This window comes from Ceratotherium simum, chromosome 24 (assembly GCF_057802395.1).
Source record: "Ceratotherium simum simum isolate JZ-2026a chromosome 24, ASM5780239v1, whole genome shotgun sequence".
Taxonomy (NCBI): Eukaryota; Metazoa; Chordata; class Mammalia; order Perissodactyla; family Rhinocerotidae; genus Ceratotherium; species Ceratotherium simum.
In genome coordinates, this window is record NC_141923.1 from 2,615,195 (window position 1) to 2,737,090 (window position 121,896).

The 121,896-nt window shown below is 61.4% G+C and overlaps 1 protein-coding gene across 3 annotated transcripts; it reads right to left on the reverse strand.

Annotated features, from left to right (window-relative positions):
* Positions 1 to 64,781: 64,781 nt before the first annotated feature.
* KIF26A (kinesin family member 26A) lies at positions 64,782 to 112,064 on the reverse strand. 3 transcript variants are annotated; one of them, XM_087447835.1, is made up of 16 exons: positions 111,927 to 112,064; positions 109,106 to 109,351; positions 95,383 to 95,817; positions 86,696 to 86,886; positions 79,435 to 79,624; positions 74,011 to 74,223; positions 73,303 to 73,396; positions 72,728 to 72,990; positions 72,424 to 72,607; positions 72,088 to 72,250; positions 71,591 to 71,753; positions 68,028 to 70,896; positions 66,973 to 67,178; positions 66,860 to 66,880; positions 66,325 to 66,475; positions 64,782 to 66,057 (listed from the first exon to the last, which is right to left on the reverse strand). In XM_087447835.1, exons 1-16 carry the CDS (start codon positions 112,062 to 112,064, stop codon positions 65,876 to 65,878), a joined length of 5,709 nt encoding a protein of 1,902 aa, XP_087303961.1. In that variant the 3' UTR covers positions 64,782 to 65,875. The 3 variants fall into 3 exon arrangements, with proteins under 3 accessions (XP_087303961.1, XP_004434363.2, XP_087303960.1); XM_004434306.3 differs by lacking the exon at positions 111,927 to 112,064 and adding an exon at positions 109,704 to 109,831; XM_087447834.1 differs by lacking the exon at positions 111,927 to 112,064 and adding an exon at positions 109,704 to 109,831 and having other exon boundaries at positions 64,782 to 66,475.
* Between the last annotated feature and the right edge of the window lie 9,832 nt (positions 112,065 to 121,896).

Sequence of the window (121,896 nt, forward strand, 5' to 3'; positions counted from 1 at the left end):
GGCCCCATAGTCATCCTTGCCCATCTCTAGGAAGAGTATCTGACTTCCCACCTGTCATGGGCTGGATTGTGACCCACAAATTCATCTGTTGATGCCCTAACCCCCAGTGCAGCTCAGAATGTGACTGTATTTGGAGATGGGGTCTTTAAAGAACCGATTAAGGTAAAACAAGGTTATTAGGGTGGGTCCTAATCCAACAGAACTGAAATCCTTATAAGAAGAAGAGATCAGGACACAAACACACACAGAGGGACAATCATGTGAGGACACAGCAGGAAGGTGGCTGTCTGCAAACCAAGCAGAGAGACCCCAGGAGAAACCAGCCCTGTGACACCTTGATCTTGGACATCCAGCCTCCAGGACCGGGAGACAACAAATGTCTATTGTTGAAGGCTCCCAGGCTGTGGTGTTTGTTACGGCCTCCCTTGGACAGTCACCCACCACCCTTCCTTGACCCACCAGCTGGCTGAGCTGGACACCCAGGCTCCAGCAGGCCCTGTCCACCGTCTGACCCCCAGAGGAGCAGAGTTGTGGCCCCTGCCACCAGGGCTGCGTGTGAGGAAGGACTGGCCTGTCCCAGGGCTCCAAGTCTGGCAGCCACATGAAGCCACCTCCATTTGGTCAGGAAGCTTTTCTGCTTGCCCACCGTGTGCCCGCCACACACAAGCATCACTGGTCCCTGCTCCTCGGCCAGCAGGATGCCGTCTCTTCCTCAGCACTAGGGATCCCTGGGGCCTTGGGCAGAGGGGATGGGAGCCCCCAGGTCTCCCCTCCTCCAGAGGCTGGGCCCAGGGCCAAGGGAGGGGCCCGGCTGCTCCTGGCACCCCGGCCCTCCTCGTCAGGCCCGGCCCGCGGGCTGAGCTGTGTCTAGCCGCCCTCTGAGCAGCAGATTTCCATGACATCCAAATTGCCCAGCGCAGCAAGGAGGCCCCGCTAATGCAAACCTGAGAAGGGAATCAGGGCTATTGATTTTCCCCAGCTCGCACTGTCATATTGCCTTAAAGGCATTTACCAAGGCTTTTAAGAGATGTATCACTTCCACAAAAGAACAAATTACGTGCAAATCAGGCGCTGGGATTTATTGTCCCTTCACACCCTCGTTAGGAGGGCTGGGAAGGCTGTGTGGCAGCTCTGACACACCCTGGTGCTGAGGCTGGGAGCCCAGGAGAAGCTGTCCCATGCTGGGCCTGCAGCCCAGCCCCCACCCAGCTGCCTGGCTGCCAGGCCAGGAAGGCCCCTGGGGAGGTGAGACGGGCTCAGATAAGCCCATAGAAGCTCTCAGGCAATTGTGCTGCCCACACAGCACCCTCCTCAGAGGGACCTGTCAGCACATCCAGGCCAGTGTGACTCCCTCCCGCATCCTCTGGGTGCCTGAGCCTGCCACAGCTGCCCCCAATGGAGCCCACGCGGCAGCCTGCAGCCTCAATGCACAGCTTCCCCGACGGTACTCAGGGAGGAAACTCCGATAGTTTCCTCCAGCTCTGTCCACGGCAGGCCAGGGAACACAGCACAGGACAGGGAGTAAGACCCAAGGGAGGGGCCTGCGGTCTCTCAGCACCCTGAGCGCACAGCCCCAGGGCCCAGGCCCGGCTCTGCTGAAAGAGAAGCAGGTGGTGGCCACGTCGATGGCCCCTGTTGATGGAGAGATCCCCCCAAAGGCCAGGCTGCACGCCCTCGAGCCCATGGCTCCAGGAGGCCCCACTCACAATTCACGGAACGGACCCTCACACACCCATCCCCCACACACAGCAGGAGGGCACTGGCAGGGGCCCTGCAGGGTGCCAGGTCCTGATTCCGGGCCAGGCCACCGCACGGCCCCCGCTCCTCCAGAGGAGCTGCCCCTCTGAGGTCCCCAGGCCCTGGCAACACCCTGTACACTGTAGAGTGTTGAGCAGGCCCTTCCCTGGGACCAGTTCCCGTGTCCCTGGAGCCCCAACCAGGAGCCAGCCCAGGAAGGCGGCCTTTGCTTGGGCCCCCTCCATGGAGGGAACAGAAATTTTGCATTCTCCCATGCTCACCATTCTCTCTGCTGCCTGCATAGGCCTTGGCAGCTTCTGAGCCAACACAGGTCTGTGACCAGAGTTATCTCTGCATTAGGACATGGTCTCAGCACCAGTCAGGGTCCTGGCACCAGGCCAGGCCAGCAGTCACCCTGAGAGTGGCATATAGGCCGGGCAAGCGCCTGTCCCTGCATCTCCACCCCGTGGCCCCCTGGGATAGGCTGCAGTGATCCTGCTCCTGTGTTGACACTTCATGTCGACACATTAAACAAGCTTCTCTCGCCTTCCACCCGGGTCCATGCGTCCCCCTCAAAGGCTTAGGGTGTGTGAGCTGCATATCAATCCTGCATGGGCTCTCTGCTGAGGTCACTACAGCACTGACAATGAATCTGTCCATCGGCAGCCCCTACTTAGCAGGATAAGGGTCCCTGCCCAGAAAAGAGTGGGTGCCACCCTCACCCACAATGGTGAGGCTGAGACAGAGGGAAGGGGGCTCCAGCTGGGCCTCGCCTGGTACCCTGTGCATGTTCTATTGCTCTGTGTAACGTGTGACTGCAGGGGCTCTGGGCTGAGGACCCAGCCAGGAGCTCAAAGACTCAACTCACCGACTGCCCAGAGCCTTGGTTTCCTCTAGGATTTTTCCTTTTATCCAGTCATTCTTTCAGCAGTCAACACCCACTATGTGGCTAGCCTGATGCTAGGACCTCAGCATACTTAACCACTGTACACCAAATGTGAATGTGCCAGGGCCCTAAGGAAAGAGCTCTGGACCAGGAGTGAGGACAGCTTGGGCCACACCTGCCCAGTCAGCAAATGTTGTATGCCCACCAGCTCGGATACGAGCGTGAGGGTGTTTACTCAGGCTGGACTCCTGCCCCACCCCCACCCCCTTGTGAAAGTCCGTGGCCTTGGGCAAGGTACTCAAATCTTCAGGACTTGTTTCCTCCTCCCATGAACGGGGATGATAGTGATAGCAGCCACAGGCTGTTGGGAGTCTGGATGGGATTCTCTGTGGACAGAGCCCAGCTCTGGCAGGGTGGACACTCAGGTGACTCGGCTGCTGTTATTACTGCGTCCATATTCTCACTGTAGGATGTGGGGGGATGCATTCTCCATCCTCTGACTACTGCCTGCCAAGGGGCGTGAGGAGGGTGAGTGCAGAAAGCAGGAGCCTGCAGATCCTGGGGCTGGTCTTACCCACTCGTCGGAGCAGAGTGGAAATGCCACCAGGGAGGAGCCCTCACCTGCCTGCAGCTGGGCAAGGCTGGTGGCCCCCACCACTGTCCCCAGCACCACCCCCGACCTCCTGCTCTGTCCTGTCTGCCTCAGATGATGAGGAAGACGACCACCTCAGTCCGTGTCCGTGGAAATGCCAACTGCGGGCAGGGGTGGCGTTTCCAACAACCATTGCTCTCCTGGGCCTGCCAGCCATCCTGAGTGGGAGGGCCAGGGCGTTTGACCTCGACCTCCCCACCTTGTGGTCTGTTCACCTCCTGCACAGGGCAGGGGGTGGCTGGCTGGTCACAGCCCCTCAGGAGGGTAACACGCTCCATCTCAGCACAGAGGGCACCGTGAAGCAGGAGCCCAGCGGCACCTGCCCCCCACCCCACAGCCAGGCAGGCCCCAAGCCCTCACAGTGTCTGCGCTGCGAGGCCCCTACCCAAACCCTCCCTCGTGGTTTCTGGGGCCCCCTCCCACCTGCCGTGACCCATAGGAGATCAGAGGGATACGGTGCCACGAGGAGCCACGGTGCTGGCAGCCACCGCATATTTTTGGCCCAGGCAGGAATTCAGGCTCACAGGCGAGGACTAATTATGGCTCGAGGATAAAAACACAAGCCGGGCAGCTGTGCACCTTGGAAGGAACGCTGCCCTCGGAGAGACATTTTCCCATTCCTGGGCTGCTGAGAATGCATTCTTTGACGTTTATGAGGCTCAGGCTCCCCATAAACGCAGGATTCCACAGAGGCCAACAGCTGGCCTGATCCCTGGAATCCAGGGTCGCAGGGACTGGGCCCTGTGGCCACTTACGACAGGCACATTGCATTTGTCTTGCTCACGGGGAGCCTGGCGTCCCAGTCACCTAACGTTCCCTGAGCAGCCACAGAGGCCAGACTGCAGACTGCGGGTTGGCTCAGCTTATCCCAGCAGCCAGGGGAAAGCAGGGGGCAGTCCCTTTGGCAGCTGAGGGACAGATGCTCAGAGAGGCTGGGAGGCTTTGCCGAGGCCAGGAGCCAGTGGTCACTGCTGTCTGTCTCCTGGCCTTGCTCTGCCCTGTACAAAGCTGCCTGGCACGGGCCCTGGGCTGGCTCTGTTATGCACACAAAACAGTAATAAGATTGGAAAGAAATTCCCCCAAATGTCCATAGTGTTCTCATCACTGGATGGCAGCACTGGTGGTTGCTTTCTCCTTCTTCTCCCGTAGTTTTCTACTTTTTCCCACAATGGCCTTACGTTATTCTGGTAATAGCAAGTAGGAGATGTCCACTTCCGGTAAGAGCAAGCAGTGATCAGGGCCAACCCCTCGTTGAAGACATCTAGAAAAGCTGGACACAAGAGGTTTCAATCTTCTTTAAAGCATAAGCGAGCGAATCAGACAGTGAGGGATGAAGCACCAGGCCCAAACCTCGGGGTGGGGTGGGGGCAAGAGGCCAGCAAGGTGAGCCTGGAAGTCAAATCAGCTGCTGCTCTCAAGGACTCGGCAGCCTGACCGACGACTGCCGTGCTGAGTGGCCCCCCGGAGGCGGCCGGCGAGGGCTGCCCGGTGGTGGCTGGACCCGGCTCCCTTGGCTCACTGAAGCCGATTGTGCATGTAGGACTTCAATGAGATGTTGTGTTGGTGGCTTGAAATCAGTCATGTGGGAGAATTTACACCCTGAGAATCGGCAGATGCTACCGATCAGGACTTGCATTTCTGGAGCGTCAGTTGTTAAATGTTTACCAGCACAGCCCTGGGGACAATGGAGTCAACCCAGAGCTGGTAAGAGGCAGAGTCTGACAATGTCCCAGCTCTTCAAGCCTGAAGGCGCACCTCAGGGCAAGGGGGCCACAAGCAAGTCAGCCCTGGTCCCAGATATCTCAGGCCTTGAACTTCACCTAAAACAGTTCCCGATGGAGAGCCCTCCAGGCACCTGGAAAAAGCAAGCCAAAACACCTCCAAAGGTACTGCTTCCTAGGGAGCAAATTCTTCCTACAGGTACTTTTGAAATACAGTCTCCAGCGCACAGGGACAACCTCGCACACCAAACACCCAGCTCCACGACAGGAGCCAGTAAAAACAGACCAGTGAAACAGAGGCACAGAGACTCGAGGTTCTGGAACCAACAGCATAAGACATGAAATAGTGATGCTTTGAAGGATAAGAAACAAATTCAAAGCTATCTGCAAGAGACTGAAACGGTAAAACACATCACGGCAGATTCGGAAAAGAACCAAAGAAAATGTCTAAATCTGAAAAATAACCAAAAATTAGAACCAGATGGACAGGTGTGCCAGCAGATTCTACACAGCTGAAGAGAGAATGCGTGAACCGGAGTACAGTCCTGAAGATCTTGTTCCGAATGCCGCACGGTGACTTTAAAGAGGCGAGGGCACACCTTCAATTTGTGTCTCAGATCAACAAACAATTAGAAGTGTAATTTCAGAGGATCAAAGAATACTGGATATCTAGGGAGATAGCTAAGAAAGTTGTACAAGGCTTCCATAAAGAAGGCTAAAATTGTATTGCAAGAAATCAAGGAACTCCAAACAGAGATAAACAAAGTCCCTGTGTATTGGAAGACACAATACTGTAAAGATGCCAGTTCTTCCCGCATTGCTTTGGTTCCACAAAATTCTAGCCAAAACCCCAGCAGCAGTTGGTTCTGCGTCTGTGGGGAGCTTGACAAGGTGATTCTAAAGGGTACATGGAATTATAAAGAACCCGAAACAGCCCAGACTCCCCTAAGGATGCAGAGAGTGGTGGAGAATGTGCTCTGCCGGGTATCCAGACTGATTCTAGAGCTCCTGACACAGAGACAGACGAGACCCATGGGACAGCACAGAGATCCCAGATGCAGACTTGGCAGCTGAGGGCCACCTGATGTCTGAGTGAGGGGGGATCCCAGAGCCGTGGAGAACGAGGATCTCTGCAATAATTGATGCTCCATCAACTGCTGTCCGTGTAGGGAAAATGAGTTTGGCGCTCTCCTCACGCTATGAGCAAAGTCAACTTCAAGCATATTTATACACCTAAGTGGAAAAGGCAAAATCCCGGGCTTTTGGAAGATAATATAGGATGACGGCATGACGGCCCCTGAGCAGGGAAAGAACTTTTAAATAAGACACTAAGAGCTTTAACCAACAGGAAAGATGAATAAGTTCAACCACATTAACCGCAAGAACTTCTGTTCATGGGAAGTCCCTACAATGAGACTGAAGAGATGCCCCGGCCCCGGGGAAGATACAGCCAACAGAGGTATCGCAGCGAGGACGTGCTGGGAACATGAGCCAGAAAGAGAGGCAACCCAAAGCTTGAAAATGGTCGGCAGACTCCGATGGGCACTGCACAAAAGAGAAGATCCACCCAGCCAGTAAACACACGAACAGGGGCCCGACCTCATGAGAAGTCAAGGAAGCTCACAATAGGACCACAATAGTGGAACTCAGCTACCCCGTCCACCAAATGGGCCGAAATTGTAAATTCTGACAGTACCAAGTGCAGGATGCCAGGCTCTCCCACCGATGCTGGCAGGAGTATCCCCCGGGACAGCCACTTTGAAAAACAGATTGGGTGGAGCACATGGCATTTTTAGGACAATGAAACAATTCTGGATGATATGATAGTGGTAGATTCATGACATTACACATTTGTCAAAACTCATAGAATGCACAACACAAAGAGTGAATCCTAACGTAAACTACTGACTGTATTAACAACATGTCAGTACTGGCTCACCTATGGTAACAAACGCACACACCAATGCCAGATGTTCATGACAGGGAAGATGTGGGAAGAGGTATGTGAGGACTGTCTGCACATTCCACTGAATGTTTCTGGGAGCCTAAAACTTCTCAAAAAAATAAAATCTATTAATTTAAAAAAAAGGCATTTTCTAAAGGGTTGGCAATGGGCTAGCCCTATGACCCAGTGGTTCCACTCCCCGGAAGACGCGAGCTCCTCAGACACGTGCGAGCATGTTCACGGCAGTGTTGGTCTGGACTGCCAAATTTGGGAGCAACCTGGCTTTCCACCAGCAGGGGAATGAATGAATGAATGAACAGATGGTAGTGTATCCGTGCAAAGGAACACCACAGAGCCACGCACACCAGTGGCCTCCAGCCAGAGCAATTGAAGAGCACAAAACACACGAGAGATCCTCCTCATCCCTGTGCGGAAAGACGCAATACTATAAAGAGGGCTGGATGTCACAATAAACTCACAGGTAGAAGAAACAAAGAAACAAAGGGATACACATGTTTCATTCCATTTATATAAAAATTCACCACCCAGGACAGCTCACGGAGTTTGCTGAGGGTGGGGACTAGAGAGAGAGAAAGTGGGAGTGACTGCCATGAGGGTCTGGAGAGGGGTCGGCTCCCGGGGAGGGAAGGTGGAGCCCGGGGCTGAGGGCCCGGGATGCTGTATTTCAGGACCTGGATGATGCTTACACAGATGCGTGCTTTATAGTTATTTGTTACATCATACATTAATGATTTACGCACTTTTCTGCATGTGTGTGATATTTTACAATAAAATGAAAATGAAAAAATAAGAAGAATGTACTTTATTCTATCGTTTGGTTTATTCTGCTTAACTCAAGGCACAAATCACCAGCCACAGTCACCACTATGGCTCCCAGCCTCCAGCACCTCCGGGCATTTCTGGGCGAGCGGGCAGGCTGGCCACAGCCTCCGGTGCCCACACTCAGGCTCTCACACACCGTGGCCTGGCCTGGGTTGGGCTTTGGCCCATGGCCGTGGAGCGCCCTCCTGGGCTGGCAGGAACTGGGCTCTGTGTGGGGGCAGCTCCAGAGCCCCCAGGGGACCTGCTGTCCCCAGTGCAGAAACACCACCATGTCGGGCACCCTCACTATCTGTCTGAGCTTCCCTCCCACATACACAGAGAGAAAGTGACTAATGGGGTGTCATCATCACTCCAGGGGTCCCGCCGCTCTGCCAGCACCCGCAGCAGGAACCCCAAGTCGGCCGACAGGAAGCAGCAATCAAGCACGTGCTGAGCTGATCAATAATTAATCTGAACATTAAAAAGCATTTTCTTTGCCTGACAAGGAGCTGATTGCTGAAGTTGCCCCGAGTCCCCAACTCATTTTTCTCCTTCCTCCTCCTATGAAGACACATTCTCCGCCCGGCTGGAGGGGAAGGCAGCGGCCCGCCAGCTTGGCTGGGGTCCTTGCTGCCCTTCCCCCTCGTGCTGAGAGCTGCAGCGGGTGCCACCAGCACCGGGTCACCACCCCACACAGCCGGGTTCCCGGCACCCCAGCCCCTCACTCCATCCTCCTCACGCCCCTCAGACCTGCCTCCCTTGCGATTCTGCCCCCTGCCCAGCCCTGCTCTCTGCCCAGCCCTCTCCCCCAGTGACCACTGCACACCACCCCTGCCGCACCCCACAGCCTTCAAGGACCATCTCCGAGGCCACCCGCATGTGCATGTCCCCTCTCAGGGACCCTGCCAAGGCAGCTTTGTTCCCCACACGTCCATCTGACCTCTGTGCAATGCCTGCAGCCCCCTGAAGCCCCCCGAGCCCTGGGCTCCTGCTGACCTCCTCTTGGACACATTCCCCTGGGAGGACGGCATTGTCACCACTGTTTCCTGACAGGCATCCTGAGGTCAGAGGAGCACAGTGACCCACCTGAGGCCACAAGCCCGTGCCCACCCGGCTCCAAATCTAAGGCTCTTTGAGGGCACCAGCCCCATCCCTCACAGTCGCTGGCCCTGTCGAGTCTTCTCGGGGTCTGGACCACCTGGGTGGGCATCCATTTCTGACTTGGCAGAAACCCCGACATGCCCTTGTTAAATACCAAGAAGTGACATGAAAATGTCCCCAGGGAGGAAACAACAGACCAACAGCCTGCTTCCCACAGCCCTGAGGCACGTGGTAGCTGGGGAACAGGGAGCAGGGACTCTGGATGGGGCTCCTCCTGCCCTCCCCTCCACTCACCCCTGCCTCCCCCACCTGCCCCTGAGCCACAAGCAACTATAAACAAGGACGAGGTGGTAACTCCAGAACTGAAAAATATAATATCTGAATTTTTTTTAGATCACTGAATAGGTTTAACAACAGATGGGAGATTGTAGAAGAGTCGGTAAGCTTGAAGGTGGATCAATAGAAATTATTCAATCTGAAGAACAAAACGACTGAAGACTTAGAACACAAAAAGTACCCATATTAAGCATGTCTCTGTATCTGATGCTTCGGGGCCTGGCTGACCTGGAGAGACTGCCCTACTAGGGCCAGCTAACTCAGAGAGAGAGTAAATGACTCAAGCACATCTCTCACGTACAGACTAACCAGTCCAGATCCCACAGCCCAGCCACCTCCTTGATTGGGTGCTCACATTCTGGCCCACTCTTCCTCTGCCCTAATCATGCCCAAGGCCAGGTACCAGGCAACTAGGAACAGCCCCACCCCCCTGACCTGCTGAAATTATTCACACAAGCCAGTCCTCAGCCTGCTTCCCTGCCCTGCCCCTTCCTTCCCACGGAAACCGCAGTCAAGGCTCTTTCCCATGGTTTCCCCCTCTCCCTCTGCCTCCCGACCAACCCTGGCCCTGCACCGTGTGGCCCTGCATGGCATCGAGTGCCCCTCCTGTTGGGATCTGTAGTAACAAACTCTCTCTTCAATGGTGTTATCTCCTGATCTGGTCGCCTCACCATACCTGAAGAATGATAAAACCTACATTTTATAACAGTGCCTCAATGGCCTGAGGTGGCCTTAGATACGTGTAATTGGAATCAAGAAGGAGGGAGAATGAAAAAGAGCAGAAAAAATACTCGAAGATAAGATAGCCAAAGATTTTTCAAAAGTACTAAAGAAAATGTTAATTACACATCTGAGAATTTCAGCAAACTCCGAACGGGATGAATACACACACACGTATCTGAGCACATCATAGTCGAACCACCAAAAACCAATGACAAAGAGAAAATCTTGAGAAGAAACCAGAGAGAAAAAACAAGCATATTGCTCCTGCAACTAGCCTCTCTCTCTCCTGACTCTATTTCTTCCCCTCTACTTGTTCGTGCTATTGACATACAATTATTCCTTAATATTATCCTTCTTCCATCCACATCTCATCAGTGTTGCCCCCGTTTCTCAACTCTTTGTCCTTGAAAGGCATTACCTTCCAAGATGGTGACAACGGTGATGATGACAACGACAAGGACAGCGATCACAGCAACAACGAGGACAAGAATCACAGCAATGACAATGATGATGATGATGGTGATGACGATGATGGTGATGATGGCAATGATGATGATGAGGATCATGGTGGTGGGGACGCTGAGGATGATGACAATCATAGTGGTGATGGTGATGATGATGATGATGGGGATGATGATGATGGTGGTGATGACGATGATGATGGTGATGCTGATGTGATAATGATAGTAATGACGGTGATGATGATGATGATGTTGATGACCGTAATAATGACAATGATGATGGTGATGATGATGGCAATGATGGCGATGATGGCGATGATGGTGATGGTGGTGATAGTGATGATGGCTGATGATGGCAATAATGATTGTCATCATTTTTAGGCACCAACTGCATGCTAGATACTTCCCATGCATCGACTCATCTGATTCTCACAACCGTTCAGAAAGGTGGATGCATTTCCTCCCTCCATGGAGGAACAAACAGACTCCCCAACACTAAATGTTCGCCAAAGTGGACAGACACAGAGCTGGAGTGGAGCTTGGGGCTCAGGCTGGGCCCTACAGTAGAGCATTTGCGTGGGGCTGAGATGCGCAAAGCATGCGTCACTGTTCTCTGAATGCTCTCAGCCAGTCTGTCATGGCTCCCACTTTACAGAGGAGAGTGAGCCCCCAAGGGGCTAAGCGACTCAACAGAGGTCAGCCCTCCATCAGTGACTGGCAGGTGTGAGAGGCAGTGTCATGCTGGGGAAAGCGTGCTGGAGAGGCAGGCAGAACCCAGGCCACTCGGCGGCTGCGAGCCTCAGAATAACAGTTAGAGTCCTCCTTACCTACCTTCCAGGTGGCTGGGGAGATGCACAGAGCCCCAGGCGCCCACTGCGTGCTCTGTCAGCCCTGTGGATCTGACTCTGGCCCATCGGCACCAGGCTCCCAGCCCATTCCCCTTGCCCCTTCTGGCCAGACCTCCAGAACCACTGATGGGCTCAGGCTGCAGCCCAGCCCAGGCCAGAGTCTCAGCTGCAGACCTGGGAGGGAGGAGCAGAGTGAGGGCTACGTGAGGCTGGGCCTCCTCCAGCACCCACCCAGGACAGCCCAGCAAGCCATGAAACAGTTAAGGCCTCCCAGCCCCGCAGAATTGGCTCATTATCATTTCTAATACCGATCAATACTCACCAGGCATCTGACAAAGCTGGCAGCTCTCAGCTCCCCTTCCTGCCCTCCATAACATAAAAGACCTCTTAAGTCTCTGTTGGCCCGGGGCTTGGCTGATGCCCCCCCTCGCAGGCCTCATCTCCATATTGCTCTGAATCAAATTGAGGGGAAAGATGCAAATCGATCAACTCTCATTGATCATCTCTTCTCCCCTCTGTCCCACTGACATTTTGTCACCCCTCCCCCACAGCCAGCCCAGCTAACAGGGGTCCCTGCCTCCCACGTAGGTGGGGGCCTCTTGAAAGGTCCTGATTGCTCTGAGGCCCTGGGCCTCTGTCGCAGTGAGGGACTGCCAATACAACATATGCTGCCCGCCCGCCGTCTTTGTCTGCAATAATAAAACAGGATTTCTCTTCCATTTCAGCTCTGTGTCCAATTTATCAAGCCTGGCGCTGATAATCTGCTTCCCCCGTTGCCAGCCGGACTTGGGGGATAAATAGAGGCAAGTGAATATGGAATTACTGTGATCAGATCTCTCTGGGCCAGGAACAAAAACCGCATTAGGCTCCTTGTGCAGCGTCTCCATCATCGCAGACATACAAAGAGGCAGGAAAGGAAGCGAGTCCTTTCACTGTAAGAGACAGAGGGAGGTGCAGTGTGGAGCCCCAGGCCGGGTTCCCTTGGGCAAGTCACCTGCCCTGACCCTCAGTTTCCCATGGGGGACACCTACCTCACAGGGCTGCTGTGAGCGCTCGGGGAGAGAATAATGCAAAGGGTCTATGATGGACGGAGCATCTAGTAGCTGCTCAGTAAGCAGCAGCTAGTGGAGTCACCTTTACCAGTGTAATTGTCTACATGGAGATGCTGCATCAGCACATCACCTCATATTGCAGACGTCACATTCATGCAAAGCCCTTGGAACAGGCTGGCAGGTGTATGTCCCATGGAGGTGTCAGCTATGAGCAGCACCACTTGCCTGTCCGTGACCATCAGACCTAGAGATGCTCCCTGCACAGCAGGTGCGAGTGTCCTGAGTGAGGGGACGGAGCTGCCCCGGGGACTCCAGGCAGATTGATGCCCATCCGAGTCGGGAGTCCCCAGTGGCTCCATAGAATATCTCAACAAACGCTCCCAAACAGGCAGGCCCCGCAACGAGCTGGAAGTCGATCAAACACGGTAAATACTGCACAGCCAAGGCCACAACGACGTCACCACACACTAAGTAAATAACAGCCCCAGCCCAGTAATTTATGCCCCTGCCCCTGCGAAACCCGGTCAGACCCCTCTAAGTGAGGCTTCGGATTAGCAGGTCACTTTCGGAGGAGAGCGAGGCGAGTGAGGGGAATCACAGCACGAGGGAGTCGGGGCCTCTGTGAGGACGTGGTCCCCCTCTGAGAAGGGACAGGGTGGTAATCCCCCTTCAGCATGCAGGGGGAGGCCCACCCGCGAGGCCCTTCCAGCAGGGCCTAATTGAGGCCCTACAGACTGCCCCTCGGTGGCGTCCCATTGTTCTCCGTTGGCCCCTCAGAGTGACAGAAGGACGGGCCTCTTGGCACGTTTCAATCTAAATGTAGATGTGAGTCCAGCAGGAGCCACCTTCCACATCCATTGGACTCTACTCATTCCCGCTAGGGCAGGGGGCCCGACAGGGAGGAGGGTGTGGGTCCCAGGCCGTAGGCAGTTCCGGCCTGGGGATTAGGGTGAGGGTGGCCAGGCCACCACGGAGTGGCACCGCAGGCATGCCTCTCCTCACCACCACCACCCCCACAGTCAGTGGGGTCTGTGGGAGGCAGGGCAGCAGAGGGCCAAGCACAGAGCAGGCCAAGGACGGGCACCTGGAAGGGGCATCTGCCACATCTCCTTAGCACTCTGCTGCCTGCCCAGGCCCTGCAGCCCCTCACAACTGCCCCACCTGTGGCCAGGCCCCGTGGAGGAGGCCCTGTGGTCATCCCCTGTGGCTGCAGCTCACTGCTTTCTCTCAGCATTATCGTGGCCCGCCCCCCTGCTCCCTGCCCCTCTTAGTTGGGTCTCATGGTAAAACTCCTGGCCAAGAACCTGGCAGTCTGGCTGCCGCCCAGGCATCAGAGGCACCACGATGGGCAGATCTGGGGCTAGCACAGTGGTCAGAGCACAGACAGACCTGGTTCAAGTCCCAGCCCCGCCCATTCAGCTGAGTGACTCGCATGAGGACTCATGCGGACCTCATGAGGACTCATGAGGACCAGCTGCCTCCGTTTACTCACCTGTAAAGGGGCAAACAGCACACCTGCCCTCAGGGTGGGGGGGCTCAAGTGAGAGGGAGGGTGTCGAGCACCTGGCACAGTGCCAGCACACAGTGAGCACCAATAGTGGTCACCACCAGTGGGCCAGACCTCCAGTCCTGGCGTCCACCAGCAGCCAAGGGATGGAGAGCCAGGGATTGGGAGTTCTGAGAGTCTCCTGTGGCCGCTGGCTGGGGTTGGGGGGGGACTCAGAGGTCACACCCCCTCCAACCAGCGTGCCACCTTGGGCAAGGTGCTCTGCCTCTCTGAGCTTCCAGTCACCCTCCACCGGCCCTCATGGTGCCACAAGGACCTGATCTTGTCACTCTGATAAAGCCCTCCATGGCTCCCCATTGTCTCCAGACTGAAGGCCAGGGCCGCTCAGTCCAGCAGCTGGCTTCCTTCCCGGTCTCTCCACTCGTCCCGCCATCGCTGTGGCTTGGGGTCCATGCTCCAATCTTGTTGACAATTTGTTCTTCCCAAGCAATTCCAGATCTCCCTGCCGCTCCTTCAAGTTACCTCACTCTCCAGCTCTGCCTAGTGAACTCCTGCAAAACCCAGTCCAGGTGTCCCCTCCTCTGCGAAACTTTCCATTATTCTTACAAGTAACACTAAGTCATGCCTTCTTCTGAGCCCCCATGGTAGCCCGGGCTTAGTCAGAGAGGAGACCAATATTACTGTTGGCCCAATACTCCTTTCCAGGAACTACTCCCAGCTCTGCACCCCCACGGCTATCGCAAGCGCTGCTGTGGCCCCATTGCCCTGGCCCCACTGACTGGTCCTGAGAGAGTCATCTGATTCAAGCTGGGCCAATCAGAGCACTTTACTGGGATTATTGGAACTGGAATTGGGGAAGAAAAGTCCGTCTCTCGCTGGTGGCCAAAGGTTTCAGTTATAAAAATCAGGATCCTCCAGCCACGTGTTTGCCGTGATGTGGAACAAACCCATAAGAGACCTGAAGCCCAACCTGGAGGCAAGATGCTGAGAATTTCCCATAGACCGTTGGGCCCAGTGGCCCCTGAAGCCCAGCTGCCTCCTGCCCTTCCCAACCTGGGGGTCCAACCATCCTTGGATTCCACATGGTGCCCAGGTCTGGTGCAGCAAAGCCCTCAGCTCCAGCTGCTGTGAGTGTTTCTGTCCCTGCCAACCAGAGTCCTCAACCCTGGGGACAGCGAGGGCCTCTCCGGCTGACAGCCCCCTGCAAGATGATTCACCCAGCCCTGAGGAAGGATCAGTGCAGGCCCTTCACTCACATGTGCTCTGCAAGGCCCCAGAACTAACATGGTATTTGTCTATTTTCTTTCTTAAAGAAGACTCGCCAAAATTGCATAAGCTTCAGGCCCCATGGGATCCACCCCGGCCCCTGAAGTCTGAGAGTCCGCAGGACTCAGGCCTCTGTCGTGTGTACCTCTCTCAGCCCCGTGCCCAGCACATGGAAGATGCATAGGAAGCATGGACACGACCCCATCCAAGTCCCCAGGGTCCTGTGGGCCGTAACTAACTTCATGCTTCCTGGCCTGGCCTCCTAATACACCGGCACACAAGCGAGAGTGGAGACGTGGAGGCGCTGCGGCTGGCGGCATCTGCAGGTCGGTTCCTTGTTCTAACAGAAGCAGGTTGTTAGCAAGGAGCCGGAGAGGTGCTCTGGCAGGGCAGGCTGATTCCTTATGGCAGCGTTGTGTCTGCCCAGGCCCTACAGGGGGCCATCTCTGCAGACCACTGTTCCCGGCAGCCAGGGAGACCTGCCCAGGTCTGCCCTGAGGAGTCCACACGAACATCCCTGCCCCCATCCACGGAGGAGCCAGGGCCCCGCCCCCGGCACCAGTGGAACGGCAACTCATGCTCACCAGGGATCCTGCCACTAAATCAAACACTAATAAGCTCCCCCTAATTTCTCTAAGACAACATTAGCCATACAAAATGAAATGTAAATGTTAATAAGACGAAGGCTGTCTGGAAGCCCAGGAGCCTGCGGCCTGGGAAATGGTAATTTACTGTGTATTTGCTGAAGCAGGTCGTGGCGAGCTCCAGGGAGATGTCTGCGTCCTTAACTTTAACTGGCGTCCTCTTAAAGGCGCAGCAGCCTGCTCCCAGGAAAACGTCATCCTAGGCCAGAGATGTGATTTTGTGAAATGGGAAAGTGAACCAGCTCCCCTGCAGCTGGCAAAAACCGTTCACACTAAAGAGTCCTCCGCAGCATGAGCAGGGGTGGTGAAACATTACAGTAGCCGTGGGAGCAATGGTGTCAGTCCGAAAGCATCCTTGTGGACGCTTACTCATCATTTCAGCAAACACCCTGGGCAGCCAGGGTGATGGCGGGCAGGGGGCCCCAGGACTCCATCAGCAATGAGCAGGCGACTCCCTGCCTTAGCCCTACTAGATTGAGGAAGTTTGGGAGCCCCGGCCAAGGTCACACAGCAAGGTCAGGCTGACCCTGACCCTAAGCCTAGTGCCCTCTCCTCGACCCCAGGCTGAGTCCAACCTGGGCTTCAGGATTTGGGGAAGGGCGATTTCATACAGGGATCCCCCAGCCATTTGCAGAATCATCCAGCTTCCTGGAGCACACCCTGTGAATCAACAGCTCTGCAGGGCTCAGCCCATCCCTAACGGCCCACCCAGCAATCCTCAGCTAGCCCCCAAGGGAGAGGGATGGACAAGACTTCTGGGCCCCGAGGGGCCTACCTAGACCTGCTGCTTCCACCTGCCCAGCTGTCCTCCTCAGCGTCTCCGGGTAAAACCTACACCTGGCAGGGCAGGACCGGGTCACTGAATGACCGGGGTGCCCACTACAGGGGTGCCTCTCTGCCCACTGCTCTGGCTTCCCCAGACCACCAGAGTGGCCGTGAAGCTCGGGCAGACCCGACTTCACACTCAGCGTTGACCTGGAGCAAGGCCCCTCTCCTCACTGAGCCTCGTCCCCTCACCTGGGAGAGGGAGGCGCACCCACCTGCCAGACAGGCTGGTGTGAGGGTGAGCGAGGCCTGGCCCACTCGGGGTCTGCAAACACTTTCTGGCCCCACCCAGAGGACTCTTGACCTTCAGGGGGCAGGTCCTTTTGTAGCCTGGGGCCCACGTGCCACCAGGAGCCCAGCCCCCAGAGAGGGAGCACAGCCAGTGTCTGTCAGCACCGCTTGGGGGTCAGGGGTTCCGACCCTGCCTGACCCCAGATGCTGCCCTGGGCAGCTGCTATTTTTCCAGCCCTCCCTCTTCAGTCACCTCCTCTCTCAGGCCAGGGACAGGCCTGGGGCCTTGGCACCTCTGGCTCAGGGCAGTCACCACAGGGGCTGAAGCCACACTGGTGAGACCATCCAAGGCAGTGAACTGAGCCTAGAGTCCTCAGACCCTGTAGGACCGTGAACCCAGGGCAGATCTGGAGACCCCAGACCTGAGGCCCAGTGTGACCAGGTGGGTCTGAGACAGGGTGCCCCTCACCCACAAAATGGGGTTAAGAAGCCCACATCGCCAGCCGGGAGGGCTCCGCTGAGGGGACGCGTGCCAGCCAAGTGGCCGTGTCTACGGACAGGCTCTGGGTGGCCTGGCTCCACCCAGCCGTCCACTGTTCCCAGGTCACCTCGGACCACGTGCCCTGTTTGCCAGCAATGTCTGGCCCATCTACAGGTGACGACTGGCCTCCGGGCCAGAGCCGCCTGCCCAGACCTCCCTTCCGGCACCTTTCCACTCCAGGGTGCTGAACCAAATGACATCTATGCCTGGAGACAGCCCCCAGATCCCACCCCGGTCTCACGAGCAGGCTGACGCTGGGGAAGGAAATGGGAAACGAGTGCTCACAGGACCACGGCTGAAAACCAAAGCCAGTCAACCTGGGGACTCATCCACGGAGATGACACGTGTGACATGTAGCCACCGCTGGGGCCTGCCGTTGTTGTTGCTTCAACTACAGTCCAGCTACAAAGTGACCCCCGCGTCCCAGGCCCTTTCTCATCAGAGGAGGAGGAAGGACCGGCCCCCTGCAGGGCCCCCCTGGTGCGGGAGACAACACCGCAGTGCTCCCAGGAGGGGGGGTTCTGGCGAGGGAGCGTTGCCTGGGCTGGCGTCCCCTCCTGCCCCTTCGGCCCCGGCTCCCAGCAGCTCCCTACAGTCAATAAGAATCCATTGGGGCTAATGAAAACGTTAACCTCAATTCTACCCAATTTCCTCCCTACACCAGGCCTCCCTTGTGCCCCAAGCCACATACAGACACATCCCACCGGCAAAGGCATGGCTTTATCGAAGCTGAAACAGGGCCCACCAATGCCCCCTCCTCCCCGCCTCAGTTCACTCTGCTCCAGTTTCACGAGAGGCAGTGGTGGGCTGCAAGAAAGAGACATCCCGGGTTCTCCAGGGCATCAGACGGGTCGTACCCCTCCCCCTGCCCCTTCCCAGGGGCCAGGCAGCTACACCCCACACACACACAAGGTCACCAGGTCTCCATGGCTACAACCCAGGATGCCCAGTCCAGGGGGTGGTCAGCAAAGAGAAGGGCAGCTGAGGGGTGGGGGTGGGATGGGGGACAGGCAGGGTGCAGAGAGGCAGGAGTGGGCCTTCGGAAGGGTCAGTATGAAGGGCGGGGCTGGGAGTGGACAGGCCCTTCTGCCCCTGCTCCCCTCAGCAGAGTGACCCAGAACAGCCAACCATGAGGGCCACAAGCTCTGACCCAGAGCAGGGGCCCAAGGGGTCTTGTACGCCGCTTGATGCCAGGGGCGTATGGCCACCACCAGGCACAACAGTGCCATTAGCAAGGAAGTGGGGAGTGGGGAGTCGGAGCCAGGGCCATGGAGAGGAGGAGGAAGAAGACGCCAGGCTCCGTCAGTGGCTGAGGGCTCCCCGGATCTGGGCGGTGACAGCTCCAGGGCCCCCGAATCCACAGGGCAGGAGCAGGGCTTGGTCTGGGACACAGGTCAGGGCCTAACCCATTTGGGAGTCAGAAAGATGCCAGCCATTGGCCTCCTCTGCATGAGGCCCCTCAGGGCATCCTCTGGCCCAGGCTGGACTGAGGATCCCCCAGACGAGGCACGAGGAGGACAGCCTCAGGTGCCCCGGAATGACCAGCCTCGGTCAGCACAACCTGCCGTCTCTGACTTGACTCCGCGGTCCCGGGTCCCAGCCATGGTTTTGTGGTCTTGCCGTTTCGAGGGTGACGGGGTTCTTCACATCTGACTCACATGTCACATTCCAGCCTTTGAAAACAGGTGTGAAACCCGTTCCTCAACAGGCATCCAGACACCCTGGCCACCCCCGAGAGCCAGTGGTCAACAGCCAGGAACCTGGGGAGCTTGAAATTGGCCATAGTGGGGTGTTTACTCCAAGGAAACCGGGATATTTTTTCCTCTGGGGAGATGGTTCACCACACGACATTATATGCCCCACAGCCGTGTCACGGGGACTTGCTTTGATGAGTCAACCTGTGCAACTCGCTCCAACCACAGAGGGGGCTCAACAAGGACCCCACCCCCTCCCACGCCCGCCCGGCTCAGCTCTCTTCAGCACGTGTTTGTGGAGGTTCCCCGGTGCCAGATCCAGAGCCCAGGGCTGGGGGAGTGGGGCCCCAGTCCCCGAGGTGAGCCGTCCCAGGGCACGGAGAGGGAAGTTGCCCCGAATGTGCTCAAAGATTAGCCTGAGTAGAGCTCTAAGACGTCTGCCACCGCCCGCCCCCTGGCTGCCCACAGGACCCCGGGCACCCCGAGCTCCCTAAGACCCTCCAGACGCCCCCGCCTCACCGGGAGCCACTCCCAGGCCCTTCCGAAGGCAGGAGGCAAGCTTGGGGGCGGGGGCCAGGAGAGCAGGTCTACAACCTGCACCGAGGTGAGCGGGAAGGTCTTTTTCCGATTACCCTAAACACGGGAGTCTGGGTTTCCGTGTCAGAGAACACACATTTCATCATCCTTATCTTTTCTGTCAGGGCCCAGAGCGGCTGCTTCCCCGCAGCCCGGGAGGCGGCTCCACACAGAGTAATCAGAGCCGAGCTCAGGCCGCCTGGCTCATCAGCAGGTGCACGTGGCGGGGGACTCGAGGGAGGGGCCTGCCCACCTGCCGGGAGGCAGACTCCTAGCAGAGCCGGGGCCCAAGCATCCAGGTGCAGGGGGCCAAAGGCCATGCGGCACCAGGCCTGCCACTGCCCCAGAGAGCTCATCCCAAACCCAAACCTGCAACGGTCACCCCTCAGCCTGTGACCTCTGACCGCCCTCCCCAAATGCAGGATGGAGTCCCATCTCTTCACCCGGTACCTGGCCCTTTGAACACCCCTCAGCATCCAGCCACCCAGGGATCAGGCCGCCATCCTGTTCCAGCCCCCGGGTTTGCCCACAAGGTGCCCCACCCCTGCACTAAGCACCCTCCACCCTGCACCTGGGGGCCTCTGCTGCCATGCCCCCTGGGGTCCCCAGTCCCCAGGCCCTCCCCGATCCCTGCCCCCTCACCTGCTGCATGGTGTGCTCCAGTGGGCAGACCCCAGCTCTGATTGGTTTCAGGTGCCTGGTGCCCAGCTCGGGGCCCGGCGCACAGTAGGAGCTCAGAGAACATGGGCTCTGCTGAGCAGAGGAGCAGAGGGTCCCTCGGGAAGGATGTTATCAGTCCTCAACCTGCCCTCTCCACCAGCGAGCCGCCAGTGCCCACCCAGGGGCCCTGACAGAGCCCAGGAGGCCATGTGCTGCCTGTGTGTGGAGCTGGAAGGAGGACGGTCCCACAGGCTCTGGGCTCCATGGCTGGGGTTGTGGGGCCCAGCTGCCTGATGTCCCTGACTCTTCAAGAACTCTGGAAGCAGCTGTGTTGGTCCCTGTGCACAGATAGGAGCACTGAGGCACGGAGCACTAAGGAACCGGGCCTGTGCTACGTGGCCAGCAAGGGGAGCCCGTGACCCCACTGCTGGTCAGCTCTGGGATTTGCACCTGCTTCAAAGTGCAGCTAACTCCCCCGCCCCAACACCCTTTCCTGCCCTTCTCCCTCCGGAAGACCCTGCCCTCCCTGGGGAAGCGTGTGCTGCCCACAGAGGGACGGAGGAGCCCCGGTTGCCCCCTTACGGCCCAGACACCTGCCACAGCAGGACAACAGCATCTGGCCCCACACAGAGGCTCGCACCGGCCTGAGCCGATTGGCGTGAAATGGACTTCGCGTCATCGGCCTGGGGCAGCTCCCTCGTGGGGTCCTCCTGTGTCCTCTAAGATGAAGGCAGCGAGTCTAGAGAAGGCCCCTGGGGAGGCCTCAGGGCTGTCCCACCTGCTAGAGGGTGTGCCCGGCCCGGGGGCTCCTCTGAGCCCACCCTCCAGAGCAGCAGGCCAGGCCTCTTCTGTCCACTGAGTCCCAAAGCCAAACACCCCGTGGGGCTGAGTCAACAGGACCATCCCGCCGCCTTCCCGAGGGCCATAAATCCACCGCTAGAATAATTCCCGAGCCGGGAGCCTCCGTATATCAGAGGAATGGGCTGCCATCGACGCAGCCAGCTCCCGGCTCCACACACGGGGCTGCATGTCGCCGGCCTGCTGAGGGGGCTGAGTTATTTATGGACGTAGAATCCAGACCCAGAGACAGGCGGCAGCCGCAAATTGACTCCCTGCTGCCCGCTCGCCGTGTCCCCGCCCATCTATCCAGGACGAGGTGGGAAGCTGACACGGCGTGTTCATCTTCAGGCCCCGGAACCTGTCACTGTGCTGCCTTATTTACCAACAGCCCCGGGTCTCCCGCCCGCGCGGCTCCAGCACCAGCGTGGATGCAACAGGACGGGCTGCTCCGAGAGAATTCGGGGACAGGGAGGGGCAGTCACTTGTGTTATTGTGCAGTGGGGGTGGTGGCAGAATGTCCCAGCTCGGTGTCACCTGCAGAGGGACACCATGTGTGGCCCTGGTGTGAGCTGGCTCTCTGGGCAGCCACTGAACCAAATGAAACGCCTTCCCACTGAGTCTCTCCAGGAGACCACGCGCCATCGGATGCCCCTCCTCTCGTGGGGCCCCCCCTGCCAGCCCAGCCCCGCCTCCCGTCTGGAGCCTACCCAGACATCCACAGGCCCCTAATTGCTCAGCAGTGGAGCCTTTGTTAAAATTCATCACCACGCTCCCGCCGCCGTCAGCCCAGCCAATCGCCAGCCACCGCAGCCGTGGCAAGGAGGTGACCAGTGAGCTCGGGCACCTGCCAAGACCTCTGTCGCTGTCACGTTAGAAGGGGCTGCGGAAGGGCTTGCCACCCATAGCATCCCTCGGCCTGACAGTAGATATTGATAAGAGGCGGGAGGGTACAGCACTATGCAAATTATGATTGATGCCCCTGGGTGGGCTGAGGTAATGAGAGGCCCGAGGAGGGATCAGGCCGGGGGGGCGCTGGGAGGCGACCCCCGTGCCAGCCTGCAGCGGAGAGGGCCTGGAGTCCGGCAGGCTGCGGGGCCCCAGCACTGTGGTGCTATGGGGGAGGGCGGGAGGGAGGGACCGGAGCAGCCTGTCCCCCATCCAGCTGTCTAGCTGTCTGGCCTCTGCTCTCCGGCTGTGAGAAGACACCGCTCCCTCGGCCCCACTGGGACAGGACCTCAGCCCCTGTGTGAGAGGCAGTCCCGCATCTGAATTCCAGCTCTGCTGCCTGCACGTTTTCTGTTCAGTTGGTTTTTTTAATGGAAGTATTTGATTTTTCCACCTTAAAACAATTTGCATAGTCAATGTCTAAAAATCCGTGGTGACATGTATATTCTTGAACATTCCCTTTGTGAAAACTCTCAAAGAACTGAATTAAGTGTCTGCTTTAAAGAACAGTAATGCTTAAATTCAAGAAGAAATAACAATTTCTCCCTTTTGATTGAAAAGGCAGCCGCTCCAGCAGCAGCCCCGTCCAGCTTCAGAAGACGAGACTGAAGTCACCAGAAGCCAGCAGAGACAGGTGAGGGACACCTATGTGAGGTTGGAGGCTTCTAAGAGATTTCCCGCCCTTTCTAATGAAAGGGTATGCTCCCGGATCATTCCGACTGTCCAGCGGCGTTGCCTCAAAGATGGCCCTGGGCTCCCCAGACGCTTGTCTCATTTAATCCACAAAAAGCCCTGGACCAGGGCCACCATCCCTGCTTCCACGGTTGGCTGAGACTGGGCCAGTTTGCAAACCCACGTCTGCTGGACCCCAGGCCCCCACAGGTGGACCCCCAACAAGGCACTGTGCCTTCTCCTTAAGACATGAATGGGTCCATCCTTCATTCTAGAGAAATCTTGATGCAAAATGGTTCCTTTCTGAAGTGTGGTTTCTTATGCTCAGCTATTTCAAAACTTTCATTTTCCAGAAACGGGTGTCCTGGTGGGAATTTTCTGGCCTAGTGCCGTCCACACCATGTGGTCGTGGCCGCCCTGGTTTTTCCTCTGCCGATACGTCCCAGCCCATCCCCACTGTGACATTGTCCAAGAGTAGGGACTGAGGCCGGGGCGGCCAGGGCTTGCCCGGCTCTCCTGGGAGTTGGGACAGCACTGGCTTCCTGACCCTTTCTTCTCACAGACCTGGGCAGGACATTTTCCCCTGGCAGAAAGGGAGGCCTGGACAGGGGACACCTCCGTCCCCCTTTCCCCTCAAGGCAGGGCTCTGTGGGCCTCCGACAGAACACACCGTGGGAGGGTATGTGCCACCACTGCATCTCGGCCAGATCCACGGGGCTAAGTGGAACCAGGCAGGAGGAAGATGGATGGACCCACTGCCCCAAGTAGCAGCTAGTGGCTCGTGTGCGAGGTTAATCCCATAGGTACCCCAAGGTGAGCAAGGATCGCTGAGCAAAGGCAACCACGTGGATGCTGATCCTTCCTCAGCCCCCAGGCCCCAGGCCAGCCCTCCAGCCGCCCCCAGGCCAGGAAGAGCCCCAGACCCAGGCTGTGGCGCCAGCCCACACCCTTCCTGCAGAGGGGAGGTGAGGACCCTCTAAGAGGGCTTCAGACCTTCCTCCTTGATGGCCTCCAAGGGCCCGTTCCCTCATCCAGGAAAGGGGTGACAAAGAGTCTTTGCTCCACCAGACTTTAGTCACATTCCTGAACTTTCTGCAAGGCCCATCTGTGCTCTTGCTGATAAAGTCCAGTCTTAGCAAGACCCCCCCACCCTCGTATCTGCCACCCTCATATCTGATGGGGTTCCTCATCCCCCTCGACCCCCAGGTGACATCCGACCAACTGTCCCGCCTTCAGCAGGAATCTTGTGAAGTTAGTTTAGACAGAACCCTCCACTCCTGATGTTTTTTCAAGGTAATTTTCCATCCACTGACCCCCACCTGCTCCTTGGCTATAAACGCCCACAAGCCCTGCGGTATTCGGAGTTGAGCCCAGTCCCGCCCCACCACTGCAAGATCCCTACGCCTGTCTCAATGGCCCCCACCTTGAATAAAGTCTGCCTGACCATCTTTAACAAGTGCCATTGAACTTTTTTCCTTTCACAGAGGCAAGAGTCCAGGCCAGGACACCTCTGGGCTGGCTGCACACACAGGTCCCCGGGGGCAACTGTCCCGCCACCTTCTCCACACCCAGCCTGGCCTCTGCTCCCTGCCCCCTGCCCCCTCCCCGATCGCTCGGCGCCACCACAGCCCTGCAGGAGAACTCGGAGCCAGAGGCCTGGGCTCGAGCCCCAGCTCCTGCCTCACCCAGTTGTGAGCTGCAGGAGGGACCCAGACCAGCAGCAGCCTCAGTTTCCCCTTCTTGCTGACCTGCGGGACCAGCGAGGTCACTGTGTGCATGGGCTGGCTGTGCTGGGGGCGCTGGGAAGACCCACTCCAGTGTGTGTCCAGTGCCTGTCCAGCGCATGTTCGCGGCCGCCGAGACAGAGGGCCACGGCACCGTGCCAGGCGATGCATGTGTGCGGCTGGGGGTGGGTGAGCTCGGCTTCTGCAGCTGCACGTCTGGGTTCAGATCCCAGCTTCCGGAAGCTTGAGAAGTTATTCTGTCTCTGTGCCACAGTTTCCTTACATGCAAAATGGGGTAATATCAGTATCTACTTCTGAATCTGTTTTCTGTGTCTGGTACGTAGTCAGACACACCTTCTTGGTGACACTGTTATCATTTGGGGAGGGACCTGGGTTGTGGAGGGGACAGCGGGTTGGGGTATGCCACTTTCCCATGTACAGTGGTTCCCCAAGGACTAGTTAGGGAGGGATGGCGTGGCCCCGACTCCCTGTCCGCTCTCCCCCCAGGGAAAGACCTATGTGTTGCTGTGGGACACCCAGCTTCCCCACCCTACTGAGAGGGTTCAGGCTGGAGCCCATGCCCCTGGGGTGTGTCACTGCCCACCGCACCCCCCATCCACAGAACAGAGCCCCACTGCCTGGGGCTTTCCTCAAAGTCATGGCCCCCGGCTAGGGGTAAGATCCAGACCTTAGAAATAACCCCATTTCCCTTCTAGTGCAGTGAAGATGTTGGGGTCGGGTGTTAGTGGCAGGGAGGTGGGGACACACCTTGCGCTCCCTTACGCTCCCAGCCTCCCTGGGTGTTCAATGACTGTGACGTGGGGCTCACTCCTTACGGCAGCCCAGCCCGGGATCTCCTGACTGTGACAGACGCAGGGCGGGTGTGGGGATGGCCCGGCTCAGGCACCCTGTCCCGGAGGCCAGCTGGTCAAGCAGAGGCCTGGCTGGCAGCATCCTCCCCACCCCACCCACCCCTCCAGGGCTTTCTCTTGTCTGGCAGCAAGAAAGAAAAGGATTTTCCTGCCCTCTGAGCCTGACAGGGAAGGGGATTTTGTTGCTGGAAAGACTGAAAAGCTGATGTCCCCTCAGCATCCTCTGGGAAGGAAGGACCCCTCCCCTCCATCCCCCACCAGAAGGGGCAGCGGGGGCTGTGTGAGCCCTCCTACCTGCCTGATGCTTCACGCAATTGGAAATCCAATTGGCGAGCATCATGGTGCTCGCCGTGGGGCCTCAGCGTCTCCATGCACCCTGATGGGGCGGGGACCGACTCTGCAGAGAGCCCTTCGCTTCTGCCCAGACAGGAGGCTCCAGTGGCCAGATGTGGCAAGGCCCACTGCGGGGTGGAGGAGGGGGGTGGAGGGGCTGTGGAGAGGAGCTGTCACTGACCCTCCCAGCTTGTGGGCACGGTCCCCCCCCAGCTGCTGGCAAGGCCTCTCCCAAGTCATTACTGACCCAGCAGGTCCCAAAACCCAGTCCCGCCCCTTCCTCCCTCCATCTGTCCACACCCCCGCCCTGGTCGGCATGAGGAGGGGGCACTTTGGGGGAGGAACTGGGGCCAGAGCAGGAGAGAGGGGCTCCCGAGGAACCCCCAACACTGTCGCGTGAGCGGGTTGCCCAGCTCCCCATGACCCCCCTACCCCCTCCTCCTGTAGGGCAGTAATGGGAGGTGCTGTTTGCAGCCCACTTTTGCCGCCTCCTCCCCTGGTCCCTGTGGGTGAGGTCAGCTGCCTGCCGGCCTTGCCAGCCACTCCTTCCAGTTCATTCCAAGGTGTTAAGAGGCAGTCCCAGCAGGACAAGGTGTGAAGGGCGGGAAAAGCAGGCTCCCCATTAACCCTCTCCACCCCTCCCCACGGCCGCGTCTATTTCTCTCTGCCGGAGATCCCGTCTTTGTCCACTCGCAGTGACTCTTACCGGTGGAAATAATTAACACGAGATGAAACTAGCAACAGCCCAAACTCGCATGGAAAAGCTGCGCCTGGATAAAACTAGACAAAGTCTTCTTGTCCCTTTTCTGGCAGCAGGCGAGAACCCACTCCAGCAGGACGGGAGGGCGTGACCTCAGATCAAACATTCACTACGGAATGTTCTCAGAAAATCAGACGGGGAAGACAAGACGTCGGGGAGATGGAAACATTTAAAAAGAAACACGATTGAACTCAACCGCATAGAAAATTGGTCGGGAACCCGATTGTCTCTGTGGCTGGGTGGTGGCCCAAAGATATGAGGTCCTGAAACCTGTGAGTGTGGTCTCATTGGGGAAAAGGGCCTTTGCAGATGTGATTAAGGTAAGGACCTTGAGATGGGGAGGTTATCCCAGATTATCCTGGATTTTCTTGGTAGGCCCTGAATGTCATCGTGTATATTTACCCGAGCGAGGATAAATTCGATTCGATTGCCCACAGAGGAGGAGGCCGTGGGAAGGCAGCAGCAGAGATGGGAGGGATGTGGCCACAAGCCCAGGAACGCAGCGGCCACCAGAAGCTGGAAGAGGCAGGAAGATCCTCCCCTGGAGCCTCTGGAGGGAGTGCAGCCCTGCTGACACCTTGATTTCAGCCCAGTGACACTGATTTTGGACTCCTAGTCTCCAGAACTGGGAGAGGATACATTTCTGCCATTCCAAGTCTCCCGGTTTATGGCAATTTATTACAGCAGCCACAGGAAATTAATACCAGGCATGTTTCCTGGGTTACCATTGGGGTAGTATATTAGTTTCTGTGCTATGTGACAGATCACTGCAAACCTGGCACCTTAAATCAACACCATGAGGACTCACAGTCTATAGGTCGAACGGCCGGCACGGTGAGCCTGGTCTCTCGGCTCAGGTGACGGCTGGGCTGGGCTCTCATCTCAAAGTCCTGGGGAGGAGTCCTGGGCCAGGCTTGTGGGGTTTTGTTAGAATTCAGTCCCTCCAGGCGTGGGATGGAGGCCCTGCTCTCTCATGGCTGGGGGCCTGGAGTGGCCCTCAGCAAGCAGAGGCCACTTGTCATGAGGCCTCCCCACCTTCAGCCAGCAATGGTCATCGAACCCCTCCCCTGCTTCCAATCCTGCCGCCCCCTCTGCCTCTAAAGGCCGTGTGATTAAGTCAGCCCCTCCCAGAGAATCTCCCTCTCTTGAGGTCAATGGATTTGCGACCTTAATTATGAATTCCCTTGTGTCATGTAACAGCCTAACAGGGGGTGGGGATCGTGGGCCATCCTAGAGATCTGCCCACCACAGGCAGTGTTGTGCTGGTGAAAATATTCACAAAAATGGAGTTGAATAGCTCAGGGCCAATGTCCTCAGGTCAGAAAAACAGGACAACGTGATGGGGCCCAGCCTGCCTGGGGCCTGGGCCTGGCCGTCCTGAGCACACAGCTGGGCCAGGTCTTCCCCAGAGCCTTCCCCTCTGGCTTCGACCCTGCTTCCTGCCATCCCCAACCAGGTCCTCTGGGCCCCGTTCCGGGTCCACCCCAGGCCCAAGCTGACTGTCCAGGCCTGGGCTCTATCCATCCCAGCTGGCCTGGATGCGCTGTGGGCCTCAGAGCCCGCGTGGGTTTATGGAGCACCCACTGTCCCGGGCCTGTGTGCTCAGTACCCCAGGGGTGTGGGCAAGGATCCCACACCCTCCAAATCTATCTGGTCCCTGAGTGGCTGCTGCAGCAGACGCGGTGGGTGCCCAGTAGAGAGCTCTGGCCCTCGGGTCCCCGTGAGCCCAGCCTCACATGCCTGTTACCCGCCACCTGAGGGCACCCTAGGTCATGCCCCCAGAGCAGGCCTCAGCCACTCCAGGGGGGAACAACTCTGGCATGTTTCGTATCAACTCCCAGAGGCCCCAGAGGGACTGTGCCCTCATCCCCACCGCCAACCCCACATTCGTTGGCTTGTTCTCTTCACATCTCAACCCCTTTATCTCCAGGGTCACTTTCCAAATTCCCTATTTGCCCTGAGTCCTGGTCTCAGGGTGCATTTCTGGGGGAGCCCCACCTTGCATGGAGAGCTTAGATCCAGAGGGAGGCGGCCCCTTTCACAGAGGAAGAAACTGAGTCAGAGAAGCAAAATAACTCACCCACAACCACAGAACCGGTCATTTGAAAGGGTGACCGACCCCGGGGTCCAGCTCCAGGGCCACCTTCCGAGTCTGCCGGTCCTTCTGCGCTCATGCCATGTCCTCCCTCCTCCCCGGACTCTGTGCCCTCCCCGAGGAGTCAGGGACTGACCCCGAACATCTGTTCCCTCAGAAGCAGCCCTGGACGGCTCGGGCCCTGCTGGGCAGCGAGCACAAGACCCGGCAGACCCAAGACGCAGAGCAGCAGGCCCACTGCCCTCCGCGAGCGCCCCAAGGCAGCGTCCACACTGTCCCCGTGCACCCCACCGCCACTCAATTTGTCACTTGTGAGTCCCTCCAGACAGACGGGCCAGGCTTATCTGTGAGGCTGGAGCTGTGGGATTTATGTACTGAAAAGTCTATTTCTGAAGCCGGCAATAGTTGTGGAGGAACTTACCCACGATAAATTCTACCTTCAACACCCCGGCTCTCCTTTCTGCTGATTTGTCACATTCTGAGCTTCTCCTGGGGGTCAGAATCCCGTCATGTGCGTCTGAGAGGCGGGGCCCAGCCTGGGGCGGCGGGCGTGATGGGGATGGAGGAGCCATGCGGGGGCAGGTGGGGCAGAGATGCACGCGCCACCTGCTCAGAGGAGACCCCGGGTGTGAACGCGGGGTGAGGGGTTCCTCGAGTGACGCCCTGGAGCCCCAGGTCTCTTGCAAGGTAGGAAAGAAAACCAGCGGAAGGAGAGTTCCCAGACCAGGGAGCCCTGTCCCGCCCCACAGGGACATCCCGGGCCACTTGGCCCTGGCCTTGTCTGGTGTGCCCTGTCCAGCACCCCTCCAGCCCAGGCTGGTGAACTCTCCTGACCCCTCCTCGCCTGTCCCCAGCACTGGCCTGTGTGGCTCTGCCCTCTGCAGGCCAGCCTCCAGCCAGCCCGCCCCACTAAATCCTGCTTCCTGGAACCCTGGGCTCTGGGCTGTACATGCCCCAGGGCCCTGTCACTGCTCCCTGAAGCCCCCAGTGCCGCTGCCCTCTGGGCGGGGGTGGGACCCTCCCTGAGGGCTTCTGTGCCCTGCTGGGTCCTGGCACAAAACAGCGCCAAGGGCATACTGCCTGCTGGGAGGGAGAGGCGTCGATGCAGTTCACGCACATGGCAATTGAATCCTCAGTTTGACGTTTATTTCGGCAGAGCTGTAATTAAAACACGCTCGGGAAGCACTTACTTGTGTCTAATTAGATCTTGATGGGTTTCTATGGAGATCCCTCAGTCGGAACAGGAAGATCACTGTCCCGCCCTCTCTAGCAGGCTGTAGGTGGAGGGAAGGGGCGAGGACAGAGCCGGCCACAGCTAGCTGCTCCCTTCCTGCCATCGTCAGGTCATCTAACAAACTCCCGGGGGGCCCCTCGTGCTGGAGACCCAGCTGGGCGGAGTGGGCCAAAAAGGCTCCTGGGGCTGGTTGGCTCCCCAGGAGGGGTCCAGCCTCATTGCCTCCCAGGGGCCCCATCCAGCTCTCTGCAGAGGAGGGGCATCCGGCTGGGCGCATGGACCTCAGAGCCTCCAGCACCCCAAGGGCACCTGGCCTCTTCCCAGGATACTTCAGTGCCCGCAGCCTCTGCCCTGCTCCATGCAGAGCAGTCTGGGTCACCGCACGCTGGCCGGCCATCAGACCCAGACGGATGGACAGACAAAGGGTAAAGGGCTGCAGAGACAGGACTCTCCAAAGAAGCAAAGACTGGCCTTTGGAGTCGATGTCTGGCGTCAATTCAGCCCTCTGTGTTGCACTGTCATGGCCGCTGTGAGGCTGGACCCCCACACCGCAGTGTGATGCCCACACGTGCTTCACGAGGGGCTCGAGGGCCGTGTGGGGAGGCAGGGAGACCAGCAGAGAGCTGGCAGCATCACCTCAAGGTGGTCACCTGTTTTGCTGACGAGGAAACTGAGGCAGAACCACTCAGCCCAGAGGAGGGAGGGGCTTGCGTTCAATCTTGGGGCCACTTAGTTTCAAGAGCCCCAGCTCTCCGGGCCTCCCTCGGCATCTGGTGGGGGGTGGGGGCAGAGGGCATCGTGGGGCGAGAGGGCCAGAAGGGGAATGGGACAGACACCAGTGGGCACAGGGCGTGCAGGAGGAGCCCCTCCTCCTCACCAGTGTGACCGCGCTGGTGTGGGGCAGGCTGGTGGGAAGGACGGCAGTTCCTCCGACCTGCCAGGGCTTGGTGCTGAGGGCGGGGTGCAGGCCAGGAGACCGCAGAACGTGCCCATGAAAGATCTCCATGCCAGACCCAGCCCCTCCCCCTCTACCCCTCCCTGCTCCAGGTTGACACTGTACCCAAGGCGGGCACTCAGACGCCACCCGAAGGGAGAGGCCCAGGAAGAGACCCTGCCCCAGGGCACGAGTGGCAGCTCAGATACACAAGTTGGGGTACGGGTTCTCTCTGCAGAAGGACCTGGTGCACCTCTCCTAGGGTTGGCAGGAGGACTAAAGGTGGCATGTGTCCAGTGCCAAGTATGTGGCCCCATCACCGTGTGTATCATCTTTCAAGGACTCAGTCCCCTTCACCTGGTGTGAACGGGGCCTCTCCTCATAAATGAGCAGCCATGCCCCGCCCTGCCCAGGCACATGCTTACACACACATGCACACATGCCTGCATGCACATGTGCTTACACACATGCAGACACAAGAGCGTGCGTGCATCCGTGCACACACAAGTGCAGGCACACACAAGCAGCAGTGCCCACTAAGAGCAGGGGGCAGGTCTAACTGCTGAACTTATATTAGGTGGCCATCCCTGGTAGACTCAGAATTGGACCCAGTGTTTCTAGGCTTCTGGGGAAGGCAGTGTTAGATCCTCGGGCTCGGGGCACAGCCCCCTGGGGAGCTGGCGCACGGTGGTAACTGGTATCGCCTCTCTCACACTCAGCCCGCTGGACTGCCCTCACTTGGGGGACAGGCAGGGGCTGCATGCTCTCATGGCTCCCCCAGGTCCCCCACAAGGAGGAGCAGATCAAGACCCTCCCGGCCTGGAGCCCACTCCCCCACCTGCATTGTCCCTGCACCCGCCCACGCTCTGCCTTGTCATCGTGGTGCTCGACCGGCTGAGCAGACTCTGCTCATGGCTTTCATTATTGGTGGCCCTCACCCAGCATATTGTCCCCTCCATGGGACCAGGACAGATCTGGCTGGTCACAGCAGTTTCCCCAGGGCCCAAAAGGGCATCCGTGTTTGCCAAATGAATGATCACCATGGGATAGATGGGGAAACTGAGGCCTGGAGAGGAGAAGGGCAAGGCTCAAAGGCTGTAGCAAGCAGGGTCAGCACTGGCCTGGGCTCCAGGGCCTTCTCTAGTGGATCGCTCTGTGACTGGGATGGAGGCCATGAGGGACCGCTCCGTGACCAGGACAGAGGCCACGTGGGGACCACTCTGAAAGACAGTGATTGGTGACTGAGCACGGGCCTGGCCTCCGGTCACCCCCGTCCAGCTCTGCATGGCCCCCAGACAGTGTCCCAGTACAGCCGGCTGTCTGTTCTGATGCCCCCAGACTCCACCCCCCCGAGAAATCCAAACTGGAGGCTGCGCTAAGGGGGTATCGGGGCACCGTGCCCTCGTGTCACTGTGGTGCAGGGCACAGAGCTCTGGTTGTCCCCACGTCTGTCCACAGCTCCCAGCACAACCACACTCAGTGCCAGGCAGGGCCAGCCCTTGGTCAGGAGGGGACAATGAAGCAGCCAGCTCCGGGACCCAGCTCATGGGGGTTTGAGAAGAGAAGTGCCCCAGGGACAGCCAGGACCGCCAGGCCTACCCATCTGCTGACCTCACCTCCTCTCATCCCGGCAGACCCCTCCAAGCCCTTGACACTCACAGAGTCGGGGATGGGGTTGGCTTTTTCTCCTACCTGAAAACGGCATCTGGCCAGCCCTAAGTCCTCATGGGCACCCTGCTCCCCCTGTCAGTGTGGACAGGTGTCCACAATTCACCCTCAAGAAGTTGTCTCTCCCTGCCTCGGGCTCCAGCCATTCTGGACGGCAGTGAGAGTGTCCACCCTCTGTCCCCTGAAGATGAAGAAGCGACAGGACAAGAGACAGAGAGAGAAGGGCTGAGCAGATGAACAAAGGGGGCAGGGGGTGGTGGCAGGTGCTGTGAGACTCACATAGCCTGCCAGGCTCCCCCCCGGTTGACCCCATAAACCGTGAGACTGGTGATGCCCCAGCAGGAGGGGAGGGGACCCCAGGCCTGGGGGCTTCAGGGAAAGGTTTGCTGGGCTGGTCCCCACGGAGGTAATAGCCCCTTAAACTTTTCAGTAACACCCAGCTCAGGTCCCCAGACCCTGACCGGCTGGGCCCCCAGGCGGGTTTCGTATCCAGTGCCACCCCCAGAGGCTGCAAGCAGCATCTGCTCGGAGACAGCTTCCTTACCAATAAAACGGACACAATCACATCATCAAATGTGCTCCGAGGAGCACTGAGAAGTTTCGTCTCAGAGCACGGAGCTACTCAAACACAGGGCAGGTGCACCTGCCACATCTAGAGAGGATGCCGGCACTGCGTGGAGTCCAGAGGCTGGATGTGCCCAGGATTTGCCGGCCCTCAGCCAAGGTGAAGCAAACATGGCCGGCCTTTCCCCACGAAGGGGACACCCCAGCACGGGGAGGACCTCTCTCGCTACGCCTCCCCCATCTCCCTACACGGCCCGCTCTCTTTACCAGATGCCCTCACCGCAGAATGCCCTGTCCAGGGTCACTGCCAACTGACCCCAAAGCACTCAGCCCAGCCATTACTGTGTCCTTCCAGGCCCCAGGCTGCACTGACGTCTTCTCTGGATCCTCCTGGCCTCTGTCCTGGACAATAATGGCCTGATTGCGTGACCCCACGGGCTACGGCCAAACTGGGCACAGTTGTGTTGGAAGAGGTAATGGCTGGAAGGAAGGATGGGAGAGAGGGAGTAATCGATGGATGGAGGATCAACAGATGGGTCAGTGGATCCATGGAAGGAAGGGTAGGTCATGGATAGATGGATGAACGGATGGATGGATGGACAGATCAGTGAATCAATGGATGGGCCAATGGAGTGAAAGAAGGAGGATGGAAGGATGTGAGGGCGGGAGGGAGGATGGACAGACTGGCCAAAGGACTCACTTCCTGTGATGGAGAGCCTCTCCTCGACGCCCTCTCGCTGCTGCGCCCCCGGGAGACAGAGCTGCAGAGTGACCCCACAGCCTCCCTCCATCATGAACTGTCCTCTGAAGCCAACTTTAAGTTACCACGCACCATCATCCCAGCAACTCTCCTGCCTACAGCCCCATGGGGTGGAACAAAGCGGACTGAGGAGAACCTGACACCCACAGCCACACCCAGGCATGCTGTGCCCCGGGGCTATCACCTGACCCACTGTTGGTGGTGTGGACCCAGAGGACCTCCAGATAGCTGTGCCTCCTGAGCCTCAGCCGCCCTCTGATGGCTTTGGACTGACCACAAATGGCAGCTCACTAACCAGCCGAACAGCCAGGTGTGGGCAGGGCAGAGGGGCCGAGAGAGAGGAGCTGGAGCTGGGGCGGGGGCGCCCATAAGATAGAGAATCCAGCGGCCTCTGCATGAGGCCAGAGAGGGAACCGAGAATGGGGGAGACTGAGGCACACTCCCACCTCCTCCGGGCATCCCTGATTCTCCTAGCTGAGAGTAACCTCTCCTTCCTCTTTCCGGAACTTTCTCTGACTCCTCTCATGCCATGCCTGTCTCACTCTCTCCCTTCTGCCAGCATCCTCTGTGCTGCATCCTGTATCTCTGAGCCCAGGTACCCCCGGTTTCCTCATCTCTCTAGCCCCCCACCCACGGTCCAGCCCATGGGGCAGCTTACCAATCTCCTGTCTGCAGAGGGGACAGGGCTGGTGTGTCCCGAACTGGGAGGTGACTGTGTGCACCATTTGACCGTCATCTGCCATCTGTCCTTTCATTCAGCTCACACGCACACCCCAGGCACAAACATCCCTGTGAAGTAATTAGCTAGACCCAATGCCACTGCATAAAGGCCCCAACAGGCTGGTTTGACGGAAGCAGGAGCAGCCAAGACTGTGGCAACCCGCCTCCATGTGAGGGGTGCCAAGCATCCCCAGGATGGCCATTGAGACGGGCCAAGCCGGTGCTGGGCTGTGGTGGATGCAAATAAGGCCCTTAACAGTCGGCGGGCCGCCAAGCTGCTTGGCATTTACCTGGCTCACAGGAATTGCCCCGTTGGCGAGAGCACAGCGGGAGAAGGACCCCAAAGCTCTCCCCATAAAACCCACACCTGCCCAGCTTCTGTTTGCCACTGCGTGCCCGCTGCCCACTGGGCGAGGGCCAGCCGTGCCACCAGCTCTGCATATGGTGGGCATGCCTGTGCGGTGGGCACACGTCTCGGACTCGGGGGTCCCGGGGGGAGCCTCCAAGCCGGAGTCCAAGAAAGCTGCCTCCCTCCACACCCCCTCCCAGCCCTTCTGCCACTCCGCACCTCCCAGAGAACATTCTAAATCAATACTTAGCACCAGTTTAGAGCCAGGGCTGAGGGAGAAAGCAGCGGAGGAAGCCGGTTTAGAGGAGAAATCTGGCGACAGCTGGTCTGTGACTCTTCCTGGGAGAAGAAAGGAGCTCAGGCGCCCAATTCGGACGAGGAAGCGGGGGCTGGGGTAGAGGCCACACACACACACACACACACACACACACACACACATGTGCACGTGAGCACTCCAGCCCGGCTGTGGGGCCTGATGCCAGGGAGGCCCCGGGGCTCTCCCTCCAATGAGCCAGCCCAGGCCTGATGCCCCCTCCACTCGTCCCTCAACAGCCCACCCAGCCTCTGTCATCACCCACGTCCTGGGGTCCCACAGAGCCCAGCCGGCCGGGTGAGGAGGCTCAGGCCTCCCCGATCCTGCTTCTCTGAGGGCGACCCCAGGCCAGAGGTTCAGTGACACCCCAGGCCACACAGGAGTGGACAGAGGAGGGCCCCCTGAAACATCCTGTGTTTGGGGTGCAGGGGAGGGACATCTTGAGTCACATCTGTGATGGCGTCAGGGACAGGCCTGGTGCAGGCCCCTCCCTCCACACCTGCCCAGCCCCCGGGGTCCCCAGGTCCCTCCACCCTCCGTGCCGTCAGTGCAGCACAAGGTGAGGGGCTGACCCAGACCTGTTCCTGGGGTCTGTCAGGGACTGGACTGGCCCAGGGCTCAGAGGGCGCCTCCTGCCTTTAGCACCCACAGCCACAACCTCGGCAGCTCCCACTGGGCCACTCAGGTCCCAAAACCTGATGGGAGAAACCCCGGCCCGGCACGTCCAGTTGGAGCTAACGGTCCTTCAAGTACCAGCTCATCAAAAGCGCCAGCCTGGGAGCGGCAGCTTCCGCCCAGGCCTCCAGCAGCTCAGGGACCCCAAGTCACCAGGACAGGGCACCAGCACTGGCCCTGAGCCTTGGCCACGCCCTCCTCTGCACCGTGGTGGTTCTGTGGCTGCCCCCGGCAGGGCTCAGGCTGAGACTCCAGCCGAGGGTACAGCCTGGGAGCTTGGGGGTTCCTCCGAGGGCAAAGGCCCAGGAGGGCTGTACTTGGGGGCTCCAGGGACAGGCGGGCCCTGCTGCCAGGACACAAAGCACCCAGCGCTGGTCCCCCGAGAGAGATCAGGCTGGGCTTGACCCCCTAATCCTCATCCCTGTCCCTGGAGGGTGCCCAGGTGCCCGGGCTGGGCCAGGCCTCCACTAAGAGGCTCTAATTGGTAGGCCCAGAACACGACCGGTCCCCAGGGCCACTCACATGGGCGCAGGTGGAGGGGGGAGTATGAGCCAAGGGCTGGGGGGCATCCATCCCCCCTACTCTGGAGTGGGAGGGTCTGTGGCAGGCCGAAGACTGGGGGCTCAGAACCCTGCAAGGGCATCTGTGCTCTCCAGACCCTGGCGGCCTCGTCCATTGCTCCAGAAATGGGGGACAGTCAGCACCCTATGAGGCCCCTTGACAAATGGAGGTCAGGATGGATTCATGCTTCGCCCGTCCTCCCCTGGGCAAGTGGGGGGTTTCAGCAGCTCCACAGACGTCCTGGGCACTGAGCACCCACAAGCCCATACCTGTGGGGAGACCAAGGCCCCCTCCCGGACTTGCAGCATGTCTGTCCCGACACCTGCCGGGGGCTGCTGCACAAGATGGCATAGGAGACCTCGTCCCACACTCCACTGTGAGTGAACAGGGAGAAGGTGAAGGGCACCCAAAAAGAGAAGCCACAGTCCAGGATCCGAGGAGCTCGTGCCCCCTGCTCCAGGCCCCCCCAGGGGCACCCCGGTCCGCAGTTTCCCACTCAGAAGTCCAGGAATTGCTAGCCCCTTCTTCCCACAGGGCCCAGCCATCTCCATAAGGGTTCCCAAGCCATTCTCCAGCCACATCCTCTGTGTCCAGGGCCCCCACCATGCCTCCCTGCTGCCTCCACCCCACACTGTGCCCACAAGCCCTTCTCCTGGAGGCCATAGGGAACTCTAAAAGGCAATCTGAGCCCTTCCCAGAACGTCCACTCCCCCCATTGCCCAGCTGAGTCCTCCCACTGGGATGCACTGCTGCCTGCTTCGAGGGGGCCGCCTTGGGAACACACTGGCCTCCTCCACAGTCCCGGAGGACAAACACCCCCACGTCTCCTCACAGCAACTGCACCAGGGGCCACACTACGGGCTCCCAGAGGGCCCACCCACCCAGGTCAACCGAGAGGAGAGTCCTTCCCGGGCGCACACGTACACACACACGTACACACACACGCACACATGGCTAGCACTCCCCAGTCGGATGTCCTGCTTGCCGGGACGCATAAGACACCTGCCAGCTGACCTTGTGACCTGCACGAGTCCCCTCCCTCAAGGGTCTCCACATGGGGCATGAGGTGGCTGAACGGCCGGGGCCCTCTGCCTTGCCCGGCAGTTCTGTGGGCAGCATCACTGGCGCTCCTTCAAATGAGGTGCCCCCAGGGAGGTAATTGATGATCCTGGTGCAGACAGGGGAGTGCGGGCAGAGCGTGAGATATTAAACTATTAATTGTGCCCATTGCTAACCCTGGACAGCCCCGCGTGCTAGACAAAGGCAACACGTTCCCCTTCACACACATAATTTATCCTCTATTAACGCTCGCAACAACCTGACAAATTAAATCTCTTTTAAACGCAATCTGTCTCTAATAATCAGCAGAAGGGGGAAAGCTCTACCTGGCTTTGAATATTTAAACCTCCATATAAAAATTTTAAGCCCCAGGAGTGCAGGGGCATCAAGGAACCTAACATTATCTTTCGGGAGGAGAGTCGCTCCACACCGTTCACTTCCCTGATGCAAATGTCCCGTTTTTATCTGTGGCTTGCAGGCATGTCACAAATAGGATTAGAAAACCATTTCATGAAATGGAAACGAACAGGATTTAATGGAAAAACCAAAAGATGGTCCAAGACCCATTTTTCTTTAATAATATTTCCGGCCAGGAGATTCCCCTGAATCAGCTCCCAGTGGCACCCCCCTCAGGACCCCTGCCCCCACATTAGAACAAAAGCCAGATGGAGCCAGGGGACCCCAGTAAGGAGGGGGCCGTGGTGAGAAGAAAGGGGGCCGGCCACCTGCCAGCCCAGAAGCCATTACGCAATTGATCCACCAGTAAAATTCACTTAACGGCTTCGCTGGGGCTCAATTGCCGTGAACAACTTAATCCTTTGCCCTGCAAGTCCATCCTGGGGTTACCTGGGGACTGCACTCTGAGCCTCGGGCACTGGAATGATGCAGCTGGGCACACTGGAGCTACCTGGTGGGACCTGGAGGCTGGCATGCCAACCTGCAGGCCAGTGACCCGCCCAGAAGGGAAGTGTGTAACATGGGGGCCAGCCCCATCTGCCCTGGCCCTCTGCCCACCGCCCTGGTACCCCGCAGGCGGGTATCCGCTGATCACACCCAACAGACGGCTGCAGTCCAGCCCCCAGCCCACTGGTCCCTCACCCCTTCCTCCTAAGCTGCAAAGGCGAGGAGACAGAGAATTCCAGAGTCTTTTATTGTGGCTTCACGGGAACCCTCAACCTTGCTCTACCCATGGGCCAGGCTCTCCCACACCCACGACCCCTTGCCCACCCCTGGGGCCCTGACTCCACAGGCCCACTGCCTCTGGGACATCTGTCTCCACAGGTATCCACAGCCACACCCAAACCAACACACCCTCACTGAGCCCCTATCCACCCCTCGGCCAGCTGCACCTCTCCCCAGTCTCCATCCTGGGAGCCCCTGCCAGCCTCCTCCCTGGGGGAGCACCCAGGCCAGCCCAGAACCAGAGATGGCACTTACTCCCTCCTCCACCAGGCCACCATCACCAGGGCGGGTCATTTGCACCCTGAAAAGTCTCCCCAACCAGCCACTTCTCTCATCACAGGGGCCCCCAGGTCCACGGCAGGCTCACCCAGTCACGTTTGCACATCGACCCGCCCCAGGCAAGGCCCTCTGCAGCCAGCCTGCCCTTTTTGCCCTCAGTCCAGACCAGACACCCTGCCTGGGCCCACCCCAGTATCCACGGGGTCCTCCCAACCCTGCCTTGTCTCCCTCCAGACTGGCCATCCTTTCTCCAGCCCGGTGGCACTGCCTCATTGCCCCCAGCACACCAGGTTCTGCCCATCTCCTGCCTTCCACCTGCTGGTCCCTCCGTCCAGAGGGCCTGCCCCCTCCTGGTCTTCTGGTGGGACTCAACTCAGGTGTTCCCTCCTCCAAGCAGCCTTCCAGGCCTGACTCCCAAGTAGAGCCAGTTGTTCACTCCTGCAGGATTCAGCATTCATCACATTGTGGTCCCCATGACTGTGGGGTGGTCTTCCCTGGCCCCAGACATCAGCAGTGTAGTGAGCCTGGAGCAGGCATGGTGGTAGATGGGGACAGCCTGCAAACCAGGTGACCCAGACCTGACCCAGCCCCGCCTGGGAGTTACCCCGTCTCTCTCCTCTGACTTCAGTTTCCCCCTCTGAGCAGCTAGGAGGTCAATCAGAAGGATCTTGGAGCCCTCTTTCCCCCTGGCTCAGGCTCCATCCCACACCTCTCACCTGCTCTGGCAGTCTTTCCCACCCACCAGCCCACCAGGGTCCTCAGCCTCCAGCCTCACTCGTTGGACACATGCCCCACCATCACCCAGTAGGATGTGAGCCCTGGAAGGCAGAGCCCCTCTCATCTGCCTCCACCTCCCCCCATCTTCCACAGTGCTGTCTGGGACCTCATGGCTGCAGGATGGGCAGATGCCACCTGGTGACATCGTGCTGACTTGAGCTCATCTTTGTCCCATGAGGCAGAGCAGGCTGGGGGTGCAGGGAAAGGCCAGGCCAACAGTGCCACCTTCCTTCATCGGGGGAGGCAGAATGTATTCACTCTTGTAAAGCCCTTAGGTCTAGCTGGCATGCACTGAACCCAATCTGTGTGGGCTGTTGTTCGTTGAATGATTGAGTTAATGAAGGAAGGAGTGTGTATTTGGCGCATAACTTGCCTCCCTCCCTCTGGCATCCTCGATGAGAAGCTCTCCAAATGCAAATTTTCCGGTTAGGTGCCAGAGCTCAGCTCTAGGGTTTGAAGTATCTTGGTTGGAAATAAGCACTCTTCATAACTGCACCCCACCGTTCGGCTCAGAAAGAGAGCAACGGATACACCTTCTCTGTGTGATGTCCTGGGGTCGACCTTGAGTGTTTGAGGGGCTGGGATACAGAGGGACCCGGGGTCAGGCTGCCCCTGCTGATGAGCAGATGTCCTGGCCATCTCACGCTCCTGTGGCTGTCCCTTCCAACCTCGTCACCCCACCTGCCTCTAACGGCGCCCATCCTCCACCCTGTCTGCCCACCTGCTGCTTCCGGTCAGAAACCAGAGGACGTCTGCTGCAATCAGGTTTAAACTCTGAGTCTGAGTGCCGGCCTGGAGGGCTGAGCCCGTCCGGCTGCCTCTACACAGTCCCTGATTAAGTGGAGGTGGTACTGGCCATTAGAAATGAAACGTTATTTTAACAATAAATATTTAGGTTCAATCCTTTACACTTAAATTTTTTTGATTTTTTTCATCTATTTCAAAATAGCTCAAGGCCATCGTGGAAAATCCAAACAACACAGAAATGAAGGCGAGCCGTTGCAGCCCCAGGCTAACTTCGTGGGCCTGTTGCCCAGCATCCCTCCTGACCCCCAGGTCTTTGTCCGCTGGGGTTCAGGGCTTGGGGCAGACAGAGCCCTTCTCTTGGCATTTTGCTCCTGCCTCCTTCACACAGTGAGAGAGCAGGGGGCCTGTTCCGTGTATAACAGCATCTAAATTGCACCAGCCGGGGCGTCTTAAAGAGCGATATAGGACGATTTCCCTCCAACGGGCTGTCTGGGCAGAGGGCTGAGCACGGGCTCTGTCCCAGCTGATTCTACGGGCCCCTCCAGAAGGCAGGGCCTTGGGAGCTGGTGGCTTCAACCCTGTCCTAGTGGAGTTTGTAGGGACAGCAGGTCCATGGCCAGCCCACAGCCAGAGGCCACAGAGATCTCTTGACCAGCAGTGAGGCTGGTGACACAAAGGACAATGGGGAGCCCTCTGTGTCCCCACCACCCCAGGCAACCAGGCTGGTGCCACACGGGGGCTGAGGGTGAGGAAGGCCACACACACACCCAGTCACACTCTGCACACCCCAAAACAGGCCCCTACACATGTCCCCCTGGGTGGGTGTCACTGGTGGCCGGTGTGTCCCTCGGCTCAGCTCCAGGCCCCCATCCGGAGGGGGTGGGGAGGTGAACCTGACCACTGACTGCCACAGGGTCAACGAGGAAGCCACCCGGAGCTGACTGTCGAGAAATGAAGACAGGTCCAGAGCAGCCAGAGTCTGCCAGGGGATGTGGACACCCTCACCTGCCCCCAGGGGCCACCACCAACAGGCCCTGAGTGGTCACCCGCCTGGCGAGGAGCAGCTTGACTCCAGTCTGTCCCAGGGTTCACTGCTCTGGAGAAGCGTGGCTCCAGAGGGCCCAATGTTTATACAAGTAGCGTTTCACAAGCACTTCTCAGCCCGAGCGGCTTACGGTGTGCAATGTGTCACTTACACATGGGAAGCTCACCTGGCTCCCCGAGCCCCCTTGGCTGCCTGAGCTCCATGCCCACCAGAGTGCAAGGCTGAGGGCTGGAGGCTGGCCCCAGCAGCAGAGTGGGGAGCCCCAGCTGCATTGTGGGGAGCCCCAGCCTACTCCCTCCCGCCCGCCCTGCTGAAGGGGGGAAGGCCTATCCCTCCACCATCCACCGGCTTCCACTGCTTGCGTGTCCGAGATGCCATGGGCTCCACTGTGAGTTCAGGGTTCAGGGTTCTCGGTGCCCGTGATCTTGAGGACAGTCGTCAGCAAAATGTAGAGACTGGAAAAGCGTGGATCCCCCCGCTGTCCCATGGCTCTGTGGGGTCTTCTCCAAAGTTCAGGCCAGCATCATTCACTCACTCATCCATTCATTCACTCACCCCATGGCAACACCAGTGCCCCTCTGAGGACGGTCCTCACTTTGAGGGCTCTGGGGGTGGGGGGGTGAGCCCAGACCTCACTTTGCCCCTCATGTCTCCCCCGCAGTTTAGCTGTGGGGCCTCAGCCTGTGTGGGGAGGCGGAGAGGAGGGCTCCCCAAGGCCGGCAGCCCCGCACATGCCAGCAGAGCCCTGCCAACCACAGACTCATTATCACTGTGATTAGCGCTAACGGCCTTCCTGGGCCGCCTCCGCAGGGCCGGTTCCAGGAGCAATTAACAGCAATTATCCCCAATCCCCGAGCCCCCCAGCCCACCCAAGCCAGAAACGTCAGGGCTGCGTGAGCCCCCCCAGCTGCCGCAGGTCCCTGCCCTCTCTGGCCTCATCGTCTGTCCCGAGGGGGCTGTAATCTCCGGGTGGGAAAGGGGGTCAGGGAGGGTGTCTCCCAGGGCGAGGCTAGCTCCTCCCTGCTACTCTCTGTGCACCCCCCACCCAGCCCTACCCATACCCCCATCCCCACCCACTGCCCACACAGGGTGCCAGCCCTTCCCCCATGCCACCCCTCCCCACACTCACTAGTACTTTCTGAGTCTCAGGGTCATCCCACACCTTCTCTGGCCGTAGCAATCTGAGAGGGGGACCCCTATTCCTACCTCAAGGACAAGAAACTAAGGCTAAGAGACAACCCCAAGAGCTGGGAGATGAGCCCCTGGACAGGGTGGCATTAGGCCTGGCCAGGGCTGACCTAGAGGTGGGCCTCCGGCCCCTGCCCTGCCCCAGCCCAGAGCCAGAGCTTCCACCAGCCTGGAACCACTCGGGGGCCATGAGGGTGACGGGGGTCAGGGAAGGAGGCACCAGGAGGACCCAGCTTTCTGGCTTGGACTACACGTGAGGGGCGGTCCCTCCTCTTGCCCCAGGGGCAGAGGCGCAGGGTGAGGGCAGGCTGGGGACAGCGATGAGTTCTCTCCGGGATGTGTTGAAACAGAGGCCCCTGGGGTGTCTGGGGTCCACACAAGGGGCAGTTGGAAACCTGGGTCTGGAGTTTAAGTAGCAGGACCAGCTGGAGGTGGAGGCAGGGGTGCCCAACACAGAGATGCGGCTGGAGGGCACGGGTGAAGCTGCTGCGCCTCAGGGGGTCCCAGGACACAGTGGTGTGTGGGGCGGTGCAGACAACTGAGAAGAAATGTCCGAGGGTCAGGGGTGAGGGATTGTGGAGGCTGCTTCCTGTGAGCTCAGGGCCCCACCCATCAGGCCTCCACCCGCACCCAGCAGAGTGACTGGGGGTTATGCACACGCCCTTCTCCTCCTTGGACTGTGGGGCCCAGGGGCAAGGACAACACCTTCTGGGGCCTGGGATGCAGGAGAGGCTAGAGGTGGGGGCACAGGCTGGTGGGGGGTGGGGCGGAGGCAGCCAGGCACTGGGGGATGAGGTGGGACCTTTCCCACAGTCTCCCTTGCAGAGGCAGCTGAGGAGGCTGGAGGCTGGAAGAAGCCAGCTGGATCTGGACACCAAAGGCTGTCAAAGGGCCAAGCTGGCCACAAGGAGGCTGGAATGGGCTGAACTATGTCGCCCCAGATTCATGCATTGCAGCCCTGATCCCAGCACCTCAGAATGTGACTGTATTTGGGGATAGGGTCTTCAAAGAGGTGATTAGGTTAAATGAAGCTGTTAGAGTGGGTCCTAAGCCAGTCTGACTGGTGTCCTTATAAGAAGAGGCGATTGGGACGCACACAGAGACACTAGGCATGAGCGTGCAGAGAGAAGACCACTTGAGGACATGGCAGGAAGGTGGCCATCTGCAAGCCAAGGAGAGAGGCCTCAGGAGAAACCAGCCCCACTGACACCTTGACTTTGGACTTCCAGCCTCCAGGATGGGGAGACACTAAATGTCTGTTGTTGAAGCCACCCAGTCTGGGTACTTTGTTCCAGCAGCCTGAGCAAGCAAATACAGATTTCGGTGCCGAGAAGCAAGGCTCAGGCTGAGGCCAAGGCCGGGCAGAGGGCAGACAGGCAGGCTGACAAGTCTCAAGTCCTGGCTCCAGCTGTCAGGACCCCAGCCCTATATCCTGGGCCTGAAGTGCCCCCCTCCCTTCCTTCACCTCCTGAAACCCACTCAGGTCCAGCCCTCCATCCCAAAGCCTCCCCAGAGACCTCACTACCATTACCCCTCATCCTTCCCACCCCTACAGCCCAGGCAGCCCCCCAGAGCCCCTGCCCAGATCGGCCTCCCCTCCCTTCCCTGACCCACCCCAAACCAGCCCTTCACCAAACACAGTCAATAAATTATTCAGTTTGCAAAATGCCATTATGTGTGAGTTTACTTAATTGAATAGAATAATTTATGGCAAAACCTGGGGAAAGAAAGATCGATGAGGCCTGGCACAGAAGAGTGATTGAGTTTCAGTGAAGGCAATTTGATTTTTATCCCTCATTATAATAATGTTAAGGAGAAAACATCAACCAGGGTCAGAATCAATATTTGCCGAGTGGCTGGACCATGAATTTTAACTGGAGGTGGCAAGGAGGCGGGCAGGCGCGTCAATAGTTGATGCCGCGTCTGCCGCCACCAATAACGGCTGGGCTCCGGTGCGAATGCCCACTACCCGCGGAGTCGCTGGTGATCATAAAAGATAATTTAGGAACAAGTCTGTCCACAGTACGTGTGTAACACCCCCGACATGATTCAGGACGTGGTTACACCTCGGCTTCCCAGCAAATCACCCAAGACAGATGGTACAGAGTTTCGGCTCCTTTTCCCTGGCACCCTGCGGCAGTCAGGCACGCAGCCGGCAGCTGGTGCCAGGTCGGGCTCCTGGCGCCCTGACCAGCTCAGCCTGACCGCCTGACCGCCCTGCACCGTGATGCCCAGGACTGGGCTGGCCCAGCCCGGGGAGGGCAGCTCAGGGGGACAGAGTGTCCCGCCATGAAAGCACAGCCAGAGGCTCAGCCACCTGCCAGCTCTGGGACCCTGGGCTCGTCACCTCTGCCAGGACCCTCAGTGCCCTCACCTAGAAAGCAGAGCGGATGCCCCGCGCTCTGTGTCCTGTGGGGCTCGGGCTTCCCTGGTTCTGCGTAAGCGGCTGCTCCTGATGCTGTTTTCCTCTAGGTGACGTTTCCCCATCTGACGTGTTCAATCCAGACCCCAGCCCCATCCAAGTCCACAGGCACAGGTGTAACCACACCCACGGCCCACACCGTCTGCAGAGAAAACCTCCGGTTTCAATCGTGCAGGTCTGGGGAGCAGCGGAGAGTTCTCGAGGCCCCCGAGAGTTGCCCACTAAGCCACGGCCCCCAGGCTTCCTGCACCTCCCTGAGCCCTTCTGTGCCCCCACGCACACGCACCCATGTGGTCAGCACCAGGGAGACTGCAGCTCTGTGCATGTAGATTCAGGATTCCTGTCCCCATCTTACAGATGAGGAAACTGAGCCTCAGGGAGGCTGGGGGACTTGCCTGAGGTCACACACCCGGTGGCAGAGCCAGGCCTGGGTCTGCCCTACCCAATTCCCCCTCTTCAGAGGACCTGGCCACATGTAGGGTCCAGCCCCCATGCAGGGCTCTGCAATGGGGGCAGAGCAAGGCAGACAGCACCACGGCCCTGGAGGCCTGGCAGGGATCCCCGGGCACAGCCACCACTCCGGGCCCCTTTGGACCAGGGACATCTGCTCAGCCAGCTATTGGCTTTATGGGCAAAGGGTGGTACCAGGGGCCTGGGCTCACTGGGTGACGTTGAGCACAGCCTCCCCTCTCTGGCCTGACTCCCAGTTTCTAAGGGCCTCTCCAAACCCTCAGTGTCCCTGGGGCTAGGCAGCAGGGAGGTGGGCTGTGGGCCAAGACCTGCCCTCTCAAATGCAACCTCAACTGACAACACAGGAAACCAGAGAGTCAGGGCCCCATGGGGGAGCTATGCCCACCGCAGCCTCTCCCCTGCAACGCAGGCTATCTGGAACCCAGTCCCAACTGCATCGAGAACCAAGTGGCCTGAACATCTTCAGATTTGCACAGGCCCTTCAAACACATTTCCCACAGGTGCCTCTCCTGCAGGCTGAGGGGTTGCCAAGAGCAGAGAACATGTCTGCCTCATATCTGTGCCCCCACCCCAGCTCTGCATCCAGCACCAAGTAGCCCTAATTGCTATTAGATGAGTGGGTGGGTGGGTCGATGATGGGTGGATAGATGGATGATGGGTGGGTGGGTGGATGATGGGTGGATGGATGGATGGGTGGGTGGGTGGATGGATGATGGGTGGATGATAGGTCGATGAATAGATGATGGTTGGATGATGGGTGGGTGGATGGATGATGGGTGGATGGGTGGATGGATGATGGGTGGGTGGATAGATAGATGATGGGTAGATGGATGGATGGATGATAGGTGGGTGGGTGGAGGGAAGGATGGGTGGGTGGCTGGCTGGATAGATGGATGACGTGTGGATGCATGGATGATGGGTGGGTGGGTGGATAGATGGATGATGGGTGGATGGATGGATGAATGAATGGATGGATGGATGATGGGTGGGTGGATAGATGGACGTGTGGGTGGATGGATGCATGGATGAGTGAGTGGATGGATGGATCATGGGTGGATGATGGATGGATGGATAGATGATGGTTGGATGATGGGTGGATGGATGGATGATGGGTGGATGGATGATGGGTGGATGGATGGATGGATGATGGGTGGATGGATGGATAATGAGTGGACGGATGGATGATAGGTGGATGGATGTATGGAGGAGTGGGTGGCTGAATAGATAGGTGAGGATATGAAAAATAGACAGTAGATAGCTGGACATATAGCTGGGTGTTCGGGAACCAGGGAACAGTAGACAAATTGGAGTATTGGTGAATAGTGGACAGAATGAGAAGAAGAGAAGATGGTTGGATAGATGGGTAGACGGGCGTATGGTTGGGGGAGGAGGGGCTTCAGGAGGGCAAGGACCATACCTGTGCCTGTTTCTGGCATTCAATAGATGTTTATCAAATGAATGAATGAATGAGTGAGGGAGTGGACAGGTGGAAGTGGGTCACCGGAACAGCGATTCCACTCCCTCTCACCATACTGAAACAATAAAAGGAGCCCAAAGCTCTGACCCTGCAGTTTCTCTCAGCATCCTGGTGGGCAAAGCTGGAACAGACCCCAGGGCCAGCACCCCAGGCCCCAGTTCATCCAGCAGGACAGCGAGGCCAGACAGGGAAGGGGCTTGCCACAGGCCTCACAGTGTGGTCCCCGGCCCAGCCCTGCCTCTCTGTCCATTTGCCACCCCTCCTGCGGCTCAGGTCTCGGTTGGTGCAACAAGCTCCTCGGGTCAGCTGGAGGCAGTGACCCCTCACCCACCCCTCTTGCCCTCTGGGTTCCCTGCTCCAGGCAAGCAGGGCCTGTCTGATCCCCAGAGCCATCAGGTGGCTGCCCAACAGAGAGCATTGCCAACTTGCCCGCCCTGATTGACAAGTGCATGAATGTTTCATCACATCTGCGTCGCTCACACTGGACTCCCCACTCATAACAGGGTGCTCGGCGGGGGCACCTGTCAGCACCAGGACAGGCACAGGCAGGCTGAGGGCAGGCAGGCAGCCGGCTGGGGCGGGGGCTAATAAAGGGGCCTGGGTGGCTGCTACCCGTCATGACAAAGGAAGAGGGAGCGACAGAAATGGCCTGGAGGGAAATTGGATGGGGTGTGCTTTGGGAATGAGCCATCGTCGTGTCAGAAAGGAAACGTAAGCCTCTAGACCAGTCCCACCACTGCTGACCCCTCCTAACAGTGCCCTGGCGCCCTACCTTCCCACCCTCCTCCCCCACCCAGCCACACAAAGCCAACTTCTCCACTCTAAGCCACGCTCTCCCACCCTAAGAAGCACCCCCTTCCAGGCTGCCCCACGATGTGCTGGTAAATGCTCAAAACTGGCTCTCTGAGGAAATAGCACATGCGTATGTACAGATATGCAGTTTCTTACAATTTCAGTGCTATAAAGGATGTTTATGCACAATTTACAAATAACAAGAAAATATACCGTACTCTACATCGTGACTTCCACCCAGCCGTGATTCCCACAGCAGGCTCTGGGCGACTCCACCCCACTAGAGCTTCCATAGCCAACCCCACCGCTGCCGTACCCGCGATGTGACAAATAAAGCCACCGTCCCACATGGCTGACTCTTCCCAGGAACCTCGTTGTCGTTAAGTCTGATATGTGACCCACTGCTGGACAATCTCTGGCCCTCGTGCAAATTTTCTTCATTCCACAGAAAGCTCACTCAGCACCAGTGCTGCGGATTGCAATAGGGCTGGCTCTCGCGTTAGCTTTTCCTATCACTGTGGGGATGGGAAGGATTTCATTCCGCTTTATTTAATGAGAGGGATGCTTAACACTGGCTCACAAAAGCCCTGAAAACTCAGCAGCTTGCTCTTGCTGGCCAAGAGGACCAGCTCCCAGCACGGTTTCCATCTCCACCCCTGCCTGGCATGAATGAACAAATGGACAAATTCTGTGTCTCAGCACAAAGCTTCCTCCCGGAGCTGCCTGTGGGTCCATTTGACCATCTGAAGCATCTCGGACTAAACAGGTTCCCCAAACAGTGTTGGCAACCCTGCAGTCCCGGGCCTCACGCCTGGCCAAGTCTCCTGAACAGCACGGCTGTGGGCAAGGCCATGCCCAGGGGCCCACCACGATGGACACTAGCTCTGTGCTGGGTCCAGGCTCCTCACTGGGCCCCGTCCCCTCTGGAGGGTCCTCACCACACAGGATGGTCTATGGAGAGACCCAGAGCCAGGAGGCAGGGATGCTTTGAGGACCGAATGAGGTCTCAGGTGCTCAGTGAAGGGCACTGCTCTCAAGTCCCCATCCATGAAGGACGAGGGAGGCAGCCAGTGCGCTGCTTCGTCCCTTAGTCCCCGTCCTCAGCCTGGCCGCTCCCCTCCCCCGACAGCAGAGGGAGCAGTGGAACTAAATTGCTTGCCTTGCTGAGCACGTCCCCTGCCATTATACCTTCCACCCCTTTGCCAGGCTGTCCCTTCTGCCAGGAGGACCCTCACCCTAAATGTCTGGTCCTCTCTGCCCTCTGGGCCTCCACTAAGCACCTCCTCTTGCAGGAAGCCTTCCTTAACCACCCCTGCCCCAGGTGGCAGGCTTTCTCTTCCTCTGAGTCCCACACACATGTTCTCTGCCTTCTCTCCTGGCCTGGATCACCTGTCAGACTACAGGTCACGTACTGAACCGTAGTGGGTCTCACTGCCAGGACCGGAAGGCACTCAGCCTGGGTGTCTGCGAGAGGGGCTCCAGGACGGCAGTCTCACTACCGAGCTGACTGGGCTTGTGGGCAGAGGCTGGGTCTCTGGGGAAGCTGCCCCAGTCCCTCACCTTCGCCCAACCTTGACCACTCACTGCACAGGGTGTGCTGTCCACCTCGGCCACAGGCCTCCCGGGGCTGAGCTGAGCAACAGAGAATCCTATACGAGTAGTTGTTCCTTTAAAAGAGCAGAAGATCCTCAGGTCCATCCACAAAGAACACGTCAGATGGGCCATGAAGTCCACTCCAGGACTGTGCACTGGTCCACGGCGGGAAGCCACGCAGCAAACAGACAGCAATGACCACAAACAGACTAAAAGGAGTAGATGAGATTTCAAGGGAAATAAACTTTCTTAATCTTTTCAAGTGAAACGCTGAGTTGTGAGCAAAGAGGCCCCTCTGGCCTGGGTGTTGCTGAGAGACACCCCCCTTCCTCTCTTCCCAGCCCAGGACAGAGAGACCTGGGTCCTTCCCAGCCATGCCGAGGGTCGAGGGCCGAGGGCCACGGGTCCGGACTGAGTGTGGCTGTGGGGTTGGGTTGGAGGCACTGGGGGTGGGACCCAGGTCACATGCAGGTCCTGGGAAGGGGGCGGAGCTCTCACACGGGGTGGGGGGCACAGGTGAAAGGGTTTGAGGGGAAGAGGGTGTGCAGGTTTTGATCCTGTGGGTCTGGGGAGCCCGAGGGGCACAGGGCAGATGCGGAGGGAATCACAGATCTGGAGTCTGGGGGCCCCAGTGTCTACAGTGGACATGAAGCCACAGGGTGGGGGCAAGGTGGTCCCAGGGAGAGTGTAGACGGAGGAGAGCCACCAAAGGGACACAGCAAGGACACCCACGAGGGCTGAGGGCCATTGGGGGGGCGAGGAGAGGGGGACCCCAGACGCCAGGCAGAGCGGCTCCCGCGTGCCTGCCTTCACCCACGCTGAGAGAGCACCCACGGTGACCTCGGTGTGCGGGAGGGAAAGCGGGGCTGCCCTGTGCAAGGTGCCCCCACCCCGCCTCGGTTTCCTCAGCCTTGCACCCAGGTCTCACCCTGGGCCCGCTCGCACTTGGGGCTGCGGCCCCATTTGCAAGTCTAATCGCCCCGTTCCAGCTCTGTGTTCACACCCCATATATTGGCACCCACAGCCTGAGGCCGCCTGGGTGAGCTGCCGTCTGTAAGCTCACGAGTATAGGGACCCCCTCCTCAGCAGACTTAAAGCGTGGGGGCTGGGAGGGAGAGCAAGCGCCAGCTAGCCAGGGGCGGGGGCATCCCAGCACTTGCCCCTGGCTCTGGGCGAGACCCTCGGGGCACAGAACCAGGGCAGCCCCCAAGGGTCAGGCAGGAAGGTGCGGGGACAGGGCCTAGGCTGGGCTGGGGCCTAGGGGGCTTCCTGGAGGAGGAGGCCAGGAACACACAGGGGCAGGGCTGTCTCCCCACCTCCCAGAGCTCTCCGTGGGACCATTCCCCACGAATTCCCATGGGTGGAGAAACCCTGCCCACCCAGATCCCAGCCAGGCCCCTCTCCCCCTGCCTCCAGCCCTCCTGCTCTCTCTCTCAGCCTCCCTTGCCCACTACCAGTAGACACCACACCACCCACACATGCACACGCAGACACGTAGACACACCCTTCACCAACGTGGGGTCCTTTCTGAAACCTTGCGAGGTGGGTGTGAATAAGTGTCCCCATTTTCCAGATGAGAAACGGAGGCACAGAGAGGTTCAGAGCGTGCCTGGGGTCACACATCTCGTAGGATTTTGCACAGACGGTCTGGCTGGGACAGTCCCTTTCTGACCCTGGGTCCCTGTGAGCCTGGACCAGTCTCCAAGCCCTGTGCCTGGAGGCAGAGCCTGGCGAGCCCTGGGCAGTGAGGTGTGGCGGGCAGGCGGGTTCCCAGACAGAGGCCCCACCTGCTGACCTGGGCCGTCACGCTAACGGCCGCCTCGCTCCACGTGTGTGGTTAAGCTGACAGCAGCGCAGATTTCCCAGCAGCTCTTGGCCTTCCTGTGGTGGCCGAGCCGCCATTCCTGCTCCAGCACGGGCACCAGTCCCCTGACCTCCCAGGGGACTCTCTCAGAAGGAGTGCGGGGGAGGCCTGGCCCAGGGCCGCCTCCTGCAGGGGCGAGATTCCCACCTGCATCTCCCCACCTCGGCCCCTCACCTGCCGGCCTCCTCTACCCAAAGTCCTCTTCTGCTCTCCCACTTTGGGGGCCTACCCACCCCCACTTTCCAGGGGTCCCCAGGTCCCTGATGGGGAAACCGAGGCCTAGAGGGCTGAGGTCACAGACCAGAGCTGGTTCTGAGACAGAAAGGTCAAGGGTCAGTGTCCTCATTTGACCACAGAGGACGGCGACAAACAGAGAGGTCAAAGGGCTTTCCTAGGTCACACAGCAGTTTTTGATAATGCAGCTGGGACTGGAGCCCCCACCCCGAAGCCCCTAGCATCTAGTCTGTGAGCTTCTGGGCCTGGCTCAATGTGGGGGAGGGGGAGAGGAAGTGAATGGAGGGGCTGGGGTTCAGGGCCCAACTCCAGGGGCAGCTGGCTCCTGGCAGGGAGCAGGGAGCAGGTGGGGCCTGACTCCGCCGGGGCCAGGAATGGAGAATTCCAAGGTGGCCACAGCTGAGCATTAACACAAGTGGGGGCCCTGAGCACCCCCGGGACTATACAGGCCTCAGCCCTGCCCCCCTCCGCTCCATCCTGCCAGCTCCACCGCATTCCACCTCCAGAAGCTTCCCTGTCCCTCCCTCGCTGCCCCTTCCCTGAGCCTCCCTTCGGGGAGGCCTTCCAGGATCTGGGCCAGTCTACCTAGGCTCCAGACTGGGAGGCCATGGCCACTCAAGGCCCACCTTTCCCTTGCATGGCCTGGCTGGGTGCCAGCCCATGGACAACAGCGGCCAATAGAAGCTTCTGAAAGAAAATCTTTGTTCTGAACTCCAGGCTCCTTCAAGGGAGACTTCAAGGCAGCCCGAGGCCCTGAGCTAGACCCTCAGATCCCAGACTCTCAGATTCCTGAATCCTCCGACCCTCAGACCACAGACCCTGAGACACCTAGAGCCTCATCATCCCAGGCCCCCAGACCCCAGATCCCCAGACCCTCACAGGCACAGACCCCCTGACACCAGAGGGAGGAAGCTCTCAGTACTGCGGGTCAGAGCCCAGGCCCGGGGCCCAAAGAGGAGCCACTGGGACAGGAGTTGGCGGCTTGAGCAGAGCTTGGGATGAAGGCCTGGAGCAGATGAAAAGCTCCTGGAAGCTTCCATCACCCACCCAAAGGAATGGCCCCCTCACTCGTGCCTCACTCAGACCTCACCTATCGCTTTCCTCCCTGTGAGCAGCGTGTCCTGACCCCAGCACTGGGGCAGGGGACACAGAGGGCCTGCCAGTCCGGGGGCAGGAGACACTCCCCGGCTGCCTGAGCTCCCGTTTCAGGACGGGGCTCTGACGAGGGTCCAGAGGGAGGCAGGGAGGCCCGAGCCCCCAGACAGCTGTGGCAGGAGGAGGCTGGGTCTGAGGGAGGCGACGAGAGAGGCAGCCAGAGCCAGAGCTGCCCCCGGCTGCCTCCACCCCTCCCAGTCCTCTTCTAGGCCCCTGCCCCGTTCCTGGGTGCCGAGGAACAAAAAGAGGGCCTCCCAGAGAGAGGCCACCTTGTGATCTAAATGCCAGGCCAGGCCTGAAAAACAGACAGATTGATGTCCCTGTTCCTTGCATGGCAGCCGGGGAGGGCCCGGCCAGGTGCTGGGGCAGGTGACGGTGGCTTGTGAGGGACAGTAAACGGGCCAGGGACAGAGCTGGTCAGTGAGGGACAGAGAGACAGTGAGAGGAAGCAGACGGAGGGGCAGGACAGGAAATGGTAGTGATGGAGACCTGGGGGCCCTGGGGGCCAGTCCTGACCCCTCCAACTGCCTGGGAGACCCCAGCAGGCCCTCTGCTATCCCGTGTCTCAGTTTCCCCTCTCCTTGCTGAAGGAGGCTGTCCAGACTCTGCCGTTTGGGAGCTGACATTTGGCACCCCACCCCCGCAGGCCTGGGAAAGGAGCAGGAACCAGGGTGGAGGGACCCTGGACCGGCCCCCCGTGCATCGTCACCCGCGGACGACTGACCTGGCCCCACTGCTCCCGGGAAAGGCAGCCTCCCCTGCTGGCTGCTCCCAGTGTTTCCTCTTGGTCCAGCCTGGTCCGCCGCCTTCGCGGCTCCTGTCACAGCGGGACCACTTATTGACCTGGTCTCTGCCTTCCTTGCTGCACTCCTGTGTCTGCTGCCCGGCTCGTGTCTCCCAGGGCCGGGCACAGGGTGGGCCTGTGCCCCTGAGGATGAAGGATGAGCAGGGGCCTCAGCCAAGAGGCTGAAACACAGCAGAGCCAGCATCGCTGGCTGAGGGCTGACCCTGGGGGCTGTCAGCCTGTCCCAACCGAAACTGACCTACACCCCAGACCAGACCTTGCCCTGTGCTCTCGGACCCGGGCCCCTCTCTGCCCTGGAGCCACGGGGGCTCTAGAGAGGAACATTTCTGAAAAAACAAAGGATGAGAAAATAAACATTTTTTAAAAGATGAATTTCAAAACAATATCCACTCAGCCCACCAGAATGCTGCCCTCACTCTGGGCAGTCTGCGGCCCGAGCACCGCCTCCCACACCCATCTCCTGCAGCCTCCCTGACCCCTGCTCCTCCAGCCCCGGGGCCCCCAGCCCCTGGGGGGCTCCCAGGAAGCCAGAGTCTCCTGCAGAGCTTCAGCATCTCAACGTTGAGTGCCGAGAGCCGGGACCCCCGCACGTGCCAAGGGGCCGCGCCCACCCCACTGCAGAGGGAAGGAAGGCTCCTCAGGCCGGCCTCGTGGAGACCGTAGACGCCCAGCTGAAGCCATGGGCCCACCCAGCCCAGGACCTGCTCAGATGCCATCAGCCAGTGCGGACTCATATATTACACTGAAAGACCCCCGGGTGACCCAGCGGGGAAGCTGGTGAGGGGGCAGCTGGGCCACCGGCCTCCATAGAGCACAGTGCCCACCAGGGCCTCCTGCTGCCCTGATGGTCTGAAGCTGGACTCTTGCTCCCGACAGCACCAGGTGTCCAGCAGGCCGAGTTTGGGACGCCCCGCCCGCCTGCCCATCATCTGCTCACGTGTCACACGCTGCTTCCTGCCGGGAAAGTCACCTCTCCTGCCTGGGGCCCTGAGTCGGCCGTCCCATCAGGACTGAGAAGGTGGGGAAAGAGGCTGAGACCGGGGTTCTCGGCTCAGCCTCCCCTCTGAGCAGCAGAGACCCCTCCTGCCCATGCACCCCCAGGGCGCAGGGGGCAGGTTTTCTCTTTGCGCCCTGTGGGCCCTGGGCCAGGATCCTCTGCTCCCCACAGATGTGTCAGAAAGAACTGAGGGTGGGGGGACTGGGGAAAAGAATCCCCCCACACCGGAATTCCAAGAACTTTGATGTGACAAGCACAGAGCGTCAGGGCCAAGACTCTAGCATGTGTGTGCCTGCGTACGTGTGAGTGCATCTGTGTGCATGTGCATGTGTGTGTGTGTGCACATCAAGTAATAAATCTGGCCTCCTAGGGGAGGTGTGCTTCCACCGAGGTCTGTTCTCTGTGGCTTATTAACAAATTGCATGGCCCGACACGCATGTCCCCTGGGACTCAATCTCTCCATCGGATCAGCATAATGTGAAATAAGTAAACATCAGAATGCATGGCCTCCCGCCCCACCAGCCCCCACCTCCTCGCCCTGACTCCGTGCCCCGGCCGGGCCCTGCCACAGGATGGCTGAGTCTTGACCTCCCTCCAAGGCTCAGAGCCATGCAGAGGGGTGGGGCTGGCACTCCCTGGGACTGTCCCCAGACCCCCTGGTTGCCCTCACATAGCTGCCTGCCCTGGGGAACCGCCTCCACCAAAGCCCTCCACCATCCCCCTGGGAAGAGCTAACTGGGGGTGTTTGGGACAGGACCCTGGGCCCACCATAGTGTTTGTAAGGAAACAATGACCTGTGTGTGGAAGGGCCCACCATCGGCCCACACAGGCACCCTCACTGGCAGGAGCCTGGAGACCATGAGGCCCAGCCTTGCTCTCCCAGGCCAGGCAGGGGCACCAACTGGTTTGTCCCAGGTCATTCCTCCAGCCGCCACCTCCGGGATCCTGGATCCCCTTCTGTCTGATGGGAGGAGATGCTTTTCTCTCTAAGAGGGAGAGCACAGCGAGCCAGCAGTTAGGGCCACAGCAGGGAGACGGGACAGTATGATGCTCCCCGGTGCCTGGGACTCGGAGAAGGGGTCATCTGCCTGCACCACCCAGCTCAGAGTGTCTGCTCTGCTGCTCTGAGTGCTCCCAGAGCCTGGCGTAATTTTGGGGTCTCCTTCAGGGCAGCGTTCCCAGGCTCAAATGGCCTGAGGAGGGGAGGCTCCAGCGGGAGCTTGCCAGGCCCTGGGGGCATCCTCAGCCCAGAGGTGCCATGTCAGCATCCCCCCAGCACGTGACAGAGCCCAGAACATTCCATGCTTGGGAAATCCTGGGCGTCCCACTGCCTGGTGCCCCCCTCTGAATGGACCAGTGCGGTTGGGCCAGAGGCTTGAGGGCATTGGCTTCAGAGAGATGTGAACATCTAGGCACATGTCCCTGAAAGGGTCGGCCCTGCCCAGCCTCCAGAAAGCTTCAGAAACCCCTAGAAATCTGAGCTTAGAAGCCGTTGTAGGAGGCAGGGATGCCAGCCCATGGTTGCCTGAGCACAGCCCTCAAGCCCCGGCAGGCGGGGAGGTGCTTGACCTCAGAAGGATGCCCCAGAAGGCAGTGCACATGGCTGAGTGCACACTCGTGTCCCCCCACTGCCACCCTGAGAGACAGGCTGTTACCCTCCTCACTTTCCCAGTGGGGAGACTGAGGCTCAGAGAGGTGAAGACACTCCCCCACATCACATAGCAGTAAGTGCAGGAATCCAGCCACACACCTGGCTCTGTCCTGCCCTGGAGTGTGGGCAGCACTGTGCTTCTCGGCTGCGGAAGGGGAGCTCGCCAGTGTGTGTGTGACCAGCCTTTTGCAACCAGCTCAGCCGATGAGTGTGTTGGCTGAGCCTGGATCCCTCCAGAGGAAAATCCCAGGCTCAGCCAGAGAGGGACACTGGGCAGATGGTCACTTGCAGAGGAAAGAGCAGCGCCTCCCCCATCTGCAGGCAGTTTAGGGACCAGGATCCCAGACATGGGCCACACGTGCAGTCAGAGGGTGGTCTTGAAGTCGGGAGTGGCCAGCAGGCTTGGTGGCAGGGTGGGCCCCAGTCAGGGGTCTTTCCTGAAGCCCATCCAGGCAGACGGCCACCCCGGTAGCCAATGTGGCTGAGGTCCTCATGGGGGTCCGAGGTGAGGGGCTTGGTGGGAGCTCGAGGTGGGGTTGGTAAGAAGGGGCATAGCGGCTCAGAGGATTCTAAATGTGTCCTGGCAGGGACAGTCACCGAGACGTGGTGACCAGCAGGGACACAAATACCAAGGGTGAGCCCCGAGCAAGGCCTAAGAGGGCCCCAGCGGGTCAGCTTCCCATCCCAGGGCTGGCTTTCTCTGCTGCGTGGGCTGCCACTGCCCACCCCTTTGGGAGACCTCATAAGAGGATCCTCATAAGAGGATGACCCTTACACTGGACCCACCACTCCTGTCTCTAGGGCCACCCAAGTGTGCTCAAGCCTGCCCCCTCCCCTCCTCCCACTGCCCTTCCCCCTCGGCTCCCACTCACCCCTGTAAGACTTCATTAGAGTTGTGCCCACTTCTGGGCAAACCCAATCCCAAAGATGAGCCATCAGAAGCTGGAGCGGGGACCTTCGCTCCTGGGAAGGAAGCAGCAGGTTTCCTGGGCCTGGAGCGACACCAGAAATCCCCCCAGGGAGCCTTGATTTCAGGCCCGCTGCACTGACGGAAGTGGGGGGTTGAGAGTCAGCCCTGACGTCAGAGGAGTGGAGGCTGGCACTTGCTGAGCACACATGTAAACGCACCGGTGAGACGTGTGTGAGCACACGTAGTCCTCGTGACCCTCGCTGCAGCCTCGTCTGCCCCACCATGGAGATGGTGAAACCCCAGGCGGCAGAGCTGGGATTCAACCCAGGCAACCTGGTGCAGAGCCCAGGCTAACACCAATGCTCTGTTGGCTGCTTTCAGAAGCACAAAGTCCGTGCCCTTCTGGCTCATCTACCCTCCAGGCCTGCACCACAGGCCCCTCCTGCCTCCGCTGTCTCCGTCACCTCCTGTCCCCAGGAGGCCCCAGTTCCCTGTAGCACGAGCTGGGTCTCCCTCATCTGTGCCCCTGGACTCAACCCAGCTCAGGGTGGACACATAGGGCTCAGGAAGTCCCTGCGGGTGACTGGCTCCCATGAAAAGTCCTTTCTGAAGCTAAATTTCAAGGCTCCTAGAGCAAGCACGAACACCTTCTCGTCCTCAGCCTGGGTCCCAGATCACAGCTGATCCAGGCCCAGCTCAGAGGACACGGTGTACATGGTAGACAGGCAGGCAGGGGCGGCTGGGGGGACACAGTGTGAATGGTGGACAGGCAGGCATGGGAGGCTCAGGGGACACAGTGTGACCGTGGATGGTGGACGGGCAGGCAGGGGCGGTTGGGGGGACACAGTGTGACTGTGGACGGACACAGTGTGAATGGTGGACGGGCAGGCATGGGAGGCTCAGGGGACACAGTGTGACTGTGAATGGTGGACGGGCAGGCAGGAGCGGCTGGAGGGACACGGTGTGACTGTGGACGGGCAGACAAGGGTGGCGGGGGGGACACGGTGTGAATGGTGGACGGGCAGGCAGGGGTGGGTGGGGGGACACGGTGTGACTATGGACTGGCAGGCAGGGGCAGCTCGGGGGACACAATGTGAATGGTTGACGGGCAAACAGAGGCAGCTCAAGGGACATGGTGTGACTGTGGATGGTGGACGGGCAGGCAGGGGTGGGTGGGGGGACACGGTGTGACTGTGGACAGACAGGCAGGGGCAGCTGGGGGGACACAGTGTGACTGTGGACAGGCGGGCAAGGCGGCTAGGGGGACACAGTGTGACTGTGGACAGGCAGATAGGGGCAGCTGTGGGACACGGTGTGAGTGGTGGACGGGCAGGCAGGGGCGGCTCGGGACGTGGTGTGAATGGTGGACGGGCAGCCAGGGGCGGCACGGGGGACACGGTGTGACTGTGGATGGGCAGGCAGGGGCAGCTCGGGCTGTAGATCACCCTATCCTGTCCCGAGTTCTCAGCAGAGGCTCCTCCTGCCTCATAAAGATGCCAGCGAGCCCCGTGCCAGCACAAGCAGGCCCACAAATCAGCGTCGGGCACTGAAGTTAGAGCGTTAACCCTCTGCCAGGCGGATCACCTCCTGGACAGCCACCAAGGCTGCAAGAAATACGGCCCGACGTCTCCGCTGCTGGAGAAACAGGAGAGATTTATTCCAAACCGTAGAGACCTGTGTCCAATGCCTGGGGCCGACTCAAACACAGCCAGGCACACCGCCTTCTACAGGAGGGGAAATCGAGGCACGGGAGGGGACCTGCCCAGGACTCACAGTGCAGCAGCCGTCCCAGGCCCCAGGGGTCCAGTCCATCGCCCTCAGCCTCAGAACCCATGATCCCTGCCCCCAGCTGTGCGGAGCTTCCTTAGGGGGTGCCTGGGTCACCAACAGCCCCCAACTTGGAACTTTTCTCTCAGTGGGCACGTGGGTCTTCAGAGGACAGGTAAAGCCATTCTGTTAACCCAGACCATGTTTTCCCAAATGGCTGAGAAAAGCAGGGGCCAGCAAGGGGGAGCGGCCACCTCCCTCCTGGTGGCAGGTGGGGGCAATGGCTGTCCCCGCAGACGGGGGTGCGGAGGAGGCAGGGCAGACCAGCATGACTGATGGCGGGAGGCCTGGCTGCCTGGGGCGGGCAGCACGTCCCAGCTGACCTCACATTCCCCAAGTGACGAGAGCATGAAGGCGCGTATGGGGTGACCTCACCCTGGAGCCGCCCTGTCGGTTCTCAGGGACGTCACTGCCCCTTCTCCAGCCCCGGGGCCAGGCTGGGTCGCCAGGTCACAGCAGCAATTAGACCAGCATCAGCCCTGTGCCAGCCAGCCAGCCAGCAGGCAGCCTCCTGCATGCCCTCCCCCATGGTCAGCCTCTGAGTTAGCTGTGAGGCCCAGAGTCTGGCCCCAGCTGTGGCTGTGAAGGGGACCAAGCCAGCCTCAGGCAGCTCCCAAGGGCCCCATCACCGCTCCAGTCTCCCAGCTCTCCAGGGCTGCTCAGAGGTGAGGAGGGCTCCCTGATCACAGGGCCCAGGCTGCCTCCCAGGCAGTCTCTGTCCCCAGGAGCCCCCTGCGCTCAGGGAGCCCCAGGAGAGGCCAATCGCGTCCCCTCCACCTGGACGCTCTGAGACAGCACCCTCCAGGGCCTCAGCCCCCACAGCTGTCATTTCAGAGGGTCGGAGCATCCCAGCGCTGCTGACCGAGGCCTGCGGGCACCGGACATCGAGCAGGAGCCTGAGGAGGACAGTGTGAGGCCGCTGGCATAAGAGCCGGCGGAAAGGCCAGGCCAGGCCAGGGGACCACGTCTGCCTGGGAGGGCACAGGGCCTCCACCAACCGTCGAGGACTTTAAAAACGGCTCTCGCCAACAGCAAGGGCTCCCAGCGGCCAAGGCTGGACAATTTTAGTAACAAAATTAAGTAGTATTGGATTAGAACCCGGAGTACAAAATAAATACCACAAGAAACAGGTGATGGCACTGTGAATAAACGGGGGAGACGAGGCCCATCACTCAAGTAGGATAATCCCCAATACTTTGTGTAGGTGTCCTGCCCCTTCAGGGTGGTGTCCTGGCTGGGACCCTGGACCAGAAAAAGAACATCAGGAGAATCCAAATCAAGTATGGACTTGAGTTAACAATAAATAACGCATCAATACTGCTCACTCGCTAGTGGTAACAAACATACCACACACACCATATTGTGTAGGATGTGAATACTGGGGGAAACGGGTGGGGGGTATATGGGACCTCTCTGCACGAGCTTCAGAATTTTTCTGTAAATCCAAGATAAGGTCTATTTTAAAAAGCTGATTCTGAAACAAATACAGTTTAGCAAAAGGCTGAGGTTTGATGCAGCTGGGTGGTGGGTGCATGATGAAACTTGTCCTTGTCTCTCTGCGGGGGGTGTTTCAGGAGGTGAAAGGGGTGGGGAGGGGAGAGGAGAGGGGAGGATGGAGGAGAGGAGGGAGGGAGGAAGATACACATCCATGAAAGGCGTCCAGCCCCAGCTAAGGAGCCAGCTTTTGTTTAGAAAGCTGGGGAGGGCATTTGTGGTTTTAATGGGACAGGGTGACCTGCTCAGAAGGGCATTTTGGGAGGACCCTCTAGCTGCCCCAGGCTGGAGCTGGCCTGGAGGCTGGTGACCCTCAGGCAGGGCAGTGGGCTTGGAGAGAGGGCCCACAGGACATGCTCCGGGTACACTCGCATCTGGGGAGGCCCCACACTGGCTCCCACCTGGCCACACCCTCTGCTCCCAGCCCTCCCAGAAGGCCCCTCCCCGAGATCTCAAATGTCTCTGTGCCAGGCTGCGCGGGACTCTGGGGAGGGGAGACACAATGTCCCTCGGCCCTGTCACATCTGATGGGGAGATAGTCCCTGGGCCTGGGCCTCAGTGTCCCCAATGACGACATGGGGTGGGGGGCACAAGGACTTCCAGGGCCACTCAGCCCTGAGTGCTGAGTGGGGAGGGACATCTCTGGGCTCTTGGCTGCCCCCAACACCCCCACCCCCCACACTGCAGGCCTAACCCACAGGAAGCCCGGCTTCTTGGCCGGCCTGGGGAATTCCTTCCCGGCCCCCTCCCAGCCTCCCGGGTTTCCTGTGTGGAAATGGGGCCTGGATCCCGCCTCGGTAAACACAATATCAGGAGGGAGAAATCACCCTTCGAGCTTCCTGTTTGCTGGGAGCAGACTCCAGGGCCAAGCCCCAGCCCCCCAGGGCTCCCAGGCACCCGGCTGGGGTGGGGCGGGGGCTGCTCCATCCCTTAGCTCCTGTCCCAGGAGTGGAGCGAGCAGCAGGGTCTCTACCCCTGAGACAAGCCCTCCCCAACCTAGGGCTGCAGGGAGGCCCCACTGGGGAGACTCAGACTCCCCTGAGACCATGGGGCTGAGCCCTGAGCCAGCGTCGTGTACCCCAAGACAGGCCATGCACCCCTAGATGGCACCATGCACCCAGAGGTGGGCCGGGGGCTGGCACTGGGGGGAGATCCGGGGGTGGGGCAGACACCCAGCCGTGAACATACTCGCCATCTATGACATGGACAGACGAGGAAACTGAGGCCCAGACCTCAGAAAAGCACCAGGTGCCCAGAGAGACGGGCAGGGCAGGCCAGTCACTGAGTGATGACCCCCTGCTCTTTATTTGGGACCTGTCACCTCAGGCTCGCCAGGCCACCCCCACCCGGCTGCAGGGCCCAGGCCCAATGGGAGCCCCACAGAGGCTGCTGACCTCGCCTCTGTTTCCTAGGGGGACACGGGTCAGGGGGTCAAGGCCTTGCAGCTGGCTTCACCATGGCCCGAGCCCGGGAGACAGGCAGCCCCACGGGCAGAGAAGGACCTGAGGCAGGCAAGACGTGCACTGCAATCTGGGCTCCAGGAGGCACCGGGCTGTCTGCCAGGCCCACCCATGTCTGCTGCCCCCATGCCCACCACTGTCACCACACCACAGCTGTGTCACCCTCCCCACGGCCATTGCTGCAGGTCACCTCCACCACCTGTGTGACGGTGACCATAGAAGAGGCTCAGAGGGCCAAACGCTCGCTCTCACAGCTCCAGGCCGCTCCCACAGCACCTGAAACTCTGGGCGGGGGGTCACCATGCCCGTTTGCCCAGATAAGGCCCAGGAAGGAGGGGTCAGGACTCTGAACCCAGGAGAGGTGCCTCCTGGGGGCTGCAGGCCTGGCCCGGCACGTGGGAGCAGGGCGGGGGGTGGGGCAGCTCCTGGGGCCCCTGTGAACCAGGTGCTTATCTCCCGCCCCACTTGCCTCCCCACCCACCCTGGCTCCAGCCTGGTCCCAGCCACCTGCTGGCCCCTGTAAGCCCCCGGCTGTGGTCAACTAGACCAGCCTGACCCCCACCCAGCCCCGCCTCCCCATGTGGCCTCCTGGTGCCCAGGGCTGGGGTGGGCAGGGCAGGCGGAGCAGGCCTGGACTCGCAGAGTGAGTCAGCCGGGCACCTCGCCCCGGGGAGCAGGCTGGCCAGGCGCCAGGGAGAGATGCCACCTGGGCGGGCTCATGCCCCCATCCCACAAGGTCCAGGCAGGTTCCCCAGCCTCCTCTCAGGGCTGCTTGGGCTTTGGTCAAAGAGCTGAGTCCCAGGCAGCAGCACCTTTCCCATCGATAAAATGGGCATCCTCGCCCCGCAGCTGCTCCCCAGCTGGGTTCCCGCCTGTAATGACGGGGCTGAGAGCTTTGATGTCCCAGATGAAAGGCCGCCGCAGGCCCCCGGGCTGGCCCCAGGACAGGGGTTCCCACTCAGAAAAGCAGGCGCCGCCCTCCGCGAGCCGATCCTGGACTGTGGGAAGTGGGCTCCACTGGCCGGTCCCAAGGTCAGCCAGCCCAGCCAGGACGGGTGCAGGGGCGGGAGGGGCCCCTTGGCGAGAAGCAGGCTCTGGGCCCCTCCAGTGATCAAGGAGCAGGGGAGGGAACAGTGTTCTCTGCAGGAGGGGACCCACCCAGCACAGCCCACGAACCACCCACCCCCCACGCGGCCAGGTGAGACGGTGCAGGGCACACTGGGAGCGAGAGCACAGCCCTCACAGTAGACCTGGGGCCCACGGGCAGGCCTCCCCCAGCCTTCCGTGACCTCACCCGGACCCCAGCACCGCCCTGGCCCTCAGGACAGAGGGCCGGGCCAGGGCCTCTACACAGCCAGGTCAGACTCTGGGTCACGGCCAGCTGGACTGGTCATGGGAGCCGCGGACCAGGTGGGCTTCTCAGCTCCTCCCCTCAAACATTAGGTCCTGAAAGGATCTATCTCCCCATCCCTCTTCAAGTCCCACCACACCCACCCCGACCCCCCAGACCCCCCTAAATTCAGTGACAGAGAAGCGGCCTTGGGTGGCATCTGGCTGAGTTCCCGCTGGGAGCCAGATCTGACCTCAGAACAGAGCGAGGGGGGTAGAGGGTCTGGGCCCCCGATGCCTCCTGTTCACATGTGACCCAATCCCAGGGGCTGTGGGCCCAAGTGCCATCAGCAGCAGAGAGCAAGGAGGCAGCCCTGGGCAGGTGGTTCCGTGTGGACGGCCCTGTGGCCTGACCCATGGGGGCCACACGGCCACGCAAAGGACCAGGCCTGTTCGAGGATGACAGGGAGGGTCCAGGGAGGCATTCTGCAAACTGTTAAATGCTGTCAATCTTGGACCTGCTTCTGCCTCCAGCCAGAAACTCCCTTGAGAAGAAGCCTTGCTCATTTGTTCATTCATTCGTTCATTCATTCAGCAAGTGCCACCTGAGGCCCCACTGGGGCCCAGCCCTGTGCCCAATGTGGGGGGTGCAGCAATGACTCAGACACCGCCCCATCCCCAAGGGATGGGAGACATCAAGGCTGGGAGACAGGCAGAGATCACACAAGGTGTGAGTGCCAGGTGGAGGGAGCCCGGGGCAGCGGGGCCACCAAGGAGGGGCCCCCACTCACCACTTGAGGGTGAGTCCCAGGCGTAGGGGCTGCAAAGGGCCCAACCAGCTGGGAGGCGCCATGGTGCCTGCACCAGAGCCCGGGGTGGGGGCACCCAGATGGGGTGGAGCAGCACCGGGGGTGCCCAGGCCAGGACCAGTTTGAGCACCTGGTGGAGCAGTGTGAGGCCAGCAGAAAGGTGCATGGTGGGGAGGGCGCACAGACGCAGCCTTCAGAGGATGGAGTGGGGACCCTGACACCCGAACAGAGAAGCTAATGGGTTCACCTGAGGACACGCTGAGTACAAGGGGCCCACAGGAGCCTGACAGAGACCAGGAGGCCACCAACGCCAGGTGAGGGACGGCCGGAGACGAGCCTAGTGGGCCCTGTCTCCCTCAAAGGGTCCAGGGGCTCTGGAGTTGACAGAGTCAGGGCCCAGTCCTGTAGGGATGAACCCTGACCCCAGCCCCAGAAAGAGGCTGGCCATGCTGAGTGGGGGCTCCTGCCAGCTCCGGGGTCCAGAGCCTTGACATGCCCACAGGGTGTCTGCTCGTCTGTCTCCTGGAAAGGCAGGCAGGGGGCAAAGGAAGGAGACCAAGAGTCTCCCAAGGGGTCAGCATCACTCCTGCCTCAATTTCCCCAGCTAACATAACCTCTGGGGAGGGGGCCAGGAGCTCACCAGAAAATACTATTTCCCATTAGCCCAGCCCCCGCTCCCCTGCCTCAGCCTCGGGACCCCCAGAGCTAGGCGACTCAAGACAGTGGCTTAGGAAAGGGGACAGAGAGGAAATGGGGGTTTGAACCCCAGCCCTGCAGGAGACACCTCCTCCCAGGGTCGGTCCCCTCGCCTGCAAGGCGCGTCCCTGCAGGGTGTGTGGGCAGAGGCGAGTCCCCTGCTGTCCACGAAGCCCTCAGATCACGTGGTCGCGTCCCTCCTACACCCTGCGGCCCCCTCGCCCCAGGACCCTCGGAGGACAGCACGCCCAGTGAACTCAGGAGCCACGTGAACAATCGGTGCATCTTTTATTCACAAATAAAAGTTGTAACAAGATGTTATCTACACATTTGTACAAAGGTTTGGACGCCCCTAGAAAATGCACAACGGTCAGAAAAGAGAGCCCGTCGTGCCAGGGACACCACCCACGTCGACAGGCTCACCCCTGGTCTGCATTTGGCAAGAAGTGCCCCCCCGCGGATCCCCACCCTGCCCAGGGTGGCCCCCAGAAAGAGCCCGGCGTGAGGGACACATTCCATAGAAAACCGTAAAAACATAGATCATTTGTCTTCAAATTCCCACTGCAAATACCGCATGTATAGGCAAATGATATAAAAATAAGAGCCTAACAGAACCTTACAAAACCCCTACCCCCCATGTCCCGTGTGTGTTGGTTTGTTTTGTTTTTTGCATGTGGTTTTGGTAAGAATTCCTGCCGTGGAAGAAGGAGCCGTGTGCCTGCGGCTCAGCCCTTGGGCGCTGCCCTCCCGGTGGCCTCAGGACAGAGCGGGTCCGCGGGAAGGGAGGGTCAGCCACCTTGCCCGAGAGACCCCGCTGGCGCGACCTGTGGAGAACTGCACGCAGACTGGGGTCTGGAGACCACTAAGGCGGGCCCTGCCGAGAGGAAACAGCGGTAAAGGAAAAGTAATCCTGAATCCTAACGTAGAATCCAGCCAGGCTGGCTGCTACATGACACTGCTTGGCTGTAAAGAAGGCGAGATCAGATCCAACATGGCGGGCTCCAGCCGGCACCCGGTCGGCCACAGCCACCGCCAGGCCGCGGCCCCGAGCACACCGTCTGCTGGTGTCTCGAGTCCTTAGCACCAAACGCAAAAAGGACAGAAGTCCAATCCGGTTAAAGGCACTTGTGTTGCTGTCTGGGTGGCAACTGTCTCCCCGTCTCATGCACACTCACTTCCTCTGTCCAAGCCACTGGGCCCGCCCCTCTCCTCTCTCACGCTCCATCGCCTCTGAGACGCCGGGTCCCGCACCGGACCCCGCACCGGACCCTCTGCATCCTCGTCCCTCCAACCCCCACCACATCCTCGCTCCATCCACGTCGCATCCTCACACCCCTGCACGTCCCCACCCCCCAGTCCCCAGTCTCAGACGTCCACCTCCTGCGGCCCCGGGGTGGCAGCAGGAGTGGTGACACTGATGTCGAAGCAGGTGACCATCATGACGTGGGCCTTGCACAGGTTCACGCACTGCTCCAGGGCGGCCGTGGCACGCTCCAGGGCCACCAGGTACTCAGCAGACTCCGGTTCCAGCTCTGGGTCCACCTCGACTGGGGAGGGACAGCAGACCCGGGTCAGGCCCGGGGTCCCCGCAGGGCTGAGGAAATGCTTCTCTCCCCTCCCGGCTTCCAGGTCCCTGTCTGGGCCAAGAAAGGAAGGGTCCCTGCCCCATGTTAAGGAGAACAGCTGAGTTCTAGGAAGGAAGCGGCTGGCCTGGGGGCACACAGAGAGTAGGCAGAAAGGTCTGGGGTCCTGCAAGCCTGTGCGTCCCCGGGGTGGGGGTCTCACTACTCCAGTCAGCAGGGGTGGGGACTCACACTGCTCCAGCCAGCGGCCGGGCTCCACCATCAGCCGGCCCTGGGTCTCGGCCAGCTCCTCGCAGAGGTGCCCGTGCTTGGCCTGCACCTCTCGAAGCCGCTGCTGCCTGCGCTCAGCCAGCCGCAGCTTTGCACTGACGCACACCAGGCCCTGGGCAGCAGGGGACGGACAGAGGGTGGGCTCAGGCACGGAGGACAACCCGCTCCCCAGGGGCTCCCAGCACCCCAGCCTTGGTCAGGAGCCTCCCTCCACTCTCCAGACCTGTGAGGTGCACAGTGGGGCCTCAAAGGCAGGCAGGGGTAGGACCTAGGCCCACAGGGCAGGGCTCTCACCAGGTGCTCCCACAGCAGCCTGCTGGTGCCCGTCTGAAACCTGTGCCCAGGATGGGTGAGCAAGGCGGCAGGAAGCCCCCACCTGGTGCAACTCCCGGGGACCATGGCGGTGGTCCCAGGACCCCTCCAGCCACCCACTCTCTGCACAAGGGTGACATCGGGGACCACCACGGGCTCAGGGCTAGGCAGGGATGGTCCCTACCTTCTCCACATCCTGAAAGGGCTGTGGACAAAAGGAGAAGGTGAGGTCAGCAGGCTGCCCGGCTGCACCCCCAGGGGCCCACCCACCATCCCAGGGGCTCCCGCCACCCTGACCTCAGCTGGGTCCTCCCTTGGGGGTGGGCGGTGCCGCTGCAGGCGCTCCACGTCGTCAATCTCATACACCTTGATCTCAAAGGGCTCCTTCAGCGAGCCGGCTAGGGGCGGGGGTAGGTCCACCCACTGCCCGGGGAGGCTGGGCTTGCGGCCCAGGGCGGCGGTGTCGGGCAGCGGGGCCGGGATCAGCCGTCTCCGCTGCAGACCTGGAACAGTGAGCCGGGCGCTGGGTGAGCGGAAGCCAGAGACCGGCCCCAGGCCCAGCCCCTGGCCAGGGTCCTGACAGGGAGAGAGCATGGGGCCCAATCCAGAAATCCTCAGTCTAGCGCCCAGCCTGGGGTCCCGGCCAGCCCTGCCTCTGTCCCCAGCCACTACCAGCCACCTCTCTCCTGGAGACAGCCCTCCGACACCCCAATTTGCCACGCCACGTCCTAACTCCCAGCACTCCCTTGCTCCCACTGCCCCCTCGACTGCCTCCTGAGCCAGACGCGCAGGCCCTCACTGGCCCCACGTAGGCCTCCTGCTTTTCTACCTCAGCTTGGCCCCCCGAGTGCGCCTCCCCCTCCCACACATCAGCCAGTGGCCGAATCCCCCAACCACACACCACGTGAGGAACTGGCCCACCCCACCTGGATCCCCAGAGACAGAGGGTCCAGAGGATGGGGGCAGGAGCAGCCCTGGTGGGGGGCTTCCAGGCAGCTGGGCACTAGCCCAGGAGAGCACCAGGCTTGGAGCCCCCAACCCAAATCCTCTCCCGGCTCCCCACACCCCATCAGGGGGACTCATGAGGGCCCACCATTGCCAGCCTGCTCTGACAGGGATGGGGACCAGCCTCTGGGGCACTGTGTGGATCAGAGAAGAGCACACAGTGGCTGTGCTTATAAACTGTAGAAGGTTATACACATCTATACACTGAAAACTCCCAGGCACCTTTGTAAAACTGGCAAGGGTCATATGTATCTGGGGTCAATGAAGGTCGTGCCCAGCTGTCAAGCGCCTCACAGACTTATAAACTGTAGAGGGCTGTGCCCAAGGAAGGCTGGTGCCACACCCACCTGTGGCCCTCTTCTTGGGGGACTTGAGGCTGCGGGAGCGGGCCCCTGGAGAGGCAGCGCCGCTGTCACTCATGGAGTCCGGGGCGGAGGAGGCACTGCCGGTGGCCTCACTGTCACGCATCATGCTCTCATAGCCGCTGCTGCCACCGCTGTGGTAGAAGAGGGCAGTGCGGCCCATGGCGGGCGGGAGCTCCCCGCTCAGCACGCTGCTGTTGTCGCTGCCGTGCCCGCTGCTGTAGCGCTGGGGCCGCCGAGGCGCTGTCACCTTGCTGTAGGGGGAGGGCAGCGCCGGGCCCGCAGGGGGCCGCTCCTCACCCACGTTCACGCCACTGTCATTGCCGCTGTCTGAGTCGGCCGAGCCCCACGAGGGGCCACCCCTGCCGGATGCTCCACCAGCCGCCAACTCGTTGACACGGCTGTGGGCGGCCCGGAAGGCCTGTTTGGTGCCCATGATGGTGCCCCGGCTGGCCTTGGCCCCGACACCAGGCACTGCACGTGGGGCCACCCTGGGACCTGTCACAGTGCCACCGGGGGTCCTGCCCGCCGCAGGGGCCAGTGGCTTCACCGAAGCACCCAGAGCCCTCGACCCACCAGCCACTGGGTTTCGGCCCTTGCCCCCACCGGCTGGGGGCTTGGGGACCCCTATGACCTTGGCCAAGCTGCCCCTACAGGCAGGAGCGGGTCCGGGCGTGGGGCTGGTGGGCGGAACACCCAACCTGGGCACGGCCCGGGCTGGCCTCCCAGGGGCTTCCCTTCCCTTGCCGCTGCCGTGCGCCAGGCCCTCACATCGCTCCAGAGACCCGTGGGTGGCAGGACGGTATGTTGCCTCTGCCTTGCTGGACCGGGCCTTTAGGCTAGACGTGGCCCTGGGGACAGAGTGGTCGGCCCGGCTGCTGGGCCTGGCGTCCTCCTCCCCTCGGAGGAGGGCAGCAGCCCCAGCCCGAGAAAGGCCCACGGCCTGGGGAGGGGCCAGCACCGGGCTGTTCTTGTGCTCCAGGCTGGACTTGCGCACAGGTGGGGCCGGGGGGGCCACCCCACCAGGCCTCGGGAAGAGGCTCCCCTTGGGACCCACACTCTTCTTGCTGCTGGGGGCAGCCTTCGGACTGCCCAAGCAGGCCACAGCCTCGGCCAGGGAGTCCCCGCAGGATGTAGTGGGCGTGGTCACACCCAGGGTGGTGGCCCCCCTCCGCAGCAGCGGTGGGATCTGAGCCACAGCCTCGGGCCTGTGGGCCACCCTGGCTGCCACCTCACAGCCGTCCACCACCCTCCGGGCACAAGCCAGCATCGGGGCCTGACCAGGGGCTCTGCTGGCAGAGGCCACCTGGAATGGGCCACATTCATCTGCTCGGAGCAGCCAGGGGTCCTCGAATAGGCCTCCGGGGCCAGGTGGGCTCGGAGCCAGGTGAGCGCAGCCCGCACGACTGGCCGTTGAGGTAGTCCTCAGTTTCCGGGGAAGGCTGGAGTGGATCGTTTGTGCTGGGGCTGCCCCCCGTGGAGACACAACCTGGGGCTCCCTGCCAGGTCGAGCGGTGGCTGCTGCAGCCGGGTCCGCAGGATGAGGACTCCGGGGTGGGGCGGGACTGTCCGGTCTGTTGTTCTCTGAGAACCGAGAGCTGCCATCCTCTAGGGAGCTATCCAGTCTCGGGGGGCCCAGAGGCCCTACTGGAGAGTCAGGGCTGAAAGGGTCCGGGCTGGCCCGCGAGGGAGGCTGTGGCGTGGGGCCGCGGCTGTCGGCCGTGCAGACGCTGACTTCACTGAGCCAGGAGCTGATGGAGGAGCCGTGACTGCCGCCAGCCCAGCCCGCCCCCTCCAGCGGTGCGCCGGGGGCCTGCGAGGTGTACGCGTCGAACTCATCATTGATGCTGCTGATGATGCTGACTGGCCTCGAACCCGAGGCCAGGGCCTGCAGGGAGCAGTCACTGCCAAAGCTGGCCAGGCTGGCAGGGCGCCCGGGGCCGGCAAGCCCACCCAGGGACAGCTCCTCCACCACTGTGAACACCAGCTCGTCCTCGCCGTTGAGCTCCACGGGCTGCTGCAAGGTCACCGTGGTGGTCAGCAGGCCCCGCTCCAGACAGCGGCCACGTGCAGAGGGGCGGGGGCAGCCCGTCTGCCCGCTCATGCCCACAGGGGGCGTCCGTACCACACCGTCGGCCCCCCCTCCCCCAGGCTCCTCGGGGGCTCTGCCAGCTTCTTGCTGCCGAGGCGGCGGAGGGGCCGGACTGGGCAGTGGCCTCCTGCCTCCACCTCCCGTGGCCTTGTCCAGCACGGGCAGCTCAGGCCTGGTGCTGCCCTCCTCCTTCTGGTCGCTGCCTGCCTTCGAGGGCTCCGGGGCACTCCGGTGGGTGTCTGGGCCAGGGCTGTCTCGAGGCGTGCTGGCGGCCATCAGGGAGCCCACAGCCTTCCTGGGGGCCGTGGCCTCAGGCGGCGAGGGTTTCCTGTCCCCGCGGGCTGGGCTGGCCTGGGCTCCTCCGGCGCCGCCCGGGCCTCCCGAGGGGACCTCGCTGCCGTCAATGCACTCCAGCCGCTCCTGCAGCTCCGCGAAGGTGCTGCAGCGGAAGTGGTCGGCATCACGGGGGCCCTCAGAGGGCCGGCGGCGGCTCAGCGCGGGGATGATGGGCACGAAGTCGGGCGGCCCCTCGCTGTCGGTGAGCTCACGGTCTGACAGCGCTGCCCCACCAGGCCCCACGTAGATGACCGTGTCGCAGGACTGCTCGCTGCTGGACGAGTAGTCGGGGTCGCCGGGCGAGCTGGGGTCCAGGTGGTCAGGGTCCGGGGCCACGGCTCGGGGGTGGAATGGACGCAGGTGCGGGGGGCGGCGGGTGTGGCCTTCCTCGCAGGAGCTGTCCCCACCCGAGGAGCTGGACGCATACTAGGGGCAGAGCAGGTCCAGGTGAGCAGCCGGTCCCCCACGGAGCCCCTCTTTCCCCCAAACCCCACAGCCGCACATGCTGTACTCCAGGGAAGGAGACGACAGCAGCGCCACCAACCACGTCCCACCAGGCACCGGAACAGCACTGAGGGTCTTAGATACTGAACATAACTGAGTTTCTCAGGACTTGCAAGGAAACAGCATTAAGCTGACCCACAGGGAGGTGAGAACGCGCCACAGCCACACAGCCCGTAACTGCAAACCCAGGACTCAGACCCAGGTCCATCCGACCCCAAGGCGCCCCTCATTCCACCCTCCGGCCCCACCAAGGCCTCCCAGGGAGTGAGTGCCCTGCTGCTTGGCGCCAGGGGGACCAGGGCCAGCAGGGTCACAGGCCGTGGATATCCTGCCAGGCTGTCCTGAGCGCAGGCCCAGCCCTGGGCCGAGCAGACAAAGGCCTGGCAACCACAAGGCCTCCTCGCAAGCAGTTCCAGTTCTGCTCGGGGCATCCGGGCGACCTGGGGCGCAGCTCCCTGCCTCCTCCGGGCAGGGCCTTGTGGGCACCGCCCCGTGACCCCAGGGCACACAGGGAGTCCGAGCAGGGCTGGGTGTCTGGCTCCCCCACCATGCCGGGCAGGGGCCCAAGACCCTGGGGGCCCTAGGGGTGGGAGGGGCAGGTAGGAGATGAACCAACCTTGACCTTCTTCCTGCGCAGGCGGTGGACACGGGCTGCCAGCTGCAGGGTGCTGAGTGTCTCGGCGTGGTGGGCAGGCGCATCTGAGACGTGGGTGATCATGGTGGCATGGCAGCTGGTGGTGGCCAGGGACTCCCGCAGCAGCATGGTGAGCCTGTGCTCCCTGGGGGCCAACGGGGAGCTCAGAGGCGGGGGCCCAGGAGGGATGTCAGGGCGGGGGGCTGGGCATGGAGGGCTGCAGGGCTGGAGGGAGGGAGTCCTCTGCAGGACCAGGGCCATGCCTGGAGCGCCACGGTCAGGTCTGGCATCCACCTCTGTCCCCGCACCCTGGGCACCAGGACCCCCTCAGCCCTCGGGCAGTGAGGCCCGTCAGGTGGTAGAGAAACAAAGAACCAAAGAGCTCAGGAGCCACAGACACACCGGACGTGCCTGACACACATTCGGCAGGCTCCCCAGGGGCCACACGGCCAGTGCCTGCCGTGGAGCGCACCACTCACCTGTAGGGCACGTGCTTGGCTCCACTGACCAAGGCCAAGATGACACTGCCCAAGGCCGACAGGGACAGACACAGGGGGCCTCCGGGGGCCTCCCCACCCCTGCCAGGCACCCCCTCACAGCTGCCCAGGTCAATGAGGTGCAGGCGGCTGCGGCCTCCGGACACTGAAACCAGAGGGCAGGCAGGTGAGGGTGCGGCCGCAGGGCACCCAGACCCTGCCCACGGCCTCCCCCCAGGGGACTCCCCCGGGGCACAGCCCTGCTGAGAGGGTGGGCAGGCCTGACCCCCAGCATGCACAGCCCCTGCGCCAGGCGCCGGGCACGAGGCCGACACCTACTGCCTCCCCGGCCGCACTTCTCCATGCGGTACTGGTAGACATGCAGCGTGAAGAGCACGTGCGAGCTGCGCCGGGCGTCCTCGCTGCAGCCGGCCCGGCTGGTGCTGCGGGCGGCCAGGGCCGCGTCCAGGTAGAAGGCCGCCTTCTCAGCCGTGGGCGCCCGCAGCTCGCTCTGGTTCTGGAGCTGGGGACGGGCGGGGGACAGCGCCTCAGTGGCTCAGGGCTGAGCTGCAGCCCCCCGCCCACATTCCCAAGGCCACCCTCACAGCCCCCCAAGACCGCCAGCCCCTGCTCCCAAGCGTACCTGCGCCCCACAGACAGGGTCCTCCCGCAGGTACACGCCCGGAGACGGGGCATCCTGGAGGCTGCCGGAGGCCACCTCGGCCAGCAGGTCCCGCAGGCTCTCGTCCCGGCCGCACACCTCCACAGCCGAGACGCGGACTGAGAAGCGGGTGCCCGTCTTCTCCTTGCGCTCGTCAATGAGCCTGAAGAGCCAGGAGATGGCACAGGGCACGATGCCCAGGCTCTGGGGCGAGCTGTCCTTCCCGATCATGGTGTATGACTTGCCTGGGGGCACGCAGGCAGTCAGCGCCCACCCCTCACTCACGGTGACAAGAGCCTAGCCAGCCCCAGCAGCCGCCTGCCTGGCCCTGCCCGGGGTCCTCAGGGCCAACCTTGGGCCACTGAGACCCCAGGGGCCTCCTCCGATCTGCTCCAACGCCCGCTGCCTCCCAGGCCTGCAGGATTTTGGCTTCCTCTCCACGACCCCCCACCCCATGTGCCCACCCACCGCCCATATGAGATATGCCATATCCCCCTTCGCCACCCAGAAACGCAGCCCAGCGACTGCAGAGAGGGAACGATGGGGAGGTTGCTTACCAAGGTTTGTGTGGCCGAAGGAAAAAATGCAGCCATCAGCCCCACTGACCACTGACTGGAGCACATCGGCCACTGTCCCCGAGCAGACCTCGGCCTGGGGAAGGGGCACAGAGAGTCAGGCAGGCTCAGCCAGGCCCAGCCACCCGCGGTGTCTCTCTGTCCCCATCACACGCAGGTGGCCAGCTCAGAGGGAGGCCAGGCTGACACACACAGGACCGAGGACACAGCGATCTCCACATGCACACAGATGGACACACACCACACACGCAGCATGAGCTGGCCAGACACATGGCTGACTGAGAGGCACGCGCAGCACACACGTGCACACACAGAAGTCCCACTGCCACGGCGGACACACCCTGGACACAGACCACACCACGAACATGGTGTCGGCACACACAGGAGGCACAGAGGAGCATCCCGGTGCTCATATACATCCAGTGCTCAGAGAGCTCCCACGGAGGTGGGCTCCAAAAAACCAGGCGCTTCCCGGGAAACAGGGCCAGAGAACCAGGCCAGGAGCTGGGTGGAGATACCGGAGGGCCGCAGAGACCGCCGAGGAAGCGAGATGCAGCAGGCCTGCCCTGCGCTGTTCGGACGCTCCCGCACCTCCTCCCTCCTCACTCGGCACAGAAGCAAGCACAGGTCCGACCCATGGTCCTGAGCAGGCAGCCGCCCCAGGGCCCCCAGGCGGCCCGCCGCCCTCACCTGCTCCGAGTCCTGGGGGAAGACAGCATCGAAGGCAAACATCTTGGGAACCGCAGCAGTGGTGGCGCGTCGGGGGCCCGCGCTGCCCGGGGGCCCGGCAGCCGGGTCGTAGAGGGTGACTTGCTTCTTCCGTGGGTCCGCCTTCAGGAAGGACGTGGCCTCGGCCGAGCGCTGGGCCCCCTGCGCTGGCCAGATCCGCAGCATGACCTTCACCTGGGGAGCGGGCAGGAGCGGGCATCTGAGCAGCTGCCAGCCGCCCAGCCGCCCAGCCGCCCAGCCGGCCGCTAATCACAGGGCGGGAGGAGCCTCGCGCAAGTTGGGACAGCGGGCCAGGCCCTGGCATGGGTCCACACCGCAGGAATGCGCACGCCACACCCCAGCTCCAGGCCGGAGCGGATCCCATATGAGGTCAGTAAGGCAGGGAGAGCAAGGCCCAGAGGAGAGGCTGGCAGGGTGCAGAGCAAGTCAGCACAGGACGGGGGGCAGGGCCCGGGGGAGCACAGGGAGGGGTGGACAGGATGGGGGACAGGACAAGGGAAGGACAGGACAGAGGACAGAGGACAGGACAGAGGACACAGGACACAGGACAGGACAGAAGACAGGACAGAAGACAGAGGACAGAGGACAGAGGGAAAGACAGAAGACAGGACAGAGGACAGGACAGAGGACAGAACAGAAGACAGAGGACAGGACAGAGGACAGAGGAGAGGACAGAACAGAGGACAGAGGAGAGGACAGAGGACAGAGAACAGAGGACAGGACAGAGGACAGGACAGGGGACAGGACAGAGGGCAGGACAGGGGACAGGACAGAGGGCAGAACAGAGGGCAGGACAGGGGACAGGACAGGGGACAGGACAGAGGGCAGGACAGAGGGCAGGACAGGGGACAGGACAGGGGACAGGACAGGGGGCAGGACAGGGGACAGGACAGAGGGCAGGACAGAGGGCAGGACAGGGGACAGGACAGAGGGCAGGACAGGGGGCAAGACAGGGGACAGGACAGAGGGCAGGATAGAGGGCAGGACAGGGGAGAGGACAGGGGTCAGGACAGAGGGCAGGACACGGGGCAGGACAGGGGACAGGACGGGACAGGACAGGGGACAGGACAGAGGGCAGGACAGAGGGCAGGACAGAGGACAGGACAGGACACAGGACAGGACACGACAGGACAGAGGACAGGACAGACGACAGGACAGAGGACAGGACAGGGGAGGTCAGGAGGGGGAGGCAGGCCTGGACGCCCCAGTGGGCAGAGACACAAGCCCAGGGGCTGTACCCCAGTGCACCCCACCAGCCCTGGACCTGAGGTCCCTCCACACCCCCTTGCTGACTCCAATACAGAGCCGGGCAGCAAGGGGGCCGAGCCCAAAGGCACAGAGGCTTTGAGAGGAGAATCACCCCACACACGCACACCCACAGCTCTGCCCGCTTCCCTGGGTGGAGCGGCCATCACAGTGACCCCCAGACCCCCGCCACCCTGAGGTCGACTGTCTCGCTCATGTCACACAGCCTGAGAGCAGTTCTCTTGAAATCCCAAACCCCAGATCTGGAGAAAGGGAATGAGAGGGGCACACAGAGCGGGGCAGCGAGACCCAGCCCACCCTGGAAAGGGAGGAGCCGCAGCCCCACCGCCCCAACAGGGCCCCTCCTCAGAGCCCCAGGCCCGCAGGCTCGTCTGTGGGTGTGTTCCCCACACCTGATGGGGAGGGAAAGAGCTGCCTCAGAGCCCAGCCCTCCCTGCGGCCCCCCAGCTCCTGACTCCGCCGGCCAGGCTCAGTAAACTGTAATGTGCAGCTCCAAGGACTGGGCTCCAAGGGCAATGGTAGGAGGACACAGGTCCCACAGCGCGGTCCACTCCCAGCCAAGAGACGAGGGAAGAGTCCCCCACGCCCCAGCCCCCCAGAGGGCTCTGTGCAGCCTCCCCTCCTCCAGGGAGCCCCTTCCTCCCACTCCCAGCCTGGAAGGGAGACAGGAGTCTGTGGACAGGGAACAAATGGCGCAAAAGGGGGACCGGCCTGAGGCCAGTGATGCCCTGGGGGAGAAACTGGGGGGTCGGGTGCATCCGACCCCAGAGCCACTGGAAGCCAAACTCTCAAAACCCCGTGTCCTGGCAGGAATCCGGGTCAGCAGAAGGCCAGAGGGAATCCTATTAGAGTGAGAGGCGGGAGGAAGAGGAAATAGTAATCCCACCAGGAAAAGACCTAATTCTGAAACCCAGGGCCTGGCCATGGAGAGATTGAGGCGGGATGGGGGGCAGAGGACGGGGACCAGGGGTCGGGGGCACAGAGCAAGCAGGATGAGGATGCTCTGAGCTCAGGGGCCGGCAGGCGACCAGGCGGCCTCTGCTCCTGTGTGTCCCCAAAGCACAAAAACAGGTGCCAAACCATGGCCCCAGGCGCATGCAGCTCCAGAAGACCCGGCTTCCCGGGCTGGACCACCAGCCCCGACACCCTCGATGGAACAGAAGGCTCAGTGGGGAGGGGGGCCGGGAACCACGACACAAGAGCCCCAAGCAAGCTGCACTGCAGACACCCCAAAACCTGCACCGAGAACGAACAGCCCGGAGCACAGCTTGTGCATGGCCGTGGGTGCTATGGGGCGGGCTCTGACCCAGGTGAGCCCCCTAAATTAGGGCCCCTCCTGGGAGAAGGCACCGGACTCCAGTTTCTGCTGGAAGACACCACCATCCACTCTCGGATGAAAGCTCCGATTGCTCCACTACAGTGTAAATCAAATCACCAGACTCATCTCAGAGCCAATATTTTTCACGGGTTTAATTGTAAGTGACAGATACATAACGCCGGCAAAATTGGTTTACCGTGGGGTAGTTCGCACGAGGCGCCATCTACTCCCCTTGGGCTCGTGGCAAATTGACATGCAAAATCGCTCCCGAGGAAGGAGTGTGGCGTTCTCCGGGGAGCTGCCTCGTAAAGAAACACTTTTCTATTGCACTCCTCCGAACTGGGGCTCCATCAGGCGAGAATCGATTCTCTTATTCCCCGATGACATGAACAAAACTATTTCATTTCCAAACGCCACTGCCAAGCAGACGAAAATGTGCACTTTCCAGTAATTTTTGGCAATTTTTTTTCAGCGTGAACTCTCAGCCACATCAGGAGCCAAATGGGTTCTGCAGATTGGAGAGGACTCCTGGGCAGGGAAGAGGCCCCCCGAGGAGCCTGCCATGGGGCTCTCGCAGGAAACGCCACCGGTGCTGCTGATGGGCTGCGATATTAGTCCCCACCAGGGACCCACAGGCTGGCGGGGAGGGGACAGAGTGGGGCCACCACAGGGACATCGGCCATCCAGCCTGCCCCACGCACCCCGTCCTGGCTAAACACACAGGCCATTGTCTGTGAGAACCTAGTCATTACCGCAGGGAACCACAGGGTCTTCTCAGAAGACAAGCACATCAAGTCGCTCCCCCTAAATGTTCAGATATTACAAAGCCCCGCTGAATAGCTGCAGGTAGGGAAAAAACACGTTTTGCATAAAAAAGGGCCTCCATGCCTAAGAGCGAGGGGGGAGGGGCGCCGTTTAGCACCCACCGCGAAGGGGATGTCTTTTTTAATACCACGAGATGATGAATTCTCTTAAGTAGCACATTAATGTCAGGAACAGAGCATAATCTAACTTCTTTTCTGTGACAGTATTAAATGCTTTTCAGGAGGCATTTCTGACTATGCGACATTCGTGCAAATAACATCCAGGGAGCAGGGAGGGGGCCCTGGGGGTGGGCAGTGAGAGGACTGGTGGCCATAGGCCCCTGGGTGACTGGGGTGGAGGAGGCAGTCAGCCACAGGGAGAAGGGAGGAGGCCCCACCCCGGAACCCCTCGGGAGCCTGGCCCCAGGAGAAGGTGTGGAGGCCAGCTGGTGCCCTAAGAAACACAGTAGAAAACAGGAGTCCGCGCTGCAATGCTCCTCAACCCTCCAGCGCCCCCCTGAGAGGTGGACACTATTCCCACCCCACACCCCTGTCTGCAGATGGAGAAGCCCAGATGGTACAGACAGGCCAGTGGCCACGTCAAGGTCAGAGTCAGGCCGGGTCTGCTCTGTCCGGTGTGCAGTGTCTGCCCACTGGCCCTGGCACTTCTGTGTCCACAGCCGGGCGGGCTGAGGTTCCCCACTCTAGCAACTCCCAGGCCACACCGATGCTGTGCAGCTTCTCAGGGGCCACAAGGGTCTCCGTCTCAGGGAGGGAGAGCTCAGGAGGCCCCGCGTGGGGGTGACGGAGAGCACCCGTTGCCATGACTCAAAGGTAAAGCCGGTGCTCACCGTGCCGCAGAGGGGGAGGCCCCAGACAGAGGGACTGACCTTCAGGGCGTGTGGGGGTAGGGCTGGGGTGGGGGTCTGTGGAGCGGCTGGGGGTGACGTGCAGGAGACCCTCTGCAAGTGAATCCAACCCCTCTGCATTCTGCAAATGCAGAAGCCCCCTGAGGTGTGTCCAGGGCTGGGCAGAGGGGAGAAGGCAGGCTGAGCCCAGGGGAGCATGGAGCCCGTCCCACCACAGGGTTGAGCCTCTGGGCGCTGGAGAGGCTGGGCCTGTGCCTGGGTGGTTGGCAGGCCAGGGCCACCCCTACCCCACCATCACAGGCGGGCACCTGGGAGGGGCCAGCAGACAGCAGAGTGGACAAAGGTCAGGGAAAAGCGCTCGGGTGCACAGTCAGGGTCGGAGTCCAATCCTCACCCCATCACTGTGCCTTGGTCTCCCCACCCTCAGTGGGCACAGAGCCCACCTCACGAGAGGGGCTCCTGAACCCAAGTGCTCACACAGTTCCCACACGTGCAGGGCTCCGATGCAGGTCACAAGTAACCCAGACGGGCCAGGACGAAAACCCGGCCTCAGTGAAAGGCCACGGGAGCCAAGGGGAGCCAGGAGCCAGCCAGCATGTTCTGTGACCACGCAAGGCCCTTCAGCCTCTGGGCCTTGGTTTCCCCATCTGAACCAAGGTGGGGGCCTAAATCAACCACCACACGTTCCCCGTTTCCCCGTGGCGGGCTGTGGCTGGGATCTGCCTGGACTATGGAGAGCTGAGGGGTCCCCACCCTTGCCCCCCAGCCCCACCTGAGGGCAGCACCCCAACATAGACGAGGCAAGGGGGGTCCTGGGGTCAGACGCAGCCCCCAGTCCCCGGAAACCCTGGCTGTCCCGCCCAGCACTGAGACCAGCATGTGCCCCTGGGACCCCACCCATTTCCTGTAGCCCCATCACAGTCTCCCAGGCTCCCTGCCACCACCTTGCACCAGCAAGGAGGGCCTGGGCCTCAGTCTCCCCATCTGTACCCTGCTGACCACCCTTGTCCACCCTGGGAGAAGGAAGCCAGATCCCTCCATCTCCTGCACCCCCTCCCCGCACCTGCTCAGACACCCTGGCCTCCTCCCAGCCCCTCCAGGGTTGCCCCCACATCAGGGCTGGGCCTACCTTTCCGACACTGCTGGGGTTTTCCTTGGCCTTGGAGGCGGCCCTGAGCAGGCAGGGGGGCACAGGGGGCGGCCACAGCTGCAGGACCCCGCTGAAGTCCGTGGGGTAGGTGGAGGCACCTCGGGGGGTGGGGGCTGGTGGCGGGTGGGGCTTCTTGCGCTTGGAGGCCAGGCTGAGCTTCTGGGCGGCCCTGGGGAGGGGAGGAGAGGTGGGCGGGGGGGCGCTCAGAGCTGTCCCTGTCACCCGTCCAGCCCTAAATGCTGCATAGCCCACACTTCATTTCTCCCCCAGCCAAGTAGGGGCCCCTGGGGCCGAGGCCACCATGTCCAGTCCCTGGCAGCTAAGCTCAGCACAGGGACCTGGCGCAGCCCGGCCAGGTGACAGACAGACAGACATGGGTCCCTGTGCCCCTCTCTGAATCCTGCGCCCAGCGCATCCTCTTCCCACCAACCTCCACCTGCCCTGCGTCAACCTAGCAGCTGCTGTGGGACCAGATGGCACGTGCTAGGGTTAACCACTCACAGGCTGAGTGACCCAGGCACACTGACTTTGTCTCTGTGCCTCAGTTTCCCATCTCTAACACGGGACGACGTGACCAACAGAGGCCCTCATGTGCGGCCCTGATGAGCACATGCATTCAAGGCCCCCGGCACATGCCAGCACACAGGAGACGCTCAATAAACGCTGAAGTCGTCCAATACCCTCCCCACACACCTGGGTGCCCTCGCTAAGGCCCTGGAACCTACTGGAGATGCCATTCCGGCTGCCTCGGCCTCGGCTCCTGGCGGCCACTCAGCCCAGTGAGGCACCTCCAGCGAAGCCCTGGGTGTCCCTCCCCACCTCACCCCTCCTCAGCCTGGCACTGGAGCCCTGGTGATGTGGCCCTGCCACCCTGCAGCATCCCCAGGACCTGCAGACCCACAGTCCGCCCCAGACCACCTGGGGTCTAACCCACCCGCGAGGGGATTCTGGAGCATGTTTGAGAACCACTGTTCTGGACTCCTAGGGGACCCTCGACACACATGCTTACACACACACACACACACACACACACACACACACTGTGGGCCCAGCACACTCCTGGGCCTTGGCTCCCATGACCCTGGTGCCAGGCCTCCCCGCAGGGGCCCTCGCAGCCCTCCAGCACGTCTGCCTGCTGCACTGAGTCCGAGTCGGCTCGGCATGCACCCCCCAGAACCCCTACCACAGACTGTGGGCCACCATGGCTGCCCTGCACCCACCCCACGCCTCCAGCAGGTGACACCTGGTGACACAGATGTGAAAAGACACACCCCCAGTGCCCAGATGGCCTGGGCCTCAGTCACCCCCTTCACACGGTGGAGTCCCTGGTGAAAGGTGCTGGAGGCCATGCCGCCAGCTCGGGGCAGGGCCGGAAGGACCTGCCCACCAGGCTGGATCTCTCCCGCATCCTACAGCGCCCGCCCTCCTCCCTAAGCCCCCGGCCTCTCCATCTGTTTGTCCTCCTCAAAAGGACCCCAACAGAAGGGACGGCACTGCCGGGCAGCGCAGCCCCTCAGCCCGCCTCCCGCGCGGCGAGACCGACCACGGCGTTTTGCTAACTCCTCTCATCTTTAATAGGAGTTGCCCTTTAAGAGACCCCAGGGACAGCTTCCCTCCTAGTGAGGTGTCATCGAGAAAAATAAAAGTAATCTACGATGCGTGGCAGATCCTTAATAGAGCTGTGGTGGCGGCGGCTGCGCCGGTGCGCGCCTGGGCGGGGCGGGGCAGGGTGGGGTAAGGGTCCGTGAGCGGAACCCACGAGCCGCCCGGAAGGAGGACAGACCACGGGGCGCGGGGAGCCCGCAGCCGGGGCCTCGGGTTCTCTGGCCACAAGCAGACCGCGGGCAGCGGTGGCGTCCACATCCCAGGCAGGGCCTTGCGTCTAAGACCCTCCGACCTCACAGGGCATCATGAGCGTTAACCCAATTCCCACCTGAGCCCACGTGTTTGTAAACCTGGAAATGTCCCTGCAGAAGAGCCCCCGGTTCCTCTCTGCTGAGGACCATGCAGCCAATCAGGGCAGGCCGGAGGCTGCCAGCACGGCCTGAGCGCAGGGTGAGGAGGCCAGAGGGGAGAGGGGTGGGGCCCAACCCAAACTGCAGTGTGACGGTCTCGGGCTGGCAGAGGGACCAGGCAGACCTGGGCAGAGACCGGGGGAGTCCAGGGCCATTTCATCAGAGCCTCCCCTCACAGCTCCTCCTGTCCCACTCACCACCCACCCTGGAATTCAACCACAACCACGGTGTGGGAAGGAGCTGCAGCCCCACCCCACGTGCCTGGCACTGCCCCCAGGGCTGGGACGACCCGGGAGGGTGGAGCTCCACGGGTGCAGGTGGGAAGCCCCTGGGCCCACCCGGGCGGGGCGGGGCAGGCTGGAAAAGGCCAAGCAGGGCCCGGGGTCCTGAGTGGTGCCTGTAACGGTCAGGAGGCCCCGTGGACTCCTTTCCCATCTGTAAATGAGTGCACTGGGGCTGTTCCCAGGACTTCAGGAAAGGGCAGCACACAGGGGCCCCCGCACTAGAGGATGTCAGCGGGGCCCTCAAGTTGATGAGAGGGGTCAGCAGATGGCCATGGCCCAGCCATGCCCCCACACACAGCGGCTCCCTGCCCCTCCCTAGGTCGGGCGGGATCAACCGGGGACCCCGAGGCTGTGGGGGCAAGGCACCCTGAACCCACACCCCCAAGCTTCAAGGGGATATAGAGGCCGGGGAGGGCCCATGGCCAACGGGTGGGGCACTGGGGGCCCCAGTGCAACATCGGCTGGAACCTCCCATCTGCAGAGGCCACGACCACAGGACAGTGCTTCACCCCATGGGTCACACACGCAAGGCCACAGACAGCTCTGCATCCTCCGTGACCCTCTCAGGAGCCAGGGGCATACAGCACTGACCTCAGCCCTGCCCCAGGTCACCCTCAGGACCCCAGCAGTGGAGCATGGGCAGGTGTCCTCCCCACTGGACACACCCAGGTCCTGCCTGGACAGACGCTGGGCCCGGCACCCTCGGAGGTCCTGCCTGCCCCAGGAACCTGGAATATTATTGGCCCTGTGGTCTGACCTAACTCGGGGTGCCCCCTCCTCCCTCCTGGCCCGCCCAGCCCTCCAGGCCCCAGCTCTCCGGGCCTCACCTCACCACGGTGACTCAAATGCACATCCCTGCGCACTCACAAGGCCCCAGGACGGGCACTCTCTCTTTTGACGAAACCCGGGCCCGTGAAACTGGGACAAACCTGCAGCCACTTGGCTACTGCACCTCGGCTCACATGGCCCAGGGCAGGATGGCCTTGGGGGGCCAGGCCTGCCCTCCAGGGCCCCAGTCTTCTAGGGGCACAGACCTGGTTTCTGAGCAGTGGGGGTAGAGATAGCAGGGGCAGGGGGAGTGACGCCAGACCTCGTAGAGGCTAAGGGAACACACGGGCACCAGGCTTAGGACCACAAACGCCCACTGTGTGGTTTGGGGGGGGCTCGAGGAGGGACTTGCAAGGTGAGGCATGCTGGGAGGTGAGACCCGAAGGGAGGTGTGGGCAAGTCGGAGGGCCTGGCTCTGAAGGGAAGACGTGGAAAAGCAGGAACTTCACCTGCACACACAGCCCTCCTCACCCTCAGAGGACACCTCCTCCAGGAAGCCCACCCTGATGCCCCCAAGCTGGGCTTCCCCAGACCCTGTGCCTCCTGCTACTAGAGGAACCACTCCCTGCCCTGAGACCCGGTTTACACAGCAATGCCCCACCAGGCAGGGGCTCGGGAAGGCAGGTGTTTGCCAAGCCTGGGTCTGGAACACAGGAGAAGCTCAGAACATGGCCGTGTGTGAGTGAGTGGGCTCCTCAAACATCCCTCGGAGCCACCACCCTCTCACCATAACCCCAGAGGCCTTTCCCGGCTCGCTGGCCCTGGTCATCGATTCATGTAAACGGAAAAGGAAACATTTTGCTTTTTTACAAAGAAAAATTGCCTCTTCCAAACAAGAAGGTAATTTCACAGGCAGTTGGCCTTGATGGCGAGGCCCTTGATTACCCCAAGGAGACACACAGGCCTGTTCCGAAGCGTGTGGGGGTCAGTTACGGCCAACCCAGGGCTTCCTAGCTGGGCCGTGACGAGGCTGGTGGACCCGGCCGTGCCCCATGCCCCCACCCCGCATCTACCCTGGGAGCTGCCCTCCACAGGCCCTGAGAGCCCCCCGGATCTGCCTACCGGGGGCCCAGGAGTGCAGTACCGCTAAGGGGGCCTTAGACCCCTGAGGCCAGGGACGAAGGTCCCAGGGGCCCTGACCCCTGACCCCTGCCATGGTCAGCATTTTCCACGTCACCTGGGAACTTCATGCAGATACTGCGGGCTCCCTCGGCCCCCCTGCAGGTGAGGGACACCTCTCTGCAGAGCCTCCTGCTCTGGGGCCCAGCTAGAGCACCGCGCGCCTCTGGGCAGTACCCAGCTGGTTCCGGACCTCTGCTGGGGGCCAGGCCTGACTTCCAGAGGCTGGGCATCCATGCAGACACCGGGGTAGGGGCTCCACTGAGGCTGCAATGGGGTGGGAGGTACCTACGAGTGCAGTGGGGTGCCCTGGCCCCGAAGGAACCCCCTATCTCCCCCTACCCTGCGCCTGCCAAGGAGACTCCCAGCATCTTCTCAAGGCATCTAGATTCAGAGTCCAGGAGGGGACCCCCAGAAAGGCCCAGAAGAGCAGGCAGGAGAGAGCGCTAATGGAGGCATCTCAGAGGAGGGAGACTGCAGAGCGGGGAGAGGGAGGGCTCCGCAAGGGGGAGTCAAGGTCACCAGCGCCTCCAGAGAAAATGGAATTACAGGCGCCCGGCCCACACAGCCGGCCTTTCAGAACTCGGTGGGAGTTGGCACGCTGAACTCAGTTACGGCCCACTCAGGCCCAGCTGAGGGGTGCAGGGCCCCAGGCCTCACCCCTGTGCTCCATGCCCCATAAGTGTTAACAAGGCCCTGGGCACCCAGGCACCAAAGAAGCACTCCCACCTCAGCTCCCCTGCACGGAGGCGAGGAGCTCAGAGGTCGTCTCGAGGACCCAGGAAGGCCCTGGCGAGTGCCCGCCGCAGGGAGCGCTCAGGGACCAACGGAGAACCCAAACTCCTAACGCCCCCCCCCAGTCTGCCTCCACTTGGGAAACGCCAGACTCCTACTCAACCCTCAAAGCCCACCTCCGTGGCCCACAGCACCATGGACAGCACTCTGCTCTGCCCCTTCACAGATTCTAAGCTACCATTAAAGGCTGTCTCCAGGCACCCCCTCTCTGACTAGCTGGAAACTTCCAAGGGGCAGGGATGGGCTGCGGTCAGCTCTGCCCCTCTAGGTCCCCAGCAAGGGGTGGAGGTGGGAGCACAGAACATACACTCAGCACGTGCCTGAAGCCCCAGGGGGTGGGGTTCAGCAGCTCCACGTCTCTTGGGGACTCTGGACAAGCCCCTTCCCTCTCTGAGCCACAGCCCCCCACTCACAAAACAAAGGGGTGGATGTACGGCTGCAGGGCACCCCAGCTCTCCCCAAGGGTTCAGGGCATGCAGCCCCAAAGAGCAGATGGCTCCGGCCCCAGTCAGGCACAAGCTCAGGGCGGTGTTCCCACCCACCCCAACCCGGCCCACAAGCCTTCAGGAAGCCTCTGCGACTCGGGGCGTCCAACAGGCTGGAAGTAATGGCAGCCGGCAGCGCGCACCCCCCAGCCCACCGACCCCAAGCTCGTTTCTATGGTAACTTCCCAAGGTCAGCAGCAGCCCTGCGCCGCTGGAGACAAAAGGCGGCCGGCGCGCACTCTGCCGGCCACGGGGTCGCTAATGAGCCGGTGTGGCCCCCAGACCTCGAGCCCCTGAAGCTGTTCTAACTATTCCCCAGGTCCCAGGCCTGGAATCCGCCTGCAAGTTCGGCCGATGGAGGCGGCGCTGCCCAAAGCCTGGGGGCAGACTACGGGGCGGGACAGGCCCAGCTGCCCGGGTGTGCCCCTCTCCCCCATACGGGGCTCCTGAGGGTCCCAGCCGGGCTCTCTGCACCTAACCGTGGCGGTGGGCCGTGCTGCGCTGCGACAGGTGCAGTGCTCACCAGCCCAGCGCCCTGACAACGTCCCCACGGCCATCGCATGCCCCGTCACTCCCCAGTCAGGCCACGCAGCCCGTCCCCCCAGCCTCTCTGGTACGGCGCCCTGCTCCTACCTGCCCGGCCGTGCACGATTCACGGACAAGCGTTTCAGTGCCCGCCGGGCTGCTAACGGGACGGGGACCCTGGCCGGGCCTGCCTTTACCGCTCGTGACTGCCATTATGTCCCACAATCCACAGTCCTCGCACCACCCCAGCCTGTCTGCAGAGCCCAGGGCCTGCCTGGAGGGGCTGCTCCCCACCGGCCGGGGCGGGAAGAGACCCCTGCACCCACACACCACTCCCCCCTCCGCAGCTTTGCCACTCAGTCCCTTGCCTGATCGGCCTCGTCCTCACCAGGACCTGGTGCCTGTGGGGACACGGCTGGGCATCCCGGGGACCAGCAAGCCCAGGGCTCCAGTCACCCCTGCACCCCAGAGCTCAGGCCTGGGACAGGGACCCACTCGGCTCCTGGCTGACGGCGGAGCTGGACCAAACAACGTGAGCACAGCTATCGCTACGGAATGTGCCGGCAGCCCCCAGGGAGGGGGAGGGCGACGGGTCGGGGTGCAGCCTGCCCTCCAGGACTCCCTCCTAGTGCACCCCACCCTCCTCCATCGCCCAGGGGCGCCCCCTCGGCCCCGTTCTGCTCAGGAGCTGCCCTGAGGCCTGCGTCAGCTCTGTGGCCCCAGCGCGCTGGCCCAGGGCAGGCCCCGGGACAGCAACGGCTGAGCGTCCTCACACTGGACAAGCCCATCCTCGGTGCTCCACAGACATCAGCCCGCTGCACCTCACGCAACTCTGAGAGGGCCACCTGACAGGTGAGGAAACTGAGGCACGGAGAGGTTATGTGACTTGTCCAAGGCTGCACAGCTCAGAAAGGGCAGAGACTAGGTTCAAACCCTGTCCTTGGCTGATCCCACCCCTGGAGCGAGAGGCCTCCACCAGCCACGCCGTGGACGTGGTGGGAGGCCAGCCAGCCCATCAGCTGTGAGCTGCCCAGCAGCAGCGCCCCCCACAGCTCCTCTTCAGCTCGACTCAGCGGCAGCGAGGCCACGGCTCTCCCAGGGACGGCCCGCAGGCCATGTAGGCCAGGAGCCGGGGTCCTAGGCACCCCCCACTGTACCCGTCCACACCGAGAAGCCCAAGAGGACGCACCTGACGAAGAAGGAGGCCGCAGCCGATGGGCCCGTGGAGCCCCCCGCCGGGCTGCCTGGGGCTGGGGTGACCAGGGCCGCCGTGCAGGCCCCACCACGGCCCCACGTCTTCGGCACACCATCAGGGCCCACGCTGTGGGGGCCATCTCGGACCGTGTCTGCCACTGCGACCGCGGCCACCGCCGCTTCAGCCTGGAGGGAAGGAAGGAGCCGCGTGAGGAACAGACGCCCACCACCTCAGGCATCAGGGAGCGGAGGGGGGCAGGCCCGTGCACCCCGAGCCCCAGCACGTGGGGCCCGTGCTCACAGGACCCTGCACGCTCATGTGCACGGTCTGCCCAGCAAGGCCCCGTGGAGGAGAGGTGGACACGGGGGGCCGCCAGGCAACCTGACCTTCCAGCCCCTCCCCCATCGAGTACCAGAAATGCAGTGACTACAGTGGTGAAGACAGATGGACAGGGACCCCCGTGCCCCGCACCGCCAGGCCGTCATCCACTGGGAGCACCCAGAGGCACAATTAGAGAAGACCCCACAATAAATATTTGTCACAAACACTAAGTGTCCCGTGCATGATAATGTATGATGTCCCCATCATCTGAAATACTACTCTGGCATTTCCAACTAATTAGCTAAAATAAATTCCAGAAAGGGAGACAGCCTCATTATGAAGCACAAATGTAATTAAATGCTCCCCAGGACAGCGCCAGGAAACCCGAGATCCAGCCACCGTACATTACGTTCATGTGCACGTGTTGGGCCCCGGACCCCCAGCCAGACCCGGCCCTGGAGTGGGTGACGTGGCCCCTGGTGGGGGAGGGAGGCAGCCTGCCTCAGCCTAGCCACCCCCAGTCCTCGCCCCTTCCCCAAGGGCCCCCTGTCCCCAGGCTGCATGGCTCCCCAGCACCGCAGCCTGGTCCCTGCGGCCCCTGGCTCCACTGGGCCCGAGAACTGTCCACAGCCACTGCCCGAGGCATCCTCTGTGCTTGGCCTGGCAGAGGACTGGGGTCCTCGTGCCGAGAGGACATGGGCCTGTCTGGTGACCTCACAGGTAAGAAGCCCAGGCGGCAGCCACACTCTGGAGGGCCCAGTGTCCTTGGAGTCTCCCAAGTGACACGGCCAGAGGCCAGCGTGGCACTTCAGCAGACTAAAGGACCGTGGGCCCCAGGAGGAATGTTCTGGAAGGACACCCTGCCACCTCAGGACAGCATCCCTCCTCACCACAGCAGAGGATCTTGCCCTGCCCAGCCCATGGTCAGCCCCAAATCCTTCTTGGGAGACAGTAAAACAAAGTCTGCAAAGGAAGTTCAGAGAGAGCCCCAAACCTCAGGCTGGATGAAAGCCAAGTGGCCCCACTCAGCCCCTGGGGCACCAGAAATTCCCCCAGGGCTGTGAGAAGGACAGGTCAGTAGCAGAGAAGAGTGAACCTGGAACAGCCCAAGCCCTCACTGGGCATTGTGCCAGCATACCATGCCCTGCCACCTGCCTATAGGGCAGGAACTCCTATGCATCCTTCAGAGCCCAGCCCAGCCAGCCCTCTCTTTCTCCAGGTCACTCCCTGCAGCCATCCCAGGTGCCCTGACGCAGCCTCCCGCAGCCCTCAGACCCCTCTTCAGCCTCTCCCAGTCTGTCTAGTGCTTCTAAGCCACAGAGTAACAGGGTGATGCTCAACCATTCAGCACCGTATCCTCCCATTCCACCAGCTTTCATGAGCACCCAGTGCATGCTGGGAGGCCCCTAGAAGGTGCCTACCACACCCACCTGGCCTCCTCCACACCCCTGTGTCTGGCACCTCGCCCGGCACACAGGAGGTGTTCCACATTATCTGTCCTCCAGAAGCACACGGCCTGGCGGGACACAGACGCGAGACAGACAGAACCCACGGCCAGGAGATGGGCCCTATGCCCGAGGAAAATGCCCACGGGATCAGAGGGGGCACCAGCTCACGGGGAACCTTCTGGAAGGAGGGTCAGCCAGGCCTAGACCTGGGCAATGAGAACAAGAAGCTGCTCCTTTTCCAGGTGGCTGCGGAAGCTCAAGGCAAATGTGTGAAGGACGCAGGGCAGCCCAGAGCTCCTGGACGACCTGGATATCCGTCCCCGGGGTTACGGTATGTGACTGTCCCTCCCCTCGAACATGAATACTTTCTTATCACTTAACCTACACGCTCCCTATGAAAGATCTAAACTCCTGTGTCGAAGCAGAGTGGTGCAGGAATGAACTGGAAAGTTACGTCGCATCAATGTCGACCACCAGGGCCCGAACTCCTCAGAGCAGAGCTGGGTTTAGCTGAGCACCACTGGGTGCCGCAGCCAGCAGCCCAGGGCCAGGCGCTCCTGGGGGGCCGGGGCAGGGGGTGCAGCACCCGCAGCCCCCCTGGCCCCCACACGAGCTCCAACCAGCCCCGTGACAGCTCTGCCGCAGGGCCCACGCCCAGCAGCCCAGGCCAGGCCCAATCACCCTGTTCAGTGAGGCATCCTGGACAGCAGGGGACAGAGGATGGGGGTTCACGGGGGGGGCAGAACTGCTGCACCACAGCCCTCCACGCCTCTCCACCTACCCCCACAGGGCCCGAGCCACCCCACCATCTCATGCCAGCATCTCCTCCTCCAGCAGGAATGTTCTGGCACCACCCGGAGACACGGCAGGCCGCCCAGCATGCCTGCTGCCGGCCGCGCCCCCCACACTGACCTGTCTCGGGGGTCCCGCACGCACCTTGGCTCCACCATCCCATGAGCTGCCGAGACCATCGGGATGGCCACTGCCGATGCCTGCCAGAAGGAGAACCCGGGCATGCCAAAAGAAGCCAGAGGGGACGGGAGGGGAGGGCAGCGGGAGGGAAGACCACAACACGGGGACAGAAGAAAGGGGGGCAAGGGGTGGGCGGGCAGCCAAACAGAAAACGTGACGCAGGCGCCAGAACAGCAACGAAAGAAAAGCGTGAAGAGAGGAGAGCGTGAGGAGGGCCACAGCATCCCGCGAGGCCTCCAGAACCGAAACTGCAGAGCCTGCTTAGGCAGAAGCCTCCTCAGGTCAGCCAGCATGGGGTCTGTCTTCAGAAGGTGCCGGCTGCGGGCGCCGGGATGCCACGGAACACAGGAAACGCCAAGTTAACCCATTTCTTAGGAACCTTCCAGGCCTGAACTCTCTATCTGTACGATTCTGGCATGCAGGACAGCGTTCACTAGCTCCTCAGGATAAACACCTCACTGGGGGCTGTTTCGTGCCGAAAGGTCCCCGGTGAGGGCAACGGGAGCAGAGGGCTGAGGGGCGGCCAGGGCTGAATCTTGCAGACACAGTCTCAACCCTGCGTGGGGCACGGGTGGCATCGCTCAGTGGGCGTGTGCCAGCCACCAGGGCCTCCGTGGGACTGACCCGCCTGCCCCCTCAAAGCCTGGTCGCCCAGAGGGCCCCCGGCTGGGAATGCCCCACCCCCTGCGGGTGCCTCGTCCCGCTCCCTCATCACAGAAGCAGCTGCACCCCAGCCTCAAGCGGAGGAAGGGCCGTCCTGTCTAACCTCCACGCCGCGAGTGGGCAAACAGGCCGGGAGGGGGCACCAGCCATGCATCAGGTCAGAGAGCCAGGCCACAACCCAGTCAAAGCTCCCTCCACCCCAGACCATTCCAGCCAAGTCCCTGAGGCTCCACCAGGGACCCCGCCAGGGCTCTTGGGGAGGGGGGAGGCAAGCAAGCTGGCACAGAGGCAGCAGGAGCAACGTCCCTAAGCTGGTGCCACGGAACCTCTGTGGACAGAGGGAAACCCTGGCTCCTCCCAGGCCTCCACCGAGAGGACCCCACCTCACACTTTGTACATCAAAGCGGTGGACAGCACCTCCTCCAGGACTCCCAGTCCAGGCCAGGCCTCCACTGGCCCAGCCCCCATGGCCCGCCAGGAACCCACTGCTCCAGGGCTCCTCCCTGGACTGTGAGCCCCAGGACCCCAGGTAGGTCTGGCCTGTGCCCGCAGGACCCGGGACGGTTTGCACAGGCTCCGCTGGCCTGGATCCGAAGCAGCAGCACCGTCCACCCGTGTCACTCAGCCCCGCCCTCGGCCACCCCTCTGGGCATGTCTACCGTGCCACCTCTGGCCTACCACGGGGTCAGGAGGCCAGAGGCTCGGTCCCATGGCGTCTGGCTGTAAAACAAGTACAGGTGTCCCATCAGCATCTGACAGGCACTCAGTCGGCATCAGGGAGACACGCTGTGGTTCATGGCCGGGCCCCAGGCCCTGGCAGCCCGGGTGGAATAGACCAGGGCCGGGGAGCCAGTGGCCCCGTGGCTGCTGCCCAGGGCTCTCAGGGCAGCTGGGGTGGGTGACAGGCCCAGAGCCCCCGTGAGCAGCCTCTGTCCTCCACGGTAGCAGAGCTGCCTCTACCTGACATTGTCTGGAAAGACCTGCTGGACTGTCCCACTGGGCGGCCCCCACAGCAAGGAAGCATCACTGGACACTCTGGAGGTGAAATGACCCGGAAAGGGCCGAGCTCTCTGCTCCCGGACACGGGAAGTGAGCTGGGGGTTTGATGACGGCCGTGGCCGGCTGAGGGCTGCTCCATCCAGACACAGGGCTGGCCAGATGGTCACGCCCACAGCAAGACCCCCCGCAGGGCCATGGGGACAGGCTCCCAGCCACAGCACCCTGCATGGTCCGGGCTCTGGGAAACCCGCCTCCCCCTCCAGAGACCATCGTCTGGCCAGGGCCGGCATCCTGCTCCAGCATCCCCTGCCACGTCCTGCCCCTCCTCTCCGCGCCCTAGAACAGAGGCGGCTACAGCCCCACCCCACCCCACGGGCACAGACCCACGTCTGCCTGGAAACCATTGCACCCAGGCCACTGATGGGCTGTGGCGGGTTCACAGCGCATCTCTCCAGAAGTATTTCAGTCCAGAGTCTAACTTGCAATATTTTAACATTCCAGGGTCACCTCCAGTGACCGATGCCGGGTTCAGGGGAAGTGACCTCATCCGAGTCCTAAACTCCTATTTATGGTTCTCGTAATCTTCCTATTGATTGCCAGCACTATTGTCTAATTATAAATCCATTCCCGCCCACCCCAAATGCAATCAGTGCGCACATAAAACAGAGAGGGAACCTTAAACGCCCACGCTTCATGGGGTGCTGGCCGCTGGCAGAGCTGCCCGGCAAGAGGCCAGCAACCCTCAGCCCAGCGCAGGAGGCATAAAAACAGCCAAGGCCACGCTGAACTTCAGGTCAGACATGGGCTTCGTCTAGTCTAGTGGTGGGGCCGCCAGGCCAGGGAAATGGGAGGGACAGAGAGAGGAGGAGAGAGGCCCCTTTGCCCCCAGCCTGGGGGAGGAGAAAGCCCCTCTGAGCTCCCTAGTAGCTGCCCCAACCCCACTCGCTCCCACTGCCAGCTCACTCCCCTCCTCGGCCTCCCAGAGCCAAGGCCAATCCCTCTCTCCACCTGGCGTTCAAGGCTCCTGCAGGACATTCAAGGCTCCTGCAGGACGTTCAAGGCTCCTACAGGACGTGTGCTCAGCTCCCCAGGTAAGGAGCCCTCTGGCTATTCCCAGCAGCCTCCACTGTCCCCACCACACCTCCTCACTGGGCCCACCATATCTGACACGTCCCTCCAGGCCCAGCACAACGCCACTTTCTCCAGAAGCTGCCCAGCTCTCCTGAGCCACCTCCCCACCTCAGTGCTGCCCCCTGGCACACTCCTCCTGGGGAGCCCAGCTCTCAGGCCTCCCTCTTCTCAGCCACATCCAGGGACTTAATAAATGGAGTAGTCAGGAGCCGCAAGGCCAAGCCCCGGCCTCCAAGGCTAGTTCGGGTCCAGATGTTCTTCCAATGAGCCCCCTGTGCACCCTGTCCCCAAGCTGCCAAGGGCCAGGGAGGCCCCAAGGACAGGGCAGCCTCAGAAGGACCAGCCCCAGCAGTGGGTCATGGGGCCCAGCTCCCAGCAAGGGGAGGATCTCATCAAAGGCCACATTGGAGGTGGCACTGTCCAGCCAGTGATCTCACTGATATCACGGGGGCCAGCAAGCCCAGAAGTGGGGGCATGGCAGAGGTCTGTCCTGCATCGGGATTGTATGGGACTCTGCCCCAGCAGCTGGGGGTCCTCCCAATGCCTCTGTCCCCCACAGCCCCATAGGCTACACAGAGACTGCAAATGTCTGCCCACCACTCTATTTCAGAAACACTCGGGGGCAAGCTTGTGCAGCCAGCTCTGTAGCGACTGGAAAACACACCAAGCAAAAACTGTTTTCACAGCCATCCACTGATCTCTCCGCCCCTGGGGTTCCGAGGGGGTGGGTGACACAGGGGGGCTTCTCCATGTCACCACACGCACCTGTGAGGCATTATCACCTGGTCCTACTTGACCCAGTCCCCTGCCCCCATCCACCTCCCCTCCCAACCACCGCCAGTCCCCTCTTCTGATAAGGCCTCCATGCTTCACACCTCCAGGGAGGCCTGGGTGCTTCACACCTCCAGGGAGGCCTCATGCTTCACACCTCCAGGGAGGCCTCATGCTTCACACCTCCAGGGAGGCCTGGGTGCTTCACACCTCCAGGGAGGTCTCACGCTTCACACCTCCAGAGAGACCTGGATGCTGCAGACCTCCAGGGAGTCCACATGCTTCACACCTCCAGCGAGGCCTGGATGCTTCACACCTCCAGGGAGGCCTCATGCTTCACACCTCCAGGGAAGCCTCATGTTTCACACCTCCAGGGAGGCCTCATGCTTCACACCTCCAGGGAGGCCTCATGCTTCACACCTCCAGGGAGGCCTCATGCTTCACACCTCCAGGGAGGCCTCATGCTTCACACCTCCAGGGAGGTCTCATGCTTCACACCTCCAGGGAGGCCTGGGTGCTTCACACCTCCAGGGAGGTCTCACGCTTCACACCTCCAGAGAGACCTGGATGCTGCAGACCTCCAGGGAGTCCACATGCTTCACACCTCCAGCGAGGCCTGGATGCTTCACACCTCCAGGGAGGCCTCATGCTTCACACCTCCAGGGAGGCCTCATGTTTTACACCTCCAGGGAGGCCTCATGCTTCACACCTCCAGGGAGGCCTCATGCTTCACACCTCCAGGGAGGCCTCATGCTTCACACCTCCAGGGAGGCCTCATGCTTCACACCTCCAGGGAAGCCTCATGTTTCACACCTCCAGGGAGTCCACATGCTTCACACCTCCAGCGAGGCCTGGATGCTTCACACCTCCAGGGAGGCCTCATGCTTCACACCTCCAGGGAAGCCTCATGTTTCACACCTCCAGGGAGGCCTCATGCTTCACACCTCCAGGGAGGCCTGGATACTTCACACCTCCAGGGAGGCCTCATGCTTCACACCTCCAGGGAGGCCTCATGCTTCACACCTCCAAAGAGACCTCATGTTTCACATCTCCAGGGAGGCCTCACGCTTCACACCTCCAGACCTCCACACAGACTGTTCCCTTTACTTGGAGAGTCCTTCTTACTTTGTTTGCCTGATGAACCCCTATGCTGGACACTGCTGGGCCCTCAGTCTCAGTCCTCAACCAAGCAGATGGGTGCACTGAGGGCACAGTATCCCCAGGAGAAGGTATCCTCTGAATCGTGCAGGGCTAGGGCAGAGCAGCCAGTGCCTTCTGGGGAAAGGCCATCCTGAGACAGCCCCCAAGACAGCTAACCCCATGCAGCTCTCCAAACCCAAACCCACTCCCTCCAGTGTCCCAGAAAACCTCTGACCCAATAACCCGCCCTCTCCTGATGCCCCATTCTGGTACCCCTTCTCCTGTATGGAAAACTGGGAGACACAAAGGACGCTTAGGAGAGATCCCACCAGCAAAGCTCTGTGGCCAGTGGAAAAGCAGCCAGGCCCCCAGCTCCCCCTCCAGAGCTGGCTTCATCTCAGACTGTGGGGCCAATGCTGGCTCAGGGACCCCCTGAGGACACCTAGCCCAGGTAGGCGGCAACCACAGCACCTACTGGTGCCCAGAGCTGGCTCCACGGAGGCCATGCCCACTGCTGTGGGTGACAATCTGGTGGGCCTGAGGAGGGGGAGCATTTGGTGTGGGGGGCATTCCACAGTCAACTGAAAAGAGGTGGCTCCTGAGAGACCAGGCCCGGAGTGGAAGTGGGTACAGACCTCCGGCCACCTGTGGGCCTCACCCTACACTCCAGGCTCCCTGTGTCACCTGTCCACAGGGCAGGTCTGTATCACCCAGGCCATGCCCCTGGGGGCAGCCTGGTATGGTAGGAAAGCCTGGAGTGGGAGGGACCACTGAGGACACCTCCTCACAAGGAGATGCTCCCTCCACCCCTGACCCCAAGGAAGAGGGTCTGATATCCCAGGAGCCCATGGGGCCGTTCTGTCAGCCCACAGTGCCACGCATAGTCTCAGAAGCAAGAGTCGCCAAACCGTCCACAACCACACATGCTGGCGCTGTGTGAGTGACACCCCAGGGGACGTGGGAGGACCCCGCCCAGAGTAACTTGCAGACGGACTGAGGAATGTCTGAGGGCCTCCCCCAACATCCACAGCCAGCCTCCGGGATGCTCCTCGACCTTGGGATGCTCTTTGTTTTAGGGGGAGCTGCAGTGCAGGGCCCCCACTGAGCCTGGGCACCGTGGGCCATGGCAAGATGTGGACAGGGATCCCCAGAGGGAACTCAGTTCTGACTCAGCTGCCAACAGCCCTGTCCGGTGGTCCCAGGAGGCCAGCAGCCCACCCTGCACCAGGCACTCACCAGGCATGATGGCGGCAGAAAGCTGTTGACCCTCGAGACACTCCACATGCCCTCCAGGCACTGCTGGGCCTGGATGGTGACCGTGCTCAGCGCCCCACCCAGGCCGGCAGGTGCCACTGACACTTGGACACTGGGCCCGGATGGCCAGGCCAGCCCCTTCCTCCTGTCTGGCCCCGCTCTGCCCGGCTGCCTCCCTGCCGGGCCCGCCGGCACTGGTGCATCCTTCGGGCTGGTCATGGCGCTGGGGCTGGGGGACGCGAGGCCGGGGCCTCCATGAGGGGTGTCGGAGTCCTCGCGGCCGGCAGGCGCCTGCAGCAGCCGCAGGGCCTCCCGCGTGAGCTGGTTCAGGTGCGTGGCACAGACATCACAGCGGCGCTCAGCCTCCGGGCGACACGCCGGCAGCTTGTCGAGAAGCAGAGCGGAGAGGCAAGGGTCCTGGGGGACAAAGGACAGAAGTGGTCAGTGCCCAGACACCAGGACCCACCACCCACTCCTCACCTCCACGGCGCCCGGCCAGCTCACGCTGCGGCCGCCGCATAATCCATAACTGACTAATAAGCCCCGAACGGTTTCGTCTGCACGTGCTCAGCAGGAAAATAATTATCACAGCTTAATAGTGAGCCCGCAGCGCCCTTGACAACTGCCCGCTCCTCCCGCCGTCACCACCATGCTTGCTGGCGGCTAACGAGGCATCTGTGCTCCCCAACAACAGGGCCACGAGCAGCCAGGGCCGCGTGGTTGAGGAGCATCCCAGAGGCTGGCGGCAGTGGGCCAGGACACCCCCACCCCAGCTCAGGGCCCTTCCACGGCACGGCTGGGTGCAGTCACCACTCCAGGGCGCCAGTTGAAAGCAACATCTATCCAGAGGCACAAGGGCCTCCCTGGCTCAACTCCGGTGGAGGCGGGGCTGGGGGGCTGGAGACCGTCTCCCTGCCTTTGCGAAGTCTCCAGCCCAGGTCGGAACAGGGAGGAGAGACATGTGGTCCCACTGTAGGTGTGCCGACAGAGGTCAGGAGGTGCGAGGGAACCCTGCAGGAGGGAGCCAGGCAACTCCAGGTCCACGGGCAGATGGCGACATTAGCGCAGGCCAGCAGAGAGGCGGGAGGCAAGGCTCGATGGCCACCACGCTCAGTCACAGGTATGGACAGGGCCCCGGGCTCTGCGCTGCTTGGTGCCTGCCCCTGCAGCCCAGTCCCCCCGCCCTGCACTGGGTGGGCACACCTGGGTCTCCCTAACCATGCCTGGTGTCCAAAGACGGCTAAGAACAGGAGCCAGGGGAGCCCAGAAGGGGCCCTTGCGTAGCCTGCACGTCAAGGAGGGCTTCCTGGAGGAGAAGACACCTCTGGAAGGAGGAGGAGGGAGCAAATCCTCAGAAGGAACCACACTGGAGGGAAGCTATCAAGAGTCGTATTCCAGGGCCCATCCCCTGGCCCTAGACCACCCCGCCAGGCTCTGCCTCAGTGCCCCCAGGGCAGCCCTGCAGGGGTCAGGGTCCGGGCCAGGCCAGCCCCTTAGCATCCTCGCCCCTTCCCCAAGGGGCAAGCCCCAACCACAGGGCCTGGCTGGGGCAGCCCCTGGACAGAGCATTGGCCCAGCCTGGCTGTGGCCACGACCACCCACAACTTTCCCAGTGCCGCCCTGACAGAGCAAACCCCAAATGCAGGCCTGAGTCTCCACTCCGGCCTGCTGGTCAGCTCCCGGCCCTCATCGCTCCCCCGCCCCAGCCTGGACCTGCCACAAACCTGCAGAGCCGGGGCCTTCCTCCTTCCCCGGCCACAGGCCATTCCCTGCTTGCTGGCTGGCCACACCGCCCGAGGGACTCTAGGCAAGGCCTGGCTCCAGTCCAGCCGCCCTGTTGGCCACAGAAGGGACTACGGCCTGCCAGACACAGCCGCTCCTCAGATGAGGAAGCCGAGGCCGCTGTGCAACAGCGGTACCTCACTCACCCGACCCGAGCCTGACCTGTGACCAGCCCGACCTGTGTCCACAGACGCACGGGAGGGCTCCAGTGGGTGACACCTGTGGCCGGGTGGCCTTGCTGTGCGGGCACACCTGCTGGTCCAGCATATGCAGGCGATCGCTCTGCTCCTGCGTCCCCAGTCCCCCCCACCCCCCACGCTCCCTGCAGCATAAGCCCAAAGCCACAGGGCTGCTCTCCTCACACCTCCAGGCAGACCAGGCCCAATGAGAGAGTGACCCCGGCCAGGCCAGGCTGACCACCTGCCTGATTTATGGGCCACTCCGGAAGGCCTGGAGTTTCTCCGGCCGGGGGCTGGAGGGCCCCAGAGCCTCTGAAGTGCCCGGCGAGTCTGGTCCCAATTAGTGGACACCCCCATTCCCTCCTGCTCCCCCGCAGGAGCCCTGCAGAGCCAGGGGCGGCCGTGGAAACGCCGAGGGAACCCCCCTCGGTTGGCACACGGGCCAGGAGTGGAATCCAGACCAGGCCGGGCTCAGAGAGGGCCAGGCTCACTGTGCCTATGCCCGCGCCTGTTTCCAGGCCCGGCTCTGATTACTCTGGTTTTTCCACTCAGCGGGAGGCTGCTAATGGTGGGCCGGTGTGAGGGGAAGGAAGTGCCGCCTGCTAGAGCCATTAACCCGACTTGAAAGGCCGCCAGACCCCGCCCAGGCCACAGCCCAGCCCCCACCACCCCCAGGCCCAGCAGCCCATTGTTCCAGGGCCTCTGCCTGTCTCGGGGACCTCAGGCCTCTGGGGGAGCCCCCCGGCACCCCCCTCCAGGGCCTGCACAGGAGGAGGCAGGAAGGAAAGCCAGAAGTGGAGGGTGGGGGCGCTAACTGACCTGAGCATGTGCCAGACCCCCACCAAGGCCAGCCAGGCATGGGGGTGGGGGAACAGGAAGCCAGAGCAGCGCCCCCCAGCTGCCCCTGCCCAAGCAGCACCCCCCTCCGCCCCCCACCCCGCCAGCTGAGTGATCAGGAATTCAGATGCAGCTGTTAGGCAGGCCCAGCTCCCCACCCAGGCCTCACTGACCATCCCCCCCAGGTGGGAACCATGGGGGTTTGCTCTGGGCATGGGGGGGCACCGTGCTCAAGCACCCCCCTCACGGGGCGGGGGGACAAGCCCAGGGCTGCCTGGTCACATGCTCAGCAAGTCCACGGAAGGGGCTCACATGCTCACGGCCCCTCAGGCCCCGTCCGGCCCGGCCCTTCCCCCAGCAGCCGCCCGGGTGCTGAGTACTGCTTCAGAGACACACGCAGTCCCCACCCCATGGCCAAAGCCCACTTTTGGGCCAAGCACCCCCCCAGCGCTGGGAGCCAAGCCCACCTCTTGGGGGACCCTCACCATCATCGCTGCAGAGGGCCTGGCTGATACCCCAGGCCGCGCATCACACATGCGAGATGGCAGAGGCCGGAGAGGAGGAGAGAGCTGCCTCAGGTGACCACACAGCGACCCCGGTGGGCCGAGCCCGCCCGGCCCTGAGCCCCTCAGACAGGCCGGGCAGCACAGGCCAGGCCAGCCAGGGCCGGGGGCGTGTGCTGCTCGGGCAGAAGCGGGGCCTCCGAGCAGCGGGGACACTCAGTGCACACTGAGTCACCCAGAACCACACACACTGCACCAGAGGAACCCGGGACTCTCCCGTCTGCCGGACCAGCTTTGGGCGGGACAGGCCCAGAGCCAGGCTCCCCACCCCCAGCACCCCGGCCCAGCGGTCAGGGCCCCGTGAGGGGCTTCTCCCGGGGGCTGGCATTGGCCACTCCCAGGACAGGCACCCTGGGCCCCCAGAAGGTAGGGGGAGGACAGTATCTCTCACACCACCTGCTGCCCCCTGGGCGGCCCTCAAGGAGACAAAGACCTTCCTCAGCCCACGGCCCCGGACCCTCCACGCACCAGCCATCAGTCCTCAGAGCTCAGCACAGGCGAGGCTGTGGGAGGCCCAAGGGGCCCCTCTCCCCGAGGCCCGCTCCCCTCTCCCAGCCCCGGGGCAGCTCCTGGCAGCTCCAAGGGTCCACAGACCCAAGCCCCCGAGGAGTCATAGGCCCAACTTCAGGAATTTTAACCCCTGAAAGCGCCTGCCACCCCGCGGCCTATCACCCACCCCTCCCCTCCAGAGCCCAGCCCCTTCAGAAAGACAGTGATTACCCCGCTGCAAAATATTACTTTTAATTTCCTCTTTACGGCATAATTAAACAGATATTTTACTCGCATTTGGAAAATGTTTTTCTTCATTTGACTCAATGTAGCCTTGTGCACCACCTGCCCATCACGCCACCCGGGTTTCAGGGGCCTCTCCCCCCTTAAAAACGATGACTTTTCATTCTTCTTCGTTTCTGGGGTCTCCAAGTTGCTTTAAGTCATCCTTCCAACGCTCCCACGTGGGAGGCCCAAGGGACGTTACCAGGGTCCAGCTGCATCATGACTGCGGGACAGGCATCTCCCAGCCCAGGGCCAACCAAGCCCACACAGGTGACAGGACAGGAGCTGAGGCCACCCTGGGAGGGGAAGGGGAGAGGTGGGGTTCTGCTCCCAATTTGGAGAAGCTCCCAGACCTCAGGGCAGAGACAACCCTCTCTGAGACCTCGTCACCTGTCTTTTAAAAGGGGGCCCCAGCACCCACTGGCAGGGCTGCTGGGGGGCAAACAGGACCAGAGGCCCAGCCTGGAGGAGCACCTAGAGGCCGGGGATCCCCTCCCCTGGCCACCACGCTGTCAGGCATGGATGTGCAGGCGGCCGAGCGTGGGGTCCTCGCTGGCCGCAGCCCCTCTGCCTCGTCCTCCCTTCCTTCCACAAACAAAGCATGCTGGGCCATGACCCCGTGCAGCCACCGTTTCCGGAGTTGACAACAGGTCCAGGAAGGGACCCCTGGCTGCCGGGCCCGGCGCTGCCCTCTCAGGCTCTGCTGCCGAGGCCACTCCGATGTCGCGTGCAGCCTGGCGGGACGGGGGCCAGGGGGTCAGGGGCTCAGTTTTCCAGCCGGTAACCACTGCGGCCATGGTGGCCACACCTCGGCCACCCCGGGCCCCTCCTACCCACAGGCGCCTCATCAGGGACCTGACTCCGCGTCCGCTGGGTCCAGCGGGAAGACCTGGTGACCCCCAAGCCAGACCCTCCCTCATCAGCCAGCCAAGACCCTGGAGACCATTCCAGTCCCGCAGCTGACCCAGGCCTCCCTCCTTTGCCGGGGGAGGGGCTGAGGGAGTGGGGGGTGCAGCCTGGCCCACCCAGCACTGACCGGCACCTGTCCCCAAGGCTCTGTGCCAGGCGCCAGCCAGCTGGGCAGCTCAGGGCACACACTGGTTCATTGAGCCCTCCTCCCCTCAATGGTCTCCCCTGTCCTCTGCCCAGGGACACAAGGGTGCTGCGACCAGGCAAAGGAGGTGGGGGCCCTGGGGGACTAAGGCCAGGGCAGCAGGACAGCCTCAGCTGGGTGGGGGTGGTGGAGAGGTGGCTTCGTCAGGACTCGCTTCTCAGAGGGGGTGCTCCACACACTTCGGGGGGCCTGGGGTTCACCCGGACACGGCTTTCAGTCCAACTCTGTGGGTGCAGGCTGCGGCCCCCAGAGACCTCAGTTTCCTCATCTGAACAATGGGGTGACAGAGCGTCCACTGTGGGCTGCCCAGATGCTCATCGCCAGGGTGGGGTACCCATACACTGCAAGCCGGGCCAAGGCCAGGGCTCCCCAGTGCCACTCAAGAGGGCTCTGAGCCCAGCGAGGCCAGACGCTGACCCAGGGGGCCCAGCTGGAAAGGGGCAGGTGCAGACGCCAAATGGGGCCCCTGCCCCCTGGGCGGGCCCGGGTATCCCTGTTCTCCTGCTGGGAACCTCTGCACGCAGGTGGCCCCAGATCTGTCCCTGCCCACCAGCCCCCCTCAACAAGGCTGCAGCTCTTTACCAAAGGACTTCCCAGGACACCCCAGGCCCCAACCTCTGCTCTGGGGCTGGAGCGCAACTCCACTCCACCCACCTCCTGACCTTCGACCTTGTCCTGGCTTCCCCTTGTCACCCTACCTGGCATCCTGTGACACAGTCTCCTCATGTGCTCCAGGCATCTCCAACATGGAGCTCTTGATATTCCCTCCCCCGGAGACCCTCACTCCATTGCTGTGAGTCTAATTCTAACTGAGATCAAATGCCACCTCCTCCAGGAGGCCCTCCTCGATGTCCCTTTCCAGAGCCCTCTGTCCCACGGCCATAGCCCTTTGGTTAAGAGCACAAACTTTGGAGGGGGAGAAGCCAGGATGAGTGGCCTTGGGCAAGTTACTCACACCCCCAAGCCCACTATTTCTTCCCCCGATACGGTAGGCTGGTGGGGTTTAGTGTGTAATTGCTCAGAGGCCTGCTGACTGGTTGCTGGCACCGTCCCTCCCAGCTCCTGGCTCCCTGCTCCACGACCCCGCAGGCCAGGTGGGCCGGAGAACGTCAGCCCTGGCGTCCACCCTGGGTACCCGCCCCAAGGCTCCTCTCCTCACCAGACCTCATGGGCAGCCTGTCCCACAGCACAAACCCAGCCGGCCTGCTTCACCCATCAGCCAGCAGAGAAGACAGATGCCCACCAGGCAGCGTGGGCCCCCGGCATCACCTCGAGATCCCACACCCAAACACGGCACCACCAGGCACCCCCAGGCCCCCCGCGCTGGCTGGATAAGTCTGCTCAGAGCGCCAGGGCGACCGACCTCCACAGACACGCACCCGCTGGGAACCCCTCACTGCTGGCTCCCATGCACGTGCCCCCTTACAGACAGAGGCTCAGAGGGGCTGGGCAGCAGAGCTGGGGCTCAGAGTGTGAGGGGAGCAGGAAGGGAGGGGGGCCGAGGCGAGGGGGCCCAGGGACGAGACCAGGAGGGCCTGCGGCTGAGCTCAGGGCAGCCACCGAGCGGGCCAAGCCGAGATGGTTTCCAGACAATCCCCTGGGTTCTGGACAGGCCAAGTTAGTGGGGCTGGCAGGGGTTCCAGGAGGCAAAGCTGGGCTACAGCCTTGCACCGAGGCTGTGAGGGAGAGGACGGGACATTCAGGGAGGGGCTGACCCTGCAGCCCACGCCCCCAAGCAGCGCACAAGGCACGGGCCAGCATCCATCACACAGGGCCGGGGGGAACGCAAGTGGCCGTGTAAGAACATTCATCTGAGGCCGGCCACAGCGGACACGGAGCGGCCTAGAGCCCGGCAGTGTAGGACCAGAAATCCATCAGCCAGGGGCGCCCGGCTGAGCCCACCCAACTGCCCCAGCCCAGCCCCACAGTCAAAGCCTGGGATGCTGCCAGGGGGACAGGGACCAGGCCAGGGAGCCCTCCTGCAGAGCGCCAGGAGCCCTGCAAATGGTCCTCAGGCCACCCCAGCCCCGTGTCCCCAGCCATAAAACGTGACACCAAAAGTGAAAGTGCCCTTTAACCCAGGGGAGCAAGAGTGACGACTCAGCCCATGGGCCCTGTCCACAGACAGGGAAGCCAAGGCCCTGCAGAGGGGAGACCAGCCGGGGCGGTGCCCCAGGCTCCCGCCCAGGCAGCGCCATCCATGCCCCGGGCTCCCCTCCACCGGGGGGTCCTCAGTCACCGTGGGGAACACAGGGCTCAGGGGTGGAGGACAGGGCAGTGGCTGCCACAGGCACCCAACAGGGGACAGCCTGGCCTCGACTGCCACTCCCCTCCACCGCACACCTCCCCGTCCCCGTGGAGCAGACGAGCAGACAGAGGCCAGATACGCCAAGGGGACACTCAACCCATTTTTATTCTATTTATTTACCCACACCCCACACCTTCTTGCACAAAAACTGTGTGGTGGCTTCCAGGAACTACACAGCATAAATTAAAAACAAAGCCACGCAACTAGAGACAGTCGTATTAGAAAAAATGAGAAAAGGGGCCGGCCCGGTGGCGCAAGCGGTTAAGTGCGCGCACTCCGCTGCGGCGGTCTGGGGTTCGCCGGTTCCGGGTTCGCCGATTCGGATCCCGGCGCGCACCGACACACCACTTGTTAAGCCATGCTGTGGCAGCGTCCCATATAAAGTGGAGGAAGATGGGCATGGATGTTAGCCCAGGGCCGGTCTTCCTCAGCAAAAAAAAAGAGGAGGATTGGCAGATGTTAGCTCAGGGCCGATCTTCCTCACAAAAAAAAAAAAAGGAAAAAATGAGAATGATCAGCTCCCATAAGACACATGAGAACGTGCCCATGTGGTTGGCAGAAGCTAAAGAGTACACTTGCTATGAGCCTCCTGGCAGGCAAAGGAAAAAAAGAAACTATATTTTCCTTGCTATTTAAGACAAGAACCAGCTCTTGTGATTCCCAAATATGAGGCCCTTTCACGACACTCAAGGGAGCCTCGAGAAGGCCCCAGACCCATTCCATTAACCCATTGCAAACCATCACAAGCTCCCTAGCAAGGCTCTGAGCAGCCCAAGGTACAGGGGTGACTTGCAGCCTCCCTCCCTCCCTGACCCTCCCCCTCTCGGCAGAGAAGCAGCAAGGCCCGTCACCACAACTCATGTCCCTGCTCAGCCCCACCTCTGATCACAGCTGGACTCGCCTCGAGCAAGCTCCCTCCCGCAGGACACAAAGCTCCCACCCCAGACGTGTGGTGCCTGCACCCCGGCGGGCTCTGCTTCAGGCTGATGTCCAGAGGGCAGTAGCTCACAACTCTTAAGCTCACACCCACCCCCCCACTGCCTACTCTCACCCCAGAAACCCCGGACCAGCAGGAGATGAGAGAGGCACATCATTCCATCACTGGACGAAAGGAAGTCCCCAGGAACAGCTGGGGACACTGGCCAGACCACTGTCCATCTAGGGAGGAGGGAGCCAGCCCAGGCTGGGGAGGGGCCGGCTGAGATCACAGAGGCTGGATGGCGAGGCAAGGCCTGACCCAGGCCCGGTCCCGCATAGTGGCCTGGGAGCCTCCGAGCTCCACGGACTGATCCCTTCCCAGCTGAGTCATCCGGGCCCCTGCCAGCTGGGACACTGCCCGGCAGCCAGCCCCAGGGAGCACCCGCCCCTCTCACACCTCCTTGGCTGCCTTGGAGCCTGCCAACACCTGGCTCAGCTGGGGAGCACTGTGACGCCGGGTGCCCCGCCCTGCGGAGCCCCGAGGCAGACACCGGCCCTGGCACGGGGGTGGCCCCAGAAGCTGGTGGAGCTCCAGCCAGGCTCCAAACACCGTGGGGGGTGGGCGTCCAGGGGCTCTGACCCCAGGCAGCAAATGCCCAGCACCAGCTGGGCTCAGACCCCGCCTCCCAGGACCACAGCCCTGCCACAACGACAGACCCAAGACCCCACCACTGCACAGCAGCGCCATCGCGAGCTGGGGCTGTGGAGACGGAGCACGCCCCCACCACGCGGGGGGCAGAAGGCTTCCTGGGGGAGTGACAGGGGAATGGAGGGCTGGCAGGACAGCTACTCCCGAGCCAGGCCCCCGAGAGAGGCAGGAGAGTGGTCAGGCCTCCCGCACTAGGAGCCCAGTCATGTCACCTGGAGTGTGCAGGGAACAAGAGCCCACAGCCTCCCTGGGCTCATCCCACTTGGTGGAAGGTGTGAACGGATGCTTGGGCCGCTCGGGAGGGCAAGCGGGGGTCAGCAGCAGCGGTTCTGGAGCTCACGGGGGGCAAAGGAGATGAGACCCCCTGCCTGGGTGAGCGAGAGACTTGCAAGAGCTAAATGAGAATTGATCACTTTACCCCATCAGGGGCGCTAATCAATTCAGCACCAGTATTGACACGTCGAATGTCACGGGGTCTCCAGCGGAGTCGCCACCTCCACATGACGCATCTGAGGGGCAGTTGGAAGAGATCCGCAAGCAGGATCCCTGCCCCGACCGCTGCGAGGGGGCGGGGACTGCCATCCTCTATGGGCGCCGTCACCTGTCGGGGAGAGCTGGAATCCAGCCCGGTGGATTTTCCTCCCACACAGCAGGGTGTGGGAGGAAAAGCCCAGTCACTCAGTCGTTTAACAAACGTTTCTGGGTGACCTGAACCCTGTGCTCACCCTAGCAGAGCTCTGGGCCTGGGGGTGGCACAGTGAACACAGAGACCAGGCAGAGGGGTGTGGAAAGGGGTGAGAAAGGGTGGGGCCAGGTGGCAGATGGAGGTGGGGCCTCCATCCTGGAGGGGTGGGGATGTGCAGGAGGGGAAGCTCAAGGCGGGAGGGGAGGCTTGAGGCATGTGGAGGGGCCGCCAGAGCTCAAAGTGAGGCTGGTCAGCGCGGCCTGAGTCCCTAGCCGAGGTCAGCTGCACAGGCGCCAGTACACGGGGCGCTGGAAGGCTCAGGCTGTGCTTCTGCCGAATTGGCACAGGAGGGCCAGGGGGCTGCAATAGGGGTGCCTGTGACAAACCACTGCGGGATGGAGGGAGAGAACGGGGCCTTCGGGGGGCTGCCCTGGGGCTGCGCCATCCAGGGGGCCTCGGGGGTGGCTGGCGGCAGGCAGGCATCTGGGGCTAGACTGGGGGGATGATGAAAGGGTCCGCAGGGAATTGGTGACCAGTGAGGACACAGGCCAGGGAGGGCTGGGGGACAAGGAGGATGGAGTGGCCAGTGCTAAACTGGGGGCGCTCGGGTGTGGCAGAAGAGGAAGGCCTAGCTTTGGCCGCTGTGTGGGAGGCACTGAGGCCCCGCAGAGACTTCTCAGAGGCAGGAGGCACCTGGGAGGGGGCACAGATCAGAGCAGAGAAGCAGCAGGCTGGCCCAGGGAGGCGGGGCGTCTGGGGAGGAGGAGGGCACGTGTCTGTGGCAGGGCCCCAGAGAGGAGGGGCCTGTGAGGCCACAGGAGGACAGTCCGGAGGGCGGAGCTCCAGGCCATGCAGAGGTCTTGAAGGGCTCATCCAGAGACCAGAAGACCCTGGTGAGAGCAGAAGGTGGCACCATGGTGGGGGCCAGCGAGGGGCACCTGGCACGGAGGCCTCGGCCCGGGGACCCCCTCCACACCCAGGCCCACTGCCCTTCTCGGTTCAGGTAGGACAGTCTCCCGGGCTCTGACCTGGGCAGGCAGAGCATGCTCCCTCCCCACGCCCCAGGGGCATCGGGGCTCAGAAAGGGGGGAGGGCATAGTCCTATCTCTGGATGGGGACCATGGTCACCCTCACTGCCCACATGGGGAAACCGAGGCAGGCCAGGGAGAAGAGGGTACATAGCAGCAAGAGAGAGGCGGCCCTTACACCCAGGTCACCCCACCGCTGAGCAGGGCTCCGACCACTGTGCCCAACCCCCATGGGCACCAAAAACCTGGGCACAGAGTGACCCTGGAGCCCACATCCCAGCAGAAGCAACACCAGCTGAGGTGTACGAGCCGCCCGTGCAGGCACTGCCCCACACACCTGTGAGATGGGTACAAAGGTGGTGCCAGTACCAAGGGGGAAACCGAGGCCACAAGCTCTCAATGAACCCGCCTGAGGTCCCACTGCAGGGAGCTATCCGCTGGCAGGAGGTGGGCAAGGAGCCAGCCGGCCGAGGATGGGGTGACCGAGGCTGAAGGATAACTGTCCGTTGACCCTCTCAAGCCTGAGACCAGGCAGGGACCCCCGAGGCGAGGGCCTCTGACAGCCAGGTCAGGGTCCCAGCTCTACCCCACCCCCACCGCCTCCAGGTCTGGGCGTCCCTAGATGCAAGGTGAGACCAGTGAGGTAATGCGGGCAAAGTTCTTCATAAACTGTGAAGTGCCATCCTAGGGAGATGATGAAGCTCATCTCCACAGATGAAAACAAGAACGGGCCATCTGGGGAAATCCCAGACACCAACTCTCCAGTGCCTCACTGGCTTCAGTGCAAAGCCCAATGCCTGGACCGTGGGCCAGACTCCAAGGAGGACCCACTGGGGCTCACCCAGAGCCAGCTGCACACAGGTCCCCTCAGCTGTCCCACAAAGCTCTCCTCCCCAAACCCAAAGCAGAGGCAGCTGCAGGTGCACATCCCCGGCCCTCCCTGAGGAAAGCTCCGGGGCAGGTCGGGCGAGGCTGCAGGCTGCGAGTCAGCCAGGACGCTGGGGAGAGCCTGGGTCGCACAGGACAATGACACCCACCAATGCGCCAGGGTCCCAGGCCCAACCCCCCATGTCACATGCCCCAGGAAGCTCAGCCTAAGGGCCTGAAGCTCCCCTGCGCCCTGTTTCCAACCTCTCTGGAGGAACAGTAGACAATGGAACCTTCTCTCCTGGGGCACAGCACCCTACAGGTTGGACAGCACTCCAGAACGGCCCCTAGGCTGCCCACAACTAACAAAGGAGGAAACACAGCGGGGTGAGCACACCACTAGGTGCCAGGGAAAGGGGTGAGCCCCCACCTGGCACAGAGAAGTACCTAGTGTCAAATGCCAAACTCAGGGGGGGCCGGGGGAGGTGGGAGGTGAGCCCTCTGGGTGTTCCAGGGGCTTCCTTGATGAGCGCTCTGCAGGCTTCCTTGATGAGCCCTCTGCAGGAAGAGACCACTGAGACCCCCCAGACAGGGGACCCCGAATCCACTAGCAACTGGTGTGACCCACAGCTCTCTCCACCAGGATCCCCGCCCACCTGCAATCAGCTGGCCACATGCCCAGCACCACCAGGCAAAGCCCTGCTCAGTCACTGAAGCCCCTCCTCTCTCTGGCCTCAGTTTCCCCTAATGGGGTAGCAAGATGGCCCTGTAGCTCTGACAGGCCCCCAGCAGTCTGTCCCAAACCACCCTCTCCAGGGGCCCTCAAGGTCCTCTGGTGTCTTTTCAGCCAGATTCACCGAGTGGGGCACGGAGTTTGGCAAGGCTGTACCCTGCCCAGAGCAGCAGATGCAGGAGGGTCCAGCCCCACCCCAGGACAAGCCACAGGTCCCCACTCCCCAGCTGCAGAGAGAGGGTGCCCAGAACAGAAACCAGACTCAGGGCCCCTGTCCCTCCCTGCCCGCACCGCCCTGCCCTAGACAGGGAACATCGTGGGACCCCAGAACCCCAGGGTCCCCCCCACCCCCGCCCCAGACAGCACGGCCACCTTGGAGAACTATATTTAGACTCAATGGGGATTATTCGGACTTCCAGGAACACTTTCAGAAAGACTGAAGGTCAGGCGGGAAGGGCTTCCTCTGGAGACCCCCACCTTCCCAGGCTTTGCAAACTTCCAGAGCGCATTGTTCCTTGAACAATGGTCCCAGCTCCTTCCAAAACCCGGCAAGCCCATTGGCTGGAAAATCTGGCAAAGCCCCCTGCCCCGGCAAACACCTTGGCAGCTGGGTCTGGAGCTGGGGGACCTAGGGGCCCAGCCACTCAATTCCCAGATGGGTGGCCACTGCCGAAAGTGGCAGAGCCCCAGGCTGGGTCCCGCACACAACTCTCATCCATGATGCTGGGAGGGCGCAGGCAGGCTCTCCGTCCCATGGCAGGCCCACCCTCTGGTCCTCCAAGCCCTCCTGCCCCAGGTGTGCAATTTCCAGACATCTGGCTGGGGGCCCAGGTGGCCCAAGGGCGACAACGCACCAAGTAACCTCTTGCTGCTGGCGGGGCAGGAGCTGTCCCGCCCTGGGTGGAGTCCCTGCCATCTCTCTCTCTCCCCTCCCCCTTCCACAAAGTGTGGTTCCAGCTGTGAGACATCTGTGGCTCCGGGAGAAACGCCGTCCAACCCCCCTCTGATCAGGCCGCGGGACCCTCTTAGGACAAACTGCCCCACTCACACACACTGTGTTACAGACCGGGAAACTGAGGCCCAGAGAGGGGAGAAAAAGACTGGCCAAAAACACCCGGTGGAACCTCACCTCGCTCCGGGCCCCAAGGTCTCCCAAGTTCCAGCAGGGTCCCTGTCCCGAGGGGCCAGCCCGAGGAAGGGTCACTTACCCGGAGAGGTGTTCCGGGCCCGCTGACCAGCTTCCACGCCTGTCGCTTGAGCTCGGCGAGCTTCACGTGGCAGTGGCGGCACCAGCCGCCTCCGCCGGCCGAGTGGCCTTGCTCTGCGCCCGCCCCTGCGCCCTCGGGCGCAGGGCGGCTGCCGCATGGGTCCTGCTCGGGCCCGGCGGGCAGCCTCTTGCGGGGGGACACCTCCAGCAGCTGCAGCGGCTCGCGGGCCGGGCCTCCCTCGGCCACCTGCGGGGAGTGGGGGCGGAAGGGGACAGTGAGCCTGGGCCGTTGGGCGGCGCCACCCCGGGACCTAGCGCCGGTAACTCCAGATCCCAGCGCGTCCCGGCCCCAGAGTGACGCATTCAACAAAGTTAGGAGCGCTGGCGCGAACCTGCCGCCCACCCTCTCCTTCCATCCCGGGGGTCCGGATCCGGGTCCCTCCCAGCCGGAGGCCCGGCGGCCCCCGCGCTCTGCTCCAGGCCCGGCCCCCAGGGGGCGCCGCGCACCCTGCGACCATCCTCGGGGTCCCGGGCTCCGTCCCGGGGCGCCCACTGGCCCCTTGCCGCCCGCCTCCCTCTCCGGGCCCGGCCGCGCGTACCGCGGGTTGTGCTGCGCACAGAGGGGCGCCGCGGCCGCCCATGGCCGAGATGCAGGAAGGGCCGCGCGGGCGCTTCGGGGCGGCGCGGGCTCCCCGGGGGCGCCGCGGCTACGTGATTCGGCCCGGGGACGCCCCCATGGCCCGGGCCGCCGCTCTGAAGTTCGCAGCTCCGGCGAATGACGGAGAGCGCGCGGTGGCGGGCGGGCGCGCTCGGGAGGCGAGGGCGGGGCCGGGGCGGGGCCGGTGAGGTGGGGCTCCGGGAGGGCTGTCCCGCCCCGCTCCGCCCAAGCTCTCTGCTTCACAGTGCGTGGGGGAGGGGGTCCTACTTCGCCGCGCGGCCCCTCCCGCTCCAAGGACCCCAACCTGTTTGGCGAGTCCCAGCCGGGGGAGGGGCGCTGGGGGCCACAGTGAGATACATGGTACACGCGAGCGCATGCGCCTTTTTGCTCATCTCCCGGGACACTGGGGTCTGCGCGTCTCCTGGGAGGCACCAACCCACTCCTCACTTTACAGACGAGAAAACTGAGGCCATGGGGATGGTCTCACCCAAGGTCACACAGGGAGGCGAGAGGAGGAAGGGGCTGAACCCTAGCCCCCAGACTCCCGGTCGCTTTTTCCTGCAAACCCAGTGCGCCCCGCATGTCGCTGGCCACCCTTTGGGGCTAACTGTCGCGCGTGGGTGAGTGTCGCTACAGTCTGCGCCTCGGAACGTGCAGTGCCCGTGCCACTGTATCAGTGTCTAGGCGTGTCTGAGAGCTGCACGCGTGTTTTTGCAGCCGCGCGAGTGCACGACGGTGGGTGTGCGCGCTGTGCGCCCAGGAAGCGGGAGGAGGTGGCGCGGCTGGCCCTGGGGGTGTGCGCGGGACCTGTTGTCAGCCGGCCTGGCAGATGGGAACTTAGCTCCGGAATTAATTGCCTGTTTGTCTCTGGCTGGGAGGTCGCCCTCCCTCTCCGACGACCAGTTGCTCCCGCTCCAGCCCGGCCCTAAGAGTCACCGCTATCCGAGGCGGCAGGCGGCTCCGGGTCAACCCGAAACCCCGGGTCGGGCTCGGCGGGCGCGGCGCCCGGCTTCCCGTGACTCGAGCGCCCCCTGCTGGCCGCCGCGCACCCGCCTTCCTGAGGCTCAAGACAGACCCCGCGCCACGCGTCCCGAGCCAGGATGCGCGCCCCGGGGACCCGGAGGAGCCTAGCCAGAGCAGGGGCCGGCTGGCGGGCCGTGGTCCGGGCGGAGACTCCGGCCCGCGGCTCCCCGCGCACAGTGAGACCCTCACACAGATTCGAGCCGCTCCTAGCCTCTCCTGAGCCCCTTAAAGTGACCCCTCCTTCATTACATTTTGCCCGCCCCCCTTTTACTTGGAAGGTGCTCCCCGCCCACGCACGCACTCTCCAAAAAAGAGGGGTGGATCATCCCCTCCTGGCTTTCCGAGTCGTTTCTGACCTGCAACGTGGGGGCGGGGGAAGATAAAGTGGCTGGGGCACCCCACTCTCACTCTGCGATCCCTTTCCACCTGGCCCGGGGACCTGAAGCTCTTCCCCTCTCCCATCTCATCGCAGGCTCCTGAAGGAAAACGGGCGTCAGCCCCCATATGCATCGGGGTACCCCGGGACACCTCCCCCCATTGCCTGCAGACAGCACCGCCCCCCGCCCCTCAACTGCTCTGGGACACACATACCCGGGCCCCGGAAAGCGCGGCTCTATATCACACACACACACTCCCCACATGCACCCCCAGAAACACACCGACGCCGGTAGCCCCGGTCCTACTCTGGTGGCCGCCCACACCCGCAACTTCGGTTGTCCTCACCGCTGCGGCGCTTCAGGAAGCACACGCTCACACCCTACGGGCCGGGACACAGCCCCGCAGAACCTGGAGGTACACGCGCGACCTGGAGTCACCTCAGGGACTCAGGATCAGCCACGAGATCCCCGACCCCCTGCCTCGTCCACCCCTGCAGGGCGCGCGGGGGGACCCGGAGTCCCTGCGCTGCGCTCTCAGCCCTGGCTGACTGCCTCCGGCTCAGGACGCAGCCTTGAGGATAGAGGGAGATGGGGACAGTACTAATGGGGGAAAGTGCAGCAGTGAGTCCCCGGCCCGGCCTGCGGGACACTGCTCGGGACCTGCTGCCTCCTTCCCGGTGCCGCACCCGGAATCGCCGGAACCGCAAGCAAAGTCGCGGGACAGCGTCTCTGCCGCCAGCCGGGTGCCCCCGCCCGGCCCTCACCTTGGCTCGACGCCGCAGGAGGTGGCTGGTGAAGCCCAGGATGATCTCCGAGTCCAGGCACAGCGCCCCCATCTCCAGCAGGCTGGGCGCCTTGCGGGGCGCGCCGCGGGGCGGCTCGGGCGGCCCGGGCAGCGCCATGGAGGAGCGGAGCGCGGGGAGCGGCCCCGAGCTCCTCCTGCCGCCGCCGCCGCCGCCGCCGCCGCCGCCGCCGCCGCCGCCTCCCCGCCCGCGCGCTCACCGGCCGCGCGCCCGCCGCCGCCGCCGCCGCCGCCGAGCCCCGCACGGCGCGGGGCCGCCCGCCAGCTCCCCAGTCCTCGGCGGCCCGCGCCCGCGGACCCTGCGCTCTCTCTGCGCCGCGCGCCCCCGCGCCCCGGCCCCGCCCGCCCGCGCCGACAGCGCCCCCTCCGCCCAGGCGGCGAGCCAGACGCCCGCACACCAGGAGGAGGGGCGGGGGACGGAGGATGGGGGGTCCAGGACCCGGCCTGAGTCCGCACCCCCCTGCCTCATGCGCTTCCTGCCAGGAGCACAGGGAGGGAGCGGCGGCGCTGAGCAGGGCTCTCCCAAACCTCTTCCGTCAGGGGGCACATCGCAGCCCCTTCCCCTCCAATCTGTCCCGGGGACTCCGCGCCTTGGGGTCCCAATCCCTGGAGACATGTAGGTAGCCCGGGGACCTTGCGTTCCCTACTCTGCCCATGCTCCAGAGCGACCCTGTCTGAGGCGGCTCCTCGGAAGCCTCCCATCCGTCACCCCAGCCTCGGCCAGTAGACTCCTAAGGCCCACCCCGCTAGGACCCCAGAGCGCCGGCAGTGGGACCCGATTCCGCTGCCACCAGCAGCCTTCTCCGCCCCTGACCCGGACCCTCAGGCCGCTCCAGGAACTCCCTGCGGGCTGAAGGATTCCTGTCCAAATTACTGTCCGAGTCTGTGGCGGGTGCTTGGAGGAGCGGGGGGCTCCGCCCGGATACACATTCAGACCCGGATCCCGCGCGCCTACTGTGCGCGGCCCCCGGCCTCGCATGCTGCCGGGCGCCCCCTGGGGGCGCAGGCTGGGCCAGCGGGACGCCTGCCTAGGGAGGGTGGAGCAGGGAGACAGGGTCGCCTATACAACCTAGGCCCCCAGGGAAGGTCTGGGGGAGTTAAGAGAGGAGGGCGCCAGGGAACACCGCCCGGGGAGATAGGCCTTGAACGGGACCTGGAAGGTAAGCATGCTAGGGGAGACGGAGACGGGGAAGCCAGTGCCTGGAGCTCAGCGCTGGGCCCTTTCAGAAGCGCCGGTGCACAGATGGCATGATGTGACAGCTTGGCTGTGGTGCTAGGCTGGACCCGTCAGGTGCCCTCTCTGCCCTCTGGGAGGGACCATGGAATCGCCCTACCCCCCACACCCTGGCTGGCCGGGAGACCCTCCTGCTCACTGGGTTCCTCCCCCCACTCTCACCGGGAGGCAGCTGGAGGACATTGTCTCCACTGACTGCACCCAGCGTTCATCATGGATACCTTATCTGCGGCCACAGGGCCGGCAATTACCACCGCTCTGCCCAACCCATGCCTCATGTCAGGAGCTCTCTCCTGAGCCCAGGAGGAGCTGCCTTCCTCCCTGTCCCCACAGGCACCCCTGGTCTGGGGCAGAAATCAGGGCAAGCCATAAGGGAGGCCAGGCCCCCATTTCCCTCCTCAGCCCCATCCTCTGGACTCCAGGAGGACACCATGGGGACCTCTCACCCTCCTCCCTCCCCCATGGGCAAGCACTGGGGAGGACTGTCCTACCCACTCCCCCCAAGACCCTGGGCCTGGGGGGCTCCCTCCAGTGGACCAGGCTCTTCTGGGAGGAGGCTGCCCGCCATCTCAATGGATTGATTAAAGTCATCGTGGAGATTTTTTTAACATTTAATTTACCAAGCACGCGGCGGCTGGTCACAGCTGTCCCCGGGGAAATCTAGGCCAAGGGAGCAAAACAGAAAAACTCCTGCAATTGAGCAGAGCTCTGATGGGATTAATTGCGGACTCAGCTCCAATCAGACCCCACGTGGCAATATTTCAGGCAGGCAGGAGGACACCCAGCTGGGGCGGTGAGATTCCTGCACCGGGTGTGGGGCGCCCTGAGCCCACCACACCACCATCTCTACACACAGACCAGTACCTCCTGGGCCCAAGCCCCCAGGGGTGGTCTCCGGCCCACCCCCAGCCAGCCTTTCAAGAAAGGCCCAGGTCCTTACAGCCCGCAGTTTGAGAGCTGGGGAGGCACCCCAACAGGCTCCCACCGTGCACTCCGGAAAATGAACACCTGGCAGCACTCTCTCCGATGGTGGAAACTGGGCCAGTCGGGAAACCTTGATCCCCGGGGACAGTGGATGCAGGTCATATCTGGGGGCTCTTGGAAAGATGCCCCAGACACCGTATGTGGCACGGTTGGGTTTGTATTTCTAGAGACCGTTTATGCCCATGAAGTCCTGAACCTTTCCTGGGAGAGACACAGGACAGGTGAGAGTTGCTGCCTCTGGGGAGAGGGGAGGGGAGGGTCAGGGAGAGGCTTCTACTTCCACTTTCTGTCCCTCTGTGTGGCTTTAACTCCTGCGGGATGTGTAACCATGACTTTTAGTATTTAGTAAAGAGACCAGGGCCGGCCCCGTGGCTTAGCGGTTAAGTGCACACACTCCACTACTGGCAGCCCAGGGTTCGGAACCCCGGGCGCCACCTATGCCATGGCTTCTCCGGCCATGCTGAGGCCGCGTCCCACATACAGCAACTAGAAGGATGTGCAACTATGACATACAACTATCTACTGGGGCTTTGGGGGAAAAAAAACAAGGAGGAGGATTGGTGATAGATGTTAGCTCAGAGCCGGTCTTCCTCATCAGAAAGAGGAGGATTAGCGTGGATGTTAGCTCAGGGCTGATCTTCCTCACATAAATAAATAAATAAATAAATAAATAAATAAATAAATAAATAAATAAATAAATAAATAAATAAATAAAACTGTTTAAAAAAAAAAAAAGAGAGAGACCAGAAAGCCTAAGCTCCCAGAGATCCAAGCCCTGAGGTCCCCGTGAGGACCACACTCAGCATGGAGCAGACCCTCCATCCCCTCCAAGAGTGGGGGAGAGAAAGAAACCTTCTCCCTCATCTCAATGGGGCCTCGGGACCCTCCCACGATTCCCCGCCTGCTCAGCTCACCAGGCTCTCCCCTCAGCACCTCCTGGGAGGCTGGGCTCGTGTCTGGGGTGTAGGAAGGATGCCCCAGAGAGCAGCCAGCGATGACAGCCCAGCCATGTCCCTGAGGGAGGCCCACGTCGGTTCAGGGCGGGGCCTCCTGGGCAGCTTCAGGTCAAGAGGAGATCATGGTCATGGCACAGTCCTCCCTCAGGGGCGTCTGAGTGCTGGGGGGAGGTTGTCCTATCTGCTGGGTTAGCAAACACTGGCACTTGCTATGGACCAGGCTCTGTTTTACCCGCTCAACAATAGTTGCTAATTTAATTCTCACACCCTCATACCCTCACAGGAGAGGGTATTATTATGATCTTCATCGTACAGATGAGGAAATGGAGGCTCAGAGTGAAGTAACTCACCAGAATTCATCCCAGACAGTCTGGATGGAGAATCTTGGCTGGTAACCCTTGTGTCCCGCTGCCTCCTCACCCCCTCACTCCCAGGGCCTGGCCTCAGGAGTGTAACTGTGGAGGGCGGGATGGGGCCCTGTCCCAGGAGCTCCCAGCCTGGGGACAGAAGCAGGAGCAGAGGACGGCCGGCCCCACCGTGGGCTGTGGGATAAGGTTTGTCAAGTAGAGAGAGAAAGGCCAACAGGGTCAGACCGGCTCCCTGTAGAACGGGGACCCTCACTGGTCACTGGACTGGCCCCACCTCCCCCTCCTGCCCTCTGCCTGCCCCCTCCCAACACCCCAGTGCGCCGCCCCACGCCAAGAGGAGCCCCAGGCCCAGAGTGCTGGGCCCTCCGAGGGCAGCGTGGTTTCAGCACCTCGGCCAGCGCCGGCAGAGGGGCTGGAGCCGGGCAGGGCCACCCCATGTCAGGTGAAGATGGGCTAGAGAAGGGAGTGGGTGATGGGGTCCCCGGGCTATTGGGTTTCCCACCATCCCTTTGCTCATTCATTCACTCAATTCAATCACTGGGAGTCGGCCTTGACACCTGCTTGCTCTCACGGCCCCTGCGTCCTATCCCTCAGGACCTTACGGTATGTCCAGAGGCAAACCGCTCTTCACTCTGCCATGCCCACGCCCCATCTTGGCCACCATCATACTTAGTGCAGAGCCCCTAGCTGGAGGGGACCACTGCCGCCCCCTGTTCTGGTCTCCACACAGGAGCCATGGGAGCCTTTAAGAAGGTGGATGAGATCACACGGCCTCTGCTCAGACCTCTGCTGCCAGTCTGCAGCCTCCTCGCTGCTCCTCAGCAGCCCAACATGCCTGCTCAGGGGCTTCCTCCTGCTGTTCCCTCTGCAGGTGTGCTGCCCCCAGACAGCCACACGGTTCTCCCCCTCTTTTCTGTAAGGTCACCTTCTCAGCAAAGCCTTCCCCACCCACCTTACCTGCAGCCTCAACCCTCGCAGCACCTGCAGCCCTCAACTGCTTTAGTCTTCCTCCAGAGCACCTATCATGAACTCCCTATAAATGTTACTCATTTTGTTCTGTCCATTGTCCATCTTCCCTACTGGGATTCCAGCGGTTTCTCCAGTACCTGGCACAGAGTGGATAGCCACTGGTGGCTGTTGAAGACTAAAGGCACGAGTGGATCCCAGGCATGCATTCGTGGCCAGTTCCCGTGTGAATTCCCATTGCAGAGGGGCTCCTGTCCTCCCTCTCCCACCCAGACCCAGCCCTCCCACCACAGCCTGGATCTCTGCTCTGGCCTCCCCACTGGCCCCAGACTGGCTCTTCCCTCCCACCTCACCCACAGCAATGCTGCAGTGCCAGACCCCGCCCCTGGGATGACTTGACCAGGCCCACCCAGCCCAGCCCTGGGTCAGCCAGGTTGACCAGCCTGAGGACACTTCCTGGCCCAGAGGGAAGCATTCCTGGTCTACCTGCACCTTCCCAGCTCCGGAGAGGAAATGTGCGTGGCACTGAGTGGCCCCTGAAACCCCCCAACCAGTGCCCTCACTGCGACAGGAGTGCACTCTGGCCCTCCAGCCCAGCCTGCCAAGGCTCCCAGCCCCTGGTAGACATTATGAGTCCTTCCATGACACCCCACCTAAAGTGGGAGTCCCTCAGCCAGCCTGCAAGGCCCCCAGCCCGGATCTCCTCCTCTCTGGGATCAACTCCCCTACCCCTCCTACCTGAGGGTCCGGCTGCCTCAACTTCTCTCCAAGCACCCAACACCCAAGCCCTTGCAGGCCTCCTGTCCTCTGCCTGGCCATCTCCAACTTCAGGTCAAATTCAGATGCCACCTCTTCCAGGAAGGCTCCCAGCTGTGGGCAGAACTAGTCCCCCAGTCTGGAACTCCTGCTGCACCTGGCACATTCCTGTGCCCCTCCAGGGTGGAAATCAGATCATCTCCCGGTGCCCAGAGTGCACCTCAGGCCAAGCACTCCCCGGGGGCAGTGAATGCTTAATGAAGACAGGCAGCTGGTCAGGAGGTGGGCAGGAAGCAGGAGCCGACCCCTCCACCCTGACTCTCTAGGTCGATGGGGTCCGACAGGATGACAGGATAGCCAGGACTCCGGGAGCCCATCTCCTGTGTTTATGCAGCCACATCTGAAACGGCCAGCAGGTGGCGCACCTCAGCCACTGTCTCGCGTTAAAGGAAAAGTATTTAAGCGGTCACCTCCTTCAGCTTCCCTGCTATGATGATAGGAGAGGCCAGGGGCTTGCCCTAGACCCCTGAAAGTAAGGGGTGCCCCGCCAGCCCTGTGGCCTCACCAGCATCCCCTCCATGCGCCTCCCTGTGTTCTCCCCACCCGCCCCACAGGCCTCATCCCACCTACCCCACACCCCTGGCTTCCTGCTCCCCTTCGTTATTGCTCCCTCTCCCTCTGCCCGTCGAAGGCCTGGGCTCAGCCTCTAGCTCCAGGACAGAGGGATGGGGCAGAGGGACACGTGGGGGGGGCGGGAGTCCTACTGAGTTGCCCCCCACAGCTTGCCTGAGGGCGCAGTCTGGAAAACTATGGGACATCCCTCAGTGCAGCTGTGTCACAGCCCTGCCACCATGCCAGAAACGGCCTGCTGCTTCCTGAGGAGCCCTTCCAGGTGCATCTCCCACAGACAACATCCCCCGCCCCTTTCCAGGGCAGGAGTGAGTCCAGCTCAGCTCTGGATCTGCAGGGACCAGGGCTGGGCATGAAGGCGGCCTCGTGATCACAGGCTCTCTATGTGCATGTGTGTAATACAGCTTACACGAGAGTGTACACCACTGAGGTACCACCCGGAGAATGAAAGCAGTGTGAGCTGGTGTGCTGATGAATAAAGATGGGGGCGCTGAGGGAGCCACTCCCCCAGACCCTGGGTCCAGGCAGCACCCCTGACGGTGTCGGGAACAGCTGCATGCTCAGGAACCACGGTTCCCACCGCCCCCAGGATGGGGCATCCCCACACGCGTCCTGGGCATGGCTGTAGGGGGTCCTCGGAGGACGAAGAGAAGATATTGAGTTCCAGGAACTTAAGTACAGATGCCCTTCAGAGAACAATGGAAAAGCCCTTGGGAGATAAAAATATGATAACGGAAATCTAATTTGAAAGACAGATTGAAAGATGAAGTCAAGACAACCTCCCAGAAAGTAGAGGAAAAAGAAAGAGAAAATAAGAGAGAAGGAAAAGAATGACAAGTTTAGAGTAGGAAGTTCAATGTCTGAATAACAGGAATTCCAGAAAAAGAGTATAGAAAAAATATGGGTGGGGGAATAATGCAAAAAAAAATCCAGAACTAGGGACTAGGAACCTTCAATGCCTCACACAATAAACGGGGGCAAAAGACCTACATCTTTGTGAAATTTCAAAAGAGCACCAGGAACAAACAGAAGAATCTAAAAGCTTGAGGTGAGGAGGAGTTCGCGTGTCAATAGAGAAGAGCGGCATCCAGCTTCTCCACAGTAACGACAAAGCTGGAAGACGACAGAGCAAATTCCCAAAACCCCGAGGGAAAAGAATTGCCTAGAATTAACACATGCCAAACTCACCCAGCATAAAGCAGCATAAAGACCAAAAACACGGCCTTTGACCTTCCCTTTCTTGAAGCCCCTGGCAGATGGGCTCCCCCTAAACAGAGAACTAAACCAGGGAAAACAGGCCGTGGGACCAGGAAGGGGGACCCATCCCGGGAGAGAGACAAAGGGCATTTCAGGGTAGTGGGGATGGAGGTTCACGGTGTCAGCTTCAGCTGAGTCCTAAGGGGTCCAGATTGGAGCAGGCATCCAGAGCGTTCTACAGGGAGGCCTGGAGGAGGGAGGGAGCGGGGAGAGGGGAAATAGATTACTTAATGTATTTGAACACCTGTAGAATAGATTTAAACTTCCATCAAAGAGCACGGAGTTATTCACAATTACATAGAAAACTATGCGGGCCAGCCCCGTGGCTTAGCGGTTAAGTGCTTGCGCTCCGCTGCTGGCGGCCCGAGTTGGGATCCCGGGCGCGCACCGACACACCGCTTCTCTGGCCATGCTGAGGCCGCGTCCCACATACAGCAACTAGAAGGATGTGCAGCTATGACATACAACTATCTACTGGGGCTTTGGGGGAAAAAATAAATAAATAAATAAAATTAAAAAAAAAAAAAAAAGAAAACTATGCAAATAAAAAAAGAGGCAATTATTTTCTTAAAAATTGTTCAGTTGTACTGGAAAGGAGCTGTGATCACATGTGCTAACCTGGGGTGGAACATTGAGGGCAGGAGGCTCCTGGTTTTCTTAACAAGTTTATAATTATTATTTGACTTTTTAAATTATATACATGTTTAAATTTCATTCTTAAGTTATTTGTTTAGTTTAGAAATGTAGGCAAAAGTAAAAATTTTCTGAATTCACTTCTGAATAATTCTAGAGAAAATCGCAATGGAAATTACAAAGAAAGCAACTGAGGATGATATGTCACAGCTGTAGTCCAAAGGGGCTCCAAAGGAAAATGAAATCCTTACAGGGATGGATACAACACAAGAAACGGACTTTGTGAAATGTACGAACAAATGTGGCCTTGGCCACGGGGTGTCACCTTGGCCTGTGTGTTGGGGTGTCATCCCAAGATGCTATTCAGGCACGAGGGGGTTTGGGTGAGAGTTGGCCTGGAGCTAAAGGAAGGGTGGTGGATGAGTCTTGGTGGGGGCAGAAGGTGCCAAGAGAGTTCCCTCTGAAGGGACTGAGCCAGCTCTGCCACTTAGACATCACCTGTAGCCACTGCTGAAGGCAGCCACCTCCGTGCGGCAATTCTGCTGACCCCAGGCCTTCAGGGAAGTTGTGTGCACCTGTGAAGTCAGCTATGATGGAGGACCACACGCCCCACCGCAGAGCCAGCTGGTACATCTGAGCCCCCAGGAGAATCCAACATCGAGGGAGGGCATGAGGAGTCCAGCAGAGGTCTAGCTCCAAATGGGGGCACAACGGAGACCCCCAGGGTCTATCTATAACAACATTGGTGTGCCTTGGGGAAGCCAGAAATGCCTCCGGGAAAGGAACGTGGTAGAAGAATATCAACAGTGCACAGGTGGAAGTTCAAGCTGGGGTTCTCAAGGTAACAAGGAGACGGGAGGACTTTCACTTTGGGCCAAGATAGAGTGACAGGGATCAGATTCACACTCCCAACAGAAATAACTTTAAAAAGGACAAAGCATATGAAACAACAGTTCACAGCCATTGGATATGGGGCAGGACAGGAGAGTGATCCCTCGAGAGGGGACACAAATGAAGTGAGCCCGCGATGGCCTGGCTGACCGCCTGGAGAGAGGTGACCGGCCTCGGCACAGGGAGGGAGAGGCCAGGACACAGGAGGCACGGTTGGAGTCTGGGGAAGCTGAGGCTGCTCGAGGCTGCAGGGCAGACATCGGAGAGAAGAGAGCTGCATGGACCACGGCTCTGGAGATCCGCAAAGGGGTCTCCTTGAGTCTGTAGCTGAGGGCAGATCACCCAGGAAGGAAGGAAGCTCCCCAAGGCCAGAGGAGGAGCCACCTGAGAGGATGGAAAGCTGCCTGCCTCTCAAACCGTGCTGGGGACCCAAACAGGTCTGTGCACACCCATGTTCACACCAGCAGCCAAACGGTGGGAGCAACCAGTGTCCACGGATGGATGAATGGGTAAACAAACCGTGGTCCCTCCACACAATGGAATATTGTCCATCCTTAAAGAGGAAGGAAATTCTGACACATGCTACAACATGGATGAACCTTGAGGACATTATGCTGAGTGAAATAAACTAGTCACAACAGGACTAATCCTGTATGGTTCCACTCATATGAGGTCCACAGAGGAGTCAAATCCATAGAGACAGAAAGTAGGATGGTGGGTGCCAGGGGCTGGGGGAGGGGGAATGGGGAGTTGTTTAATGGGGACAGAGTTTCAGTTTTGCAAGATGAAAAACATTCTGGAGAGGGATATGGTGATGGTTGCACAGCAATGTGAGTATACTGAATGCCACAGAACTGTACACTTAAAAATGATTAAAAGAGTACATTTTATGTTATGTATATTTTCCCATAATTTTAAAAAATTTAAACAAAAAACATGCTAAGAATGGTGTGCGTTCCCACAACCAGAAGGAATAAGCCCCCTCCTTCACAAGGCCTGGGGTAGAGCCCTCACAAGGACTGCCTCATTATTGGGGAAATAGAATAAAATACAATAAAAGTTGAACTGGTCCTGCCTAACGAAGCCAAAAGCAATCCTCAAAACAATCAAACTCTCTACAAGTAGCTTAACCGTGTCCCAGAACAAGGTTCACAGATATTTATAGGATACAAAATTACCCAGCACCCAACAATGTCAAAGTCACCATGTTTGGCAACCAATCAAAAATTAGCAGGCATGCTAAGAAAACTACACAAC

What these genes read in the sequence shown, in the direction of transcription:
- KIF26A (XM_087447834.1), bottom strand. Translation starts at nt 109,745, where the DNA reads ATGGGCGGCCGCGGCGCCCCTCTGTGCGCAGCACAACCCGCG. An exon ending in GCCAAGCACGTGCCCTACAG is followed by an intron (nt 71,754 to 72,087) that starts GTGAGTGGTGCG and finishes GTTGGCCCCCAG; the next exon opens with GGAGCACAGGCTCACCATGC. An exon ending in TGCGCAGGAAGAAGGTCAAG is followed by an intron (nt 70,897 to 71,590) that starts GTTGGTTCATCT and finishes CTCTGCCCCTAG; the next exon opens with TATGCGTCCAGCTCCTCGGG.